This window comes from Archocentrus centrarchus, chromosome 4 (assembly GCF_007364275.1).
Source record: "Archocentrus centrarchus isolate MPI-CPG fArcCen1 chromosome 4, fArcCen1, whole genome shotgun sequence".
NCBI lineage: Eukaryota > Metazoa > Chordata > Actinopteri > Cichliformes > Cichlidae > Archocentrus > Archocentrus centrarchus.
Genome location: NC_044349.1, coordinates 21015232 through 21159410, shown reverse-complemented (window position 1 = coordinate 21159410; position 144179 = coordinate 21015232). Strand labels below are relative to the sequence as shown.

The 144179-nt window shown below is 40.0% G+C and overlaps 2 protein-coding genes across 9 annotated transcripts in view; one reads left to right on the top strand and one right to left on the bottom strand.

Annotated features, from left to right (window-relative positions):
- The window catches only part of agbl4 (AGBL carboxypeptidase 4), a 367133-nt gene extending 334078 nt beyond the window's left edge, over positions 1-33055 (bottom strand). Inside the window, exons 1-2 of the mRNA XM_030727883.1 lie at positions 32938-33055; positions 30911-31033 (exon numbers count right to left, since the gene is read on the bottom strand). Of these exons, the coding sequence (XP_030583743.1) occupies positions 30911-31033; positions 32938-32971 (157 nt within the window). The 5' untranslated portion in view covers positions 32972-33055. The remainder of the gene's footprint in view (positions 1-30910; positions 31034-32937) is intronic.
- Positions 33056-37961: 4906 nt separating this feature from the next.
- On the top strand, positions 37962-108995 carry elavl4 (ELAV like neuron-specific RNA binding protein 4). 8 transcript variants are annotated; one of them, XM_030727891.1, is made up of 8 exons: positions 37962-38024; positions 65897-65983; positions 70160-70406; positions 82947-83050; positions 86645-86798; positions 98375-98609; positions 104905-104943; positions 107861-108957. In XM_030727891.1, exons 1-8 carry the CDS (start codon positions 37977-37979, stop codon positions 108186-108188), a joined length of 1242 nt encoding a protein of 413 aa, XP_030583751.1. In that variant the 5' UTR covers positions 37962-37976; the 3' UTR covers positions 108189-108957. The 8 variants fall into 8 exon arrangements, with proteins under 8 accessions (XP_030583751.1, XP_030583746.1, XP_030583748.1 ...); XM_030727886.1 differs by lacking the exon at positions 37962-38024 and adding an exon at positions 38698-38829 and having other exon boundaries at positions 107861-108960; XM_030727888.1 differs by lacking the exon at positions 37962-38024 and adding an exon at positions 38698-38829 and having other exon boundaries at positions 98384-98609; positions 107861-108949.
- Positions 108996-144179: the final 35184 nt, after the last annotated feature.

Sequence of the window (144179 nt, the reverse complement as noted above, 5' to 3'; positions counted from 1 at the left end):
AAAGTATTCACATCATATTATACTTATGTGTACAGGAAAATTACAATATAATGCACCCATAAAACATAATCTGGCGATATTTACGTATATCATTTTAATCACAAGGCAACCATTTACAAAACATATTGCAACCATGTTGTTTACATTTGAACAATATTGCTGAGCAGTAGGTATGGCTTAAATTTGGCTTAATGAGTCACAGTCTGTACTATTTATGGCCATAAGTCATCCCTGACCAACATGTTAGAACCAACCATCAGAAGTTGGCATCACAGGCTAAGGCTGCAGCCTGATATTACCATAAATAGACTGGCTCTTTACATAGATATTTGGGATTTCCCAGTTTCTCATTATCTAACTACTGCCAGCTGTTCAATGACCTAGGTCAGCTGCATTAGCAGCCTGAAATTCTCCTTGTTGTTTACTCTCCATTTCAGATAAATACAGCCAAAGTATACAAAGGGTACTAAACATCCAGGAATATCAATTTCATGTTGCACATTTAAGAGTAAAGAATACATATGCCAAATTTCATGGCTCAACTCGTTGTGGTTTGGAGTCTGAAGACCATAAAGGTAAAACCTCACAGACAGACACCCAGACGGACAGATGGACATATGACTATCTTGTTGCACATCTTTGAAGAGTAAAGAACACATGCCAAATTTCATGGCTCAACTCCTTGTGGACGGATGGACTGACAGACAGGTGGACAGACGGACGGATGGACAGACAGCCTCCTGCTTTTTTGGAAGGACGGTCTGTTGTATACTCTTTTCATGGAGATAAAACAGCTGGCTCAATATGTTCTTAAGACAACACTCTCAGCATCAAAGACCCAACACTCCCAATAGCATTATCAACATCAGCTGTACTCTAACTTAACTGCTCAAAAGAATTAAAGGAACAGTTTTTAATCTGAGTATGGCATCAAGTCAATTAAACTTCTAGGATATTGATCTGGTCAATTAAGTAGCAGAGGGGGTTGTTAATCAGTTTCACCTGCTTTGGTGTTAATGAAATTAAGAGGTGCACTAGAGACGCACCAATGAGACAACCGCCAAAACAGAAATTGTTTTACAGGTGGAGGTCACTGACATTTTTCCCTCCTCATCCTTTTTCATTAGTTTTGCATTTGGCTAGGTCAGTGTCACAACTGGTAGAATGAGGCAATACCTAGAGAAGTTTCACAGGTAGTCCAACTCCTCCAGGATGGCACATCAGTAAGTGCCATTGCCAGAAGCTTGGCTGTGTCTCCCAGCACAGTCTCAAGCACACGGAAGACATTCCAGGAGACAGGCTGTCACTCTAGGGGAGCTAAACAGGGCCATAGAAGGTCCTTAACCCATCAGCAGGACCAATATCTGCTCCTTTGTGCAAGTAGGAATAGGATGAACACTGCCAGAGCCCTACAAAATGACATCCAGCAGGCCACTGGTATGAATGTCTCTGACCAAGCAATCAGAAACAGAATTCATGAGGGTGGCCTGCGGGCCCCACATCCTCTAGTGGCCTTTGTGCTCACTGCCCGGCACCGTGGAGCCTGATTGGCATTTGCCATAGAATACCATAATTGACAGACCCACCACTGGTGCCCTGTGCTGTTCACAGATGAGTGGTTCACCCTGAGTGCAAGTGACAGACGTGAAAGGGTCTGTAGAAGCCGTGAAGAACATTATGCTGCCTGTAATATTGTTTAGCATGACCGGTTTGGTGGTGGGTCAGTGGTGGTCTGGGGAGGGATGGATGCAAAAACTAAGGAGGCAGATCCATGGAGTAATGCACAGACCTCTACAGGCTAAAGAGCAGCACCCTGACAGCCATTAAGTATTGGGATGAAGTCCTTGGACCCAATGGCAGACCTACGCTGGTATAGTCAGTACTGGGTTCCTCCTGGTGCACAACAATGCCTGGCCTTATGTGGCCAGAGTATGCAGGCAGTTCCTAGAGGATGAAGGAATTGACACAATTGACAATTGACACCCCTGAACATTATATTTCGACATTTGCTTGTATACATGTCTGACACAAGCATGTGTCACAAGCATACAAACTACTGAGTACCATCCTGAGTTGCTGCAATGACATTTTGGCAGCCTGCCACATCATTTTTCACTTTGTCGGAGTGTTTTTGAATTTAGCCATCTGTAGGTTAATAATTTTCATTTCTATCAAACAATGTGTCACCCTTCCATTCCTAACACATTCCCCAGTCCATAGCAATATAGATATCCTGCATAATTTTTTTTCCCGATTGAGATTTAACGTGTTTTCAAAGTGTTCATTTAATTTTTTTGAGCAGTGTATAAGTTATTGTTAGAGTGCAGGTGCCTTGACACCTGTAAAGCTGTAAAGCTGCCATTTACAGCTTCTCATCATGTCCAAGTGGATAACATTGTTGAATGTTAACTATGAATTTTTGCTCTCTCTGTCCTTATGAATAATAGTAAACATGATTGAAAGAATTCTGCCTCAAGAAGCAGTAAGTGAGACTGAGACTGACATGTACACTCTGTATTGTTCTGCATTGGTAAGTGTTGTAAACCAAGCTAATGCTATGGCTGGGAAATTAATCGAATTTTGATTTCGATTTCAGCTCCAAATGATCACAAAAACACCTCCCAAGAAACTTAACTACATGTCGGAGCGATGCAGTCCGCAATGGTTCCTCCTGTGCATTTCCAGCTACTTTTACAGTGCAGTTTTTTAAATTTATCAGTGAGGGAAAAATCATTGTCTCAGTATAAGGAATAATAATCACAGCATCAATCTAAGGACTCACAAATGTCAGCAAATTTCTGAGAGATTGTTGAAACTATTGAAATGGACATGAGGGAATGAACAAAGAAGTGGAAAAACTAGCGGGACAAATATGTTTCCACGCGAAAAAAAAACTGACCCAGGAGGGAAAAGAGTCCCGGCCGCACCGCATGTAAAACACTGGGACACGACCGCAAGGTAATTAACACAGATTTTCTGCATGGCAACACAAACACTGCAGCATTGCCTGTATAACCAGTATTTGCTGTGTCGGCCTGAATAATTCTGATTTAGTATGAAGCTGAACATGTTTTCTGTTTGTTCTGGGCTATAATGGGCCAGCCTGACTGGAATCAGGGGTGTAGAATTAGGTAGGGACGGTAGAGACACGTCCCTACCAATCATGAGGCATGATTAGCAAGGGACAGTAGGGAGATGTCCCTACCAATATGTGCTCTGCTGGTGTAATTAGCACCACACCAGACCCCAATTCGTCACGGAAAACCCCGGAAACCAATTTGACTCACATCCCTACCAATATTAATACCAAACCTTTTAAATACACGTACAGTATCCGTCAGTATGTTGTGGCAGTCACTAAAATGTGAGCATGATAGTCATGATAACTGGCATTACCTTTCTATTCATCTATTTATAATTTGTTTAATTTATAATGTATTTATGCATATTGTATACATATGCATTGTAAACATTATATGTTCTGTATTTTATTTTCAATTTAGTACTTATTTTCAAGAGATTCTAGAAGTGCACTAGTTTTCAAGGTATTCACTGTTCTTTAAGTGAAATAAATGCAGTGTTTTACAAAGTCAATGAGTAATTGTGTTAAATAATTGTGATTTTAATATTGTCCAGAATAATCGTGATTATGATTTTTTTCCATAATCAAGCAGCCCTAGATAATGCTCAAGTAGAATCACTCTCAGGCAATGACTGCCTTAAGTATGAGAAGCAGAAAAACCAGCAGAGAAAAGTCGACAGGCGTGTTCAAGCAATCCATATCTCACCCATATATTATTCACAGCAAAAATAATAATAATAAAATAAATCCAGATGATCAGTGGAAGTATAATTAATCCACTGGGAAATACTTTCCAGATTCCACTTCTCATAGCTGTCTTTAAGTTGACTGGGTAGTAGCTGATTATAAGACAAGCATTCTAAATATATGCCTTATGTTTATATTCTAATGTGCGCACATTAACAGGAAACCCTTATGCACAAATTAATGCCCCCCTCCCTCCCAAAAAAACAAACAAACAAACAAAAAACATGGCATATGAGATAAAAGTGTGTTAGTCTTCTCACTGATGCTGCTAGACAACAATGACTATATAACAGTTTATGTTAATAGAATACATGTGACCAGTCAACTCTGTCATTCTAAGTGTTATAATGCAGTGCGGTATATGAGCAGCAGCTGATTAAGTTTGCTGGCAAAGTGTGCCGACCACAAGGCTCCACCTCCCTCACAGCTCTATATCAGGGCGTTGGGGTACTGCTGACCACCTGGTGGCAGGTAGTACCAAAGCAGCGGCACGCACACACTGACACAGCAGATTATAGACAGATGGGCTAACTACCACACTGTCAAAGCAGATCCCTCTCCTTCTGTCATCGGACAGCTAATCCACCAGTCAGCTTGCAACACACACACACACACACATAGAGACCACACACCCACTTTGCTCTGCACCACTGAAACTATGCACAGACGTGCCATCATTAAGTTATATAGGACCGCAGAAAATCACCAGGTGCTCTGAAAAATAAACATTAGTACTTCGATTGAAACTTTGCTTTGTGATGGGAAAAGTAACTTTCTGGGACACAATTCGTTTGATTTTGTTCTTCTATTCTGGTGTGTCTCATTACACTAGGCCTTTGTTGTAGGCCTTTATTTTCAGCCTCATTGGCTCTCATGACCTATAGTTAACGAGGCAAGTATCTTTTAAGTCATGTCTGACAATAGAAGGTGTGAGACAAAAAGAATCAGTGAAGGACGGGAAGTGACAGTGAATGTAGCATTCCTGTAATAGCAAAATTCAACACCAGCAAATGTCACAGCTGTAAAGTTTTATTTCGATTTATACAACACATAACAGCAATGCACAAGCAGTAAGAATCAAAACTGCCTGGTGTTATTGTGAAACAATAAGCTGATGACTGATTCGTAGTTACATTTAAAACCCGGCATCCAATAACAGCTTCCACTAATGGTGAGTGGCATCTCATTCCAACACACGGGTGCCAGGAACGAAAATCTGTCTTTGTAGACCACTACTCTGATTAGGGAGCGTCTGGGCAAAGCTATGACACAGTATATAACTCTTGTACTTCATCTGCTTATTCATCTGAAAAGTGCTGAGTCTAAATTCAAGCTGCATACAAACTAAAGCCCAAGAAAGTAAGTCGAGAGAGACAATAATAAATGCTGAGGTGCAATCTGTAGGAAGGAGAGAGGCAATAAGTGTTGATACAGGACCTTTATCATGTCCAACTTACAGGTACTAAAAAAAAGATTGCAAAGAAAGACTGAAAGTGTGTATTTAGATGTGCATGTACTGTATATGTCAAAACTCTCTTCAGGCAGTTTGGGAGGCAAGACTACAAAAATAGTAAAATATAGTGTGTGTTTATGTATTAATACAGTGGTTATCTTAAGTACTTACTTAGAACATAAGAGTTTTGTTACGCTAACCTTTTCTTATGGGCCCAGAATTAAAGTAATTTTGGTATTTTTCATTAGTCTTTTGTAAAAAAAAACACCACCTGTGTCTCCCTGATCAGTTCGGTCCTCAAAGCTTCAGGATGCATTTAACCAAAGGAAAAAGACAAAGTTATATTTTGACATATTTATCACCCTTTTGTAATAAATATCACAAAAAAACTTAATACATCTCTTGAATTGCACAGCTCTAGCTTGTTAAGTATATTGCCCAACAGGCTAGCAAATAGGCAGGCATGTTAGGGCTAGCTTTCTGGCAGGTTGGTAATGCAACCCCAAGCTATTTCAAGCTGAAAAAGCCAAGAGCAGGAAGAGAGTTAAACCAGACCCAACTGACACAGACACACTAGATAGACAGAAAACCAGCACCAGTTCCAGACACATGTGACATTAAATCAGTCACCTCTCATACCAACATCACTACTATTCATAGAGGCAACACTACCAAATACAGCCTATTAGAACAAGTTAATGATGAACTCCAGAGGTCATCCCTCCTATCAAACTCTTAATAATGTTATTCAATATTGAAAACCGAACCAATTTCTGAGGTCATTTTAATTATTTATTTTGGGTCTTTATTTTGAGTTTTTTATAATTCAGTAAGTGCTTTTACACCATTATATGAGGGATCAATAGGTTGATTTGTCTCTAATGTGAATAATTCTTTATTTAATGCTAACGTTACTTAACTGAATAGTTAATTGGAAATAAACCATTACCATAGACCATTATTACAATTTTATTTGCTTTCACTCAATTCAGGGGGTTCAGCAATAATTCCTTACGATGGACACATTTTACAAAACATCACACTGAAAACAAATAGAAAACAAACACTGATGCCTTCTAGCTATTTGAAAAGGAAAAGTATTATTCACACAATTAAGGACAGGTTTGTCATGAATTAAGTCAATATATTCAGTTTGTCTTACAGGTGCTCATCCTCAGAAGAACAGAAAACCTCCTTGCTGTGCAACTGGGGCTTAAGGTTACCTGTGGTTACGCTCACTAAAAGGCTAAACGCTGACAGAAAAATCCACAGTTTGTGTTTGTGTGTGTGCATGTACAGCAGATGGATTACATTTGGGCTTGCAATAAACTATGTCTTAGATATAAACTATTCTTATTTTGAATACTTTTAGTATTTCCAAACTAATAGAGCAGGCTCCACTACAATGAGATCTGCAGGGAAGTCAATAAAGTGATCTTCAACCATTGGCACAGGATTCACAGGATTCTTAACTGTGTTTTAGTGTACGAACAACAGTTACTAATATTTAATTAATTTCTTTATTTAGTTTGAAACCCTATAATATTCACTTCTAGCAGATGAAAATCATGAAAACCTAAATACACCACAACATATAAACAGAGCAATGGCTAAACTTTTGCAGATACCAAACTAATACTGGTCTACTGCTGCTTATGAATATGGTATCATAGCTAGCAATAGACAGTAGCCATGGGTGGCTGGGTTATTGAGCCTAATGCTTGAAGGCCTGATGTGAGCGATGGCTGCAGCTTGAAGGTTAGAATTACATGTTCAGCTCGCAGAGCAGCAGGGATATGACACACCATTGATCCCCGTTTTAATTTTATGGTGACTACCTCCAGATTCAAACGCTTTGGTAGGCTGGTAGCCTGACCCTTTTAATCAATCCCATATCATTTTGTATTTAACCAGCATTAACGGCTAGCTGATTTTTCTGAAATGCACACGGAAAGCATTAAAGATAAACTAGATAAATCTAAAATAAGTTATGCTGATCGCATATGATGTTGTAAAGAGACTCTGAGTACACCAGATTTGTCAAGAATTATTTTACCTTCTTTATGAAGCAGACAGATTGTTTAAGTGCAAAGGAAGCTAATGAACTACAGACTGAGAGAAGATGAGAAGGGGGGAAAAGGCACAATTTCTAGTCCTTGAGATCTCTTGCATAATTCCTCTTGAGTATCATCTCTCTCCATATTCTTTTTCATTGGTGTCTTGGCAAGTTATGTTGAATATCAATCTTCATCCTTGAGGGAAAACTAGCGCAGCGTTTAGACATTAACAAATTGGTTTTCAATGAACAGCTTAGCCCTGCTGGTGCAGCCCAACAAAACACAATTGCTGGTTCTGAACAAGATTTTACACATGACAGTTTCTCCTTAAGGAAAACCCAGAACAAAACCCTCCCTCTTTCTCTATAGTTGTATGTCTTCCCCTGATTCTCTTCGCTTTCTATCTCAGTGTCTCACACAAACAGGAAAATAAATAAGAAAAACAGCAAAACATGACATATTTTTCAGCAGGGGTGTAAATCACCAGACACTATATGTTGCAAACAAAAGTATCAGTGAAATGGGTATGAAACCTGCATCGTTACACAGGGCCATAGGCAAGTAAACAGGGTGCAAACATGACTTGGCCAAGTGGACAGTCAGTCATTCACACATGGGCTCACAGAATGTGTGTGTGTGTGTGTGTGTGTGTGTGTGTGTGTGTGTGTGTGTGTGTGTGTGTGTGTGTGTGTGTGTGTGTGTGTGTGTGTGTGTGTGTGTGTGTGAGAGAGAGAGAGACAGAAAGAGAGAGAGCTGGAGAGGGAGCAGAAGAACCTGGCTAATGTAATCCCATTACGGAGGTACAAGAGGGAGCAGTCACAGTGCTCAGCCCACACAATGGGCCGGCCTGCAGCCTGTAGCTATCCACTGGATGGATGGTTTCTGCCATGCAGATGGATCATCATACAGCAGCAGCAGGCCTGCCTGCCTCAGGCCTGAGGTGGAACTCGCTCACACAGCCAGCCATTAGAATAGTAATAAGCAGTTGTTTCAAAATGAAATAGACTGTGTGGTTACAGCACTTGCTCTTAGCAGACAAAGGGCTGCCATGTCCTAAATGTTGGGGTTTTTTTTCACACAAGTTTAACTACAGGAATTTTATATATATATATACATATATATATATTAAATCTACTATATATCACCCAAAAATATATATGAGAACCAAAGACTCTCTTATGATAGGATAATTTAAAATAATCCATTCCGTTTCCTTTGCGTAGCACAGACAAGGCCACAACTGTGCTTAAAAATCAGACTATAGATTAAAACAGGTCTGTACTGCTGAGGGAGACCAGTCAGGCACCTATTTAAACTTATTTTTTACTGAGTTCCATTTCATTATTGGAAAACACATCACCCCCACCACCACTACCACCACCACCCCCAAGCTGCTCTGTGGTGTGAGAAGGATTCCTGGACACAGAAGAGGGGGACTGATAAAGATAGAATTGATTCCAGCCAGCAGCGGCGACAGCCATAGCGTAAGGGGCTCAGTTAAGACCTGCAGCAAAACGTCTGGTTTTACTCTCTTTCATTCCTTCCAGTCTAAAGGCAAGTCGTCACTGAGGCAACATCAGTCTCCTGCCTCATGACTTCTCAAAGCATGCCTTCTCCCCTGCTGCCTTATCACTTCATCTTCAGGCAAGATTAAAGAGGTCACCTCCAAGTTTCCACAATCTAACTAACTAACAGGTATAATAAACTGCACTCGATCGTATAAACTTAAAAGGATGGGTCCCGTTTTGTTTTGGCTTTAACTTAAAGGACAAATTCAAGTTTTTTGCAGAATACACATTTATATAACCTTGCTGAGAAACACATCTTTACACGTTTTTGTCCATATAGGAAATATGAAGCTACAGCCAGCAGAGAGTTATCTTATTATGGCATAAACACAGGGAGAGAGTGTCAGTCTGGCTTTGTCAAAAGGTAACAACATTACAGCTTAAAAGAATTAAACCTCACAATAACGCTTTATAAAATCTATACACTATGAAGCATTAGTAAGCTATTAGTATGTACCTAATTCCTTATTTATCAAGTATTACTGTTATATTAATACACATATACATACAAATGTTTTATTCTTGATTAATAAGCTCACATATGACTTGTTTAATAACAGCATTTTCACACTTTATAAATGAAGGAGTCACCATTTGTAATTTAAGTATTACAACACCTACAAGCCAGTTATTTAAGAGCTACTAAAATTTTGAGTATCATTAGAGTATCATTTAGAAGTATAAGGACATGATTAACAAATGTAAATATTTCCATGAATTTAAACATTTCATGATTAAGATTGTAAGTGGGTTAATAGAGGTTTTCTAAACATATATTAATATTGCAACTTGTGATTAATTCAGGTAGTTACAATTCAGGTAGTATTTTGTGTTACCTTATTGGCAAGATATCTTGACTTTCCCTAGAAAGAGAAGTAACACAAGTGACAATTCAGAAGCCCATTCAGTTAAAACAAATGTCGTTTGCTGGGAACTAACTACAGCTTGAGACAACACTTGCAGTTTGAAAGATGAGATCCAGGAGCAACTGCTACAGGACCATGACTTGTTTAGGTTAGTGTAGCTAACTAGCCTTATAGCCATGCTATCTTTTGGTTCCCATAGCATTGCAGCCTTTAGTTAATGTAGCATTAAATTAATTACAATTATAACCCTAACTGTAGTAATTAAGGTATATATGATGATGTGCTGGTATTCAGTTCATGATTTAAAGCTAAACACACATTAAATTCATGTCATAATAATAATACTGCGATTCATTTAGTCACTAATTTGTCACAGTAGTATTTTGAGAGGGATGATTTTATATTCAAAATGGCAATACAGGATTGTTTTTTCTTGATTCAATGCAAGAGCAACTCAGTTTTATACAGGCTGGAGTTTTTTTTAAGTTCCATGGAAATGTCCATTGATTTCAGATTCTCCTTGACTAAGGGAGATGGAGCCAGATCACGTCCTCCTTACCCCAAGGAGTTGCTTTGAGTTTTCATTGTGCCCAAGGAGGAGACCATCTATTTCTTCACTTGCATCATCTGAGTTCACCTGTGTGGTAAGCCTCCAAATAATTTGACTTACCTGACTAAAGTTAGCTAAGTTTAGATGGTGTTTGTGAACCTCTGTGAAATATCCACTATTGTTTGTGATAACCTTATCTACATTTTTTATTTTAACTGAAAAAGATTCAATATTCAGTTATATCCATAAATATTTCCACAGCAATACTTTTATTTTACCTGTGTATACCACCCAAGTGACTGTGACTGAACTGGAGACTTTCAGCTTTAATTTCAAGGCTTTAACAAAAGCATTGCATTAACTGTTCAGGAATTACAGTCATTTTTATACACAGTCCCCCATTTTCAGAGACTCAAAAGTAAATGAACAACTGACTGCCAGGCAGTTTCATGGCCAGGTGGCCTGTTCTCTCATTATTCCATGACAAATTGAGCAGATATAAGATCCGGAGTTGATTCAAAATGTTGAACTTGTCTTTGGTAGCTTTTCACTAGAAGTCTCAATATGAGGTCCAAAGAGATATCAGTATAAATGAAGGAGGCCAGCATTAGACTGAAAAAAACAAAAGAGATTGCAAAGACTTCAAGAGTCAATCTGGAATACACTGTCCGGTTCAACAACACCAAAAGGGCTACACTCTCTACTATACATACTCTCTACAATAATCTGCTGTCCTCGGTTACATAAACAAGCGTGTTGGGGATGTTACCACCATCAGAACTGTGACGTGCTACCCAAACTAGAAACCCTGGCATGATGCATAGGTTCACACTCTGCTGAAAGCAAGGGATGTTGCCTTCAGGTTTGAGGACTCACAGACACTCCAGAGGGCCAAATGAGAGCTGACTGCTGAGAGGGCCAAATCCACATATACTCAGAAGATCCAGGGACTCTTCTCCTCCCAGGATCCATGGAGCATGTGGAAAGGCATCAAGTCCATCACAGACTATAACTCCAGAGATGCACAGCACCCAAGGGACCCCTATCTGCCTGACATTCTAAACAGATTCTACGCCCCCTGCACACTGGAGGATCTGCGGTGGAAGTGGTCCCCAGGTACAGGTAATTGGGAGTACACCTAAGTAACAACCTCACCTGGAGCAACAACACTTCCAGTTCTGGTCAGGAAGGCATGCCAGCGCCTCTAATTCCTCAGGAAGCTGAGGCGCGCTGGACTAGGAAGCTCAGTCCTCTCCTCATTGTACAGATGTGTGGTGGAGAGCATCCTGGGCTCCTGCATCACTGTGTGGCAGGGAAGTTGCTCTGCAGCAGAGAAGAAAGCTCTGCAGAGGGTGGTGAAGACTGCACAGAGGACTGTTGGAGTCAGCTTCTCCACAGTCGTAACAACCACCACAGACATTTACACCTCCAGATGCAGGAAAAGGGCCAGCTGCATCCTGAAGGACCTCACACACCCAGCACACAGACACACAGACACAGACACACACACAGACACACACACACACACACACACACACACACACACACACACACACACACACACACATGCTGGAGGCTGAGGAGCATCAAGAGCAGGACCACCAGACTGAGGAACAGCTTTTTCCCTGAAGCTGTAACACTGTTGAACTCTGGTGGGGCTGTGTAACTGGACTGCTCTTGCACAACTCCGTATACATTCACGCAGCTGTTGCACACACTTACTGCTGCTGTCATTTTTATACTGTAGTGCATATTTATTTGTTATTTACCTTGGAAGGCATACACAGGTGTATATATTTGTATGTGAGTGTGTGATTAGATATAAAGGTACACATATACATGTGTGTGTGTGTGTGTGTGTGTGTGTGTGTGTGTGTGTGTGTGTATATATATATATATATATATATATATATATATATATTCTTCATATTATTGTTAGTTATATTTATATTTACTCTTCTTTCATCACTGAAACTGTCATAAATATTACATGGGCAGCACTGGGACCTGAGGACAGAATTTCGTTCCACTGCATGCAAATGACAATAAAGAATCCTTGAATAATCTTCAGTGTCCAAGTCAATAACCTGATCTCAACCAAGTTGAGTGGCTTTTCAGTTACTGAGGACCAAACTGAATGTACAGAGAACCACAAACAGGAGGAACTGAATGTGGCTGCAGCACGAGCTTGGCAACAGCATCTGAAGAGAGGATGTCACCCATGGTGATATCCATGAGTTCACGTCCCAATATTTATGGATCTAATTCTATTAAAACTGAAAGTCTCCTGTGGTCCAGCTCCTCAGTGAGCATCTTTCGCTCTTTAACCCCTCCTACTAACTTAACCCTTAAAGAGCGGGCGATTGCCGCCGATGCACTTGTTACCTGCCCTTACTTGCTGTGAACAACTGGTTAACACCAAGCGTATCACCGCTGAAACAGCTGATCAAACACATTTTGAATTACCATAATTACACGACCGTTTCCTATTGGAAAAATTCAAACGGTTTCTGAAAGCTTAGAAATAGCACTTCACAACATAGGTTTATTACAGTAATTACTGCCGGAAGTCCCCGGTGGGCCAGTGGTAAATAAAGGATTAAACACTGGTCTTACATACATTTTACTATTCTGTACTATTCAGGTACTGCTTGCCTTTCAACTACAGCCCTAAGTATGTTATATTTTGCCTGATATCATCTACAGCAACACACACACACACACACACACACACACAGAAAATAATCTGAATATACCACAAAACCAGGATAAGAACAGACAATAAGAAGGGACAATAAGGGGGAAAAAATCATATTGTTATGAGTCCATCTATGCTCCAGTGAGCTCCTCGTTTCAATATAGATGAAGAAAGCTGGGCCCGAGGACAGCAGTGAGATATGCAGGCAGCCCACACATATCTGATGATGTACAGGCCTGCCTGCACATTCTAAAGAGAACACATTTTCGAGCTAGCCTTTTATAATTGTATTTTTTCCCTTCCAAAAGGGCCTAGAGCTAGACTTGTATGCTCCATCTGAAGCGGTTGGTGTAGTAATGGGTCATAGTGATGCATTCAAACTGAGACTGGCTTAATTGTATTATCAATCTCATCCAGATAGTGCTTCAGCCCCACAGTTCTGGACATGCTACTGTCAGACTCTCTGCATTAGTATTGGGAAGTGAACCTTGAGGAACTGCAATCTTAACTTTCATCTGTTTCTCAAGCCTGAAACGGTAAGTTAGTTAGTTGAATGGTGTTTTTAATCAGAAAGTTCTCATCCTCACTGTCACATTTCTCTCTGTCTACCCATCAGTATGTCACTCTTTTCCCTCTCTCTTTATCATTTCCATGTAGTGTGTACTCAGTGTTAGTGGTCACTGAGTGAATGCAAGTCTGTTCCAATTTCATGCTATCTTTTAACAAGTTAATTATGTTGAGCCCTACAAAGGCTGGAGACAGACAGAGCGGGCAGCAGCAATGGCAAAGGGATAACTGCCCAGGTCATCTCTTTGTTGTTCTATCTTGTTTTGTGTCTCAAAGCACCCTCCCTCTCCTCTTTTCTTCTCTTATTGTAGCTCCCTCCTTCTGTTCCTCTTTTCCTTAGTAATAGCTCCACTGGTTGAGGAGGGTTTTGAGATAAAAAGCACTGGGAGCTGAGGAGTCCTTTGCAAGCCTAAGGCAAGGAGAAGGTCAATAGGCCTGCTAAGAAGGGCTGTTATCATCTTGGTAACATGTTATCAGAGAGCCTGCAGTAGTGTTTATTTACAGTTATTGCTCCCTCTGGGTGCACACTTCAACGCCTGGGGCTGATTGCTCTGTAATGAGTTAAGGAACACGGGGAGCCGATGCAAGAAAAGAAGGGAAACAAGAGAGGCAAGAAATCACTTGCCAATAACCAATAGGTCAGCAAAAAAATCAAATATGAACCATGGTCATTGAAAATGCAGGCAAAAAAAGTGTGCTGGCCTCCAAAAAGATAGTTTTCTTCCAGTAAGGCAGTAAATGTCAGTAAATGGACCTTGACCTGAAGTTGGCTGTATTGTTCTAAGAAAGGACGGTTTCTATCTGTAATGTCCAGATTCCCTTTTATAATTTATTTGGCCAGGGGTCTGGGGGGTTTTTGTTGTTGTTAGTTTTATTCGCCAGATCAGTTCACTGTTATGTGTTAACAGTCCACATTTAGCAGGCTGAAAGGTGAAATGGTCAGAGTCAACCAAGCGGTGGGTCATTACAAGAAAGAGGATGTCTCTGGTGGTGTGTGCAGGGTTTGTTTGTTTTTTTTACAATTTGGAGAAATTCAGAGGAAATCTCTCATTGTGGGACAGCATTTCAGTCTAGGAATTAGACTGAGTGCAGCTACTGTCAGAACGGACAGAAAATGAAAAAATGAAAACACAGGAACGGCAGTGTTGAATAACATTCAAAAGGCTTGGATGAAGACCAAGGATTTTTTTTTCAGGCACTGCATTTAACCATCAAGCAATTACAAGAAATTAATAAATATATCTAAATTAGTCAGATATTGAAAAAAAATAAATATATATGTAAATCACATAAATATTTTTTTTCTAGAATATACCATAAAACCAAATCCATCCAATGACAAACTAATCCCTTTTCATAGAATCGGATATGGGAGATTACCAGACATAATTAGGTAATTTCATTTAGACATAATTCATCAGAAAAGAAGAGCGCAGGGAGCTTTTCAGGATGAAGTTTCTCCATCACAGCAGGAGGTTCTGGATGATGCCAACTTCATGATTCAGATATGATAACTGGAGGGAGCCGAAGTAGAAAGAGAGGACTCAAATATATTTGCATCTTAGCACTCTGGGGTGGTTACAGTCAAAATGAGCAGTATGGGACAGAAGCCTCAAGAACTGAAGCACTTGGAAATCCTCTGGTAATATGCTGACTGGGTTGCAGTTATTAAAATCAGATTCAATAGTCAAATCTATTTCAGTTTTTTGTATACTTAATATCATACTGTATCAAAAAAGACAAATTCTCACAATTACAACAGAGCCCAATAACTTAAGAAGTGTCTCTAAATACTGCTTCTTCTTCTGTTCTTCTCTTATAATCCTCTCCTATAATCCTAAATTGATTTTAATACAGGTAATGATAGCCAACAAATTTTAAAAAGATTTAAAAATACACAGATGTCTCTTAAAAGTGCACTCAATTATTTTTACGTGAACAATGGGTCAAATTTCTATACGTAAACTGATAGAAGCCACCCGGGGAGAACATGAATTATCACCAGCCTGTAGTTCCCCTTACCTTTATGATTCGTTTTAGTGTCTTACAAGTCAGTGTTTTGGTTTTACAGGCTGCAGCTTTATTACAGAACTATACAACAGACAGGCAAAGTCAGTGATTAGCTGGTGACCTGGAACGATTAAGCATGTAAAAAATAATTTGCTTCAAAGTATGTAAGGATGAGAGTGATGCTAAAATGATATTAAATATCTGATTTTCATTCACGATATGACAAGAAACAAACTTAAAATAATAATAATATTTCACAATAAAGTTTCAGCAGAGTCATAGACTCTAAACCTGGACAGAGTCACTTTGATGTCCCATTGGTTTTGGAATATGCACACTTAAAATTCAAAATTAGCATTTTGGTCGGCGCCATGTTGGTGTTTAGAGCTAAATTTGGACACAAGAGCAAAGTGCTAAGTTATCAGGTAATGCTGGTTAGCTTAGTTAGAATGCTACATCATACAAACACTGCTAATTAGTGCTAAGTAATATATATATATATATATATATATATATATATATATATATATATATATATATATTTGTTGGAAGGTCTGAACCACACCATAATATTAGTCTAATAATTCTATTAAAATGGTACCAACAGTACAAACACGGCGGAGATTCCCAGTTCAGTGAGTCCAATTAGCAGAGGTAAGGCCTAGCAAACAGCAATAAGCTATATGTGCCTATGCTGGGATACCTATAAATCAAAGTGGCAACACACCTAACTCCCTCATCCATTTGGATGAATTACTAAAAAAAAAAAAAACAGAGAAACACCTTCTTTCAGCAGCTCCCTTTAGGAGCTGTCACAGCAGATCATCTGCTTTCATCTCACCCTATCCCTAGTTATCACTTGGGCAGACAAATTCAAAGTTCTGAACCACACAAATGTATGAATGCTTGCCAATAATACTGTCATCCTAATTTTTATTCAGAACCACTACAAGTGAGGGTTCAACTTTGTTTTTTAACTTTATTTCTAATACATTTGTTTTCAAATAGAAAAACAGGTCATCCAGGACTAAATAAAACAGCACTAAGATGAATCAACCGAAAAACGGTAAACCGAGTCAATATTGTGACTCAGTACAAGGTCAGTCACTTGTGACTCAGTACAAGTGACTGACCTAGCTTTACCTTCTCTGTCCACATTTTTCTTCCTCAGTCCCTTTTTTCCCTGCTATTAGCTTGTCCTTCCTTTAATACATATGTAAAATATACCTTTGAGTCCAATGCAAATAGCAGGCAATGTATGTAAGAATTTTGGAGAAAGAAGAACACTATATCTTTTATGATGAGCATCTGAGTGACTATAAAAACATGATAAATATTTAAGTCTCTCTGAAAACTATGGCAGACTCCAACACATTCACTAATAAGAGGTATCTGAATTGTCCATGTTAAAACAATCCTCAAAAAAGCATTTGGCCAAAGAGCACTGGCCACAAGGAGTGAATTTTCAATACTGTTTACTTTGAGCAGCAGACCTACAGGATAGCTGCATGGACTCAAACCAGAATATACTCTTTCAGAATTCTGCTCCTGTGAGTATTTCATCCTTCACTGTATAACTATATTCTGAACATGAATATGTGTTATCAAACAAACCCTGGCACATCAATGAAGCTCATCTCAGAGAGAGGTTTTCTAAATAAATCAGCAGAATAAATACAGGCAGCTTGAAAAACATGAAGTGGTAAAGCATTACAAATCCTTGCCATTTTCCCAAACTGTACCGTCTTGCCTTGGATGAAAAATGAGACGCCTGCTCTGAAACTGTGTTTATGGCGTTAGGAATTGCTTGGAAATGAATTACTGGATGAATCACCGGGGCCTTGTGCGCGAGAACCACTTGTGCAATGCAGAAATCTGGTTGCAGTAATGTTTACTTACGACACACTTGTATCATGATGCTAGAGGCAGGCCCTGAGCCAATGAATAGTGATGTTACAAAGTACATTTAGAACACAAAATAGCCTAGAGCTAGATTTTAAAAACAACAACAAAGTGAAACCTGTTTGGGTCCCACCACTTTCTTCAATACAGAAGTAACAACAATGCAATTTTTAATGTTACAAAGAGACCATTTCATATAACAACAATATCTGAATATTCTTCCCCTCAGACTTTTCAAATCTCACAGCCACACCGTGTATACAGTTGATAATCAAATCCTGTCATGACTGAAACTTTTACAAATATCTTACTGCTGCTAGCATTTGGTGACATTTTGAATAAATGTGCAAGTGGCTGGGCCTGCCATGTGTAGCTCAAATCAGAGCCATCAACAATTAACTCACAAAACACTGAGGTTGTTTGTAGTACTTCCTGAGCAGCAAAACCGAGCCAATGTGTTCACTTAGTGATTAGACGTGGCCATATGCAACAGGCCCAAATGTCAGACAGGATTATCACTCTGCATTTCATTCAGTGCTACTGATACCACTTTGCATTGCAAAAACTCTGTCAAGCCTCAATGAAGCCATGTGTTAAAGGCAGATTTGTAAATTATTAGCATTTGTTCTGCTTAGACGTTCAAAATAAAATACAGCAGAACACTGACATGTTATCACCTTTAAATTAATATGCAAGCAAGTTCTTTTTTTACATATATAAAAGATAGCCAGTCACAGCTGCTTTGTTGTGGAGTTGTGAGTGTCCATCCGTTTAAGCCTACTGTTCACTCTACTCCGACTAGTAACTTACTTTGTCTAGTGTTAGTTGCTGAGCAGATAGCTTACAGTGGAATTTTGGCACTTTTCTGCTTAAAATAGCTGTGGCTAACTCTTGAAACAATACTGATTAAAGCCATGAGAATAAACTGAAGGAGCCAAACTGCATGTGAGAAAACCAAAACAATGAGCTAAAATTCTCTATATGGGCTGAGAAGCAATATAGAGCTCATCTCAGAGATCTGCAGTGCAAGGATCAGAGAAGGATCACACAGGTTATGTATGGGTTTATCTTTACAATTGACTCATTCAGACTTAAATACTGTCATGATCCTGGCCCAGTGGCCCTGCATTTTGAGTTCTCTTAGTGGTTCTTAGTGTTCTTAATTTTCCTTACAGTCTAGTTCCTCAGTTGTTTTGTATTGTTTTGGTTTTTAGTTAATTATAGGTTATTCTGATTTTACTGGGTTCCCATCTTCCTGTGTCTTTATGCTCCTGTGTCTGCGCTCCTCTGTGTATCTGTCTCCCCGTGTTCTTGTGTGCTGGTGGTTTTCTTCATTGTGTCTCAGGTGTCTGTGTCTTCCCTGTTCAGTTGTTCCCTGTCTGCTGTCAGCTTAGGAGTTGTTGGATTCTGTTGAGTCATGTTTAGATTCCCTCTGTGTGCCAGTCTCCTTATGTGTCAAGTCTGTGTGTACCATAGTGGGTTACTTCCTGTCTTATTTTGACAGTTCCTTATCCTGTGTGCTTGTGTTTTGCTTTACCTCCCTGAGTCTCGTTAGTGTTATTCTGTTCACCTGTTACCCCAGCTGTTTCCACTCACCCCTCATTTCCTCTGTGTATTTATTGTCTGAGTTTTGCCCTGGTCAGATGTCAGAGTCTTGTTGTCCTGTGGCTGTGGTTCCCTGTGTTCTCCAGACCTCCGTAGTTATTTTCCAGTGTAGGTTTTTTGTTTGTTTTGCTGCTCCAGTTTATTTTGCTATTCCCTTTTTCTGTTGCCATAATAAAGGCTCATTTTGGTTCACCTTTTTACATCATCTCCTGCGTCCTGCTTTTGGGTCCTCACCTCTTTCCACGCCACACGGCCTGCACCCCCAAATCGTGACAAATACAACCACTGTCCACTTTATTAGGTACATTATTATTGGGTATTGCCTTCAGAACTGCCTTAATTCTTTATAGCATAGCTTCAACAAGGTGCTAGAAACATTCCTCTGAGTTTTTGGTCCATGACATCATGCAGTTGCTGCAGATTTTTCAGCTGCACATCCATAATGTGAATCTCTTGTTTCACCACATACCAGATGTTCTGCTGGGTTGAGATGTAGTCACCATTGAGGCCATTTGAGAACAGTGAACTCACTGTAATGTTCAAGAAACCAGTTTGAAATGATTTGCACTTTGTGACATGACACATTATTCTGCTGAAAGTAGAAGATGGGTACACTATGGTCATAAAAGGGATGGACATAGTCAACAGCAATACTCAGGTAGGCTGTCCCATTTTAACAATGCTGAGTTGGTACTAAGGGCCCAATGTTTGCCAAGAAAATATCCCCCACACCATTACACCATCACCGCCAGCCAGCATAGTTGATATAAGGCAAAATGGATTCATGCTTTCATGCTGTTTACACAAAATTCTGACCATAAATTTTGCAGCTGAAATTGAGACTCATCAGATCAAGCAACATTTTCCCAATCTTCTAAACTTTGTCCAGTTTTGGTGAGCCTATGTGAACTGTAGCCTCGGTTTCCTGTTCTTAGCTGACAAAAATGGCATCCCATGTGGTCTTCTGCTGCTGCTGTAACCCATCTGCTTCAAGGTTTGACATGTTGTGTGTTCAGAGATGGTGTTCTGCATACCTTGATTGTAATAAGCAGTTAATTAACTTACTGCTGCCTTCCTATCAGCCTGAAGCAGTCTGGCCATTCTTGTCTGACCTCTGGCCTCAATAAGACAATTTCTCCCAGAGAACTGCTGCTCCCTGTATATTTTCTCTTTTTCGGACCATTTTCTGTAAACCCTAGAGATGTCTGTGTGGGAAAAACCCAGTAGATCAACACTTTTTTAAATACTCAGATCAGTCCATCTGGCACCAACAATCATGCCACATTCAAAGTCACTTAAATCACCTTTCTTCCCTATTCTGATGCTCGGTTTGAACTTAAGCAGGTCATTTTGACCATGTCTACATTTGTAAATGCATCAAGTTGCTGCCATGTGATTGCCTGATTAGATATTTGCATTTACTAGCAACTGAACTGGTGTACCAAATGAAAAGAGTGTATTTATTTGATACATGTGTGAGTTTAGATGTAAATTATAAATGTTTTACTAACACTGCATGCAAGTTTTCATTGTGGCAACAGGCTGGATGGACACTTAACCCAGGGTCAAGCCAATATAAAACAACCCTAACTCACATCACATGAAAAAAGAAATAAAGCTTAGAAGCCTGAAGAAAGTCACCGAATATGACAATATAAAAAACACTAACAATAACGAGTAATTTCTTATGGATACAAATGGCGAATAAATAGCATAAATCAAAAGCAATAGTCTTGCCAACAGTCCCAAGACAACTCAAATTTATCTCCATACTCTGCGCCTGACTTAAAAGAAAGAGAGAGGAGAGAGAACTGCTAAAAGGGAAAACTGGAGAGGCCATTTAGTGATTTGAGCAGTGAAGCTTCTCCGCTGCCAAGGACATGTAAGAGAGACAGAGAGACTAGGAGTGCCTCTCAATACATCAGATGTCAGGAGTGCTCCCTCCTACTCAGACAAATAGATCTTCTTTTGGAAAGCCCATAAGAGAGAGCATTCTAAGGTCGGTGAGCTATACAAAAGTCAAAGATCTAACCATTAAAAGGCCATATGACAGCACAATACACACTACAATGTTCATGTGTGGGGAGATGAGCGTTAAACTCACAATTATGCTCATGTTGATAACAAGTTTAAAAAGGTATTAACAAAAATTATGTATTTTTTTCCCCTGGGCTGCCTCTCCCTCTGGATTGTTTCATCAGTGAGAGAGAAGAGGTGAAGCACAGAGCTGCATACTGCAGCAAACTCAGGCCTCTCCAAGGCACTCATTCTGAGCATCTAGCTTGATTGTAAAAACGTTTTCCTCTTCTTTAATCAATGGAAACTCAACTATCCTGATTCATGGGGCACTCTGGAGTATATAAATATCTTCTGACAAGCTTGACTGCATTCCCCTCTACACCAGCTAGAGACCACCGGCCACCCCACCCCCAAGTGCTCATATTTTTCTTTACTTCATTTCTTGTCCTTTTCCCAACCATCTCTTTTTGGCGCTGTATTTTTACCTCTTTCTTCTGAATTTTACTTTAGTTGTTACTCTAATCAATCACTTTTCAGAGGGTCACTACAACATGACAGTTTCTGGAAGAAGATATGGCCAAACAAATTAAACACACTGCTAGTGCTAAAAGAAAAGAGAAACACACTTAAAGCAAAATGAGAAAAGGAAACCTGTATCAGCAGTGAACAAAGGGAATGTTTTTGTTCCACACTATCCTTACTATTGATCTTACAGCAATTTTTTATTTACTATTGTTTACTATTAAAAAAGAGAGAAAATCTTCCTTTATCAATTATTAAGAATGGGTTATTTAAAATCTAGAGCAATTCCATGAAGAGATTTTTGAGATTTCATCAAAGCAATATTGTCAAAGTTGGAACGCTTAATTTTTCTACTTGTGATTTATACTGCAATTATCATCTGGCCAGTGGCAAACATTTACTGCTAATGAATAATAACTAATAAATGTTTAAAACATAAAAAAAATTAATGTCAGGGCTTATCTCAAAATAGACAACTCTTTTGTGCCTGTATATTAAATCTAACCCATTCTGAATCAGAAAATAAGAGAAAATGAGACAAGATTTACTATCTGTCATTAAACCGGAGTCAAGTTGATTCACCTAATGTATGCTTGGTAGAAGAGCAACGACCTAAATTTAAATTTAGTGGGAGCTCTCCAGGCAAACATTATCAAATTTTGTATTCCTCATAGTCTTCAAACACCCTCATACCTGGTTACCATGAAATTGAGATGATGATGGTGGTGTCAAAAGCAACTCTAATGGCTGTTAAGACTTTATTTTATACCAAAGTAGGAAGAGTAGCATTAATGTAATTATAAGTATCTATATTAGTATTGGTATTGCTAAAATCCTAACAAAACTCCCTACTTTACAACATAGATTCATTGCCTTGACTGATAAATCGTGCATGTATTTGTAGTTATGCTGATAAGAGTACATTTGAAAATACACTATATTGCCAAAAGTATTCACTCACCCATCCAAATCATTGAATTCAGGTGTTCCAATCACTTCCATGGCCAGGTGTATAAAATCAAGCACCGAGGCATGCAGACTGCTTCTACAAACATTTGTGAAAAAATGGGTCGCACTCAAGAGCTCAGTGAATTCCAGTGTGGTACTCAGGGGTTAGGCTCAGCCCCTTAGATTCAGTGAAAAAAAAACTCTTTAATGCCTCAGCATACCAAGACATTTTGGACAATTTCATGCTCCCAACTTTGTGGGAACAGTTTGGGGATGGCCCCTTCCTGTTCCAACATGACTACACACCAGTGAAAAACTCAAGATCCATAAAGATATGGATGAGCAAGTTTGGTGTGGAAGAACTTGACTGGCCTGCACAGAGTCCTGACCTCAACCCGATAGAATACCTTTGGGATGAATTAAAATGGAGACTGCGAGCCAGGCCTTCTCGTCGAACATCAGTGTCTGACTCACAAATGCGCTTCTGGAAGAACGGTCAAGTTTTTGCAGTTTGTTTCTTTGGAGCATTGTATCTTAACAAAACAACACAGTCTTCCTAGGAGTATAAATCCCATCAATGGAATAATGTTTGTTGGACAGATGAAACCACAAAGGAGATGTTTGGCCATAATGCACAGCAACACATCTGGCAAAAATCAAACATAGCATATCAGTACAAACACCTCATACCAACTATCAAGCATGGTGGTGGGTGGGTGTTGTTTTGGCCTTGCTTTGCAACAACAAGACCTGAGCACCTTGCAGTCATTGAGTCAACCATGGACTCCTCTGTATACCAAGAGAGTCAAATGTGAGGCCATCTGTCTGACAGCTAAAGCTTGGCCGAAAAAGGGTCATGCAACAGAACAATGATTACAAGCACAGCAGCAAATCTACAACAATGGTTGAAATGGCTAAAAAAAAAAAAAATGGATGTGATGCAGTCAAAGTCCAGACTTCAATCCCATTGAAATGCTGTGGTGGGAACTCAAGAGATCTATGTTTTAATGAGTTCCTGCAAACTTCAATGAACTGAAGCAACATTGTAAAGAAGGGTGGGCCAAAATTCCTTCACGTTAGAAATAAAGTCATACAGAAAATGACTACTTCAAGTTATTGCTGCTAAAGGTTATTCTACAAGCTATCACATGGTGTACTTAATTTGTCACAAGACTGCATAGAGTCCTATGAAAACTGTTTTTTGCAACAAATCGACATGCCATTAAATAACTTTTTTTTTTTTTTTTGAGGGGAGGGGGGAGAGGGGGGGTCTTAGGTTAGCAAGTTGTTAGAAGATTCACATATCAGACAGGAAAAATGATGAAGTCAAAAAGTATCAGATGGCCTTGACTATTTTGGTTGTGACTCTCAAAAGTAGCAGTGCATCCATATCTGTTCTGCAGTCTGCAATATAAGTTGGATTGTATTGAGTGAATTGACTGTAAAGCCAGATAAGTCTATGAGTTGTGCTTATCAATAGACCCCATTAAATACTTGTCACCACTGGGGAATTTCTTTGACCATGCAAGTCATTGTCAGCAGAGAGCGGTCTGACTAATCAATGAGTACTTAATTACATCTGGTGCATGGTCCAGAGGTGCAGTAAAACAATAGGCTTGCACTGTCAGTGTCATTCTTTGTACAGACAGATGGCTCTTTAGTCAGCGACATTGCGAGGATGCATTTAGAAAAGAATTCGGGACTTAGTTAAAAAATGTCAACAGTTGGAGTGTATGACAAAACAAATGTGACAAGACAAGATAAGAATGTCATTTGGATTTCACTCTAAAAACAATTAGACTTCTTTTATCACTTTCATGAATCTCTGCCACTTGACACAATACACAACAACAGGCCAGAGCTTAAATGTCTACAGATTAGCAAAATTTTCTATTTCCTACTGTACTACATAAAAAAAGATGATCTCAGTAAGTAAAACTCTATGTTCATATGGGTGTTAATAACACTGGGCAAATTTTACATTCCATAGTAAAAACAAAAAAAAAACAGAGAGAAAGAAAATAGTCATAATGCTGAAGTTCTACTGCATAGTGGAGGGAATGATCATGCTGTTCATATTTTAAGCATGGTACAGTAAAAGGCATTTAATGGTTTAGAATGACTCTATGTCAGAGGGCCTGTTGTCTGAGACACACTGTATGTAAATCTGTAGACCATCAGTGACTTGATCAGCACAGCACAGACAACAAAGTGAATTAAGCCTCATCTAAATGTAAATTAGTTTTTATACCTTTGGCAAACAGCTTACATAACCAGTGTCTATTTTAATAAACCAATTAGATTTTATTCTATGCTACACGAAGACAACAAAATAAAAACTGTGCTTTATGGAAATGTACACAGGATGCAGATAACATCAGGAGTCAGGCAAAGATCCTTCCAATAGGTATGCATAAATTTCACATGAAAACATCTGCTGGAAATACCAGCTATTCAATCTGGTCTGAGAGAAGTAAAACAGACACAGACTGTCATAAAAGGCCCATTCAGTTGCTTTGAGAAATGAACATGTGTGGCAGGAGCTTATATACTTGTCTCCAATATCCTTCCCCTCACTCCCTCACTAGCATCAAAAATATCAGACTGACTATATGAAACCAGCAGCTCATTTTACAAGCCTTGCTTATTCTTTAGTTACAAAACCTGTCTTATAATGTGTTAACACAGGCACCAAATCCACTGTAAACAAAATATGGTAGGTATGCTCAGGCTAGGTGAACCTACACATTTGCTATTGTTCAACATCCTTAACCTATAATACAATTAAACAATGAGGGACTGGATCTTGTTCTTTTACAATTTAAGTGCATATGTTTTCTCTGCCACAACATTCAAGCTTTTTTTTATCTAAGACCTTTTTTTTTTTTTTTTTTTTTTTAGTTAATCTGTGCTCTCTTATATTCAGAAATGTTACGAATAAGATCTCCTAATGCAAATTTCCACATAATAAACATACATTCAAAAACAAAAAAAGAAGGAATACAAGGTTAATATTTCAACAGTTTCACGGCTGTTGAGCTATCCAGAGCAGATGATGAATTTTACAATAATGAAAAAGAGTCATTTGTTTGTATAATACAAAGTAACTTAGCAACAGTGTACAGGGTCCATGGTGTTACGTTTCTTTGTTTATGTTTATTATTATTTATTTATGCGATAAGAAAGAGGCAAAGGGAACTTTTCATCTGTTAGATTTCTATAAATTTATATTTGTATTTCTTATCTGATATTCAATACACCTCAAGCATACATAAATTAAGGAGTTTGTAAAATACCAATGTATTTTTTTGTTATGCTTTTTATTTTATTAAATTTCAATGAAATAGCCTCCATAAAAAATACATTAAGGTATTATTACCTTTAAGAAAGACAACAGTATTGTCCTAAGGTCAATGATGACTCTGAACTTATGAATAGTGTCATTCCATTAACTTGAACACATTTTGGTAAATCTGAACATATACTTTCAATACTACTGATAAGATAAGTGCATGAGATTGTAGACAAATACATAGATTTTTAACTCATGGAAAAGTAATTTAAATGTACTTGTAAAGTATTCTGTGAAAACAGAATTATAAAATATAAAGTCTAACTTTAAAGTCTAACTTTAAAGTAATGTTGTTAAAACCAGTGGTGATTAAATGAAACAGTAACAGGGCATTAATTTGAGATTATCTGGCAAATATCAATTTATCCCATATTCTAACTTTAGTAATGCATTTACTGGAAAAAGATTAATATCAACTCCATAAATCATTCAGAAGCCAGAGCCACAGATACGTATATGTTAGCTGATCCCAGTGAGGAAGCTCAGCACCCATTAATCAATGTCTGAGCTCCTCTGGCCATGTCATCAGAGGAAAAAAAGGCAAATTTATAAAAACGGCAATTACCACACTGATATCTCAGCAAAATCCTTCTAATATAACATGTTTACACACTGGTACAAAATTTCTGTACTCTCCTTCACATGAGTGTGATAAGGTTTCCTTATCTATCCCACTATATGTCTATAAAAGATTGTGTTTCCTCTTGTGAATAAGCCGAAGAAAACCCACCTTAATTATTAGTAATCAACTGACCTCCAGTTTGCTGAAAATTAAGTGCATCGGAGAATGAACTTTGGAGAACAACATTGACACTGACACCAAAGTCAGACAACAGAACGTAAACAGGGTGAAGTTAAAGCTCATCTGAGTCTGCAGAAACCAAAATGGGCTTATCTGTGGAAATATGCAATCTGAGCACCATCTGAACCTAATCTCCACACAGAGATTCAGTCCCAGAGAGAGCCTGCTGGTTCCCTGATTTATTCTGCCTACTTGGTGCTTGAATGTTTGCCTGCTTCTGGGTCTAACAAGCGGACCTTGTCAGTGCTGAAAACATACAGTTCTTCATTTTCATTTTAATGCCACTCTACTAGCAGAAACCAAGGCCATTAACAAAGGGCTCGGGAGTATATTTAACTTCATCTTACTTTATGCCTAGACTCAATTCAATTATATAATTGATTATTTAAAAAAAAAATCCAACTATGAAAATTAATTGTGGAAAACAAATCTGCACTGAAAGTGGCTTTATTTCTCCTGATCTGCACAAAATGCATAGCTGAATCTCCACCACAAAAGCTGTGACACCCAGAACTGCTGAGGAGGCAAATGGAGCGCTATCCACATGCAATACTGCAAAGTTGTACTGTGTGTGAATCAAAGACAGAACAAGTACTTGGCGTAGGCCTAAGCGCAACTCTACTGGCTTCAGACTTCAGACACACTGCTGTCGATGCAAGAAGAGAAAATAAATGATTTAACCTACCGTAATTCGAGAACAAATGAACTGATATGAGCTGAGAAATTAAAGGCAAACTGTGTTACGTCTTATATTTGCCTGGTTCTGTTTTTTGTTCTACTAATTCTTTCAGCCTCTTTTTATATTGCAATTAATAGTACATTGTAGCAATAGGCTAATAACGTACATTAGCTAACTATATAGTTGTAGCTTCCATCTAAAAAAAAAATCTTAAAAAAAATACAAGATTCCCTGATGCTGCGCCCAACAGGGGTCTATTAAGACCCAAAATAATCAACAATAACCCTGTGGTAATGATGGCAGAGAGTTCACAACCTACCTCAGCTACAAAGAAAATAGTCTACTGATAAAAGCTTCCTGCTGGTCCCTGGTGGTTTGTTACTTCCCATTTCATGCTGAGGAAAAGATAATTACTGTTCCACGCTTTCCACAGCAGAGCTTACTCAGGGTGTCAAATGCCTATTAAATATGACCTAACCTAAGTATTTTGTTTACTTTTGTAATGCGTTGAAATGTAAATCTTTCAAGATAAATTTTTAACTTGAAATACCTTTAAAGGTATGTCTCTCCAAGTATCGGTTTGCCCTCTTGTGGATGTAATGCAATATTCGAATGGCTTGGTTCTATGTGGGTGGAGGTTTGAACGAATAACTATATGTGATTTTTTTTTTTTTGCCAAATTTTACAACAGTAACCGATTGATCAATTGTTTAAGTCTACTTAACATTTTCTGGGGATGGTGATGTTAGTCAGTCAGGGGTGGTCACTTTTATATAAAGCCCGGTTCTGCCCAAATTACTTATGGAGTGAAGTAAAAAATGCAAGACAACAAAACAGTACTATCATAGCTGCAAAAAGCTGATGAACATATAAAATGTGTTGCAATATGGAGGTATTCTGCATAATCCACAGAGAATATGTTTATAATATATATAGACAATGAGAAAAGAGCACTTTAGCCTGTACAAGACTAAGTACTACATGCATATACATCCACATCTAAGCATGAACTATACAAGTTATCTAGCTTGTAAAGCACAAACACCCCAGTTTTAAAGTTCATGTATTAACTTCTATTTTTGCATTGTAAAAACTTTAAGATCCCAAAAACGTAGGCAATTACATAAGTGTAAGGACATGGACAAGCACCAAATAATGGTACTGGAGGTGCCAAGCCATCAGTATTTACATTCTGTGCTCTCTGGTCATGAATGACAAAGCAGACTGTTCAAATGAGTGGGTTTGCTTTAAATATTTAATATAAATGCTGCTAAATGCAATATAATGTACATGCAAACTTAATATAATGTAAACAAGTAGTTGTGTGTAAAAAGGGAAACACCAATAACTCGTGAAAAAAAAAATTAAACTAGAACATCTTTAATATCTAAAGCTCTGCAGTGTGTTTGAGTGCTTAAGAAAAGAGACTGCTGGCATCTTTAATGCAGCCTCAGTATAAACAAAAAATGTAATTGTCCCCCCTAAAATTAACACTCACTATTGTTATCAAAATAAGTCTGCAGTTATTATGGCATCTTGGAACTTCTTTAGGTCTTCCTGATTAGCACTAGGACAAGCAGAAATCGCAGCTTTGTCAGAGGATTGCAGTCAAACACGCAAATCAAATCGATTCTCAACTTCTAGATAAGGAAAAGCAAGGCAGAAAAAAAACAAGAGTGTAACAGGGTTGTTGCCCAGTTTACTGTGAAAAGATTTCAGGGATCGATAGTGCCAGCATTTCACCCACTTTTACAACAACAACAACAACAAAAAGATATTTGAACTGTGAGGACCCTGTGTGTGGATAAAAAGTTTTAGAAAAAAAATCAGACAAAGAAGCTCTTTTTTTTTTTCTCGACAAAATGGAAGATAACAGACAGAATGATGAAGTGATCACAGGTGTAGTTTATGCTCTTGCTGACACACAGAGGAGACACTAAAGAAGCGCAGCTGAAGTGGAGACAATCCAGGAGGTGTGAAGGAAAACATTTTTTCTAGAGTTAACAAAAACTAACTTTTTTTGTTCAAAACTGCAAAGTCAATCAAATTGGTAGCAAATACAACGAGCCTAGAATCTGTGTACTGACCACATTCCTGGCTAGGGCCTGTATTCTATCGATTATTCCATTGATTAATCGAGTAATCAGATAAGAAATACCTTTGTATTATTCATCTGCATATTATAACTTCCATAGCTTAACTGCAAATTTTACACTGTGTGAAACAAACAGCGGTGATGGAGTAGCTACAAAGTTCTCTTTTCTTCATGTTGCTGATCAGGTGGTTGATGAAGGAATTCCAGCTGTTTCCCAGCAAAGGTTTAATAGTGGTTACAAGAATGACCGCTGCTGCTTTGGATGCTAGAAAAACATTTCCTTTCGCTCCACCTGAGCTCACCGTCTGGATAACAGCTTCGCCTCCTTGAACTTGCTGCACATGTGCAGACAGACTGCACATAAAACAACTGCTGCTGTTGTGCTATCAGTGTTTTTGTTGAAAAACTGGGGGCTGCATGAGCTTAATGTTGTAATGCTTTGTATTCACAAGCATCCTCCTAAATACGTTTCTAGTGCAGGTCTATTTTTAGTTTATTTTTAGAGTGTACAGAGCAGTGGAGGCATGGAAAAAAGTGTCGGCGATGATCCACTCAGTTTTAAAGGGTAGTTTTTTCCAAATGAAGGCAATCCATTGCAGCAACAGAGAACTTTAATGCTGCTACTGCGGTGAAACGCTCCACTTTCACAGTGACACCTGAGCACTGCAGAGTTTAAACGACGCATCGAAACAACAAACTTGTGTTGAGGATTTTTTATAATTGAATTATTCAAGTTACTCAAGGAATCGTTGCAGCCCTGGTCCCAGCCATACAAGAATATAAGAACATAAATAATGGATGTCATATGTTACCACTTTGTCCATCAAAGTTTTTATTATCATTCAGAGATTTCAGCTATGTGACTGGTACAAAGCAAGGGCAAATACATTGCTACAAAATCCTGGCTAACACTGGACACAGGCCTGTCAGTTTTGAAGTTGTTTTAGGCTACAAATATTAAGATCACCTCACAAAAGTAACACAAATGTTCAGACAGCATCTAGCTAGTTAAAGCTGAGCCACTGATTGTTAGTTTTAGGGTTACTGCAGTCAGCATTCTAGAGCAGTAGTGACAACCAGTAACATTTTGGTTAGCTGAACACAAAATCTTATGACAATCTAATTGTAACTTTTTTTTTTCAAATGTCAGCGCATATACCCACCACTGGCAACCTGGATTGCTGTGGAGAAGGAGGAAATGTTGTGATTTATAGAATGTGGCGAGCTTCCATTAGAGATTTTGATTTAACAACTATCTGACATTTTGGTTAAACGAACCTGCCAAAAATAATAGCTCTCAAACAGCAGAAGAAAGTCTTGCTTTTCCTTAGAAGTGGGCGCTCCTCTAATGATAAAAATGTTAAATATTGTGTTTTCCAGTTACTCACCACTTTCAAAGCATGCATCAAAAACCAGATGTCCTTTTCGTGGAGTTCCAGAGTATCCTGTTGGACTCACTGTCAGCTTGTTCACATTGCCCACCAAGGCATCTTCTCCTGCAGCCTCACGGCCTGAAAATCAAGTGCAAAACTGTAGAGTTTAACTTTTCTCAAAGGTGATCTGAAAAAAAAAAAAAAAAACGCCTTTAACAATGTTTTCCAGACTACTGTATGTAAACCCTTAGTTTGTAGCGTATATGAAAATTTCATATTATACAACACAGTTGTAGTTATTAACAGTATTTAAAAAAAAAATACCCCTTATTACAAATGGCAAAAAAATGTTGACCTATAGTGTAAAATGGAGAGACACAAAAGAAGTTTATAAGGAATAAAAGGACACCTAATGTTCTAACATAATGCTGTTGCTATATTTGATGTTTGGTTGCTCTCCATGCAACATCAACAATATAAGAAGTGTTGCTTTTATTCTGTTATTTCTTTCTTGGTATTAGTAAAGAGGCTTATGCATTTCAAAAGAAAATTTCAACACATGGTTACTTTGCCATGAACTAGTGGTGTACAAATGGCATTTTAATGAGTGAATACTTTCACTCTTTTCCATTGCTTGTGTTCTTGTGCCACTGTTTGGTTTGTTTATAAAACAAGACTATATTTAGTTTTAATTTGTAAAATGTAAAAACAATATCTGCCTTTCTGCACCCAATACCACAGTCACTATAGCAAATTTACGCCACATTTCTATATATACAGTGCTGTGAAAAAGTAATTGCCCCTTCCTGATTTCTTTTTGTTTTTTTTTTTATTTTTTTTTTTTTAACATCTTTGTTACACTTAAATGTTTCAGATGATCAATAAAAAATTAACCCTTTCCAGACTGATAGATGACTTTGTTTCTCATCTGTTCCTTTGCTTCTTTACATCATGGCATGATGTGTGCTTGTGGGTGTGGCAAAAAATGTGGTTAATCATAGTTAATTGATGATTCAACGCGGGACAGGGCTGGCGGGACTTTTTCACATATTGCCAGACAGGTTTGGACAGCTTCCCCTCCCTTAATAAATGAAATCGTCATTTTTAAACGACATTTTGTATTTACTGGGGTTACCTTTATCTATTATTAAAATATTTTTGATGCCCTGAAAAATGTAAGCGTGACAAATATGCAATAAATAAAGAAAGACGGGAGGAAGGAAGGGGGGAAATACTTTTTTCACAGCACTGGAGTGCAGTGGCAGTAAATAAAAACAATGCATTTCTATATAACAGTATCTGACTCCGTCGCTTTTCCCCGCATGTATACAGGCAGACTGAATACCCCTATTACTAATTTCTACATTACTGAGGTACAACCACCGTCAATAATGGTTTGGATAATCCAAAGCTTTTCGCACGTAGGATCGTTTAAGTTTACAAACATACGATAAACATGACAAAAAAAACATATTTTTGGTTCTAGTAAGTGTTTTGTTATGTTTTTGGTTTGTTTGTTTGTTTTTCCCTATTACAGTGGCGTTTGCCATTTGTTAAGAGTTGCTCACGTACTGTGGCTTTCATTTACGAGGCTAACTGCTTTTCATCTCCAAGAGAAACTTCAGGTACAACAGCAAGCTAATAAATTAGCTCCACAGCAGCTCAGTGCAGGTTCAACACAATCTCGGTAACACAGCTAGCTAATACAATTTCACAGCCATTACACCTGCACGACTGCTCGGCTATGCAGTGGTTAACGTTATCATGCCAATAATTATCTAAACTCACATGCAGCTCATAATTTGGTTGACTAAAGTCGACAGCAGCACAGCTAGCTCATGCCTGCTGCTGACAGGACTGTGTTTACATTTTTGCACCTGCTAGCTAGGAGGAGGTTAGCACACTTAACATTAGCTCAATATAGAGACCCGTGGCGAGCCAGTCACGCGCGCATATAATTGTCAGATAACAGGGTACCACGCGCTTCCTTCTTCTTGTATAGCAATGAAGGGGTGGCGGGGTTAAGGCTCATATTTACACACCAGCGTCGACGTCGCTAACAGTGTTCTCCTCCATCTTCCTCTCCAATCTGCTACAAAGCAGCCGACGCTCTCTGGGAGTTACCACGGCAACGGAGCAAGAGGAAGCGGGACGGGGCGCTGCCACCTTCATCCGCGAGCTGCTGCTGCACAGGAGATATGCAAGAAATCGGTTTACCTGGGCAGTGCAAAGAGTACGTAAGTTGAGTGTTGAATTATATTTGGTTTGTGGGGGCTCAAATCATTAAATAATGAAAGTAAACTGCGATTTATGAAAATATGATTGATTCAGGACAAACACAAAAGTGCATCTCAGAAATGCTGATCAAGCTCATTTACGGAATTGCCAATTAGTTAGTAAATAAGTAAATTTATCTATACAGCACTTTTTTCAAGAACAAAAGTGCTTTACAATATCTGTCTTTAACCTGAACATAGGTACTGCCAACAAGCATTGATCAGCTGACCTCAGAGACCTATTAATTACATATGGATGAAGTAGTTCACTAATATCAGGAGGTATCTTCACATTTCTCAAATATACTGAATCAATGCAAAGGCTAGTGGTAATGCATACACATAATGCACAATTTTGTCATTAAAACAGCTTGAAAAAACAAAAACTGCTCCTAAGTCAATGCCATGTCAGTGGATGCTTTTGTCCTGCTTTTCAGCATGATGTACAGGCTATAACTATGCTGGGTATTCTCTTGAGTGTCCTTTAGGCTCTGTACACACACCTCACTGTTATCACTCACTGATGCTTGGTAGATGGATTCCCATAGACAGTTAGGCCAGGGTAGTTTTGATCACGTGCTGCAGGACCCTTTGGTGTTCTGCCGTGCACAATCCATACAAGTATACTGACATTGTATACAGGCAACATTTACATTCTACAAGAATCAGTAAACTAGACAAGCCTCCATTCCAAATTAAATAGTAATCTGTATACTGCACACTCCTCAGTTTTATTGCAGTCATACCTGAAATAAACCTCATTTTGAAGGTATTTTCAGAGAAAAAGCCAATCATTGCGAGCAGCAGCCAGAGATTCTGAATTATCCTGCAGATTGATTAAAGCTGGAGATTTTCTAGACAATTGGAGCAGAGATGTCATCAAGGCCAATCAAGCCTGGCCCTATTCCTTTCCCATTACAAAGGCTGCACCTGATTAAGTACATCAAATGAGCAGCGGCACAACTCCTGGAGCAAGAGGCATACAGGCTGCTGCAAATTTTCAGGTTATAAGCTGTGTGTAACAGGACTAAATGAATAAGACCAGAGAGAGGGCAATGATTTTTTTTTTCTCCTGTGTGCATGTGTGATCTGTATTTGATGTCAAGCATCAACAGGCCACTGAATAGATAGGTCAGACTGATTATTTCTCAGATGACAGGAAGAGAATACCGAGCTCCTGTGTAATATTTTGTTAAAATTGAAAATTGAATAGCTGTCCGCCATGCTATGTCATTCCTTTAACACTATGCCAATTAAAGAGCTCTATGGTGGTACAATCATTCATTTTCAGGAGAGAGATTGAAATTGAATTATGGAGCATGAGAAGAATGAATTAGATATGCTACATGTTCCCTTGTTTCTCAGCTCTTATCAAATAGAGAGGCTGCATCGGAGTATTTGAATGTTCCATAAGATCCTGGCTTGTCTCTTCTATAGTTGAAGCACTTGGGATATTGAGTGTAACTACATCTCCTGGCTGATCCTCACATCAGTTAGTGAAAGACAAAATTGTATTCCAAAAACCTATCTGACATTATAACAGTTACTGTATACTGTTATATTAATATATATGGTTGTGAAATAATGGTATCCTGCAGTGGAAGTCAGGACAGGATATAAAGCTTGTTTTATAATTTAAATGCCTATCCACATTAGTGATATTACAGGAGAGTGTAAAGGTGCATGAAATCTTTTTATGCCTTTCCTTTTCTTTTAAAGCTTTGTATTCTATAATAATGTGTCCTCTTAAAAATGCCTGAAGAAGTTGAAAAAAGAGCAACAAAAAAAAAAGAAATCCTTCATCTTTCTGCCCAAGTTGTAAGTGTGCACTTTGTTTCTAATAAGCCAGAATCACACAAAAGAGAAGTACATTCCAAACATGTGGTCTCTCACATTTTAATTATCTCTCAAGAGTGTATATTCACACGCGTATAAAAACATATTTCACATGTAGACAACGCTGCCATGGTTAAAGAGAATCTAGAAGAACTTTAACTAAAAATTGTGGCTATTTTAAGTGTGAGTTGGTAGTGACTGGATTACACACTTCATCATTACAAATGAATGCAGAACATATAAAAAGAAAACCTGAGGGAAAGGTAGCTTTGGCATAGCAAAGGTATTTTCAAGCACTGCTTTTCATTCTTTCAGAAAGATAGTCTTTCTTCTGAACTGTAAATTGATCAAGTAGGTCAGCGTTTGTAGCTTTGTGAAAAAAAAAAAAACTGACACAAAGAATTTCTGGGTTTTTTGTTTTGTTTTGTTTTGTTTTGTTTTTCCTTTTTTTTTTTTTTTTTCTGGCACATGTGTATTCAAGGGGAGGAAATCTGTGTTTTTCTACATTTGTATTCCAGCATGTACAGGGAAATCCTTTTTACTCCGGCCAGCTGAGGACTTCCACACATCAAGTCCATCATCGATGAAGAAACAAGTCATGCAAAAATGAAAACACGGGAAACAGGCTCAGAGTTGGAGATGGGCACTTGTCTGAGGCCGAGTGCAGGGGGCTTAGTCTGGAAGTAGAGACCAGCCGGCAGTACACAGCGAATCACTATGGTGACAGCAATCAGGGGGCTCAGGGGAGTGAGGCTGGGTCAGAGAGGAAGGCTTGAGAGGCAGCTGACTGAGGAATCAGCCCTCACTCTGAATGATTCAACTGACAGCTCCCCCCAGGGCTGTGCCGGACCAGCCATCCCCAGAGACCATGGGCTTTACAGAACAGGGATGCGGCTAGCAGTCCTTTTCAAAGGGAAAAAAAATCAAAAATAAATACTTAAGAAATAAATGGAATTGGAGCCAAGACAGCACAACAGTGCCATAACACAGTAATGCTGTTAATGACACCATCTTTCTACCGATGAAAATATAAAAAAGGGAAAATGTGCTAATTTAAAACATGTAAACAATATTATATGCCACATCCTTGATGTGAGTGTGAGTCTCTCTACATATATTTTCCTTCCCTGTTGACATAAACATTGGTTAAAACTAGCAATTTGCTAACACTCTGCTTTACACCTTACCATTACCCCTTCTATCATCCATTCATCATCACCCACTCCTCTCCCTTTATCTGACACTTTCTCTGTCTGTTCCTCCCTCTCTCCACTGTGCTGGACAGCATCCACCTAAACAGATGGTTCAGTGTCAATAGGCTGCTATTAACTGGCCACTCTCCCCGCTCTGATCCAAGACAGCAAAAAGCACATTTAAAGCACTGGGAATAAATCCTTTGCCACGCTGATGAAGCCATGAGCAACACACCACTAAGATTTGATTAGCGCAGACGATGACGATCCCATTTACTTTAACACCATCACCCTCATAAACTATTTTTTTTTCTTTTAGTTTCTTACAAACAAGCACTTCTTACTACAAATTTCATATTTTATCACATTAAATGCAGGTATGCTATTCTGAGTCCTTTTTCAGATGTTACTGACTTACTGAATATTCTCATATGACTCATCCTTGGCTCACACAACCCTAATGTTTTTTTTTTTTTTTTTTTTTTTTTGCTTTTCTGTTCCATAGATGGGATCTCCTGCCATGTCTGTGACTAGCTGCTTCGTCATCTCTGTGCCACACCCTGCTGAGGAAAAGGACAACCGCCTGACCTTGATGCTTGCATCTGCCCAACCCTCACTTTTCCCCATCTCTGGTAGATATTAATAAGAGGTACCTTTAATTTCCACTCTCCCATAGTACAGGTTTTACTACATTCCATTACTTTATTTTACTCCCACAAAAGCACATGAAAGAAAGTGCTAAATGCTTCCTTCTTCCCAAAAAGCATTTGATAGCCCCTTTTCATGTTAAATCTACAACATAATTATACCCAAACAATATGTGTCTTCACACTTTTTAATTAATGCTGGTCATACTGTATGTTCAATCTGGTCAGAGAGTGAGAGCTAGCCTATGTATAAATGTTCCTTCACAATCTATATCTGTATGTTATAGACACACCCAAAAAGAGGAGAAGAGAGGAAAATATGAAAGGAAAGATAGGAGTGGCACGGAGAGGAAGGGATGTGGCGGCGATGGTGTCGCTGCTGCTAGAACAGTCTTCCCACCTTGTGGTAGCATAGAGAATTGTAGCTGCTTCAATACGTGAGCAATGGGGGAAGAGAGAGTGATGCAGAGAGAGATGGAGTGAGAGAGAAAGAGCGAGAGAGGGAGCGCAAAGGAGAGAGCCAGAGGGAACGATACAGAGAGAGCAAGGAAGAGAGAGAGAGAAAGAGAGAGAGCAAAAGGGAGGGGAGTTTAAACTAAGTGCAATGTTTTGGGACAGGCTAATCTGCTAGCGAGCAGTGTGAGGATCGGAGCGTATTGTGTGAGCCAGTGTGCGGGGGACAGATAAGGGAGCCAGCCAGCCCGCCAGCCCGACCCACCGACCCACCGACTGCCTGACTGCTTGTTTTAATGTGCTGACTCTGGGGAGATTTTAAAAGACATCATATTGACTCCTTAGACGTGTGCGGAGACCCTGGGCACAAACGCCACCACTACAGCCACAGCCAGCAGAAGTGCATCAGCAGACAGGGGAGACAGAGAGAAAATAGAGGACTGAAAAATCACAACTCCAGAATCAGAAAATTAAAGAGGATTTTTTTTTTATCCCCCTCTTTTTAAATTGATTTGATTTTTTTCTTTGTTTCTTTTTTTTTTTTTGTGTTCCTGGGACTGACTCCCAACTGTAGAAAAAAAGAGGAGGGGGGAGCAAAAAAAACAACAAAAAAAAACAAAACTGAAGAAAATCTGAAAATAAAAGGACAGAACGAAAAAAAGCACCGAATCTGAACATGTTCGAAATAAGCCGAACACTCAACGCTGCTTTGTTGAGCAATGAGGTAAAGAGATTTGGATTTGCTTATTCCCTCCACACCTCACCTGTGTATGTCTGCTGCCAACCATTCTGTCATGTGTGTTATTGTATGTCAGTACGTGTGCCTGTCTTTACACTTCTATATGCGCTCATAGCCAGAAGACAGAGGGGATGATTGATAAGAGCAGCTGTTTATTATATTTCCCAGCACGATGGTTGGTACAGAAAAGGGGACTGCAATGCTTCTCACACTCATCCTGCCTTGTAATAATAAATGGCGAGCCAGTGCCTAGACTTTATGTCCTCCTGTTGTAACAAGACCAAGGTAGCCATCAAACCCATCAAACATAGGCTTGCTTGTGAAATTGTCCACCTGGGGCTAAAATTGTTTGTGTGCCTTCATGTGCACGTATAGTATGTCTGTTAGTGCAAGTGTGTATGGATGTGCGTATGTTCACACATGCATTTGTGTGAAAGCAAAGGGTTCTGTAATGCCCCTCTGCCTCCCTCTTTCTTCATGCCCCCCCCCTCCCTCTTCTGTCCTTTACCATCGTCCTTCCTACCTGCTGTTATGTGCTTTCCTTCCCTTTCTCTCACACCCATTCTCTCTCTCTCTTTTTCCCCCTCTCTGCCTCTGTCCTCCCTTCTCCTCCCGTGTCTGTGTATGAGTGTGTGTGTTCTGTGAGCAGCATCTCAAGATGATGGCGAGGTACGGGCAGCTCTCGGGACTAGCAGCCAGTGGCGTGGGCTCCGTCCCTGAGACGCACTCGCCGCTATTTCCCAGGGATCTCCTGTCATCGTCAGCCCAGATGGGCTACAGGTCACCCCTGGTAAGAGGATAGACAGACCGATATATATTCTCCATCCTTTTAATGAACACTGGCAAGCATAAGAACAAGAAATAAAACAGGGAGAAATGATGGTAGTGGTAGTAAGTGTGTATGAAAACTGTGTGTATGTGTGTGTGCGTGTGTGTTGAGGTAAAGAACAAAAGGACAGAAAGAGAGCAAATCAATTGTGGAATTCTGCCTGTATCCCCAATGGATAGTATTAGTAAATATTTACATTGTTATGTTTGTTCAATTATGGACGCCTACTCTGTCTTTAGCCTCTGCCAGTCAGACTGTTATCAAGGGAATTTGAGGTGTTTGTGTGTGTTTGTATCTGTGTGTGTGTGTGTGTCTGTGTATGCATGTGTGAATGTGTGTTTGTGTGGGTAATATATTCTGTTTGTTGGATTTTGTCAATTTTGTTAGCAATATAAAATATCCATTCATCTCCTTGCTGCTTGGTGATGAATTAATTGATGTGTTGTAAATTAAAAGACGGCCATTAGCACCATTGTTAAAATCCCAGACTTTTTACAGCAACCTTGGAAGTCAAAGAATACATTTTAGCACCCTGAGATGTCAATTCGTTTGCGATTTTAAAAGACCAATCAAGTCAGTTACACTTCAGTTAACATCTGAGAAGTCATGTTAGCAAGGGGAGGCAGAGAAACTGTAAATAGATGGGATATTTTGCGCTGGAGTCAACATTACTCTGCAATTTACATAGAAACGATTACTTCAGGGGAAAGGGAATGACAGAGAAAAAGGGGCATGAGAAAACCCTGAGCGTTTAGGCAAAAGAGCTGTAAGAAAATCCCTGACTCGCCGCATTAAAGCGACATGAAGCTGTGGGTGTCTAATCTGCTGTGGGCTCTTCATTGGTTCGGCTCCCCTTCAAACTGGCTCAGATCCACACCCCAGAGCCTCCCGGAAGCCTTCATAACCCACTGTCATGCTGCTGACTGTATCCAGGGGTTTCCGTCAAGTGTATGCAAATGCATGGCGGGGATAAGCATTGAAATGCGTCCGTGAGGAGCTGAGCTTCAAAACTGTTTTTCAGTTGTTTATTTATTTATTTATTTTTTTGCTTTGAATTCTTACGCCAGTTCAAAGACATCTGTCCAGTGTTTTGTTATTACACACAACACGAAGCATGTGTTTCCCACTGCCCATTTAGACTCACAACAGTGTTATCAGCTCTTTGCATAAAGCTGCCGGACCATAAATGATTTACTAAAACCAACGGAACTACTTACTCCAGTTTATTATATGAATGTGATTGGCACGTAAACATTTTTTTGATGAATGTTATCAGCATCTTATTAGATGGCTTTTAAAAGAAATTAGCAGTCAGTCGCAGGGTGAAGCATGATGAACAGATGACTAGTTGCACATTACATTACATTTAACAGACACCAGTAAAGAATTAAGTACAGAGCACAATTAGCACAGACAAAATTAATTCAAGACATTTTTATTATTAACTAAGTGACAGTCAGGTCCTCATCATAAATAGTTTCATTTCTAGCAAAATGGCTTGCTAATGGTTCATTTTGGGGACTTTGCGCATTTGCTATCAGTGTGTTTCTAGTGATGAGCCACGTTCCTGTGTGTGTGAGCAATCGAGCATGTGGGTAATCGCATACGCTTGTGTATTTGTTTGAAAATGTGCGCGTGCATGCCTGCGCATGATTACCCTGGTTAAAAAAGACCATCGTTAAAGTGATTAATGGTGCCTTCATTAAGCACAGCAAGATCATTTGCATACATTAGATGAATGTGCTGGAAGATTCTGGTGGCTTTGGTGTGTAGAGCCTCAAAAGCAACATTGCAATCTCTACCTTGGTGCTTTAAGAAAAGGAAATACAAATGTGTAGCGGCAGCCAAACATTGCTGCATTTTTTTTTTTTTTTTAAAGGAGCAAATTCATTGTTTAGCAAATTGGTTATTTTGTCAATTAATCAATCTAATAGTTTGATATGATTACAATTTAATATTAAGACACTAGATTGCATTTTATATAATGCGGTAATGGTGCAAATTACTGCTTTGATAAATGAATAAATAGCTTGTTTAGGTTCAGCTTGTTTAGAGCATGCATGTGTGTGTTTGTGCTAAATGTCTCCGTGTCTGTGTGCGCATGTTTACAGTCTTGCATCTCGTGTTTTAAGCTCTAGGATGACATGTTTAAAAGAGCATCCAAAAAAATGTAATTCTGACTGTTAGAGCACACACAGCAGACAGAGGCGCATGCAGTAAATGAAACTCAAATGTACATTCTCATGTCAGACGAAGCGTGCCCCACCTCAGTTCACAGTGTTAGAATGACCAGGATGACCACCTCAGGCGAAGTAGGTAAAATGGGGATAACGTGAAGAAAAGCTTAATTGCAAATTATTCAATTTTTCAGTCACTGAGATCTAATTTTCAAAAGCCCACATCTAAAAAGCTGCAGTGCACCGTGCTTCAGAGCTGAATGCTGTTAATTTGTGGAAAGCTCCACTGATTACCCACTGCAGGCAGCTGCCGTTCTCTATGTGACACAAGGCTTTGTTTGACAACTCCAATCTTTAATGTTTCAACATTTGAAAAAAAAAAAAAAAGCTGCCTAAAGCCGTTCATCATCAACACAGCAACGAAAAGCAAAGAGGGACAAAGAGAAAGGGGGCTGCCATAGTTGTTGGCAAACGTGTGTAACCATGGTATATTAACAGCCAGGAGATAGTTAGAGGTCATCTCTATTTCATAACAATGATTAGCTTCTTCCATCTGCCGCTCACTGCATTTCCCCTCTACTTGATTGCAGTGTTCTCTATATCCAGGAAATTAGTTCATTTGTGCTCCACAACCCTGCTGTCACTGAGGCACAAACAGGTGCAGCAGACTGAACGACGCCACACAGGGAAAAAAGCCGTTCATAGGAAGGGAAACAGAGATGGAGATATGTGCAAAATGCAGAATCAACAGTAATATTTGTGAAACAAGTACAGTAGTGGTTAATTAACATAAGACTGGCAAAAGCAAATGTTGCTGGTTAATAATATTTTTCTAATGTGAGCAATTAATTGATCTGGCAAACTAAAAATGACTCTAAATGGTTTAAATGTGTAAGGAAAATGGCGCTAACGTGAGAAGGACAGTAATATTCTTTATAACATTCTTTCTCTTTATAACTGAAGCACATAATGTGGTTTAATATGGTTGGAAGCTCTGCTCTCTTCAGCAAAGCTTTTTCAGCTATAGGGTTCTATAGGGACAAAAAAGGCATGCTACTCGACCATAACGGCACATCTCAAACTAGAGCACATTATGACGGCAATATGCCAGAAAATTTACATGCAACATCACAGGAACATTCAGCTAACACGTGTGTGTGTGTGTGTGTGTGTGTGTGTGTGTGTGTGTGTGTGTGTGTGTGTGTGTGTGTGTGTGTGTGTGTGTGTGTGTGTGCGCGCATGCACATCATGTCATGTTTGCACTTGATATGAGCACATGTGGTGTGTCAGTTACGGGGAGCACAGAGAGGGGCACTGCAAGGGGGGCCTGAAGGGTTCAGATTTGTTGGAAGAGGTGTGTGTGTGTGTGTGTGTGTGTATGCTGGCCACCAGTGCTGCAGGGAGGGCCTAGTGATCAGCAGCTGAGCCTGTGTCCCGCTGGGAGCCATCACTGCAGAATGGAGCAGGTGTCTGCAGGCTCATGGACACACACACACATACACACAAGTGTATTCTTGCTCTTATTTGCTTTTTTCCTTACTGTATTTCTGTCTCCCTTGGAGTCTTTTTTTTTTTTTTTTGCATAGTATGGCTCTTTAGGAGGCCTGTTAGCATGTGCTGCATCACCCATTACCATTGTCAGCTGTGACCTGTTTTTTCTATACTCATCAACTCTGTAGGTGAGACATAAACAATAGAGTAATCCTCTAATAGCTTGCTGCAGCGTCATGTGTCCACACCCAGCCAAAGGTCACCTGTGACTCTGCTTATGTAACATAGTGGAGCTCATATTTTCTGATTAGAAACAGACTGAATGTCTCTTCACAGTCGTGACAAAAGAGATTGTTGAAGACTGCAGTCCCTTATTCAGATGTAAACAAAAAGGTCACGCCCACCACCAGAAAGTAAAGCAGAAGATTTTAATGCACTATTATTCCCACACTGACTGACAAGCCTTTTAATACACGGATTAACTTAGTCATAGTCATCACAATTATCGCAGTTTATGTTGTAGTGGATTATAATTCCATTGTGGGCTTCTAAATGGTAGTACGGATTTAAGTCTGTGGCTACATTTATGCAGTTCAACATATTGAATGAAATAATCTCACTTCTTGCTGTTCATTTTTCTTCCTTAATTTCAAAAAAAAAAAAAAAAATCCCAGGGCTGCCCTTTTGCCTGGCAATATAAAACAGTTAATTCCAGAAACAAATTTGTTGCCTCTCTTGGACAATGTTTTCACATCCAGCTGCAGTTATTTCATTTGGCTTAAGAAGATAAATACAGAAAGAATAATGCGACAGGCAAGACTGGAGAGAAAGAACTATTGTGTTCTCAAAAGTGGTGAGTTCTTCGTATTTTGCTCTTTGCAAATAATGAATGTGTAAAAATAGAAACTTTCTCAGATGTTATTCGGAAGTGAAAGTCCAAGTCAGAGGCCAAAATGTAATTTTAGGTCAACATATTTGTCCATTTAAAAAGCAGTTTATGCTGTAGTTATTGAATCATTCAGGTTTACTGAATTAATTATAAAACTGACAGTGATATCTGAATGTACTGTGGATATGTCAGCCTTATAAACCTTGACAAAAGACGCATTAGCCAGTGGAAGACCTTTACTGCCCTGTCTCCATCTCTCATGATAATCTCATCAGATGGTTTAAGCTCAGTCTTCTCCCTGACAATAGACGCAAATTTATAATGCAAACAAAATCCCCCGACAAAAAGATTATTTAATAGTCTTTTTTTTTTTTTTTTTTTCAAAACAGATGCCCATTTTGTAGGTGAGAACTCCTGACCAGACTGCATGTGGCAGTCATTTTAAGAGCGCCAATGCGAGACAATGGGCCTTATTGTTGACAGCTCGACGCCTGTTGATGCTGAGCTGACAAATGCTGCTGATACTTGAGCGATTGTCTGTGTTTGAGATGCTGGCATGTTGATGAACAACGCTTTTTTTACTCTCTCAGAATTGATGGTTTCAAAGCCAATGCGTTTTTATTGATTCGCTAATTGCCGGGGATGAGGCAAAGTATCCGTTGTCACAAATGATGTATGGCTGACTCGTGTAATAACGCAGAGGAAAAGTGACCAGTGAAGTTACAGCAGCTCACCATAGGCTCACCTGAAGGTTTCTATTAGTTGGACCATGTGTTGGCTTGGCTGTAGGTACACGTGATCGCAGACCCAAACATGCAGCAGGAGCATCATCTTTATCTGCTAAACTCTCTATTAATTATAAATGTATTCTAATATCAGCATTCTGCATTTACTAAGGAGTCTGTCTTGAACCAGTATATTAGCAATAAGGCTTTAAATATGTATTCCTGATTTACAGGATTAAACATACAGTAAACACGCACACAAACATAAATATACAGATTAAATATGCAGTGTTTCATGTATAATTTTAATATGTATATTTACATGGGAAGTAACTGAGTAGATGTTATGGACTTATATGATTAAATTACAAAATAAATGGGATTGTAGTCTGAGGAAAAATATGGAATTAAATTACGGTTACCAGTCAAAATGCTGGTGATTATAAAGGCATATATGGGTAATATAATATTTAATCTGTTTCTTTGCATGTTATTGCAGTGCAAAAATGGCTTCTTTTGCTGATAACATGGGTCAGCAGGGCCATCGTGATAAATTTACATGCCGCAATTTCAGCAGTAGGATGGCTTACACCAAGTTGCCTCTCCTACCAGGGAGGCTCCCTTCATTTGGCAGTATTCACTGAACTCACTGAGCCTTGCTTTTGATTGGTTCTCTTGTCTGAATTTGCACCACCTCTTGGCTGCCAGTCAGTGCGCACTGCTCCAAGCGACCCGAGTTTGCCGTGCCTGCGACCAGCATGGCGGGTTGCCAAGTCGTCAGACAAGAACAGCTTCCGGTGCTGTAAATTTAGCAATATTTCCCTTCTAAAATCAGAAAGGGGTTTGTTTACGTGTTACATTACTTTGATGAATTAGTTAAAAAAAAGTTACTTTACATATTGGATTTTTAAAAGGGCAACTAATAATCTGTAACTTATTGCATTTTAAAAGCAGTCTTCTCAAAACTTTCTATTAACATATTTTCTCGCAGAATTACATTTATTTGTCCTGACTTAATGTTACAAAGTGAAGATTTACTCAGAGCACGACTGTTCCTTTTTATACCAAAAGTCTTGTTATTTTCACAGCAGGAAAATCATTTCTAGAGTGTTTGTTGCTAATGACTTTTTTCTCTTTAATCGGCTAAATGTTTCAAGAACACAAAATAACCAAAACATGTCTCTAAGCATGTAGGCATTTAAACTGAAACCCAGTGGGGTTTTTCTTGTGCATTACCCACTTGCTTTTCTTCAAGCATGAGAAAGGGCGGTTAAGCATGAAGTGACATTTGGAGAGTCGGATTTGTGCGGTGTGGGCATGTTTTGGTCCACAGTGCCGATGGCCAGCTCAATGAAGGACCATGGATGTGTCTAATTTCTGAAAGGTTATTTCTTATCAAAAGCCACAGTGGTATAATTTATGCAGATCTGATAGTGTAAGGTTTTTGATGAGGTTTTAAACACTGCAGAGTTTGTAACGGATAAAAAAAAAAAAAAAAGAGGGGAGGGCTCATTTCTGCAGAGAGATGACTGCAGAAACAAGAAAAAAGTAAATATTGCACATAAAATGCTCAGAGACTGAGCAGCAGCAATTAAAGAACCTCAAGTGGGAAACACTGTGCGTTTTTGTCTTGCTGTAGGGTGTGTGTGTGTGTAAGTGGGGGGAGCTGTGATTAAAGCCTCCACCAGATGGACCACAGCGGTGGCCCTGTGAGCATGGCTGTACCCCGACCGGGATCAAACACAAAACAGGCTCCCATCCTCACAGCCCCAAAGCCCACCACTAAACCCCCGCGAGCCACCGACCCACCACACTACGGCTTCATTTCACACACCAAGTTTAAACTAAAGGACACAACATCAACAGAAAAGGGCGTCATTTGGTGTCCCAGTGATTGTGCCTGATCTTTGACTACATCTATAACAAATATGGATCTTTACATTATCAATACATCTACAGCTAGCAGAAACTTTATGATCACTGAGAGAGCTGCTGGCCTGCTGAAGTTGAATGTCACCCCAAGCTGTAGACCACTCTGTTGTCCAAATGGACACTAATCCACCAGAGTCCTGTTGAGAATACACTCTCAGTGCCAGAACACATGCCAGACTCAACAGAGAATGCATAGCTAAGCCTTTCTGGGCACCTACACAAGCCATCTCTCATTTGTGTTCTGCTACCACCTCAAAGACCATTATGACCATTATCTCTTCCATAAAAAAGAAAAAAAAGAAAGGACAAATCACTGTGCTGGGTTAATATTTATGTGTATTTAGGTGTCGATTTAGTGTTTTTATGTATTTTTCCTGATGTTTTCACACAGAAAAAAGAAAACCAGCTATACCTACTGTAGGGATTTTGAATTAAAACAACAAACGAGGACTGTGAGACTGCGTAGTTTACATAGTGGCTGAACAAGCGCTCGCTCTCAGATAGAGACAGAGCGTCAGTCTGAGCTTTCAAACAGCTCCCTGTCACATCTCTGCAGCTTGCAAAGCTCCAGCCATACCAAACAGCTTTGAGTTAAAGTTGAAGAAAGTGGCTGTGACAAATGCAGCACAGCCTTGTTCTGGGATCAGCATGAAGAATTCATTTCTGATCTAAGGAGTTTCTACGAGGGAGAGTGACACAGTCAGGGGTTAAGCTGACTGCGTATCATGCCCACTGACATGGAGAGAAGAGGATGTAGGAGGAAAGCACCAACTAGATTAGTTCAATTTCACAAAAAAAAAAATATATAAAATAAAATTCTCCTCTATAATTTGGTGTACATTTAGATAGCATATGCCATTCACTGGATCCCCTTTCTGTCTCTGGTTACCATGACTTCACAAATTTGTAAATGGCAAGCCAGTGCAGGATTTAGTTGTTAGTTTTTCCAAAAGATAATCCAAAATAAAATGTCATTTTTTTTCACATTCAACACCAGAAACAAAATTCAAAGCTCTGAGCTGTAACTCAGTGTTATTATTTTTGATTTGGTTACATTGCATATATTTTCAATGTAGGATTGAAGTTCAAAGAAATATGCTGGAGCAAGTTGGAGATTTGTGACATTTGTTCGGTTTTTACTCTTGTGGCAAGTTTGAACTGAAGTGACCTGGGATTTTTTTTTTTTTTTTTGTGCGCACATTTAGCCCTTCACTCTGACTGGCTGTGAGTTTGACTTTCCTCCCAAAAACAATTTAACATCATGTGCCCTTTGTCACTTAAATAAGATGTGATTCTACTTTACCCCGCTTATAGACATTGGTTTTCCTCTAAGAGCAGCTTTTGTGGTAGAACTATGTCCAGCTGCTGTAATCCATTACTAAACTGTCAGAGCACTGTAGCACAGTGGGGCCTGCTTTTGAGGAGAAAGAAAAGAGGTGATTTGACTGAATGCGCGTCAGTAATGCAGGTACACTTACTCACTAGCATCACCCACACAGTGTGTACGATTTCTTCCTGCAAATAAACCTTCTTGTCTTAACCCTGAAAGCCACCAACAAAAGCCATTTGAGTTCAAACTGGCCATTGTTGTCCAGAAACAGACATGTTGCCGTGTTAATAGCTGTCTGCTGGCTGGACCCAGTGATGCTGATTTTGTCATTGGAGATAGGCAAGTTGAAGGCTGTGATTCTCATTTGTTGATTGTTACCGTCAGAGGGTGGACACCTGCCAAGAAAGAGGCAGTCATCAGTCTGAGTAGCACAGCAAGATGCTTCTACTGCCAGAACTTCAATAGAGCAACTAAATCTATCCTTCAAGGGCAAATCAAAAAGATCCTAAGTGAACCACAGCATACTGAGAAGGGTGTGCTGAGCTATTAAATGTATTAGGCTGTTTTACTGCATCGACTGCTGTGAATTATGGGATGTTTTTGAACTGAAATTAACAAGACCCGATAAGTATTTTATTATTCTCCGTGACTCTGTTAAAATACAGTTTTGTCCTCAATTACTGTGTTTTGCCACACTGTGATAATTCAGTTTCAAACAGTTTTCTGTCGGACGATGAGTTTTTTCTTCTAAACTCAAGTTTTCCTTCTCTTTTTAATTATCAAGGTATTTTCTTCCAGCACTTTGAGGTAACACCTCAACTGGCATCTTCACTTCCCCCCCTTTAAATAGAAGCCTTATTATGCAGAGTGAAACACAGGACAGGTGTTGAAACACTGCGTGTGACAGTTAACAAGACTCAAACCGAGAGCACCCACAATTATCACTGACTGCACACTGCATATTCAAACCAAACCTGCTATACGGGGTATACTATTCTTCACCTGCTCCTTCACACTTGTTACCAGAACTCTATGTGTTGGCTGCTACCGGAGTATGATGTGTAAGCGTAGACTTTGCATGTGTAATTGTTCCAACCTTTTAAATTCAGTATACACAAACAGATTTTTCTGGGTGTGGCAGAGATGTAGCATCTTGAGTTTGCGCAAGACAATCAGAATGAATAAAAGAGTAAGTGGAGCAACACAGTCTGCAGTTAATCCATTAAGGTCTGTGACTAGGAGGGGTTTAGGGAGGAGAAGCTGGGCTGAAGAGAGGGCAGGAGGAGTTCACGACAATTAGCCAGCTCTCTGCTTTCAGAATTAGCAGGTTGGAAGCACAGGATGAAAAACCTTCTGGGGTCCAGGCCTTAAAGCTCCAGCTCTACAACAGAGACTGTGTCAGAGTGTGACACACTCCACAAATTAATTTTTTTTTTTTTTTTGACTGTGTGCTGGCGAGTTTGCCTGGAATCAGCTGTCCCTTTGTGTGTGTGTGTGTGTGTGTGTGTGTGTGTGTGTGTGTGTGTGTGTGTGTGTGTGTGTGTGTGTGTGTGTGTGTGTGTGTGTGTGTTTATGGATAAGAGCCAGAGCCAATAAGTGAGATGGGGCTTCACATTGCTGACAGTGTGGCTGGCCCTGCTGGGTTATAGCCACAAAAGCTTTTTAACTTTCAAAATATTGCAAAAGGAAAGAAATATCATTTGCCTGCTTAAAAACGATTTAGCGTCAGTCATCGTCTAAAAAGCCAAATAATGCATCCAATCAAAATCACACACTTTTTTTTTTTTTTGTGCAAAGTATGACAAAATGGAAATGCAATTAAAAAGAGTAGCCCTTTTAGTTATTAACATTAATTACTTTGACGTTTTTTTACATTTTTCCCATGCTGCATTGCGGTTTCTGTTTGCGAGGCATAAACTGTACATAAAGACGGGCCAAATCCATGAGATAATGAGCGATACTGTAATCCAGTCTGTAGAGTATCTCAACATGGATGCCCTTGATGGAGTATCTTAACCACTCCCCCCATCTGTCCATGCACGATATTATAATGCTCAGTGTATGTCCTTAAGTATGGCAGCAACACGGCTCCATCTTTGATATGCGCCTGTGTACCGAGACTGCATACACTCCATAACACTGCACACTGGAAAGAACAGATTGTGTTTATAGCTGGTAGTCACTTTCATTGCCTTTTAAAATCATTGTCCTGTAGCGCAATCTAGCGAAATGACACACAAAGCAAGACAACTGCGAGAGACTATTTTCACTTTCAAATCATATTCTCATTTAGAGAAAAGGTTATTTGGTTCATATTACGGGGAGAGAAAAACAACCTCAAAACACTGTCCATTATGAAATAAGAAAATTATCACCCACTTTATTTTACTGCTTCTACACACTGGCAGTTAAAAGTTGACAAAACACACACACATGCGCGCGCGTGAAAAAAAAAATAGACATGATTTGTATGCAAGTCACTGCCATAGATTTGACTTTCTACACTTTACCGTAGGGAATTAAAATGCAACAATAAAAACACAGTTTGGTCAAGAATATTAAAGGCTGTGGGGTGGAGAATATCTTTTCCTGGGTCCAACCCAAAGCCTTTATTAAACTCAAAGGTCAGAGCAGGAGGATAAAAGATGGCTAGAAGACTGAGGGTTTGTTGCCTGTACTATTCAGCTGCAAATTTCGCTTCACTCTGCTCTGTGGCAGAAAAAGATAAAAAGCACATAACAAAGGAAGAGAGGCAGAGACGCACTTCTATTTTAATCCATTTTCATTGTGATTCATTCTACATTACTCTGCCTCTCTTATGTTATATACCGTGTGATCGGTACAAATCTCCAGACTGCAAGTGCCAGCATATTTTATTCTATCTGAAACAATAGCGGGCTTGTTCAGCCCATCTTCCCCCTTGTGTGTATACATGTGTGTGTGTGTGTGTGTGTGTGTGTGTGTGTGCGTGCATGTCTACTGCTCCGGCCTAATGGAGGGCGTAGTGAGGATTCTCATTAGTATGTCAGGCACATAGCTAGGCTAGCTAGCTAGTTGTAGCTAAACAGACAGGTGGAGGTTAAGGAAGAAGCAGAGAAACTGCGACGCTTTAATCTTAATAGTGTTTTTTTCTACTGTGTTCATTTGGGAGCTAATTTGCCTACCTATTTATGTGTTGAAATTCACAACTTAAAATTGTATAGATAGACACGGTGTCATTTTAGGTGTCAAGTGAACTATGTGGTGTACAGTGTGTCCCCTTGTGTGATTATATGTGCAGTGTGCACAAAGCACGTATTACAGAGGTGATCATTTAGCTTCAGACACTAAAAACTCACACTCACATGATTTTCACTGGATGGTTTGCTTTGAGACTTGAATTTAATTACTTGTGCTGCTGTTCTCAACTGCTTTGACATGTCAGAAAGTAGTGGGAGGTGTCCCAGTGGGACTGTAGGCAACAGTTATTTTCCTTATTGATTAAACTACTGTTTACAACTATTTCTGAAATAAACATTGTGTTTAATCAGTAACTAGAGACCTATAACTAACCATGACCATTATTTTTGACAAAAACTGCAATCAGGACATTTCAGTAATTTGTTTTCAGACTTTTCAGATCATATACATTATACTGTAGTCTTGTATCAGGATATATTTTGAGCTGGAAGATAAGGAGATATCTTTATTAGCTTAATGGATGTCCACTAGTTCCATTAGGTTTGCTGGGCCTCACATAGCTGAAGGCTAGTTGAAACAAAACAGCAGGAGATTAAGAGTTGACAGCCTCTTATTGCTGCACAGAACACGAAGAAAAACAGTATGATAATGTGCTGCGAAACTGATGATGTTTTGATCTCCTGGCAACCCGGGGGTATAGCCACTGCAATATCAAATGAGGCTTTATGTTCATCTACAGGATAAGGTGCTTGAATGTGTCAGAGTGTGAGACAGAATACGTGTGCATGCGAATATATTATGTGTGCTAATCCAGTAGGGTATCAAGCAACATGTGTTTCAGTATTTGCATTCTGAGTGGACTGTACATATGAGTGTGAATGTATGCACCCGTGTTTGAAGGTTCAGCCAAGAATTTCTGCCTGCCAGGTAACTGTGTTAAAAGGAAGCAAGAGCTCCCTCTTCTTGTCTGCCTGAGCTAGGGGCCAGGTAGACAAAATCAACCTGGGACAGGTTTGGGGGTTTGGCAAAGAAAGCTTAAGCTTGCTTCTTTTTTTCTCTCTTCATTAATATTCATTATTACTAAACTGTAATGAATATTATAATTTGTCGGAGTAATTGGCAATATCAGTAATTATGAATTTGATCGCAGCATTTTATTAAATATGCTTGCTCTTCAACAGTAAACCAGGGATGTGTGCCCTGCTTCTTAATAGTTGATTCCACTGAGCAGCGACTTTTAAGGAGAGTAATCTGGAGTTACTGTGTTTGGAATTTTTCTGAGGCGCCGTTTTTGATGAGGCGAAAGTAAAATAACTGTAAAAAATATCAGAATTTAAAAAAAAAAAAAAATGACCGCTTCTGAGGAAGAGAGGTCTACACGTGGCTTACAGCGCGCACACACACACACACGCTGCAGCAATCGTGCAAATAACCTTGCAGGCACGCGCCTACTCCGTGGCACTTGTCCGTGCGCGTGCTGAAGAGCGTGCTACTCACGCATAACTATTAACAGTCGGGTGACACGGTTAAGTACCTATTTGCAAGCACGAAACCGCCTTTAAACGCTTCCCTGATACCTGTCTCCCCGTATGATGCTTCCCTGCATCCCACATCGTGGACCACACGAGCCTGCCTCCCAGACTCTCATCCGCGAGCGCACCGCCCCGTCCGCACCTCCACAGCCAATGGGAGACCGCGCGCGAGGTGACTGGACGTTCCGTAAATGGCTTTGGGGGGAAAGGTAGAAGGTGTTTGCTTGCTGTGAATCTTTTCTTTTTGATTGCTTTCCTTGCTCTTGACGTTTGTTGTAGTTGAAAGGGAGTGCCTTTTGTCTTCTGCGCTGGCCAGGGCTGCGGGGGGCTTCCACACCCACGGTTACGCTTCTGTTTTTGTTTTTGGTAGTCTCACTACGCCGCGATCTCGGTTCGTTCATCCCCTCAAACACCGCCGCTGCTTCTCTGTCCGACTTTCCTCACCGACTTCGCCGGCTTTTATAGTTTATCCACCAAGAGCACCGTTGCCGACAGCGACAGCCCGACACAAGAATGGTCATGGTGAGTAGATATTGTAGAGCGCGGGTTTTCTGTCGTAGTACTCGCTTGTCCCTTTATTGTGCCCACAATCTGCAGTCAGATGAGCTTTATTTCACTGTGACCGTATAGAAAATCATAGCAGGCAATAAATGTTTACACAGAATTCCTTTCAGCTTTTTTACTTTAAAAAAATTACAATACGTTAAAAAAAATTTTAATTCTGTCAGTATTTATGGGGAGCACCTGCGTGGACAGGTGTGTACCGACTTCCCGCGAGTTCATGTTCGTGATTTCGTTCTGCTATATTTGAAGCTGTTATATTTAAAAAAGAAAAAAAAAAGCTAAATCTGCTTTTCCTTAAAGTAATCAATCATTATTTAAGACATAAACTTTTCTTTTGGGTGTCTGTGTGTGTGCATGTGCATGTGCGTGTGTGTAAAGCAAAGAGACAGTGAGTGAGGGAGACAGAGATGGTCTGTATACACAGTCATGTAAATGTACAGGGGATTTTAACATGCACCCAGTAATAGCTAATTTATATACACAGTGCTGCGCAGGCATCCTATTACCATAGCGCCTGAGGCTGTAAGAGCTCTGCTCTGCGCTGCTCACTCAAGCACAGACAGACCTCAGCAGCGATTGATTGCTTTGCTGGGATTCAGAGAGCCTTTTCTCTGCCAAACCGGGCTGCGGTTGGCGTGTGCCGACGAGGGCTCAGAGCCAGCCAGAGAGCGAAGGTGTTAACACTGAGGGAGGGGAGGTGAGGCCAAGGGCTGACAGGCAAGCCAAGAAGCCAATCACAGACTCTAAAAGAGAGTTGGGGGGGGGTTGGTGTGTGGGCGGGCTCTGACCTTCCAGCTGAGCAGGCGACTGGGCAGGTGGTTGTGGGAAGGGGGGGGCAAGGAGGGAGGGTGGTAGGAGGGAGAGCCTTACTGCAGCCCAGCACTCACATCCATTCTCCTCTCAGCATCTGTGGAAGAAGGCGATGTTTGCGCCGTACACCTCTAGTACGCTGTTCTCTGCTCGCTGCTAAGACTCCGAATCAGGCAGAGAGGAAGAGTGCAAAGGAGAGGAAAAATAAGGAGACTGTGTCAGGGAAGACTAAGACAATAAGAGTTTTAAAGAGAGTAGGGGATTTTCTTTTCTGAGGCGTTGCTGTAGCTGTTGTGTGAGGAGAGAGAGAACGTGAGACAACGGCCAGCATCTCCCAAATGGAGTGGAATGGGTTTAAGATGGTAAGGAAGGCTACAGGCAGCCTGCCACTATACTCGAATGTGCAGTGATTGGTTAATTTTGAGCATCCTATAGTGAACGGAGCAGGTTGTAGTTGTAGATATACTGTCACCCACAGTCAGTTTGTATCATTCTTCTTGCTCAGCCAGCGCTGCGATAATGCTGAACTATTGTGCAGAATGTTAAGTTCCTCCTTACAGGGAAGAGGGCTACAGTGGGGGGTTAGACTGTAGGTCCGTGGGCAGAATGAAAAATTGAGGAAGGCAGCTGGAGGGACGGAGACAGATATCAGGCTAATGGGAAATGTGGGGAGGCAGGAAAAGAAGTAAGGAAAAAGGGGAGAAGAGGGAGGGAAGGGTTAAAAGGGGGGGAACAGCTCCCATTTTATGTTGAAGTCAGGGCTGTGTAGGTGTCCCCTGTTTTTCCTGCCTTTGCACCACTCTGAAATATTTACCTGTCTATAACACTGCAGAGGTAGATGGCACATGGTTGATGCTAAATATCTTTTTACATGGTAGGGAAACTGGACTTTTTGTGGATTTGATATTCATTTATGCAAAGTACTGCATGTAAGTTAAATGAGTATCCATGTTATCTGTCACGCCGCTTGTATAGACAGTCCGAGGGTGTGTTGTCCATGTATTGTGCCAGAGCTGAAGAAAAGATGGGAGTAGGTGTGTGAGTTACGCGCATGACTGGATTACAATAGATTATAATGTCGTGCATTCTTTCTCTCATTCTCAAGTTTTATGCCCCTTACTGCTGTGTGTAAGTGTGTGCATGTGTGTGTGTGAGAGAGATTACTTGCCAGCACGAGAGTGATGATTACAAGCTATTTAAGTATTCTGCTTTGCACGTCTCCCTGAATTTCACTTTAACATTGCATCCATTTACCCGTTCATCCATCATGTTCAAGCGACAGTGAGAGGTAGACTAATAAAACTAGCAGCCATTTTATCTCCAGTTGTTTTGTTTTTTTTATACCTGTCACAGACAGTAAGACAAAGTTATATTTCATTTCCGATCCATCAACATTGTGACTACAAAGTCAGTATTATTATTAAGCATTTTCAATGCGTCTGTCTTTTTTCCAAAATGGTTCTCTTGCAATCATCAAAGTGGACTGACTCACTTGGGTATTTCCACTAGGAACAATGAAAGCATTTGTCAGCAAGTACATTTTTTGTGTACTGGCTAGTTTCTATCGGATGTAATCAAAATGCTAATTGAGGGGAAGGCGACTCTTCCGTAGGTGTCACGGCTAGTGGCGCTAGCTGGCATGCTGGCAACCACAGTGTGGCATAGGTGTAGAGGCCTGTATCGCAGTAAGACTGACGACGTAAGAAGACGAACGTAGGTGTGTGAGAGAACGCGTGCGTAGCATTTAATTTGTAAATACAGACATTACTTCCTTCTAGATTGGAAGAGGTGGCCACACAAGAAGGAAAGAACAGTGAGAGAGGGAGTGAAAAAGTAGAATATTCATTAGTATTGGAGGTATTAGATGAGTGTGCAACCATGAAGCCTCCTGATGGGAGCTAGTGGGAGACCTGATCTAGAGACAGGCCATCATTTTACAAAAATACACACCGACACACACAAGCGCACAGTGCCTCTATTACCCTCGGGCAGAACACCATGAGCTCGAAGGTTACACATCAATGCTAATAGGGTGGGGTGTATGAGGAATTTATTAGCTACAGTGCACTGACCATGTGCTCAGGGATTTAAATGTAACTGAAGATCAAAGGCACTTGAGACAAGGACAGATAGACACGTGAGTATGTAGTTCCAAGGTTTTTGAGGAACAATAGAAGTGATCTGCAGACACAGGGAAAAATATGGATGATGAGCTCACAAATACAAAACAAAAGTAAAGGTAATCGGACAATAAGAAGACACTGCTTCATCAGTTCAGTGACATGTTCAGTGCCAGTGCTGGATTTGTGTGCTTGTATTTGATCGTGTATATTAGAGGGCCAACTGACATGTGTACAGACGCGGAGTGACATTGTTAAGTAGATCCTCATTAGAGACCAAGAAAATATATAAAGTGAGAGGGCTAAAGTGGTTCAGACAGTGGAACAGCTGCCTCTTAATCCTCATTCCAGTGGTCCTGTTCAGAAACATCAGTTCTGTGTGATTTACCGTGAATGTTTATGTTGCATTATTCATGATGACAGTCATGGTGTTATCATGATGATAGTGGAATTTAAACTTAATCTTACATTATCACCTAGTGCACAGATATTTTTTTACCTTTGTAACTATCCACTACTTTTACTACTTATAATAATATTAATAATAATAATGACAAAAACAAAGAACGGGAGTATTTACTGTAATTAAAATATAACCTGCTGAACTTACTTTCCATCTTCTTTTTTTTTTTAACCAACGTCTATCTTATAATATTTCACTGCAGTGAAATAAATTGCTTCAAACTGAAAACTGCCTCTTGACCATTCGGGGCCTCTTATTATAAAACTATTATTACAAAACTAACTAGCTGACAAATTGAGGCACAACACTCAGACCACTGCTCTACTCAGATATTCATCACCGAATAACAAAATCCTAACAACCCCCTTTGACTTCCTTTAAACTCTCCTGAGCTGGTGCTGATTGGAGGAGGACTTTTCAAAAAGGTTTTTGGCAAAACTGACAACTTGTAATTATACTGAACGTTAACAATATATACATTTAGGCTGAAGTGGACAATGTTGTACTCTCTGTGACTGGTTGTGCATTGTTCCTCAGCAGTAATATCTTACCAACTTTCATAAAGTTTACTTTAGACATGGACAAATGCTAAATACTGTATAAGTAGAAGGCCTGTGGTAATCTTCTGTTTATTGTATTAAGAGTGCACATTTATGGTTGTGCTGCTGTTACCGTTGTTGCTTCAGTTTTTACAAGCAGAGGTTACACCGCAGTTCTTTGCATCCACAGTAATTACATGAAATGTCAAATGGTCACATTGTGTGCATTTGTAGTGTTGTTTATATACAGTATGTAGGTGTTATTGTGTAAGAGTTGTATCTCATACTGTATATGTCTCCTCTCTAGTGTTAGGTACATGGCCAGACCCAGTCAAGTGCATAAAAAAGGATTTATCAAAGCTGAGAAACACAGAGAGTAGTCGGTCAAGTATAATACCATGTCTACTGCAATAACTGCAATAAATTCATCCACAGCCCATGAAGCGTTTCCATTTCAATTTTTAGATAGATGTGACAGTGATATGTGAACCAGAGATGGACGTCTAAAGTAGTTTAATTACATATGTAATGTGTCTGGGGACATTCTGCAAGAATGAATAGATCATATGCCTTGAAAATTCAAAATTCCTCCAGAGATTGTTGGTAAATAGTTTACAGTTCATGTGATAACTAAACAAGCCGTAACACCTGAAAAGATATGACAATGAACCCAAAGAAATCAGATTTATCCCCCTGGCAAAATATTTATATACTCCATGAGACTTTACTTGTTTGTGTAAAAATATTTGGTTGGCTGAAATTTAAAAATATAGTTGCTATTACAAAGTAAAGATTTGATTTGCACGTGGCATGACAACACTAAGAGGCCAGGATATTTGGTTTTGCACTTAATTTGAACCAAGAGCTTTTGCCATTGCTGCAGCATATTTTGTGTGAGGACATTATGCAATCTATCAGCATTTTGGTGGTACGTTGCAAAAAATATTTTGTTGTCTTTAAATGTCTTTTCCACTTTTCTTTAAACAAAAGCTGGATGGAAGCAGTTAATGAGCCAAAAGCCTGTTTGAATAAGAAGCTGCTGTAACAATCTCTGTCCCAATTAGCACGCTTTGGTTTTTAAATATTCCTTTTGTGTGAAGCCTAAACACACATGAAGACTCACAAAACGGTCACGTTGAAAATTTAATAGGCTTCCACAGTGATTTTCTTCATTTATTTAAAATGTTTTTTTTTTTCCCTTCTCTTTTTAAAAAGCTAGAAATCTGAGAGGCATGGCAAGGCATTCTGCTGTGAGGGGAACAGCATTCACAAATACTAGACCTAATTCCTTTGGCAGCAGCTCAAACTGCTACAGACAGACACATAATCAGCTGGGGAGTGTTAGCGCTTCAGCCCACTAGCAAACACAGGACCGAGCCCTTGTTGTGCATCGCTGCTTTTCAGAATAAATATCCCGATGGAAAATACAGTGGGAGGAAAGAGGTATTCATGTGTATATGGCTCTTTGTTCAGTCAAAAATACAGAAAGAGAGAGGAACACTGGCTTTCCTAGCTACTTTACTCCTCATTCTACTCGATCCACTCTCTCCCTCATCTTCTCTATGTCTCTCTCCCGTCCTTCCTCCTTCTCTTTCTCTCATCCTCCACTGTACCCTGTGTGTTTTGGTATTCATACAGATGTTTGGATTTGACTGGCAGTTTCTCCTGGGACTGTGCACAAGCGGCTGACTCGTCTCATCTGCATTTTGCATCCCAGGAAAAAAGGGAACAGAAAGCAGTGGAAAGCATCAGCAGGCAGACAGGCTGTGTGTATGTGTAAGAGGGAGAGCGTGTGTGTACACGTTGCCTGTTTTTTCTTTCTTTTTTTTTTTTTGGCTTTGGCAGCTTAACTGGCCCCAGTGCTGTAGCCGTGTGATGTTTAAAGGACGTTTCAAGGTCATGCTTTCGACAGGCCTCACCGCCTCTGACATATTAAACATTTATATATTTCTGTAGCTAGATGAATTATAGATTGAACATGCAACTGAACATGCTACAAAATGGCACCATTGTTGCTGGTAATAGACACATTAAGGCCTACAAAACAGCATCCCACATGGCATCATTTATACTGTCTTATCTTCAGTAGCAATGCGAACACAAGGAAAAAAAGTCCAGTGTTGTCATATGGAATAAACCAAGACACTGGGAAACCCCACAGTGTCAGTAGAAGTGATCTGCTAGTCAGTTGACAGTGAAGCTAGGGGCTGCTGTTCATGCTAAAGCTAACACACTTCATTTAAAATGAAAAACAGTGTTTCCTCATACATACAATAAACATGGGAAGAAGAGGCTGATAAAAGGCTATTTTCTCTATACACAAGATCAATGATAGTTAGTTCCAGTGCTAGCCACACAGATCTGAAATGGCATCTCTGAGAATGGATGTATTTGTCCCAAAAGGAATATGGATGATTACAGTAAATGCATTTTCCCTTACAGTCGAGAGGAATGTCATCCTTCCTAAACAGTATACCTTGATGGAAATGGAGGCAACGGTACATCAGATCCTTATCATAACCGACAAACGTCAGTAGCAGTCATGATCAGCACCTGTCAAGTTGATATTGGCGGTACAGAGAGAAAAGAAAAGGGGAGAGAAAATTGCAACAGTAGAAAGATAGATTTGTGCTATCTTGTAGATGCACAGCTCCCCGGCACATTCTGTCAGACTAAAAGCACTGTTGCAGAATTTTCTGTGGCAATCAGCCACTACCCTCTATACATTGTCTCTCTTGCATACGCCACAGTATATGAACAGAGAGTCTCCTGTAGATATTTTCAATTACTCTGCGCTATATAGCAGTAGGGGGGGATTAATCTGTTCGTTTGAATGCACGCCACACTTAATGGTTTAGCTGGTGTGCCGCGGGCCTCGTCTGTTAGCTGTGCTGTATACATGTAGGCTTGTGTGTCTCAGTCTCCTATCTTCTTGCTGCAGTAGAAGCCATTTCTGATTGCACCACTCTCATATCAAGTTAAACTGAGATTAGACTTTCACAGATGACAAGTCAAACTCCAAACCGATTGTGTAATGACTAGTGCAGCGAAACTTTATAATTTTATAAAAGAGACTGAAACATTAAGGTATTAGACTTATAGCATATTCAAAAGAGGAATATTTGCACCCTCCCAAAATTAGGTTTACTTGCTGTGAGGTAGTTATTGTAACTTAAGTTTTAAATGATGCCAAGCTTATATCTATACCAAAGACCTGAAATAGCAGGATACCTATGTATGAAAATAGGGCTGAAGTAGTTTACTATTTCATTATGACTCCTAGCATAGGAGGAAGATCACCAAGAAATCGCCAGTGGATTGCTGTAAAGTTTCAGCTTGTCGCTCTGTCAGTGAAGTAGTAACCTCCTCTGCCTCTACATAGTAGTTTCAAGTTATTCATTGCCTTCATCAAACTTTACTCATTAAGACAGATGACAGACAGCTGTCCTTTTCCCTTGCAGCTATTTGATTATAAGAGCTCCGGTTCAGAGTCGAATCAATAACCAGATTAGTTCGGCACACGCATATACACACTAACATACACTCACATAGTACCCAGGGCTGTGGAATGAATTCTTGAGTACAACGGTCATTTGGTGTCTATGTGATTTAGCTCTATGCCTTTGCTGCAAGGCAGACACACACGCACGTACATGCACGCATACGCACACAAGCAGGCTGTGTCTGAGATGCGGTTGATGGGGGAAACAGTGATTAGATTAGGAAGAGCACTGCCTCTGCTTAGCAGCCAGGCAAGTGTTCCTGTCTCTCTCTTGTTCTCTCTGTAAGTGCTGTGCTGTAGGTTTTGTTCTTATCGTGTACCCCCAGGCTGTTTATAGCTTTTTAAATACCTGTTCAACAAAGCCAATATTACCACTTCCAGCCTCAAACCAGTTTTAATTAGACCCACTACTGTGAATTATGCTGAAAATTGAGTTCAGTCAGAGGAGTTTACAAGTTTCTTATTCTGTTGGTCTCCCCTTATGGGAAGGTTACTTTAAGCAGTAAGCATGACTGTAGGGTTGTGCAAGGAAGTAATGTGCATTTGGTTGCAATAGCATAACATTGCTGAATTGCTTATTTCTGACCCAACATGTGCAGGTGGGCGCAGTAACGGGTATGAGGTCTGGGTAGTTGAGTGAATCTTGTGTATTTGTGCATGATGGCATATGTTTGTTTATGTATGCACTAGTTTTCCTTAGTGTATTTTGCTAAAGATAGGAGGCAATCTCACTAAAATGGCTGGTTGCCTGCACAGGTGCGTGGCCGCATTCACCTGCCAGCTACTTGTGGAGGTGGTGTCCTCGCTCATGACACATGGTGCTGACTCAGTCAGATCAGCCTGCCTGCTCTCCCTGCCTCATTGTCGGTTTCTGCGCCCTCTATCCTCTGTCCCCACCCAGCTAAAAGCAACTTCAGCTCAACACGGAAATGAGCATTGCACAGAAACATAAGCTTTTCCCCGAAATGAAACTGAATAGTGCAAGTCTTTGTCATCACTCTGCTGTAGGCTCAGTTGCAGTGTCACTTAGATTCTTATGAAGAAGAGCCACAGTGAGTAAAAGTAATCAGATTTTAACCTAGTCATGGTAAAACATGATTTTTGTATTCTAAAAACGGATGGACATATTTTGTGTCATGTTAAATTACAGATATATCAGGGATCACAAACACAAACCTATTCCCTACCATCCATGGAAACAAGGTAATTACTTTCTGAATAAGCCCCACATGTTGGATAGATACCATCGCCACTAAAACCTTTAACCACATTTACATTTAATTAAGGATGGAAATGGAAATGTAGCGGATGAGACCATGATTTAGCCTCTTTAATCCACCAAAATGTTCTAGCTTAGGGCCTCGACAATGATCACTCCCATCCGTCACAGGGATTACAGCAGGACAGACAGTGATGCACAGCAGAGACATCTTGCTGATTTGACTGAGTTGGAAGCTGAGGTGCTGGCTGCAGTAGCTAGAAGTGGAACAAAGGCTGGGAAGCAGTTCATGGGATTTGATGGTGTTCAGGGGAAGACCGCTGTTGGGATAATGGCACTGCAATGGCTTGCAGCTGAGGGCTGAGAAATAGGGGTCAAAGGGATCAAGCAAGGGACTGTTCCTGGCACAGGAGTGAAACTAGAGGAACTGTGATGAGGACCTGAGAGGCGAGGCCAGGGTTGGGGCTAAGGGACAGGGACTTGGACTGACAGGCAAGGCCAGGCCTTCAATTCCAAGGCCCGGTCCCCCGTGCTCCAGGCTTCAGCCAAACAGCTAGGCAGGTGTCCAGCTGATCTCATGCGCCCACAAGGGAGGAACTGCAGAGCACCAGTCACTGGAGCTCAACAAATTGAAGTGTCATCTCCAGAGTCAAGATGCTCACCAATTTTCTGCATGCGTTGGTGCAGAGTTGGGATTCAGCCAGTGGACAAATGGCTTCAGTTCCGCCTACAGTTTGGCTGAGCAAAGGAGACTGTGGTGTGTGTGTCTGTGTGTGTGAATGAGAATGACTGTACGGTATATATAGAGCACTGCAGGTCCTTAAAGTCACTGTGCTTAAAGGATGCTCTCTCTATTGAAAATATAAAATTAAAAGTAAAATATAAGTGATACGAAGAGGTAAATCTGGATAGAGTTGAACGAGTTACATCAGCTGCATTCTAAATATTTAAATGTAAATTGTGGCAACATTTATGTTGGACAAAACTCTTAGACCTCAGAAACAAGGGATACTGAAAATAAGAATACTGGGTCATCCTTTAATTGTCTGTGAAATATAAATCTTGAGATTATATAGCTCTTGTTTGACATTCCCCTCAGCAATTGGCCCTATCCTATCATCTCCTGACCTCTAACCTTACACAAATATGTGCTGATTACCCAGGGGCTGTGAGGAAGTGTGTGGGAAAGCTGCATCGATCTCACTGGAAGACTGAAACATCACAAAAAAGAAGAGAGAGGGAAAAAAAAGTCAAGCCAAAGTTAAATGAAAAATTGCTTACGTACACGTCTCGCGCAGTCTGGAACATTTATTATTCTGAGTCACACAGAGAGAAAAGAGGTGGAGGAGGATAGAAGAAGAGAAGAATCCATTTGGTAAAGTAGATGCAGATCGATGAGACTGGAGGCAGGCAGGCCAGAGTGCAACAGAGGAGGGGTGTGTGTGGGTCGGTGAGTATCTGTGATGTGTCTGTGTGTGTACTTGCGTGGATGAGGCGTCCCAGATTACTTTCCCTGATTGATCCGGCCCAGCATCCGTCTGACCTGCAGGACATTTCAGAGCTCGGAAGAGGCTGGTGGAGGTGGAGAGATGGTGAGAGAGAGATGGCCAGGAAGAAAGGGAGAGGAAAGAAAAATAAAAATCAATAGCGCAGAGAGCATTACACGGAACTTGACTGGCCGAGAAACTGAGATAGTAAAGTCGTATTAATCTCTTTGTGTCTCAGTCAGGTTGATAGGAACTCCAATTCAGTTTCACTTTGGGGGACTGAGAGAGTTTGAGTTTGCGTTGTGGTGGCAAGAAAGTGGACATGTAATTATCAGTGTCTCTGCAGCTGACAATAAATCCAGAATTTTATGTGAGATAATTTTAAACCTCATCTGTTCATTTCTCATTACAAAAGTCAGTCAGTATTTTAAAGAATAAAGCAAGTTGCAAAAGACATAAGGAAATGGCAAATTATATGAAGCAAGATGGTGAGGCAAAGTCAGATAGTTGCTGGCTCCATTTTGTAGCTGCCAGGCAGTGTGTCTATCAGTGAAGAGATCCTGCAGCATACTGTCTACTCCGCAGTCTCTACAGCCTCCATCTATCCTGGCCAAGTCAGGGTAAATTGATTGTCTAAGCTCTGTACGAGAAGGGGGGGGGGGGGGGGCTGCACCAGACCAGCAAAATAAAGTGGTAGCTTTATTGGGTAAAAGCAGAATAGAAGGGACAAATGTGAAAACAGACAGGAAAGGAAGTTAAAACACCTTGGTCATCTAAATTTTGTGTAAAATTGTGCCAAAGGTGACTTAGGGCAGTGGATTAAAGAAATCTGAGCTAATCTTTGTGCATGATATGGAAAAAAGAGACAGACTAAAATGGATGCATGTGCTGTTAATCTTAAGAAAGCTGTGTGTGGGCCTAATGTATTTTCCAGTATTAGAGGAAAGCAAATGTATACACTTCTTCCTCGCTGTAGGTGGAAAAGGCTCGTCTTATTCGACTGCAGTGCCCAAATACCACTGGCTGGGAGCCCAAGGAGACAGGAAGCACTTTTGTGGCATAAAATATTAATGGCGTTATAGAGTGTATTGATTATATAATAACTTTTCCCAGCATCTGAGCACAGACTGAAATGTATTCCCTGAATAATTGAAAATGTATCCATGAGCAGTTTTTCATCTCAATGGTTGGTGAATGTAATTGCATTGCACCCTTATTCCAGTGTTATTTGAGATTTTATCAGAAGACGCACATGTGTGTTCATGTGATAAACACAAGGACAGCGAGAGTATGAAGAAAGATGAAAGTATGGGTGTGTGTGTATGTGTGTGAGAGAGAGAGAGACAGAGAGAAACTTCCTTTGTTTTATCGAATGGTTGAGCACTGAGTAGTGTCTCCAAAATGGAATGCACACTTCAACGCACTTATAAAAAATTTAATATTTCTTTTGCCAACAATATGCACCCTTCCACTATACGTTAGCTGTTGAAATTGACTCATGTACATCTGCTTGCTGCTTCTTACATTTTTATCACCACATTTGTACATGCTATAATAATACTGCATTGTCTGCTTGCTGTGGCACGCCGCTCGCTTTCGCCCTGGCATAGTATGTAAAATAAAGGCTTTGCGGAATGGGTGAAAAAAGATTTTGATGTTTCACCTCTGCCTAACATTTCCTTTTTTCAGGGTAGCTACTTAACTTTACATTTAAGGGCACGTTTGCTTTAAATTGACTATAGAGTATGTTACCCTCTGCCCTCTTGATGAGATGAATGCTGGTCCACTATACTGTATGTAGTGACTAATGTGGGCACATTAGCCCCTGGGGGTGTTGCTATCCCTGGCACTGCCCACTCTTGACTTTTTTTAAATGATTATAAATACAGCTTACTGGCTTTGGTACACCTGCACGGCACTGACATTAACATAACTAAAAGCCTAAAAATATTATTACACAGTAGATGAAATCTTTTAAAAAAAAATTGTTTGTGATCAGTTTGTCCCACTCAGATTTGCAGAATTTGATATTTTATGCAAAAGCTATTCAATAATAACCCTTTGGTCTTCACCATATTAAAACAAAAGGTGGCTCAACTGATTTATCTGCATTTTTACCACTACCATGAAGCAAGAAGAAGCTGTATTTCTTGTCCTCTTTTCTACCCTGACCTCTCTGCCCCTCTGTATCTTCTTTTTCTCTTTTGAAGCTGACAGTTCACTCTCATTTAGACCTCCATTATGCATTCCTGCCTAAGTTTACACGACACATTGACAACAGAACATGTACAGTCTCTCTTTCTCCTCCCCCACCTCCATCTCTCCCTTTCTTTGAAGTATTGGAAATGTCTTCCCCATTACTCAGCCCTTGCCTTTTCTACCTCCTCCCATCTGATCCCTCACTCCCGCTCTTCATCCCTCTGAAGGAGTAAATGAAGGCAGAGGTCATACCTCCTCTCTTCCTCTTCTCCTGCTAAATTGGCTGTTGTAGTATCCGTAGATAGCTGCAGGCATTTAAGCCCCCTGCTCTGGAGAGCCAGTGAACAGACTTCCTGCTCATTTGCGGCATTTGCTGTCTCTTCAACCACAGGCTTGTTTACCCACAGAGAGCAAGAGGGAAACCCTCATTATAAACTCTGCCAAGGTCATTGCAGTCACCACACCAATCTGCCAGCATCAACACACATTCACTTTTATTCTGTCGGCTATGAAGGTGCTCGTATAAATGTTAAAAAAATGAAAGAAATAATATCTTCACCCACATTTCTGTCTTAGCACTTCCAGTTTTAGCTTTTAATTTTGCATTATTTTTATAACAAATGACAAACTAAACAGGGTAATCAGTCATACCAGCCAAATCCAAAACTCCTGAACCACCTCTCTTTGTTTTATTATGGCTGATGGTGACGGCAAAGGTGCAACTGTGTTTTTCTAGTGAGCTGCCATTTCCCCCAACATCCTCAACCCCTCCACTCCCCAAATCCCACTACAACCCTAACCTTGTAAAGTGAGTGTATGATGTTGACGGTGGGCTGTGCATCCCTCCCTCCCTGTGCTCCGCTCCATAGGGGTCGACAGAGACACAGTGGCGTCAGGCAGAGCTCCCACAGCTCCAGGGCTGGGCAGAGAAGGGATTGCTGACACAGCCAAAGATGGTAAGGAGACTACTGCTGCCAAATGGATGGCCCGGCCATTTTACACACCCATGAAGTAATATAATCTGATGTTGTACTGTGTTCACATAAATGCACACTGGTTGGTGATGCTGCTGACTGAGACAGTTGGAACTGGAGCAGAGATTGATGGACGGGGCAGCAAGAAAGACTGGGGTTTCAAGGGTAGAGGGAGCTGTGCAAAGACGAGCAAAAAAGCATTTTCAGCTGCTGACATGTTTGTCCTATTTATATATTTTAAGAAGCCATTAACAAGTGTTGCACTTTAATGTTTCATATTTTCTCAGTTTATATGGAACCATTTATGTTTTAGTACTTAAAAACAGTATTTAACATTTCATTAACATGCAAAGCTGCAAATGTGGGCAATTCTAAAAGACATCTGCTTTCCCAAAGACTTACTCAATTTGCTCAATCTCACATCCAGCTTTTAATTTTATTTTCTCTCTTGTATCAAGGATTCAGGCAGCCGTTAAAAGTTAAAGCGATACATCCCTCACCACGTACTTTGCTTTAACTAAATGATGACTGTAGCGTCACTCGTTTAGCCAAGCCAATCTATTTTTCTTAAGATGCCAGTTTTAACAACCACTGGGTATTGATATTTTTCGCCTTAACAGCAACAGTTTTTGTCAGATTTTATCTAATGCTGTTTCACATCAGTCTCATATGTTTTTCAACAGCTGTACACAGTTTAGATGTATTACTTTTAGCCAGAAGCACTGTGTTGGCTCTGCCTCCTACACAAGTCGCACGATAACTTGCGAGTAAAAGAAGCTGCATCTTGAGGCTAAGAGCCCAAGAATGCTGGCTATGTGTTGTACCCAGTCAGCGGGACACGCAGCGAGTTCTGTTCTCAGCACTAGGCTCCACAGTGGGAGAGCAGGGACAGCCAGAGTGTTCACAACCAACATGAAGTGGACTGCTGAGCAGCACAAATGCTGGTGGGCAGGGACAAGGAGAGGAATATAATTGGCTACTGGTACTCGGCAGGTCCCTGTTAATTAGAGGCAGCCATTTTGGTGTAAAAACCTCCTCAGAAAACGTCCCATGGAGTTGAAAGTCTCTCTGACAGAATGGAGCCCAGCAGGGAATGTAAACAGATTTAATAAGGCTCTCTCCAATCAACTCTGTTATGGCTAGATACTATTCTCTCCTTCCTCTTCAGTCTCTCCATCTCTCTCCCCCCGTCTTTCTCAGTCTGTCTCTGTATCTGTGTTGTGGTAGAGTGGTGAGTGAGTAGGGAAGGATACTGTCAAAAGAACAATTTGCATGCAGCTCTCATCTTGAGAGCTTTTAGACATCTCCCTGTCTGTTTGTTTTCTGCTATGGGCTTGAGCCATTGTTCTCTCTTTGTATGTGTGATTGTGTGTGCCTTTGAGTGCATGCCTCTTCCACTCACTGCAGATGCCACAGACTGTGAATACATGAAAGTATGTGCTGGCGTGTGTGTGTGTGTGTGTGTGTGTGTGTGTGTGTGTGTGTGTGTGTGTGTGTGTGTGTGTGTGTGTGTGTGTGTGTGCGTGTGCGTGTGCTTAAAATAAGAAGATGGAAGCAGATTTAAGGCTGACATATTTTTGGTGCTGCTACTAAACACTAGATAGAAGAAAAGAAGGACACTGAATAATAAAAAATATAGCGTAATTTTAAAGGTCAGAGATGAGATGGATGTTTTAACCCATATAAGCAGCCATATCCTATCCTGTAAGATTGTTGGTACAGGAGGAGCCAGAAATAATCACAGTTTTAGACATTTGGATAAAAACCACAGGCTCATTGTACTATAGTCTTCTCAATACCTCATTAAAATGTACTGTTGACTTTTCTAGGTCATCTGTTTTGAATTCACTTTACTTACCAGTTCAGTCTCCAGGCTCACATTTATATATGCTTAATTATAACACTATATTACATTGTTATAACAAAAAATAAATATTGCTTATTTGATATCCTTGTTAACATATTAATGGTGGTTGTATGGTAACTAAAGAGTGAATGGTCTCATCTGCCATTTCATTTATTAGCACATGTAGACGGATAAAAGTAAAGTGATTAAAGAAGAAGTACACGCATCGTAAACTATTTCTGGACAAACTGAGAAATTTTTAAATTCTGCTTTGAGATATATTATTAGAACACAGGTCCGGTCTTTTGATAATCCAGAAATAGAGTGAAATACGACTTGAGTGTCGCTTCTCCTTTGCTAATACTAGCCCTGCTTCCAAGTGCAGCCTGTCTGCGTGTACTTAAGAATAGTTAAAAATAGACTGGAAGCTGAATAGCTTAGCAGGGGAAAGAAGAGATCTGAGTGATGACTTTAAAAATTTGATTGAATGAGATTAAAGAATATTTGCATCTTAATTTGGGTTTCAGCATGTTAGGTCATTGCAGTGCTTTTGGCCAAATATGATCGGCCCAATATGATTTCAAGGCTCTTGCAATAGATTTCGTGACTCTTTTTGCACGATCAACATGATTATTGTTTCTAAAAGTAAAACACACTGAAGTGCAAACGTGAGGAACAGGATCAAGAGGAACTCATCAGCATTGTCTCCATCTTTTCTTTTTCTATCTTCCCACCACGTAGTGATGTAGATTAGTTTTTATATTCTATTAATTTGATAAACGAATGTGCTTATGCAAGTGTTTATATAAGCTCCCTTTGCAATTTTTTTTTTTTTTGAAAATTAACTCACAATAAGTATTTGATAAATAGAAGTGTGTTTTGTTAGAAAAGCAAAGTGTAAGACCTCCTCCTCTGGTTCTTGCTCCTTCTCGCCGTTTTTCCCTGCTTTCACACACTTACACCAAGCTCACAGCTCCACTTTGATCCTGAGATGCTCTGCAAAACCAGATTTGAGAATGCAAACTTCTCTCTGTCACAGCAGCAGCATCAGCAGTCAGATCGCTAGCTGAAGGGCTGCCCCTGTTGCTGCCCCCTCCCACAAACCTCAGCAGCTATCAGAGAACATTTTAGAGAGGCTTTACTGCTGCCATGAATATTAAGTTGTTTATCCTCTCTGTGTCTACCTTTTGTTTTATTTCTCAGTGTTTAGATATGTAGAATGTAGTGTGTGCACTGTTTTCGCAGCATGTTTAGTTTGTGACTTCGTGCAAGTGTTCACTTATGTTGGTCATGCAATTTAATTACCTAGTAGGCAAGAATCTGAGGCAGAACATGTAATGGTCATGTGGAAAAAGTAAGTACACCCCATGAAAAATTTTGACAAACTCTTCTTTAAAATTACCTGTGAGTAAAGGTCATATACTGGGACATATAACATAAAAACTGACATTCTGTCATGTTCATATTTTAATAAGATAAACACATCAGTCACAAGGGGAAATCACATATCTGGTGCCTCACTCATTTATCATTCCTCGAGGTCATTGATCCAACTATGAATCAGATCAGATCAAAGAGGACTTGAAGATAATCTGAGTCCATCTGTTTGAAGCTGGAAGCTGAACTGGACGTAGACCTTCCAGCAGGATAATAATACTAACAGACTCGTGAATACAGCAAATCAAAAAGAAGAAAATTGAGTTATAAAAGAATGAAGCAGGAAAAAACAAACAAACAAACAACAACTCATATTTGAATCTTTCTTAAATCGTGTAGAGGGATTTCAAACATGTGGAACCTGCAGGGGAAAAAACTCACATGAGTGATGTCACACATTTAAGGAAGTTGATGTCTCGTAGAGTTTTTTTTAATAGTTTTTTCTGTTACTAACTTCTGAAGCCAAGGAGGTAATTACTTTTTCCACAGTAGAATATTAAATCTGGTGATAGTTTTACTCAAAATAATTACTGTAAAAGATTATTTTTTATCGTGGTTGTGTAATGTTCGAGTGTGGCATTATTTCAAAGATGATCAAGTCTTTGGTACATGACTGTAATATATACACAAAGCCTGTTTAAAACATTTAAACCACCTTTAAAGGACTTTTCATTGAGACTTTTGATATAACTTGAAAAATAACATTTTTGTCAGTTTTGTAATCCTTACTGTACATGCTGTGTTGCAACTGCTTAATATGCTGAAGAATAATTTGCTAATGATGGCCATGTCTCTTTGTCTCTTCCTACTCTTTCTCTGTGTGGTTTCACTCCTGGCCTATCCCTTTTTTCCTCCTCCTCTTTGCCCTTCTCCAGATCATCAGTAACATGGAGGCTCCAGTTACAAATGGCCCCAGTGGAGGAGGAACCACAGCCAATGGGCCAACCACCAACAGCCGTGGCTGCCCCTCACCCATGCAGACTGGCCCAACAAACGACGACAGCAAGACAAACCTCATTGTCAACTACCTGCCCCAGAACATGACCCAGGAAGAGTTCCGCAGCCTGTTCGGTAGCATCGGCGAGATCGAATCCTGCAAGCTGGTTCGCGATAAGATCACAGGTACAAAACCGAGACTGGTTTGTGTTGCACTTGGATACTGCTGGTTGTGCTTCAACAAATATTAACTTTTTTGAAACTGAGAAAATATCCTGCTAAGCCACCATATAATTTGAGGAGTATCCAGTGAGTCTTAAGAGTGGGTTTCACCAAAATAAAAACAGAAAAATCAACTTTAAAATTCTATATGATATATTCATGTAAAAATCAGGGGAAAATCATGATATGATGTAGTTTAATGAGTGTGTTTATATGGATGTAATTATCCAGGTTATTGAAGTATTCTTTTTTTATTAGTACAGTGTATAATACTGACTACCAGTGCTGGTTACACTTCAGCCAAGTGTTCCCAAGTGAATAGAAACACAAACAATGGCAAAAGCATCTGAAATTCTGAACTTTTAAAGTCTGAAGTGGTTGGGTGCCAGGGTGGCTCAGGGTGCGAGCAGGCGACCATGCGGTCGGCGCAGGTTCGAGTCCCATCCTATCGCTATTTACTGCGTGTCTTCCCCATCTCGCCTCCAGTCTGAAGTAGTCAAGTTACAGGATGCAAGTTTCTGAACTTGTATAGTGGAACAAGCCAGTTTAATAACCACAGTCAAATCAATATAAAGTTTCAGGAAAAATGTGATTTCAGGTTTTGAAGTTGCAGGTTGTTGCATGTAAACGTCACTATTGGCATGCTGTAATCCGTAACTGGGATACTATGTTTATCATGCACATACACAGGTATATGAATAACCAAGTAAATGTCAGTTTCTGAATATGCACATTTAAAACTAGAATAAGCCTCATAATGAGCGTATTCATGTCCATGTAAACGCACTCAGTGTTTGGCCAAAGCAAAGTGGAAACACGAGGTGAGTCACTACGCTCCAACTGAGATGAAATAGCTTTACTTTCTCCTCTGATGACTTAAACTGAACTGATCCTGATGGGATGTTAAAAAGAGAATGCTTCAGTAAAAAAGAAGTCCAGCCTCAAAGTATAGCACTGTGTACACAACTGTAAATTCTCAACACACCCCACGCTTTCACGTTGGCTTCGTTTTCCTTTATGGCCTTTAATCTTTCTTCGTATTTGTTATTGTCAAGAAACTGTGACAACAATAGTAGCTGTTAAGAAAGACAAACCTTACAAAGCTTACATCACTGTTCACACACTGCAAGATCAAAGGTAGGTGAAGACGCAACAGTCAGCTGTGTGTCGAAGTCGCACACCTGTTAGAAATCAAATATGGCACGAACGCTTCAGACTTGTACACAAGCCTATGGTCCAGCGTCACTTGAAATAACTCAAGTGCTTGAGAGAATGCATTGTCTATAAGGAGAAATCCATCTTTGCCCTCTGTGTGTGTGTGTGTGTGTGTGTGTGTGTGTTCACGCGCAGCGAATCAGCAATGCAGCAAAGTGCCACATGTTCTCCAGAGGTGTTTAAATTAAGCAGCACTTTGCGGTGCTAATCACGGCTGTAATCTGGGTGTAGTGGCTGTGTGGGTGGCCGTACAGCAGATGGATCGGGGGGGGGCCGGGGTGGTGGAGCTCTGTGATAATGCTCCATAATGGCTTTCATTTTAGATCCTACTTACTGACACTCTTCTCCTGATAATCTCATTAAAGAGCACTAGGCAGGCAGTCGAGATCACCAAGCCATTCTCGGATAGCAAGCAGGCAGGCAAGGGGAAGAGCGTAAACACACACATACACAGATACATATGCAAGTATAATCATAGAATTAGACTCCCTCTAACAGATTAAGTACAACTAAAAGGCCAATTGAAATGACAGTTTTGAAAGTGAACAAGAAATGGCCACTGACCCAACCGCTGCGGTTTCCTTGCCTGTTCTTTGAAGTATGATTCCTCTTTAGGACCATCTTCCTCTTCTGCTGTAATGGGCCACAAAATGGAGCCTGAGAGTCAGATACTCCAGGATAATGGAGGATGGTGTGTACAGAAATAACGCTGGGATACCACAAGCTGTCATCATTACTATCACCATATTCTCTCTCCACCTGATTTTCCCCTTAAGTGTGATTTCCCAAGCAGCAGTGAGGAACCAAGCTAACAACAGATATTTGCAGAGAGTTTAAAAACGAACCAAATTGCTGTAAAGCTACTCGGGCCCTAAATGGGGACTGTGAGGGAGGTAGAAATGTTTGTTTGCTCATTTCAGAACCATTTACTGTGATTCTCCTACAACGTCTGTCTGATGACTTAGCATCAACGCAAAAAAAGTTATAAATAAATCCTGCCCTCCCTCCATATCCCCCCCCATGGTCGATGCCTGTTTTGCTCTCCCATGGGTGCAATTTTCTCATGCAAACTTTTAGGCTAACAAAGTACAGATCCCTTCCAGCAGGGAATGCCAAGAGGCTTCATGCTCTCTAACAGTCATCCAAATCATTAACAGACCAAGCCAGGTTTGTTAAAGGGAGGGTGGAAGAGTTAAGAGACCACTTTTTTAGGTTTTTATATACACCTGTACCCTTTTTAGACTGTTACAAATATGTGAATATGGATGTAGGAAAGAAAGATCAACTTCCAACATTGAAACTTTTTGTCAGGATTTGTGAATAAAGTCAAGACTGAGTGAGCAAAAGACCTTTTTTACAGTGATTAAATTTCAGATTGAAACTTGAGAATAGTTTATCTTGATGAGAGTTTGGTTGTTATAAGGTTCTTGCTGCCTTCAAATTCTAATATTCAGTAAGTAGAACATGAGTCTGGAACAAAGGATAAGAATTTAAATAAATTCACAGTTATTCAAAACTGCACTTGGATAACACTTTCAAAATTTTATCCTTACAAAATTGAAACATTCCTCCAGTGTATTTGCTGTTCATAACACAAGTAAGAGTGGTTAGAGACCTTGGTACACTGGTATCAGCTGTTTCCAGTTCACTTTAAGCAACATTCCTCAGCTAAATAAACAAACAAAAAAACAAACAAAACAAAACTGGAATGCTGTGTTGGGTGAAAAACATTAGTGTTGGAATAAAAATAAGAAAATGTTAAAAAAACAGAACCTCCTAAAGGATGGTTCAAGTGGTCCAGTAGAGATTAAACAAAATATTGATTCCCTGATTATTATTAATAGAAACCTCTAATATTGGTTGGCAGTCCAAAGGGAATCCTAGGCACTCTGATTTTAAATATAAAAATCCTTGAATGAATTATTGGATAAACCAGTTCTTTTTCTTCATCTGGATATAAGGTATTAAAGACCTTGTACTATAATTCATGGATAAGTCAGTCTTGATCAGGCTATAAGGCTTGTAGTCTGATGAGGACCGACAAATCCATGAATTAAATAAAGAATTTTTAAAATCAGAGTGCCTCATATTTTTTTCTGGACTCTCACTCAATACTAAGGATTGCCATAAATAATAATTGGGACAGTCTTTTTTTTGGTTCCATTTTTACTCGATTCATCAGCATTTGTGTCATTGCATCTCTACTTCCCACCAGTGTTTGCAATTTGACTAACCTGTGAGTGCTTGCTGACAAGGTGTGAGCACTTGAACCTCTCAGAGGTATGAGACAGACAGGTCCTCAGCATCACCTCAGCTTCCTGTGGACTTGCTCCTGTCAGCTCCAATGACGGCAGGATGGGGTGAGGCTCGGGCGAGCGCGGGCAGGCGTAGACACTTCAGCTCTGTCTGTCACCCCGGCTGACTTCAGCTGGTAGAAAAGCCACCTCTGGGTGTCTTTGTTGCTCCCCACACGCCTGCCTGCTTGCCTACCTTCCTGCTTGCTTGCCTGCTTGCACAACTATTTCTGCCTGGTGCTCTCATAACACACCAGGGATATGCAGGTTAATCTTTTATTTAAGTCTAGTTTACATGCACCTAGCTGCCCACACACACACGCACACACACACACACACACACACACACGGCTTCCACCTGTAAATGTCTTGCCTGCCTGTGTGCTGTTAAAGATAAAACATGTGTTGCATTCCTGGCACAGTTAATTGTATATAGTAGAAACGTATAGAAATGCTTACATCACATCCACAATGGCTTTCATGCTCTGCACTATAAATGTTTCCACTTACAGCAGTTTGTTTCTTCTGTTTATTTAAGCTGTAAATTCACCATCTGAAAGCTCTGCCTCTCTTAGACATAAGAAAAATAATACACAAACCATTATGGATAGCTTGAAAAGATCCATGCGGACCTCGCAGTACACTGAATAAGCTCTCCTGAACGTCTGCAAATGGTCATACGCACAGAAAGAAATGGAATTGACTGATCCTTGTCAGTAAGTCATTGTTCTGGATCATTTTTCTGCATCAGCTGCATTTCTGGCGGAGAAATGAGTGCATTTGTTTTCATAATGACATAGAAGAGAAGAAAATAGCTTTTCATGCTGGAACAAGAATTGATTGCATTAGGGAGGGGAGTGGGGGGGGGGGGGGGGGTATTTTTATGGGCAGCCATTTTTTGCATTCTCATATTCTGCCAATTATTACACTAGCCAAGAGCTCAGTAGTCTTATTTTGTGGGGACAGATTAAATAATTTACTTTTTTACATTTACTTTAAATAGTTGTTGGCACCATTCTGGTGGTCTGCGGTACCGTTTGTTTCCCATGCAGCCACAGAATTTGTCAGGTTTTAGCAGTAAACCTCTCACCTTTAATACTTTGCTTTGTGTTTATGCAGATGAAATAAATTTTTCTCTCTACTTCACACCCTGTGAAGATATCCCAAAAGCACACTGACTGAAGCCTTTTGTGCACACTACTCTAGTCACCTTCCATGTGTTGGTTTTATACATGGAATTGGGGGAGCTGATGCAAATCATAGTGACAATGTAGCAAGCCAAGCAGATGTTGGCTATGAAAAATAGATGGACTGTGATGTCAGATGTGGAGTAGTTCAAGCTGGAGCACCTCTGACAGACAGCAGCTTGAGAACTATGTAAAAACCTGTACTGAACTCATTTCTTACATAAGGATGGGTACATTTTATAAACTGTAGTTGCAGAAAACCCACTTAAGGTTTGCTGGATTTTGCTTGCTTTGTTTGCAGGAGCCAGGCAGCACACTTCCATTAGTTGGATTGTCATTCAGTTACTGTTATGGAACTTTAAGTGCACATAAGAGTATTGCAAACATAAAACATACATTTAGCCCTGTTCTGCAAGGACAGATTGGTTGAACTTGCACTAGGGGGCAAATCAGATTCACTATATAAACCTCAGGTTATATATTCAAATATATAGTTATGATGCACTCTGGAGCAAAGCTAATTTTTTTCATACTTCAGTTTTCAAACCAAGATATTTTTCATCTCTATACAAGAGTGATAGGAACAAAACACCCTTTTATTCTTTTGTTTGCCATATGATGAAACCCATTTATACCTTCCAGAAAACTTAAATCACACCACTGCAGTTTTTCTGTGTGATGACAAAGCATCACACAGAAATCCTTACTGAAATCATGTTGTGGGAGATCTGGTGTAGTGTTTATATCCCGCATCCAGGTTTCATTTATCTGAACCTGAAACGGGCTGAAGGCTGAAGATAGCATGAACAAAGCTGACAAGGAAAGAGATGAAAAAAGAATTTGACATCTCCAAAGCCAGGTATTAGGAGAGCTGCCAGGCTCAGAGGTGCATACACAGGCAGACACACATTAAAGTTTCAAAGTCCCAGGTCCCAGAATGTCCTGTCTCTCCCGTCTTAGCACCCTCCCTCTTTCAATCTCCTCCCGCCCCCTGCTTGGGACCCAGAATTGGACATCCTGAGCTTGCCTGGCTGCACCACTCCTCTTGTGACCCTCACGTCAGACAGCCTCTGTCCCTCCTCGTTTCACTTTGAGTGCCCTTTACATGGAACAAAGAGGTTGTGACTGTCCCTTGTGCCGGCTTCAGATCCAGAGGCGGAATGCGCCTCAGGCCTGGTTAACCTGCCCTCCAATCCTCCATTCTTGAGTGCACTGTACCCAGGCAGGCACTATTTCCAGACAATATTTTTGTCCCTAGAACTTTCTGCTACAGAACTGTTGGTGGGGTGTTACTCTGTTCAGTATCAGAAGGCATCCAAGCAGGTGCAACAGGGTAGGCTCTGCAATCCTGACGTAACGGGGTTATCCAAGTCTTAAAGGGGGCTTCTCATCTTCTATTTCTCAGCCGTGCAGCTAACCAACCAGCCCACACACATCAGGCTTCAGTCCATTGGCCCCAAGGCTCAGGGAGCCACCGTGAGGGGGTGGTTTATGTGTGTGTGTATGCACATATGTGTGTGTGTTTGTGTGTGTGTTGGTGTAAGCAGGGCCTTGGGAGCTAAGAGTGGGAGCTTCCTGACTGCAACAGTGGCTGCTACCTTGGCAACCCAGGAGGGAAAGATGTGTTGAATGAGTGAGTGGGAGAGGGATCTACAGTAGATATGTGCGTGCGGGGGACGTGGCTCTGTTTATGAATTTAGTTATTTAAATGGGCCGGTGCCACATGATATACACTTACTGTACTGCTTTAAGGCGCTGTAGTCGTTTGTTCCCTTTGTCATTATTTGTTTTGCAAACTCCTCCCCATGCCCTAAGCAGTTGAGACTCTTTAAGGTAACTGAAGAGTATTTTGACATGAAGCTGGTGACAGGGCACCTTTTCAAATGTTGGGGAATGCTGGCCTATCAAAAACAGCACTACCTCAAGTTGCTGCAGCAGCAGGGTCAAAACGTCAGCGAATGTGACACATTTAGTTTGACAAATTGAAATGTTTTTTGTTCTTCCTTTGTCCTCATCTTAAAATGTCGCTAAATTTAAGACTGACCAAACAGATTTGCCAGTTTCTAGGGAGAGGGAGCTAGTCCTCTCAAGGTGTGTTATCGTCATAGCTCTGATGATTCCAGCACACTGCAAATCCCCCTCACCCTTTTTTGATTCTTATGTTCTCCCATGACTCAGCTGTAGTCAGTGAGTGGAACTGTGGGGAGAAATGGAAATATTGTCTAGAGAGGCTGTAAAGGTGCCTTCACATAGATGCAGCAATATTATTGTTAGATTTTTGGTTTCTGTTACCTAGCCTCATATTCATACAGTGATTTTTCCCTTTTTGGATGTCATGCAATGCACAAGTTTCTATATTCATAAAGTATTTTTCATGGAAATTCATAAACTACAAAAGAACAGAAGACAAAAAAAAAAGAATTTGAACATGTTGGCACTACAAATTGCCTCGGCTCCTGCTTATATCTGTTTTGACAACACAGTGTCAGCAGTTCAGATGAACTTTTTTGATTAATAACTCCACTGTTCCAGAGAATATTATAAGGAACAATAAACCGCAGATACACTATAAAAGAGAAAGTTCTTACAGCTGTGTTTCATTTGGTAGCATTCACTTCACATCAAAGAGTCTATAGTGCATTTGGCGAGCCTTGCCTGATGATAGCAGGAGATGATGATGATGATGATGATGATGATGATGATGATGATGATGATGATGATGATGATGAAGATGCTTTCATGTCTGCAGTTCAGGGCTCTTAGTCACATAATACAACAAAAGGCAGAAAATAATAACAGGAGTTTGTTTCTATGTGTATCTTACATCAAATATTTGCGCACCATACTATACACCTTACAATGTCATATGTGAGTGTCTTCTTGTCTAATTTGATTATATATCTATATATAGACATATAATACCTGTAGGTTCAGTGCAACATCTACCTGTCCTTTGTTTATGCCTATTATATACTATATCTAGGCACTTGTATGTAATTTTGCATAGGTAGGGTGCTTTTACACTTGCATCTTCTAGTGTGTACATACATATGTGCACAAAAGAGGGAAAGGAAAGGTGAAATTACATAGTGTAGCAGGCAGGACACCCGCTCGAAGCACACTCATTTTCTCATCTCACACATTGGGCAACCTGCTGCTCCTCAGGAAACAAATAATGGCTTAGTCATAACTGCTCGCCAACACACCAAAGAGCTCCTCACTAGAAATAGCAGTGATTTTACCACTGAAAAACATGCCCACCTTCCTATACAATTTGTGTCAGATTGCACAAAAAGGTCTACCAAAAGAGTGGAGGTGGGTGCAAATTAGCCCCCACTTCTTCACTCTCCCATCCCATGTGGTTAGCCTGTTAGTGAAAGCGGTCACATGGCACAAAATGATAAAGCACTGCACGGATACCTAAGTTTATATAGTATGTAATGACAGCTTTTGGCAAATGCACAAGTAATACCGTTAACAACCTAGATTCCTAGATTTTATATATTACACATGCTCTATTGTAGGACTTGCCATTATTAAATGTAATGTTTTTTTTTTTTATTTTTATTAAGCCTCTTTTCATTGCTGCCAAGCATTTTCTTAAGTCATTATAACTGCTGTAGGATTTGCACGAATGGCAGTGTGAGCAGCTGACAAAGGCAAATATATATCTTACCTCATTAAAAGGCCATTATGAAGACCAATGCATCATTTGGGTTCTTGGTTTTAATTGACATTTAAAATATATGTCAGTGTATCTGTTAAGCAAAGTGATCAACAGAAGGCAGCTTTTCCTGTTAGCTACAACTGCGTTAGAGGCTATTTATCATGCCATTTTAATAGCTTTTTCATATTGCTTTGGATGCAATGAGTATGTAATTTTCCTGGAACTATAAAAATACCAGTAGAAAGTCTATGTCTTAGGTTTTCAGACTTTTCTCTGGCAGTTTTATGAAAATAATTCCAGTGGCCCCCCTACATTTATTGTAAACTGGTCAACAGCATTCTCATAACATTAGGCTGAATTTTATAGCTGTATTGCTGTTTAGCAGCAGTGAAGTAGCTTTGACGTAACAATGAAAATGACAGTAGACTTTGTGGGGATATTTCTTTGTGATTTTGACCATCTGAAACCATTCTGAGCTGATCTTGCATTCCGGTAAGACACCCCGCTAAGTTAATTGGTGCCGGGCCATTTTAAACGTCAGAACTGTGCTTAACCACAGTGCGTTGAGTCAGAACTGTGATGGTGTAATCCAAATGTAAGCAGCATGCAGTGCTGATCCTGCTGAGGAGTGTTGAGGTGTACACGGGAGGTGCTGCGACAGGCTGAAGCCAGCTGCACAGTGCAGTTTCTGCAGGTTACAGATAGAACTGCTCACACTATTCTTTTGCATATGTTGTATGATTCTGCATGCATATGCTTGACAGAGGATTGAAATGAGTTCTTCGTTTTTCCAGTGCTAACATTCCCTGAAAAACTAAGAAAATATAATGCCCCTCTTCATGCAACAATGACGCATTTGTTCGCTAGCCACCTGCCACTCCACTCATCACGGTCATGCTGTGAAGACGTACTTTACTACTCGGGTTTGTTTGTGGTGATTGAGTGATTATATGTTTAGGTGTGTGCACAGCCTTTGTATCTACTATGATACTGTATTTGCTGAGGCTGAGTTTCTCTGTCATAATTCAGAGAGAATTTGAGTAACATTTATAGTTGACATACAGAACCAGTCGAAAGTTTTGACTGTATATTTTGAGTAACTTCAAATAGATGCTTCAGTGCTGTAAATTCTCTCGAGCTGAAGAACACCAGTACAATAAAAAATAATAATGAGAAGTGCAACAATAAGAGTCTAACACATCAAGTAAGACTATGTACATCTGCCAGTGTGGTGCACTGGAATTGCAACTTCTGCCCATCCATGCAAATTCCAGGCTGCCAGGCAGTCCGCCGGTAGCTCCCTGCTGTTAGCTGCTTCTTAGCAAGCTGGAAATGGTGGGTGGAATCCCCTCCCGGAGCTTTTCTGATGCTGCAGGCAGATGTCTCCCTCTGTCTACCCTCATCTCCTTGTTCACCTGGGGAAAGATGCCAGCCAGTGAGCCTCGTTCCCACCCTCTTCCTTCCGGCCCCGAAGGCCCTCAGCCTTGCCAAAGAAGGAGTGAAGACGCGAGTGGGGGCGGGAGGATATGCCAACACCAGTCTGCGCTCCCCATGTATACAACATACACGCCCAATTAAAATGCAAACACACACAAATATCATTTTGATATAGTAGCAGCTGCTGAAAGCCACAGTCTTCAGAGGTATAATCAAAGTAAATACAGTGGTGTGTTTGTTGTAAGTGTGTAATCTATTACTGATTTACATGTGTGGATACCTACATTTCTATACGAACTTGCACACACGCCCATACATGCATGTACACACGCACGCGCGCACTTCCTACACTGTGACTGCTCCCCTTACAGCAGCAGTGTCCATGCCTGCCAGTTCGGCCCCGTTTGTCTGACTGGATGACTCAAACAGACAGCCCATCTCAATGGCCCTGCATGAGTGCTCTTTGCCAGCACCTTCTGGTGGCTGTGCTTGTCGATCCTCAACATTTCTTGTTGAAGATGAGGAAGAGGGGTGAGGAAGGTGCTGGGAAAGTGAGTGAGAGAGAGGGTAGCAAACACCACAGAAGAGTGTTCTTCGTAGCAGGCACTTAACTGTACCCATCTGGAATTTCATTGTAAATTGAATTGATGCGCATATGAGCAGTCATTATTAGATGCACTACTGCCTTATTTATAATACAGTTTATGGGCAATTTTGATATGTTTTATTTTAATTCATTCAGTTAATTACTGTTGCCAAATGTTCTCTTTCACTTAATTTACATGGTCTCTTGTGTACACTATTTACCAACATTAACATTAGACGCCACAAAAACTATTTTCAAGCTATGTTTAAATTTCTTAGCGTGCCACCTGATGTCAGTTGAGAGTCAGAGAGGAAGAAGAAAGCGAGAAGAGGATGGTTAACTATAAATAGCAGTCTCCCCAGGATGGCAGGTTTTTAATTAACAATAGAGTGTCTGATAATCCACAGTTAATCCAGAGGAGAAGAGGGAGGAGAGGAGAGAAGAAGAGAAAATCATCAGCTGTTTGATGTTAGGACTACAAGTCCCTCCTGGCCCTTACACTGCTTGCTTCTGAGCTGTTCTGCGCTGTGATATCCATAGCCCAAATGTATTTATTTTGTGAAACAGCCATGCTCCATATTTTGTGATTCACTTTGTTTCTGACTAACCGCTGTCTGTTCCCATTAGCATGAATATGTGCATGCCGCTCTTCTTAAACTGCCTGGGATTCTTTGTGCTTGTGTGTGGTGTTAGTGGATAGGGGCTGTTTGTTGAAAGCTAGCCGACTGAACGCCCTGATGGCTAGAGGCGTCCGCTTAAAGTCCTAAGCGTGTTGAAAGGCTTGATCTGTTGGGGAAACACTGGGAGATGTCAGGCCTGCTTCACTCTCAAAGGGAGTCTGCTGTCTGAGACACTTTGAGCTTAGAGGGAAGTGGGGGTGGTATTTTTCCTCTCCTTTTGCACAGCTGAAAAGACAGTAACAAATATGTTGTTTGTATCTACTATGATACTTTATTTGCTGAGGCTGAGTTTCACTGTCATAATTCAGAGAGAATTTGAGTAACATTTATCGCATTATATTTTAGGCATTCACTAGTTGACATATATTTTGAGTAACTTCAAATAGATGCTTCAGTGCTGTAAATTCCCTCGAGCTCAAGAACACCAGTACAATAAAAAATAATAATGAGAAGTGCAACAATAAGAGTCTAACACATCAAGTAAGACTATTCTGATATGAAATAACCGATAGGTGTTTATCCCTGTGCATTAATTTTTTTTTCTTGTTTATTATCATCATACCAAGATTAACCATTGAATTATCATTTGCCAATCCTTTTTAAGTATTTAATGTGAATTAAACAGATATGGTTCCCATATGCTCCTGTTTACAGAGACCTGGAAAGCAATGTCTTATTCATTATACGTTTTAGAGCACAAATCTGAACAGCTGTTGCAACAAAGCAGCCTTCACATGACAAAAAAGTCACATCAACACTCCTGGTGCTCCAAGCAGGAGTCACTTTGATCTTGTCAGCAGTAATGATGACACATGTATGTTGTAAAGGATTTTTCAGGCAGAGATGTATGTTGTCAAAGGTGGAGATTAGGTATAATTTTTTCTCTATTTTTTAGTTTTAAGGTGCAATCTAGATCAGGCCATTGATGTGTCTGACTACCCCTAATTTCTAAAACATGGCACAAAGTTGCATTTATGTAACCCTATTTCTGATAAATAATTTAAAATTTATATAAAAAAAAACAATGAGTTACAAGTCATTTAAACCCCTGTAATTAATTCATTAGTTTGGGCAACTGTGTTATCATCATTTCCTTCCATCTTCTGTAGAAGACCAGTTGCTGTTTTGAAAGTGTAATGTTTCTCATTCTCGTTTATTATAGGATTTTAGTTGTTCAGCAGCTGTGAGTCACCTGTGTCTTCTATTTTTGTCTCATAGTGTGTCAGATGTGGGTGTGGGTCTAGATGATGGGACTGGACTGCAGTTTAGCATCTGAATTTTTCTTCTACAGAGCCATGCCATTAATATGATCACTGTGTGGTTTAGCATTGACTTGCTGAAATAGGCAAGGCCTTGCCTGAAACACAGACATCTGGACTGCATGGAATGAATATAACATTTTTAAAAAATAGCTCTTTTCTTCTTTTTGACATTTCAGGACAGAGTCTGGGCTACGGTTTTGTCAACTACATTGATCCAAAGGATGCAGAGAAAGCCATCAACACATTAAATGGACTCAGACTTCAGACCAAAACAATCAAGGTAACAGTTTGTTACATAACAGCTAAAAAAGGGTTAGACGTGAGAAAATTGTTCATTGAAAAAAAAAAAAACTTCAGTCTTTTAAAGTTTTGGAGGTCGTGTTAAATTGTAAGACCGCTTTCTAATTTCTGAGAGCCTTTTAGATAGTGATGCTGTTAGTGAATACGCTGGAGGGTGCATAGGATTAACATCAATGAGCCTCAGAAATAAAAAGACCATCTAAATCAAAGAGACACATTAAAAAAAAGCTTATGACTATGGTTGATATGTTAATTGCTTTATAAATGTCAGAATGTAAAGGTGAAATGATATAGATGTCTCTGAATGAAACGGAAGAAACACATCAATCATCATATTGTCCAAAATAATTGAGGGCTCTGTTATTGCATTTTAAATGGCATGACTAATATGCAGGATTGCTGGTGGTTGTCACAGTGGTAATATCAGTGCCAACGCTGTGCTATCGTTCCTCCAAACACATTTCAAAGAACCCTTACAAGTACTAGTTTGTGCAGATGTTTTACAGCATATCAATCTTCCTGTTAATCTAATTTTCTCCCCACATATCCTCTGCTGTCATCCTCTCTGCACTGTGCCTGCTGATATGTTGTTTTAAGCTGGGCAGTAATCTGTTGCTCTGTGGTAATCCCTGGATTCTGTCTTTCTGTCATCTGATCTAATCTAGTCTAATCTAATCTAATAGGATGGGATTAGCCTGTTTGCAAATAGGGAATCCCACAGGGAATCCCTCCATTCCCTGGACAGCATATATTGTCTGGCTCGATATTGATTCAGCACAATATTCTATCTGTGGCCTAACTGAAAAAGAGGCTCGTATGTAGTTTGTGTGTACTGTCTAAAATGTGTGTTTAGGGTTGTGTTAGTGAATATGTATATAATTCGTTTTAGGTGAGATATTTAGAGTTTGATGTGCTCACTATGGATAGTGGGTCCATGCCTGCTTTTTTGTGTGTGTTCCATATAGCCTGCGTTTTCATCATAGCAGGGCTCTCTCAGAGGCACGATTACCTAAAAAAAACACAGACTGTACATGCTTGTGTATGTGACTGCACAAATCCGCATTAGGGGAGCGCCGCTCTTCATTCATTAAAATTAAAAGTGGCTTTCAGTATCAGCACAGTCGAAACAGCTGCTAAACTGTTTGTTTTTAAGTTATTACTCTATTGTAAATCCTTTATTTCCTTCATTTAATTCCACTTATTATTTTTTTTTCCTCCCCAGCTTTGTTGTGTAATAGGCCTTTTTAAGGTTGTTCCTGCAATGTTTTCTGTAGGGTATCTGTATTAAAAGTAGTTATAATTACTGAAAGCATTTACTAAGTAAGATAAGTAAAATTAAATTAAAATTAAAAATGCATGCAAATGCCATCTTGTGCCCACAATTTACAAGACAAACTGCATCAAAAGCTACAGTTTGCCAGTATTAAAACTACTGCAAACTGAATATTGGGAATGTTTCCACGACATTCGCAATATTCACACACTGAGTGTTGAAAAGCACTTAAACAACAGAACATCATGGAAAACTGAATAGTGTAGGAGATGTTGATCATTAATACGGCAACAAACAATGCACTATATAAACTCATAGTGCAGTAATGGTATCCTTAGCAGAGGCTGAATCACAATCCCTTCATGTGTGTTTTAACCTAGCATGCCTGTTTGTTTTATATCAGAATTGTTTGTGCTGCAGCATCCAGTGTATGTAGTGAAACGGGCTTTTTACAAATTTTCAAAAATGGAAGAAGCTGAAGTTTGTTTACACAGTGTGTAATTTGTGAAGTCTTTTATTATAGCGGTTTGAGTTCACAGATTTTCACTCTCACACTCATGACACAAGAGGTTGCCTCAAGTGGTTCGTGAGATAAAGGCGGCCTTCATAATGGCAGAAGACAACCCTGCATCTCTGTCTAGCGCTATCTCTTTTTCACACTTCATTTCCTCCCTCCCACTACTCTTTCCTTGCTTTCTCTCTCCACAACAGCCTGAAAACCCTAAAGGTAACAAGGTAAATTAAAAGGCAGCGCGGTAATTCTAAAATTAAGTTTGTCGCTCTTTCATGTCACACCCTTCCCACTCTCTGCCACTACACTACCAAGGAAACGCTTGGCCCAGAGATTCACATGCTCTCGGGCGATGTGTCTCTCTGAAGCGTCTGTGAGTTGGTTTCGCTGCTGCTGTTTCCTCCACCATGACACCTCAGATTTTGTCAGCAGTGGCTGCGATGCAGCTTTCCTACCGAGGTGTGAGGGGAAGCAGAAAGCCAAAGGTGAAAGGAGCTGACAGTGACATGCATGCACATAATCTGAGACACATTTATACTCACTTTAATCTTCACACTTACACTTTTTCTAACTTTCCTGCACACGCGTACCCACTTCTGCGTCAAACATGCAGCACACCACACTTGTACACAATACTGCTTACAGCTTGAGGAGGTGTTGATGGATTAGACATCTGGAGTTGGCTGACAAGGAGAGAAAATGAGGGAGAGCTGTAAAGAGGAGAAAAGAGGAGCGAAAAAAAGAGGCAGAATCTGGAAGAGAGAGAAAGGTTTAGGGAGGCAACATGCAGGAAGGAAGCAGATTGAAAATATTCAGGGAGCGGAAAGGAGAGAGATGCAGAGAGAAAGAGGAAGACAGAGGAGCTGAGCAGAGAGGCTAAAGAGGAAGATGTGTGAAAGAAAAGTGAGACATGGGGAAAGCCAGCTGTTCCCAATCTTATTCTCTCACTGTAAGAGTTCAGAAGGATTTCCATGCTGTTGCTCAAGGATATGACTGCGTATATCCACAGTATTTGTCTGACTTTAACCTTATTTGATGACTTATGTCTCCACATGTCAGAGGTAATGAAAGTACTGCGAGGGAAAGCTGCTCCAGTCAGCAGCAGTAGTAATGGGATTTACACAACTTTCACTGCAGCGGGTCTGCAAATGAAGTTGGTGTGGAAGTTCACTGGTGGAGAACTTCTGATGGGAGCAGAACAGCAGAATACAAGTTATTCGATTCCTGGAATTAGAGATGACATTCACAAATGGCATCTTTAGGTAGCTGCCTTGCTAATGTGTTCACTAAATAGTCTAATGAAAATGGCCATGTGCCACTAGAACATATTAGCTCTAAACTTTTTTTTTTTATTCATTCATATTTTCACTCAGCGTAAAATCAGTAGCATGAATGTAGTTATTCAGTATCCTCTTCTCCTGGTTGCTTGAGCTGTCTTTTCAAAATAAAACACCTGTGGTTTCTACTCAGGGGAGCAAAGTTTCCATCTCCTTCTGCAAAGACTGGGGGAGGCATGAAGTGTTATCTCTCCAGTGTTCTAAGCAGCTAAATCTTTTCCTAACAATGATAATCCCTAAGGCAAGATGTACTCAGAAAATGCAGTCACATTTTCCTCCCTGTGGATCCAGTGATCCACATCCTTGCCCATCCACAGCACACACACACACACACACACACAGAATCCTTTCACCTTTTATACTATAATCTTGTTTATGATTTTTATGCTTAATAAAGCAGTGGAGCTCTAATTTATTTCTAAAAGCGCTTACACTTTGTTTCTTTTCCCACAGGTGTCATATGCGCGACCCAGCTCAGCCTCTATCCGTGACGCTAACCTGTATGTGAGTGGCCTGCCCAAGACTATGACCCAAAAGGAGCTGGAGCAGCTCTTCTCCCAGTATGGACGCATCATCACCTCCCGTATCCTTGTCGACCAGGTCACAGGTATCCATGGGGCAGCACCTCCTCTCTCTTTCAGTTTAGCACTGAGACACATGAGCACTGGGCCATTATGAACTGCTACTCTCTTGTTTATGTGGGTGTTTACATAATTTCACCATTGCCTTGTCATTGCCTCCTTTATTTTTAGCAAAATAGCAACCATTCATGCTTTATTCTAAAAATATTTTTGTGTCACATTTTGTGTCACATTTCACTCGATGGTGTGACCATTTTTGAGATTAGATGCAGGAATACTGAAACAGCTTAGCCCAATATTTTTCATTTGTTTATTTCAGTCACCAATGGACAAATTAAATAAAAATCCTGTGACTGCAGATATGAGGTGCTGTGGAGTCAATGTTCACCATTCAGACAATAATGTAATTTTCAGGGGAAGCTTCACTCCATTTGTTAAGCTGGTGTTGTCATGTTTTCCTGATTGGCACAGCAGTGTAAGGAGAGCAGTGATATGACCAAAGAGCGCATTTATTAATTTGCATTTTGCACTGTATGTTCATAAAAATATGGTGCAGTTACCCAAAACCCCTTTGTCCAATGCAATAGAAATCATATGAGTAAAGAACAAGTGAGCATAAAATTCTGTGTGCAGTGAAAGAGTCACTGAATTCCATAGTTAATCAAAACAAAACCTAAAAATCTCTTTTTCTACAAGTGTTCCCAAACACGATTGGCCTTGATGTAAGATGATGTCTGTCATAATTTTCAGAGAATTAACAAATCAACAAAACTTTCAGTTACATTAGTGCATAAAATAACTCTTTAGTACAAGTGAAATATTTTCTCATGCAACACAAATTATTGAGAAACTGTTAATTAAAGGAAAGTGATTGTTTATTTTAGTCATATTATGGAGTGCAAATATTTTGATTTCAGTCATACCTTCCAAATTTAGTGTCTCTAAACATCATTTAGCGAGCAAATGACCAGGTAATTTTTCTGCATGTGACCCCAGCATAGGATGCCATTGCAAAAATAATGATTAGACAGGGGCACGAATTGCACAATCTCATGCTTAGTTACACATTCCACTACATCCAAAACGCAGGAATGAATCACATCACCCCATTGTATTGCAGAAGAACCCCTCCAGCATTTCTCTTAGATGCATTTCAGGGTGTGTGTGTGTGTGTCTGTGTGTCTGTGTGTGCCTACAGGCTCCAACCTGCTCCAGTGTTATTTGCAATATGTACTGATGAAGCTGAAAAGGAGCAGCATGCTGTAAGCCACACTCATTTGCCTAAGCAGAATAAATCACTGCTGGCAGTGAAGTCCACGCCTGTCTGTACGCGCTGAGCACAGGAATAGAGGGGGAAGCAGTGGAAGTGAACACAAAGGAGAGGAGAAAAGGAAAATGGGAAAGTGCAGATGAGGACGGTAGTGGCAGAAAAAAGATGGCAAGCAGAGACAGGGGAAGGAAAGGGAATGCGAAGAGGGAGGAAGCAAAGAAACGGCTATGAGGATGGAAGTGGAACTTAAAGATGGAAAAGATGCACTACTTTATCCACAAACATTTAGGTGATGGGGCAAATCTCCTGCCTGTCTCTTAACTAATAGACCTGTCGCACCACCATCCAACTTAGACCCAGGGGAGTCCCTGTAAAGCAACACACAGCTGCACACCAAGGACACATCTGCTTAGTAACAGCCAGATTTTCATTTCTCATTTTTAGATTTGATGCTGAGGCCACAGTGCATTTACTAGAGGTTAGGTTCACAAGAGGTTTGGTAATTCATTGTGCTCATTCTTGACTGGCACAGGATCAGTTTGGCTGCTTAGCATGTCCAAATGTAATACTGCAACACTCATGGTAAAAAGAAAATACACCCTCTTTAAATTCTAAGGTTTTACATATCAGGACCAAATAGAAATAATGCAGTCCTTAGCAGGTTAGGTAAATACAACCTCAGATGAACTACAAAACATGATATATTACAGGGTGTCATCACCAGTCAGAAGCACTGTGAAAAACTAAGTGCACACTTACTGCTTCAGTAGAAATTAAGCCAGGTGCTGCTAATCAAATGCACTTGATTAATTCATCATCAGGATGTGTGAGCACCTCTCTAAAAGCAGAGGTAAAAAAAAGCAGTTTGCTGCCAATAGCTTTCAGGTGTGTGTTAGTACAATGCCAAGGAGGAAAGACATCAACAATGATTTTAGAGAAGCAGTTGTTGCTGCCCATCAATCCACAAAAGGTTAAGGCCATTTCTGAACAATCAGAAGTCCATCATTCTACAGTAGAAAGATTATTCATAGGTGGAAAACATTCAAGACAGGTGCAAGTCTTTTCGGGAGTGGATGTTCCAGGAAATTCACTCCAACGTCAGACCAGGCAATGCTCAGAGACACTGCAATAAAACCCAAGAGCTACATCTCAACTCTACAGGCCTCAGTTAACATGTTAAATGTGAAAGTTCATGACAGCACAATTAGAAAAAGACTGAACAATTATGTTTGTTAGAAAGTGTTTCCAGGAGAAAGCCTCTTCTCTGTAAAAAGAACATGGCAGCACAGTTTAGGTTTGTTTTTCTACAACAATATCCTTTGGACAGACAAGACTGACCATGTTTGGTGAAAACCAAACAGCATATCTGCCCAAAGGGGGGATGATTTGGGCTTGTTTTGCAGACACAGAGTCAACCATGAACTCCTCTGTATACCAAAGTATTCTACAGTCAAATGTGAGGCCATCTGTCTGACAGCTAAAGCTCGGCCAAAACTGAGTCATGCAACAGGACATGGATCCCAAGCACAACAGCAAATCTGCAGCAGAATGACTAAAAAAAAAAAAAAAGGTGCTGCAATGGCCCTGTCAAACTCCACGTCTCAGGCTGATTTAAATGCTGTGGTGGGACCTTAAGAAAGTTCGCATAAAGAAATTGAAACACTGTAAAGAAGAGTGGAACAGAATTTCTCCACAAAGATGTGAGAGACTGATAAAGTCATACAAATATGATTACTTCAGGATATTTGCTGCTAAAGGTGGTTCTACCAAGTGAATCATGGGGTGTACTTAATTTTTTTACAGACTTCATCTGCATTTTGGTTTAGTTTTTGTTAAATAATTAATGACACAATGTAATATTGCATGTGTTACTGGTCATCTGAGGCTGTATTGACCCAATTTTAAATCCTGATAAGAACTAGATATTTTTTCATTGTCTCCTTATATGTAAAACCTTATTAGTGAAAGAGGGTGTAATTTATACAAAAGGCTACTTAGGTCAATGCCATAATTATTTACGCAGATGGCATTATGCAACTAACCACTTGAAATGAGCAGTGTTTGTACAATACAAACATCAAAACAGTGCAATATCAAATCAAACACCAGACTAAATCTTTTTTTTTAATGATGCCTGGAAAAGTGCTGATGTTTGACAGAAGGTGACACTGACATCACTCGTCTTAAAGAGAATATCAAATCTAATCGGACAGTTTAAAGCAAACGAGCTATGATTTGATTTTAGACTGTATCCACCATTGTGCACTCTTATCATGTACAAGCTTAATATACTACAGCAAATGAAGAGTGGGAAAACAATCCTCACATGCACTTGTGTAAAAAGTATATTGGTCAGCACGCTCAGCGCACACACAGAGCGGGAGGTGTCTTTTTTTTTTCAGTCTATGAACACCCTCACTTACAATAATTGCTATCCTAACTACTGCCCTGGCCACCTGCCTTAAAACTGAAATACACACATACTGTATATGCACACACAGACACAAAGATTATGTGTGAGAGAGATGTTCTTCAAGGTGGCCCCAGAGGGTTAAGGATCAGCAGGAGAAATGTTAATGATTAATTAGATGTTAGAGTTGCTGGTGATTAAAAACATGGAGGACTTTAGAAGGGCCCTGAGACTGGTATGCTGGCATCATTGACTCATCTTTTTCTTCTCTCTGTTACTGTACAGGCATACGCACGCAAGACATAACACACACACACCCACCCACACACTCACTGCCATTAAGAGAGAAATGGGCTGCAAATTAAAACTCTCCTGTGACTGCCAAAAATGTAAGTACAGAACAAGAAAGAGGAGAGACTCAGCAAGGCAGCAAAGGAGGAAGAGACATAGAGATTTGTGCTTGGTGTCAGACTGGGTTTTGGTTCAATTAGTGGATCGCTGTCCTATCAGCCAACCACAGGATGTTCTAATGTCACTTTTGTCACAGTGACTCCTCAGAAAAAGTCCCTTGAGAACAAAATATCATCAAAATTTTTGTCTTCCTGGCTTATATATAGTGACAGGACACCATTATTGTGAAGCGCCTTGAAGTCTTTTTGCAGGTCGTCAGTGGATCATTAGTGTTTCCATATTTATTGAATTAGTGATCTAATCGGCATCCAAAATTCAATTCACTCAGTGATTCAGTCTTTCTGCCAAACCAGGGACAGATCTGAAACACACGCTTACGCTGCTGTTGTAAACTGCACAGACTTTAGAGAGGAGCAATGCACAGACAGTATCACAGAGTAACAGCAATGCTGCAGAGAGTTGTGGAAGTAACGGATGTTCTCCAGTGACCATTGGCAGATGGGCTGATGATCTCCAGCTCCTGCTCAGCTAAATTGGGAACATGAAGTCTGTTCTCTAAATGACCTCCTCATCAACAGGATGCACCCTGCAGTCACTCTTCTGTTCATGAAGACAAGAAGGAACTTTAAAAACATCACTGTTAGCATCATTCACAGACAGAGGCAGCCGAACCAAAACCTACTAAAACTGGCAAATTGCCCCAAAGACTCAGGGCGCGAACACAACATGGACTTGACAAGGGTATCTCTCTATCTCTTCCTCCCCCTTCCACTTTCTCTGTCTATTGATTCCTTCTGAATGGATAAGCATATTGTCTCCTTATCAGTGCACATAGTGCCAGATTCCCTCTCCTGCCTTTCGTTCTAACCTTTAGGGAAGGCGGTCAGACCGTGATTTTATGTTCTGACAGCTGATTTAGGCTAGCCTCGAATTGAAACACATACAATATCAGAGACAGCTTTGGATCAATAGCTGTCTATTCCTAGTTCCTCATTTTGTATGCATACAGAGGTCAATGCTTACCTGATCAATGACTGCAAATACAATTGATCCACAGGCACAGCTTTTACAAATGACAGCTCTAATGTGAAACTAAATTTGCTGCTCACTGTGTGTAAGGATTGACTGTAAAAAGGCTCATGCCACATTTCCCTTCGTGTGGGATGGAAGGAGGTAATGGAGAAAAGATTCCCATGGTAACAAGTAGCAAGCATTAATCCCATCCTACAACTTGTGATGGGGATTGGCAGTTATACTAATAGGTGCATCTTACACACACAATGAAATTATATGAAATTTTTAGTAAAAGTTGCATGATAGGCAGAGAAAAGAAGCATTAAATTGAGGTTTAGCTACTTTGAAAATTGGCTGACACGTCTAAAGGCTTTTTCGACACAAATATGCTGACCTAGCATGATATGTGATTTTTAGAGTTGAAATTAGGTTTATGGTGGTATTTAAAGTCTGCCTCTGTTTATTGTGCATAATGCTGTAAAGGACCTGTTCAGCCAACATTTTAATTTAATCAGAGCTATTTCAGTTATACCTGAAACGCCCTTTTGCCAGTGACTTTGGAAAGGATGCCAGAAAGAGCACGGTCGTTGCCCCCTGTAATGTGGCATTTTTAGATCAGAAACAGAGAGACTGAGTAAGAGAGATAAAAACAGAACAAGAGAAACAACAACGATTTAATTTTATTGTCTCACGATTTGTGATCAGACAGCGTTAACTGTTTTGAAAGTGGCTCCCAGAAGGTCATAACCAAACATTTTGATGTTTTCAGATGCATAGACGTGATATGTAGAATTATTCTGCAGCAGCCTGGAGTTGGTTGCTCGTGATATAAACATGGCACTCACAGTGCATATGCTTAAAACACTTTAGTGCAGCCTATTTCTATTTAGAAGCTGCAGACCGAACACATAATATATTTCCCCTGCCGCCATTAGATAGCTTTAAGCATTTAGTCAACTGGAGAAAAGCTTTTAGAGCTGTTGTTGATGTAGAGGGTGATAAAAGCCATCATGTAACCTAGAGTACAAACTTGCTTTCCTGGCATTATCTCTGCAGTCAGGTTGTGGTGTTGATTTAATTGCAGATATTAATTTGTGGTGTTCAGCATTATTCTATAGCTTCACATTTTTTGAGAAGCTTTTAGTTTGCTCTAACTGGTGATGACGTCAGTGCAAAATTATAGCCAGAACTTCAACTTAGGGTCTTAAGTGCATAGAGCTCTCGTATCACGGTTGTGGAAACGCCGCTATATTGTGTTGCTTGTGCAAGTCTTTCCAGCACCATGAAAATTGAGCCCTAGAAGTCTCCTCACAAATGAGGATGATTTTATAGTTTGGTTCTTGGTTTCCCGTCTTTATTAAAACTAGTCATGACTGCATTATATACTTGTGCATTTCAACAATACATTTTTTTTTCTCAAAGGAATTGCCCTTTCTCTGCACAGTTAGTATGTTCTCTCCTCTACTGACTTGAATAATGAATGTTCCCCTCCAGACTGACACCACACTGAATCCCTGTTCTCTGTCTGTCCGGTATCAGAGAACAGAACGGTCAAGGTAATACGAGCAGAGAGTTTGCTTCCTCTAGATGAGATGACTGCAGCCTTGACTCATACTATCATCTCACATCTCTCTGCCTTGAGTTTGTTTTTCCTGTAATCTTTCGCGTGCGTTCCATCTCTGTGATAGTCGACACACATACACGCAAAACCACATACAGATATGCACATCAATACATGTATACGCACACACCAGACAGATGGTTGGAGCTCTGCTCTGACAGAGGCCAAAGCACAGGGCACCTCCACTCTTCAAAGTCTCTTCGCCTCTCTTCTCGCTGCTTTTTTAAATGCCATCTGTACCCAGGCAAACTAATGTTACTTAAAACAAGGACATTGCATTTTTTTTCTGCCTCTAATTAGAAGCCAGTAGGAAGTTTCTTTCTGTCTCTGCCATATTAAAAAGTCTTTTGGAAAGGCAAGCCTGATCATTTGAAACTATTGGCACGCAGTTGTACATCAAATAAAAATTTTAAAAAGGAGGGGAGATGGGAAAACAGAATACCTGAAAACAACAAGATTTTGTGTATGTATGTGAGCATTGGTGCATGCATCTGCTAGAATGGGCCCACTTACAACTAGAGCTAGAGAAGGAGAGAAAGTGTATGTGTGTGTGTTTCATTACCCAGCAGCCAGGTTTCTCACCTCACTTTTTTCTGGTCCCTCAGAGGAGCAGTCATTTCTCTCTGTCAGTCAGTCAGTGTTTGGGGAAATGATAGTGGGTTTTAGAGAAAGAGCGGCTTTGTTTGGGAAGGAGCAAGCAAGAATAGCACTGTTTCCTTTCATCATCATCCTTTTACTGTCACCTCCTAACATTCTCCTCTATTACCTTTTCTCCTTTTGTCCTTTCCTTCTTTACTCCTCATCCCCCCACCCCCCCACCCTCTCTTTCTCCTTTTCATTCCAGTCTTGCCCATCCCCACCCCCAGCACTCGCTTCTCATCACCCATCCTCTCTCCTTCTGTTTCCCCCTCCCCAGACTGAGGCAGCGTGTTATTAGTAAGGCAGCCAATGTGCCTGTCGGTGTGTGTTAGAGAGAGATAAGCACAGGTAGAGAGAGTTACATAAGCCTCTGTTGATTACTGTGGAGGAGAGGGAGAGCAGAAAAAGAGAGTAAGAGGTAGAGAGAGTGTGAGAAAGACCGATTGGTGTACCTTAGTACGTACATTGTGCTCTAATGTTGCCTGTATGGCTGGCTGGTGGTTGATAAGTAGGCCTAGGCTTCTGGGGCTGGTTGAAAGGACAGTCATTAGGTTAGACTTCCTAGACTGGCAGCTTGCTTCATAGATTGCAAGTTTGTTTTTGTTACACTGTTTAACTAGAGAAAATAAACCTTCTCAAGGTTTATTACACTAATATGGCATGACAGAGTGGTAAAAACAGAACTGGTGCATGGATTTAAGAAGCTGTTTTTATTTAAAACCCGTTCATTAATCACATCTTGAAGTAGTTTTTTTTCCCTTTTCTTAAAAACACCTGAATTAGTTTGTTCATTTTAAGTTATTAATTAGTAATTATAATAAGTAATTATATTCTATATGTTTTGCTAAGGAGCAAACCCAATAAAGAACCAGTGCTGCACCATATTACCTGTATAATGAGCATTTGTAGTTTGGTCCTCTGTGCGAGAGCCTTCCATTATTGTCTAAAACAGTTAACATTTTAATGATCCACACCGTTTGACTGGATCATTTTTCTTCCCTGTCGTGAACACATGCACTGTAGTTTATTTTGGGCAAATCCTAAATACACCATACTGCTGCAATAAGTACGGACTAGCTTTCCAGTGTGTATTAATCCACTGCTGAATATAATCCCCCACAATTACATCTTTTAGTTCTTGTTGAAAAACACCTCCTAAAAACTGCAGAGTGCCGTCGTTTTAGGAAAATACTTTATATTTGTGACACAAACCCTAGAAGAAATGGGTTTTGGGCTCTGTGTCGCAGTCAGGGTAGGAAGGTTGAAAACTACTGAGAGATGCGCATATTGTGGGTTTTGATATTTTAATTGAATTTTCCGAAATAAGGAAATCTGAGAAATTTAATCCTTATCATTTCACAAGGCTGTGGCGATCTAACAGATGTTAAAGTGAAGGCTGTCTTACTCTCACAGTAATTGGATTCAGAGCACATTTCACATATGGAGTATTTGACACACCAGTGGAATGTTTGGCGAACTTATGGCAGTACATTCAGTATTCAACACATTGAGGTATTATGAGGACTCTGAACATTAAAGCTTGTCTTCATCTTGCTGTGACTTCATTCTGTTTCATTATCTGATATGTGAACATGCTTGACTGACTTGTATTCCCAACATGTGAATTACTTAAAACAGCCCACAGACACAAACAGGAACAAGTCGAACATGAGCACACTTGTGCATATGCACACATTTTGCTTGGCAAAATTATGGATGATGAGGTTTCCTGCCAGCTGACCTTTCTAACCTTCTTACAATGCTACTCAGCAACCTCAAGGACAAGAGTAGCTGGTGCATACTTAAAACAAACAACAGAATACGCACAACAAATATTTTTTCTGTTTCGCTCCCATACAAACGCTGTGCATTTGGTCACACTCCATTGAAAGTGGTCATGGGCATCTCCAGTCCTCTTTCCACACTTCATTCTTAATAGCACCTCTTCAAGTCATCACATAAATATCTGTGTGCAAACGTGAATGTGTGTTTGTGTGTTTGTGTCGGGCCTTCATCTGTATGCCAAGCGTTTGTCTGGAGGCCCTCCAGCAAGAACCGGCTTAGAAGGAGCTCAAGGCCAAACAAGTGTGAGGATTAAAGGACGAATAGAGTCCTCTCTTCTGCTCTCGTCTCAGTGGAGGAAGTGAATGAGCAGTGCTCTCCTCTTTCGCAACAACCGCTGAGGTGCCCTGAGCAAGACTCTTGGAGTTGCCAGTGCCTTACAGCAGTAGATTGTTAGAAAATTAGGGTTATCCCAGTTATCAAAGCGAAGTAAGGCACTGGGGACATTTAAATGCAGAGTGTCCATTAACAAAAACAGTTACTTACTACACCTCAGAAACAGTTGCAGTGTTCCCCCTTTGTGTAAAAACTACTATAATATGCAAAGAAAGCTGTAGGAACAGCAGAGGCTGTTACTTGCGCTGTACATCCCATTAGAATTTTCCTGCTTCTGTCCGGGGAGAGGGGGGGTGGAAAGGTTAAAAAAAAATAAGAATATAAAAAACATCTTTCATAAATTAGGAGTTAATGAGTTCATCCACCAAACATAAGGAATATGTTGTGGTTCAAGTCTGAGCACAGCAGTGCTTGCTTGGTCAGTAAATAACTCTGAGATACGAGGTCTCTGTGTACATGTTGCAAAATCAGACAGTTGTTGCTTATATAGTTTTTTTTTTTTTTTAAACAAATTGCAAAAGTAAACAAATTATGTTACAATACAGAGAGCAAATTAATTTTGAAAATTATTTTTATATTGCCATTTTTTCACAAGTCATGTTTTTGCTGCTACAAGAGGACACTGATCATCACAGTTTACTGCAATTGAGCTCCTTTTGTTGTGGTGACAGCTAAGAAAATATTTCCAGTACGGTATTTGAAAGAGGTAAGAAAATTGCAGAGAATATGCAAATCAGTTGCCTAGTCCCTAAGTAAAAAAAAAAAAGAGGTAAAGCTACGGTGCAGTAAATCCAGAGTACAGTCACGTTTATATATTGGGTTAAATTTGAATGTTTATACCAAATTTCAGTAGTCACATTAAAAAAAAACTGACTTATAAGAAGATAAGTAATTTTTAATGAATGATTTGCTTTTGAAGAGTGTTTTTATCTTTCTGCTTGGCTGGAAAATAAATAACCTTCTGGTGCTTGTCTTTGGAGAAAAAAAAAGAGAATAAAGGAGTGAGATGGTCAAGGTGCTTAACACAATAAGAATTCAGGGGAGTGAATACCATGAGACAAGCCAACAGGAAGTAGAGGGCTGGCATGAACAAAATGTGGAATAACAATAAGGAGTGCCTTTTAAGTGTGTGAGAGAAAGACTGCACACAATGATGCTCAAACACAACATTCCCCTCTTTCTTACTTCCTCTCTTTTATTCAGCCTCAGTCACATAGACATGCCTGTGTGCACACAGTATTATGTAAATAGTATCTTCAGCAGAGTGCTGCTGTCATTGTGTGAGCATCCTCTGGGCCATCTAGGCAGCCTCATTAAAATAAGGCTCAGCATCCATTAATAGATACCAGTACACATGTGTACACATACACATGTACACATATAGGCATGCACACTTAGTAATGCACACAATGCTCCAATAAAGGACCCCCCGGGAAGCTTCTCTAAATGTTCCTCTCAGGTGGCAGTCAAAAATATCTCCAAGGAAACAGCTCAAATGTCACTAAGAACAATGCATGAGGAGCGTGTGCGGGGTGACTGAGGCTGGAATGAGCGCGGCAAAAGGCTTGACTTTGTGGCTTTAAACAGACTCTGGGTCAATGCCACAGTGCAGCCTTATATGATCAGTCTGTAGCTGGAGTGTATGTGTATCTGTGTGGGTATGTGTGTATTTCTTTTAGCATTATGTTATTAGTCAGAACCATTAATTTATACAAAGAATCAAAGCACAAAACCATTAGCACACAGCTTGGCAATTAAAATTTTCTGCAATTCATTACTAATTTTCTAGTCTTACTTCACAATTCATTACTTTAACTTACTGTTCTATGTTGCTTTAACTTTTTTCTTATTATCATTTTGTATTTTGTTTCTTTTTTACATTGTGAAGCATGATATCATTGTTTGTATAAACCAGAATAATGGGATCTCTAAATAGGAGTTCCTGTGCAGAATTATGTGTTTAATGTTGCTGCACATAGAAAACACAATATTAGCACAGTGAACCTTCTGTCCAATACCTGTAAAGTAAAATGGGGCCCCGTTTGTTTGTGATCTGCTGGCCCCGCAGGTGGCTCCAGAGGTGTTGGCTTCATCCGCTTTGATAAGAGGATAGAGGCTGAGGAGGCCATCAAGGGCCTGAATGGCCAGAAGCCATCGGGTGCTGCCGAACCCATTACGGTCAAATTCGCCAACAACCCCAGTCAGAAGACCAGCCAAGCTCTTCTGTCACAACTCTACCAGTCCCCCAATCGCCGGTACCCTGGCCCCCTTCACCACCAGGCTCAGAGGTTCAGGTGAGTACTGGGGGAGGGCATGAAGATGATCATGGAGGAGAAGGTGGGGAAAGAGACAGGATTGGGAGGGAAAGGTTTTAGGCAGTATAGCCACAATATTTATTTATATCACTTTATATGATGTGTATAATGCAGAGTTTCCAAACTTTCACCACTGACCCAGTATAAAGTCTTTTAATATTTAAATTGTGGTGAGCCCAACAAAATTCCCAGATGAAGTGGAGTGGCTGGTCCACTGTTCAGTATGAGCAGCCTAATTTTTATCAAAGATGTGAAGAGCCATTTCAGGTGCCCCTGGTTCTAAAGGCAAAGGTTTTTCTCTGTTCATCTCATTTAATTAATGTGATTATGTTACATGAGTCACTGTTGGAGTGCTATTAAAGATGGACAAAAGTTCAAAAGAGCAGCAGCTGCATTATAAAACACCTGCTTGTTTGTTTGTTTTTCTAATAAAAAGCCACAAGAGCCAAATTTGTATACATAAGAACAAAAGTTGAGAAGTTATCCACACCTACCAAGTTGTTTGTATTAACACACAGTGCTTATGTCATGTGTTCATCTAAAGATTGTGCTCTTGAGAAAATGTATAATGTATTTTAAAGCCCAAATTAATTCATTTTCAGGTAAAATTTGGAATAAGTGGAAGCCTGGGACGGTGGGCATCTGCTATAAAGTGATGGAAAATACAATTTCTTAATCATTTGGCTAATTTGACTGAAAAACCTGCATTAATAGAAAAAGTAATAAAATAACAGGATTTCAGAGACTGAAATATACTTCCTGGAACCAGCGGCACCTCCTCCTTCCGGGCTCTTTTCCAGAGATATTTTAAAGGAGCAAACTGAAAAACAAAGTGTAGATATAATACAGTACAATCAAGAACATGATTGGGCCATCTGCTCACAACGTTGGGGATCTCCAGTTTAAGTTGATCTGCTTGTGTAAAATCAAAGGAAAGTCAGTTGAGTATTTACTACAAAGCTTCACAAACAGCCGTACTTTGTGCATCATATAATCTGAAACTAAAATCTGAGTGATTTAATGCCTGCTGATCAGTTATCAGTCTTAAACATAATGGTGATATTTCTTGGTCAACGTGACAATCAGTGCGGTCAATCTAGGAAACATGTCTGCTCCAGACAACAGGCCTGATTTGGAAAACACGTGCACCAAATGCCCATCGGTACAGAAACTTCGATATCTCATTGGCCACTGCTGTATGTAGCTGCAAAGTGTCTGTGTGTGTGTCCGAGGACTGGAAATTTTTGGCAAAATGATTGTTCATAAAAAAAAAGGCTGAATTGTTGTTTTATCAGACATCGCAATTATTCATGCTCTCTAGATAAGGAGTTACCCTACACTTCAAAATTTATCTCACATTTGGGGTTTGATATGCGTCTGGAAGGTCATCAATTTTATGAAATTCAGTTTGCTATAAAAAAAAAAACTAAAATCTATTGACCCATAGCAAAACATTTACCTTCCAGGTATCCTTATTTACATCAGTCAGTTCAGCTTTTGTGTGTTTCTCCAACATACTTCTGTATTCTGCTGTAATTATAGGTAAGCCCAGCTGGTCTCTTTTTTGTTGTTGTTGTTGTTTTGTTTTGATTGTATAATTAATTCATTAATGAAACAGGAAAGACATTTTTTTGTTTGTTTGTTTTCTGCACTTGAGTCAAGGGAAGAACATCTAATCACTTCATCCATATACCCCAAATGATCATCCTCTTCTGCAGGGTGGACAGTTACCATTATACACTCTGCCTTTGGCCCTTTGACAGCTGGGATAGGCTCCAGCCCCCTGCAACCCTGAATTGGATAAGCAGAAGAAGATGGAAGGATGGGCTCTAGGGATAAGAAAGAATCAAAGTGGTTTCCTGTCTTTGACACAAATTTTTTCAACTTTACACACTTTGGGGCAATGTGTGTTATTCAATAACTAGTATTGTGTTTAATTTCTCACATTTATAACAAAGCAAATTTCATGAAAATGGGTTCAGAACTAAGCAGCTGAGGTCTTTTTATAGTGTGTACGATAACTATCCAGACACACATCAAGTCACACACATGATATGTGTTTCTATAACTATGGTAACAGTTACATTCAGAGAGCATGAGTCATCGCAGTGTCTGTGTTACAACAATGCTGCACTTTTTCTCCTGTGAACAGTCATTTGGCAAAAGCATCCTTTGAACAACAGGTGTGAGCCTTGCACCTGGCGCAGGTGTCCGTAAGTCAGTGAGAGCTCTGCGTGGGTCCACCCAGATCAGAGAGAAACTGTTCATAAGAGACTGTGGGGTTCTGTCGTTCACAGCTACATGTTTCCCCTCATTTCATCATGCTGCCATCATATCGATGCTTCCCAGCATATTCCCCATCGGGCCTGGGCAAAAACATGCATTAGGAATATAAGTCTTTTTTCTTAGTTTTCATAAAAGAAAAAGACACATTTTAACTTCTAGGTTTTGTCCTTTGCATGATATGGTCCTGTTGATGGCAAACCAGAATGATTTGTGCACTGTCTTGGTATCAGTGCACAAATCATATATATATATATATATATATATATATATATATATATATATATATATATATATATATAGATAGATAGATAGATAGATAGATAGATAGATAGATAGATAGATAGATAGATAGATAGATAGATATATATAGATAGATATAGATAGATATATATACAAGCTATTATAAATGCTGCATAAGTCTGTGCCTGCATTAGCAGCCAGAATTATTCAAGAGACTAATGCCTTAAATCCTGTCAGCGGAGGGCCAATCAAAACAAATCATTACAAAATTAATATCAGCATTTCAATTTTAGCCATATTTCAGCTGAGCAAAATTAATATTATCTTCATGTCTTTAAAAAAAAGTTTTTGCCCAGGTTAGTAATCTTAACACCAAACCATGACTAAACTTTTAATATATAGTAGTTCATACACTGTGTTGCATCCTACCCAGCCATATGCTGCCATTTAAGTCACAGACATCCTTTGGAAATTTAAATATTACTGCACCTAAAGCTAGTTTGAGCTTACTCCTTAAGATCATGTTACTGTACCTTTCACCTCAATAACCAAAAACAAGACAGAAACAAGTGATTGTACACCACACTATCATAAGATCCAACAAGAATGTTACAGAATATGTGCTTACACAATTTCCTCTCTTTCAATAACACTAAGCCGTTCGTGCTGTTTATTCTCCATCAAAGTCAGAGCTTGGAAGGTATTTTTCTTCTGGAGCGGCTTCCCTGGTGTGACACCTGAGCGATGTAGCGTGGCTGTGTGTCTGTGATACGCCAAGCCAATTTACAGGCTCTGCAGGAGAGCTGTCGCTTCTCATCACAACTCACAACCACAGGACACTTCCTCAGTGTGTCCCTGTGCTCCTGCTCTGTGCTCCCGAGCCCTTCACCGAAAACCTCAACACTTTAAATTTGTGCTTGATATGCGCGGTTTCCCCCTTTTTTTTTTAACTAAATTTAAGTAGGACTAAGGACAACAACTGCAGAACAACTGATCTATTCTGTAAAATAAAATCTATTATAGATTGTAAAGTTGAGACTCCTGCTTGTTTTACTTTCTGAGAATGTGCTGCTGCTCTTAAGATCTAAGTTAAAAAAATATCCTCTTGGCAGAATACAGTACAATCCTGCTGCAGCTATAATTACATCTGTGTTGTGTGAGTAAATCACGTGGGCAGGAGGTAACGCAAGTTAATGTATAATGTGCTTGTATGGTCCTTCTCCAAGACAGCAAACATAATCGACTCAAGCACAGTACACGAAGCCCTAGATCCCGGCTTGTTTCCGATCCTCTGTCGTTAACTAATGGTACTAATTAGCAAATTAGCCTTATTATATCCAGGGCAGGAGCCAATTTTAATTGAACAGATTTTTTGTTTCAGAAAAGAAAAGACAAAAACACCCATTCCACCATTAACATGCATTGACAGACAGCACAAAAGCCCTATTGTTTGCATCCAGCTTGGAGAGGCAGTGTGAAAAGCTGGCAGAGTGTTTGCGTGGTGAGCTTGCATCAGTGTGGATTCGTACATGTTTGAGAGAGAAAGGAGAGTGAGAGAGTGTGTTAGCAGCAGGTTGTTTTGTTGTGGCCCAACAGCCCATCGGCCAGCAGATGTCTTCATGCTCCCAAGCCTGGAGCGTCTCTCCTCTGAGCATCCTCTCCAATTGACTCATTTACCCACAAAGCAGGCTGCTCGTTCCCTCCCCACGTAATGAGCTAATTACTGTTTTAATGATTCCGTATATCTTTTTCTCCACTTTTGTTCTTTGTTTTAGAGCTGCTTTTGTACTTCGTGGTAATTTTAAGTGAGAACAGTGCTACAATGCAGACACACCGTGAACCCAAATAATAAGGAGGTCTATCATTTTACTCGGGAGGTTTATGTAAACTGTGAAATAGTTAGGTAAATTACCTCCAATGCAGGATTTCAATGTAGGCCACCACATTATCAATTTATTTACACCATTTCAAAGTCACTTAAACAATTATATTTTAAAATTACTGCATTTAATTAATTTGTGAAATAAGATTTTTAAGCACAGTCACGTTAGTGATCTTTAATCCTGTGCCTCAATACTGAGAGTTCTGCAGTATTTTTCATTTATGAGATAATGAACTACAATTACCTGGCATCCTGGTGTTATACTGTCACTGATTAGAAGATTACTAATCTGTTATCTCTAACAAGCAAAGTAAATTTAATTTAACATGCTTAATACAAATAGTATTGAGATTATTTTTATAAACGCTATTTATTACACACCTGCATGTTCTACTGACCTAACTGTAGTCAAATAATCATGTATGTTTAAATATGTATATATAGTATATATCTCAAGACAGTGATAATGTTGTCTTAAAGAGTTGGTAATATTATAGAAGATTTTTTTAAATAAGACTTCAATGTTCTCTAAAATGTACACTGCATAGAACATTGTGTGCATGTGTGTGTTTGTATTTGTGCAAGAAAGCAAAAGCTCTGTGACTGAACGAGAAAAGGAGAAACAACCCTGACAGTCGAGTCAAAGTCAGAGAGTTTGTAGTGTTTTCAAGAGGAACGAGGCGTCGCTGGCCAGCTGTTGCTCAATAAGCCGTTGCCCCTGTCCATTAGGCCAGAGGAGTTAATAAGACATGAGACAGGCCAGACCCAAGTGAGGAATGAAGGTCATTGAGTCACCAAGCAGACTGCATCCATCCAAGAGGGCCAACATTTCATACAGCCCACAGGTTTCTGAAGCCCAGCTCACAGAGAGACACACACAGAGCCTGCCTGGTCCTTAAACAACACACTGTCACGCGCACAAATTGTAGTTTACCCCAGATGACTGCAATGACTGTAGCTCACAGGCTGAAATTATTACAAAACCAGAACATCTCCCCAAAACTAACCCTTTTAGACAGAGGACACCCTCTGACTAACACGCTGCCATTCCACCTGACCTGTTAGCACTTAACAGGTTGACCCCAGCCACAAAGAGAGCATTCACAATTTCATGGCTAGTTTAACATTCAGTTGTGTTTTTTTGTTTTTCCACTGCATAGAAACACTACTAATCATCGTCACCTCTCTCACTCACCATCATTCAAATGCCAAACCATTACACTGACAGAACTCTGGATCATTTCCTGCCATCTCAAGTGTTCTCTTAATCGAGTTAACACAAATTAAGGAGCATAGAACCTGAAAATAAATTTTCATTTACCTCCATCATAATAAACCATGAATGTGGTGTCATAAATTGTATGGATACCCACATGCAATTTCAAAGGTGTAGAACAAGACAGTGATTTGTAATTGTGTAGCATTGTGGCTAGGCTATAACACTAGTATAGCCTAGAGCAATGCCATGCTCACATACTGCCTGCCCTTAGTGTTATGGGTGTAACTGTAATACTGAACTGTGATCAGTCCACTGCTGTAGTCTTGTATAAGAATTAAATGGTCGCACCTACAGTAATGTTAACGTGCCTCTAACAGTCATTAGCAGGGCTATGCTGAAGCCTATGAAGAAGCTCAGTGGCTGGCTGACCAAGTGCAGAGCATAATGATTGTACTGTAGATTCACTGATTAACTGATGATAGCATTTTCTGGTGGGGCTCCTCAGTGTAATGGACCAACTATAGATGGGTTTGTTTGTTCTTGAGTGAGGAGGGCCATGCAGTTCCTGCAGGGACTTAACATTAGTTCCATTGAGTGAGTCGACCATCTGCCCACCATTAACCCCAGAACCCTCCTTCTCTTTACAGGCTGGACAATTTGCTTAATATGGCCTATGGCGTAAAGAGGTAATTAAAAACTTCACCCAATGCCAGATGTCCATGTTGACTCAATGATTTTTCAGTATTCTTTTTTCAGTTCTTTTTTTTTTTTTTTTTAACCCCGTTTTTGTTTCCTTGCATTTTTGCAATCACTTTGCGTTTGAAAATTCGTTCAAGGTCAACTGCATTCTTGGTTCTTTGATTTGTTTGTTGTTTTTTTCCCGTCAGCTTCAGTTGGCTTTCAAACCTTCCCAACCACTTAAAGTGTTTAAAAAAAAAAAAAAACCCAATCAGCCTTGTTTTCAGTGGTGATGAATTTGCTTTGTTTTGATTATGACAAGTGCTGGTGTTGTTTGGATTGTTTTGAGTTGTTTCTATGTACTCAACAGATTTTGTTCTCTGGTGTAAACTTTCTAATTTCTAGGTGTGTGTTTTTTCTCCTGGATTCAGGTTCTCCTGCCTTGTCACCTTGTAACTATAGCTCGGTCTCTCTTTAGAATCAAATTTTTAATTTGTCACTGAGAATGTTTGAAGATTTCCTTACTTCAGTGCTATAATTAATCATTTTGTGCATCAGCTACAACCTATGTACACAATCCTGTGTGATTTACAAAAATGAAATATATATATCCATAAAGTAGCACTAACAGAATTAAGAAAATTTTAACTAGGACTTATGATAAGGCTAAATGAACCTGGATCCCTGCTGGAAACAGGAAACGCTGTTTCACTGCAGACGGCTCCAGCTTTGCTCAGCACTGCTCTGCTCAAACTCCTTCCTTTCGCCTCCATGTTTCATTTTGCTTTCTCGCCACCATAGGTGTTACATAAACCAGAGCAGCAGCCACTGTGGTGATAGATGTTCCATGTGCTGACAGTGGCACCTTGCATGTTGCAAGCACAGGGGGCATCATCAGTCAGTCAGCTTAGCAACTCAAACAGAACCAAAGGTTTAGCTCAGGATAAATTTTTTGCAAGTTCCTCTAAAAACCTGTAATTTTGTCAAATGAGAAAATCTTTTTACAGAATAACACTATGATAATGATGCAATATGACATTCAAAGGTTTAACCCTCTCCAGTAAGCACTTTAGCCTCACTCTGAGCCTTTACATAATTTTCTAAAGGTGAAAATACGTGTCTGATTTAGCTGTCCTGATTGCAAAGCATGTCATCAAGTTGGAAGTGTTTTTCAGTGATCTGGGGCTGTTATTTGAAAGGATAGAGAAGAAAAGTGTTAAGAGCTGGAAATGGTTTAGCTTTAGAAAGGACAGAATAGATATCTGGTCAGCTACACAGTTGCTATGCAACCCATGGTCTTGTCTGTAACATTGGTTAGTGCTTGGTCCCGCTCTGGTGGGTACGCTTGCATACACGCTTACACCCATATCCACACATACATACAGGCACACTCGTTTCCACATTCACAAATCCAGTTTAAGCTAGCCTTCATGTAGTCACAAACCTCACACTCTCCAGCTTTTACTTACAATTCACATCAAGTTTTTTTTAAATCCATCAGGAGAGGCCTGAATGTGATTGAGCATGTCAGACAATGTATCAATGTAATAAGGCCTTTTTTAAATTCCACCTGCTTCCTCCCGAAGAATCACCAAGATAGTGAGGCCCTATGATTTGGTCCTACAGTGGCAGTAAATTATAAATAATTAAAAAAAAAAAACTTGTATCAAAGTGTTGGAGATTCATAGCTATGAATCCATTTCATCTCATCTTAACCATACAGTGATATTTACTAATTTTATCTAATCGTAAATATGCAGGGAACAGATGTGGAGAGCTCCTACAGTCGATGATCTTGATACCCTGAGGCTAGTATTAGCATTCAAAACAAACACAAAGCCCAGAAGCAAACTCTGCATGACCAAAGTCATGCAGGAAGGTCATAGAGATTGACCATATATAGTTGCTAGAAAGAGAAGGCTCTGGGCCCCAAGCAGCAAGCAACGCTATCGATCAGTGCCACGAGCTCTGGAATAGAACAGATCAGAACACTCTGCAGGAGGGGAGAGGGGGGAGGAATACACTTTGTACCTTAATGCCACTGGGCTGTAAAGTGCTTCCATTTTCCATTTAGTTTGCTCCCTCTTCCCTCCCTCTTTTTCCTTAAGAAAGCAGCTGTCTCTGAGACAGCTGCAGCAAAGCGGAAATCTCAATTAAAGCACTCCCAATAATGCCTATAGTCGTTTCTTGAAGAGAGGTGGCATAAGAAATGAACCTTTTTATCTCATTTACCTTTTATTTAAAAGTGGGGGTGTTTTTTTTTCTCCTTTCCCTTTCCTTTGAGCGGAAAGGCAATTAAGTGAAGTCAACTGAGGATTCAAATCTCTTGCATCACAAGAAAGAGGAGAAGATTATGAGGCGAATGAGAACAGATTTAGCAGGCTGGTGCATGATCTTTCATGAATTTCTAGCAACAGTTTTAATTCAGCAACTTCCTGCAATTTAGCACCTAAAGGAGCCACTCAAGGGCACAAAGAGAAAACCTTCATCTGCATCTCCTTCAGCAAAAATATAGCACAGCACACACAGCACTATCATCATTCCTGACAGGAGACCTTTCAGAACAGAAGAGCTCTAGGAGGATTTAGTGGCAACTTAGCAAACACGTGTAGAAACTCTTGGCATATTTGCTCATACATCCATTTACAGTTCATCCAGGTTTATCTTATCTGGTGTGGTTTGGCTTGGAGATTAGTGGCTTGACCAGGAAAACTGGCTGTAGAGAGTAGTGTATCGTGCGGGTGAGCATTATGGCAGGCTTTTTGAGTTAGAAGAACTCTGTTTTTCAGTGGCCATGGCAATTTCATGTACAGTAGCTACAGACACCATTTCTCTGTATGCCTTAACTTGCCCAGTTAACACTTGCTGTTTTCTCTGTTTTTTTGTTTTTTTTCTTTTTCCTCCCAACTATGCCTCTTCTCTCAGGTTTTCGCCTATCACTATTGACAGCATGACCAGCCTGGTTGGCATGAACATCCCCGGGCACACGGGCACCGGTTGGTGCATCTTTGTGTACAACCTGAGCCCAGATTCAGATGAGAGCGTGCTCTGGCAGCTATTTGGGCCGTTCGGCGCAGTCAATAACGTTAAGGTGATCCGTGACTTCAACACCAACAAGTGCAAAGGCTTCGGCTTCGTCACCATGACAAATTACGATGAGGCGGCGATGGCCATTGCCAGTCTCAACGGCTACAGGTTGGGCGACCGGGTCTTGCAAGTCTCCTTCAAGACTAACAAGACACACAAGTCCTGAACTTTAACAGGTAGAAGCAGTTGCCTCGCGACTTTGTCTGCTCCAAAATTGCCCCCAACCCCCCCTACCCCCACCTCCACCCATCCCTTAGCCCCTTCAGTCACTACCACTACCACCCTACTACAGCCATCCAACACAGCAAACTTCAACCGGAACACAAAGCAACCAACAAACCATCAAACAAATTGAACTAGAAATGGCTTATATTATAACTTTGGACCTATAAGCCAATGTTGCCTAAGTATTACAAAAATGAAATGATGAAAATGTTCACGAGTTTTTGGAAGCTCCTGTGATAAAGCAGGCTTCTCTTTGTTGTATATTCTTTCTGTTTGTTGTGGTTGTTACAATGTTTTTCTCTTCTGTGTAAACAGTAGCAAATCCCTGTATCCCCTTATTTCAGAGAAGAGAACGTCCTTTTTTCGATTGGAACCTTTTCTCTGTCTTGATTCAGGATTTGTTTTTCTTTTGTAAATCCGGATCCACTGTCGTTAGTATTATGAACCTCCCGGTCTAGTAAATGGGAGGCGGCTCTTTTTTAAATTGGTAAACCATTCATTCATTTTTAGTGTGTATTTAAAAGCGTCCCCTTATCAATTATATATGGGATTCCACAATCCCGGTAACTCTGATGTAGAAAAAAAAAGAATTTCTAACATTGTTTTTGTTTTGTATCGCAAACAAAACATAATGTCTTTCCTCACTTGGGGTTCAGGGAGATGGGGCAAGGGAGGGGATGGGTTAGCTTTCCTGATGACACGTTAAGTAATTTAAGAAAAAAAAAATAACACTGTTGCCAAAGAGAAGATCTCTTTGCTTGAAAAAAAAATGCATTTAGAAAAAGATAAAAATAAATAGAAAGATCTATTTTTATAAATGATAATTAAAATAATAATTATTGAAGAATTTTTACAAGAATCTGGATTTGAAAAAAAGAGAAAAATATTTTGACTGGCTAATTAGGGGGGGCCGGGGCGGGTGGGAGGGGGCACCACCTTGTCTTGTCGTTCTGCCGTGGTACTTTATAGGATCAAAGGTTGTTTTTTGGGGAATCCAAGTCGGTAGTGATTTTGTAGATGGAAGGTTTTGTGAAAAAAGGATGCAATCTGAGGCAGGTGATTTTGGTAATTTTTCACATATGTACTAGTGCATAATTATTCAGCGATACCCAAAAGGGAAGGGAGAGGGGTCTTTCCAAGGCCTAACTATCCTTACAGTCCAGAGCCCAAAGCAAGAAGACCCTTTGTCCACTTGTTTTCCTGTTTTTGTCATTAGTCAATATGGGATCTCAGTAAATAGATATATACACATCTATCCATTTAGAAGCATACTATACATTATCTATATCATTTTCTTCGCTCTGCGTTTGTGAACTTACATTTGAAAAGAACTTCCTTTTAGCGATCAACAGTAGGTGCTATACTACATTATTCACATATCTTAAATATCCAAGTTTGTTGTTCTATGTGTTGTTTAAAGAAAAAAAAAATACTTCGATGTTGGCATTGAATTGAGCTGCTGTTATTTGTTTAATATTTGTTTAATGTTGGCCCAGAAATCTGGTCAGACTATTTCTTTACTGAATAATTAGATTTGACGAATTTGGGCCTTGTAAGAATCACTGAACAAATTTTTTTAGTTAGTAAATTTTTTTTTTCTTTTTTAAATTTCTTTACTTAATTTTTATTTTTTTGGCTTGCTGACTTTTAGGTTACTTGCTGAGCGTGAAACGTTTGTCAAAACTTAATGATGATTAGCTAGTTCCGTTAGTCTAGATATTTGTTTCCTTAAAAAGGATCTATGACAACTGTGTCTTTATTTGCTGTGTACAAATAGATGATATATATAAATATATATATAGTCTACATTTGTTTTACAATATCTACTGTACTATCTGAGTTGTCACTGTTCTTTTGTTTGAGCTTGTCTTTTTCATATGACAATTTATTATGAAGTGGTGGTTCAGTTACTTAGAAAAACTTGTGAGGAAACTGTTCAATTGTTGTCATGTTGCTTGTGGAGAAAAAAAAATTGGATTAACTTTTAGTTAACTACCGCGGCAAAAGAAACCGAACAAAAGCTTAGAAAATAACTGTGTTGGTTTAACAGTTTATTTACTTATCTATTTTTTAAACTATTTATTTTTCTATTTATTTGTATTTATTATATATTTATTAATTAATTTATCTGTGTATTTATGTATTTATTTGTTTCATTGTCTGTGTATTTGCGTGGTTCTGGTACAGGGAGGGGGGCGTTTCTGAGCAAAAGGGAACAAAGCGACTAGTGGAGAGGCTCTTCCAGTAGTCCACTGCACTGAGAGAACTTTTAGTACGTTTGTGCTTTGTACCAATATATCAAAATTACAATATAAAAAAATCTAAAAGTCAAGAAAACTGAAAAAAATGTCTGGAGGGTTGGGGGACGCTCTTCCCTTATTACTAGAAACAGTTACTCGCTATGCATAACCTAGTTAATAGTTAAATTTGCTATTGCTTTTTTCTTGTCTTGTTAAAATGAAATCTTTAGATCTTTTTCAATAAAGTTTAGTCTTAATAGAATGTTATAAACAGTCGTTCTGGTTCAATATAACCTGTGATAAGTTTGTGTAGTTCTAATAAGCCACTCCGTCCACACCCTCCCTCCACTTACTACCGCTTTGTGATGAAACCTTATGCAAAAATGTGGGTCTGAAAGCATAGTTTTCCGTTTCGGTTAGCATTTTATATAACATTCAGCTCTTGGAGGCTTGGGCAGATAAACTTTAAAATTGTTGTTTGAGGGTCATTCATTGCACTGGACTAAATCGGTCAAAGAGTCAGAACTTATTTTTAAGAATGTTCATCATGTTTTCAAATGACATACCAACAAATCTTTAAAAAATGAGGAATTGTTACCATTGCACACCAACTGTTATTTACAGCAGTTGTTGCTATACATAAGAAATACTCTGGAGGTATAAAAAGGGATTGTACCGATTCTATATTTTATATACTCTAATATGATATATATTATATATTTTGAAAGGTGAAAGGTAAGGGGAATGGTTCCAGAAGTATAAATATAAGGAATTGGATTTTTTTTTGGTTGTTGTTAAGACTTGAAAACATGAAGGAGGTGTGTGGAGAGCATTTGAAACACTCAGACGCATGCTCGCATAGTACATCCTTCTCTCTCACACCTCACTCATCTGACAAGCTGGGTCATCTAATGTCATTACCATTATCCAACCGTCATTTTTGCCATCCTGTTGCTTAGTGTTCGAAACGTCATGAGAGCAACAAACCAACCAACCAGACCCCTTCATGCTCCCCGCTGCAGTCGGGAGCTTGAATTATGCAACGACCCCAGTAGAATGTTCTGATGTGTGAACTTATTTCCTACACTGTATGACTTTTGAACTCTTACGATGCGTGCCTGTGTTCCGCCTAAACCCTGTGTGCACGTGTGTATGTGTGCGCGCGCGCATTTGTGCATGTTTGTATGCATGTTCCTTTAAGTAAATGTGTGCGTGTTGTGCGTTTGTCCACATGCGTTTGTTAGCGTGGAGTACATCCATGTGTGTATGTACAGTATATACATATGTTAAGTGTCCGTGCTTCTTTTTGGGGTTTTTTGTTTTGTTTTGCACATATATATATATATATATATACAATTGTATATGTGCGTGTCCCTGAGTGCACGTGCGCGCGTAAGTGACTGAGATGGCTCAGAATGTGCGCGTTTGTGTGCGTGCGTGCGTGTGTGTGAATGTGTGTGCATGTCAGGGTGTTTGAAACATGGGGCTGCGTCACCTCGCTCTATGCCCAACCCCTATGGCTCACACCATCCCCTGTAGCGCCTTATAGTGGCAGCCTGCCAGTAGGAACAACGCAGCCAGTAGTGGAGGAGGGAAGGTGAACAGAGGAACTAGGCTCTTCTTGTCAGTTTTCATTTTCCTCCTGAGACGTGTTTGTTTACTATCTGAAAAATCTATAAATGAAATCTTTAAAGACAAAAAAGACGAAAAAATGTTCACAGGGCCCCATGACCGCGGCTCTCTCTACTCTCTCCTGCTTATGTTATTACTTAACAATTATCAATGATGATTATTATGATTATTATTGCTATTATTCTTAGTATTCTTATTCTTATTATTAATCCAATTACTGCGATGAATGACTTCATGTTATCCTTGCTAGTTTAGGTCATTTCTGAAACTGGAAACAAAATAAAAATCTTGCTGTAAATGTTTGTTTTTTCTTTTTCATAAAACTGTTGTGTTTGAATTATTTGTACTTTTGAATGTTGGGACAATAAAATGAGGTGTTAAGAGCTCTGATGTTTCATTTTGTAATGCTTAACATGGGAGAAGTTTGCCTACAAGGCAGAAAAGCTTTCCAGCACGTGGTTAATTGTGAAAGGATCTATTTTAAACTTTAGGTTTTGTTACCTAAGCCTAACTCAGAATATCAAATTACCTCTTTTTGCTTTCACCCAGGACTCAAACCTCAGTCTTCTGGGTGAAAGTCCTGAGTTTTACATGTTCTTCTCCCACAACCTGCTTTCTATGTGGACTTCACCTGTCACTTTAAACAGCATATAAAGTAACGTGCATCATCTTATATCATCTGAAGTGTAAAAATTAATTTCACCATCTTGGTTGTTTGCACCATTGTTTTTTTAGTGGTTGGATCCAAATTTATTAGACATTCAAATTTTTAGTGTTCTTAATTGAACACTAAAATTATGCGTATTGTAGACGTTTTGAGTCAAGATTGGCAAATTCTAGTTTGCATTGCCTGACACAGTAGTCTTGAAGATCAACCTTGTGACAGTTTGAATAGCTTCAAGTTTTATTTTGGTTTCAGGAAAATTTTGAGGCTGTTTCTGGTTTTTTCTATATAATAACAGAATCATTAATTCATTATAAGACCATTGCTTGAAAACTTTAGTTTTTAGCTCAGAAACATTAGCTGAAGCCCTGGTGTTCTGTTCTACTAGCAACCTCCCAACATGACGCAAAGAGCTAAAATTAGTTTTACCACACAATAGACCTGCAACAGTAAATCACAGATCTAATCTGCATTCACTGTGACCTTTCAGCTACTGAGGGACAGTCACGACTATGAGGTAGTAACACTGCAGACATAAAACGCAGCGCTGATCTCAGTCAGCCCTGTAAGGTGCAGCTATAGGACAAGAAGGATGAATGAGATGTTGCCACATCAGTGAGATTATACTGCCCCCTGTATCTCCACTAGAGACCTTTGTGGCACTGTGCTCCTCACATAGTTGGCATACTGTATAATTTACATGAAACTGTGGCAATAAAACACCTAAAACAAAGAGACCTAGAACAATTTCTTATAGGATAGAGAAACTTCACAGTTTTAAGTGCTTTATATGGTTTGAACCAGGATTGAAAACATTTCAAAGCTGAAATGAAGAAAATACATTATAACTAATGCAAAATTCATGACCAGTATTAAAGGTACAAAGTACAAGATAAGACTTGTACCGTAAGTGGTTTAAACGATTTTACTTAGATTGTACTGTATAAGGGAGCCTCTGTGCTGTGCGGTGAGCAAGATCTGACTGGAATTTGGCAAAAATAATGATGATTAATAATCAAAAGAAAGCAACAAATTTGACTTAAACATTGAGAGGGTCTAATCTATGTTTGTACTATATAACATACACCTTGCAGGTTCTGAAAAATGCCCCTCATCAACATCAGGGTTCACAACAAGAATTGACTGTTACCATCTAAAATAACTTAGACCCCAACTTGCACTGATGTTACAAGCTAATCAGCAGTATTTACCTAATCTGCCAGCAGTCATAATTTGGCTTATTAATGTAGACGATAATGTAGAAACAAGGGCGGGGGGGGGTCTTAAAAATAATAGCTTTAAAGCCAGAAAGACAGCATATCTTCAAGAGTCAAACCAAAGGAATGAACAATGCATCCCATTAATTAACTGGGAACCTCGACTGATGGAGAAAGATTTAAATACTTCACAAATTCCATAAAATCGTAGGAACCGGAGAGGCAAATAACCTTTAATCAAAACTTTGTGTCCGTGTAGTGTACGCTTTAATGTCCAGCAGATGAACCCAGCATTACAGGTTTATAATCAAGATCACACCAAAGAGCTTTACAGCAGTTGTGGAGGAGATGATGGCTGTTAGACGGGGATGTGTTCCGCCACCCTTGTCTTCCCTCTCCTGCTGTTAGCAACTTAATGATCCTCCACTGTCATCAAGGCCAAAGTAGATGGGGACAGCATGAGTCAGCATTTACTCTTAAGTTCCCTCTGACCTGACTTGCTCAGGGTTTAAAAGCACAGCTAGTTGAATAAACAACTGTTGATGATTTGAGCTTCAGCGCCGTATTAGCGGAGGAGTCAGCTGTGTTACTCAGATGTGGATAAAACAGAAATCAGCATGACTGAAAATATCTGATGCAAACAAGATGTTTAAATTGCAAAGGAAGTGAAAGTGCTCTCGTTACAGGGAGCTGCTGGGTTTAAAATGGCTCAGTTCTCACCGTCTTCTGTCACCAGGTGCAACCATATGATACTGCCTCTCAGCTTCTATATAAACCACTTTTCATCTTCCTGGGTGAGAGCTGATCACACTCACTCCATGGTGTGAATGTCAGCATCCTGCAGTGCTGTGATGTAGAAGGCAGTTCTGCCAAATGACAAGCATGAGCCTCACAGTCGGAAGCATATTATTTCATAAAGAGCTACTTGTCTTTGACAAATCTTCCGTAGTCAAATTTCTGCCCTGGGGGAGCTGTTGTTGCCCTCCAGTCCTCCTTGGAACTCACTCTGACATTAATGGGATACCTCTCATCACCTCTTCGTCCACTTTGGAGATTTCACACGGCTTAATCAAAAGCGACCGCTGGTTCGGTACGTGGTGTTTATTAACCGAGCTGCACTCAGATGATTGTGGCCCACTTCACTTTCTGTTTTGGCATTAACACGCTGATCAGACTGATTGGACTGTCTGTTTAATCACAAAGTTAGTGCGTTACTTTGAAGCACATAATCCTCATCGTGTGTTAAGTTAGTTCTGAAAACAAGTTTCACCGCAATGAAGAGCATTGTGTTACATCTTCTGACCACTGATTGCTGCCCTATAAGATGCATTTTTCCTGCCAGCAGTTTAGACATCTAGATTGCCCCATCTTTTGCCGCCTTCTTCACTTTTTCTATTCCTAACACCTTCCTTAGAGTGCCACTTCCTCCACACCTGAAAATGTAGCTGTGACAGTGTTATGACAATCCCTGTAATGATGCCTAGCTTTGAAAATGCATCCTTGCCATCAGTCACTATAGGGGACTGATTTTTTTTGTTTTTGTTTTTGTTTTAAAGAAAACTTCATCTGTAGTTTTCAGACTTCTTGTGTGATATGTCACACCTTTTTATATTCCTGATAATGATTTTTGCAAGCTCCCTCCTGGATATCAGCATCTCAAGAAATCTGTATGTCATTAAGTGAAATTAGAAATAGCTCTAGCCATGATTTCTCCGAATGGCTTTTTCTTGTGTGTTGGTGTAAATGAGCCATTTTCACAACCTGCCTCGGCACCTCTTCCTTGCTTTCTAATTGTCTCTGCTGTTGTTTGATTGGCACTTTTATTATCATCAACTAAACAAATTAGCCTGGAAAAATTCTGCCCCAGCGGGTAACAAGAAAATCAATTAAAGAGGTGACAACGAGCACGAGCCTGCTGTTCCGGTGAATGTGGGCGAACTTTCTGGACAGCACTTCCTCAAAACAAAATCCAGTCTCTTTTGCTAGTATCACCACTTACAAGCAGTCAGGATGTCCTTCTTCCAGCTTTGAATATTTTTTTCACCCGCTTAAGCGGTTTCTACTCGGTAGGTCACTTGAGGGTGCGTTTGGATGCTAAAAAGATTCACTGGGAGATTTGTATCTCTTCATACATAATACTTTTTAAAATGAAATGGGTGAAAAGTGGAACTGTCAGTGCTAGTACTTCCTTGGAAAGCAAGTGACAATCACGAGCTCTAATAAAGCACTTGATCTTATTCAGGAAGTTTCAGTCCCTTAGGGCTTTACTTGCAATATGCTCGCCTGTGAAGTCTCTTAATTTCAGTGTAATATTTCCAGAGCACCATGGGATCATACTGTACTTGCTCAGAGGCAGCATTTTCTTCTGCACACAATCTGTTACAAGGTTATGATGAACAGTGTGTCATGGCATCACAGCACTGTACAGCTCACCAGTGTGACGCTGTAGTGAAACAATTTGCAGACGAGGGAGGTGCTGGGACACAAAATTTCCAAACAGAGCCCAATTTCTGAGGGTAAATGTGTCGAGAGATGTTTATTTAATGTTTTCTTAATGCAGCTATCTTCTGTGCATGTTATAGCTGGATAGAGAAACTCTTTCCTCACCATCAGCTTGAATGCTGTGGAACAGCTTCAGCAGAGGGCTTGCCAAACTTGAAGCTAAGTTAGAGCATCTGTGTCATTGCATAAAAGGCTCCCATGCTGTTTTCTCTCCTGCTATAAGGAAGCATGAAAATTAAAGTAAATTTTAATATTTTGGCAATTTTCTTTCACTGTAAATCATTTAAAAAGGTTGTGAGGTCTTATAAGAGATCTGTGAAAAGTTTCCTGATGAGTTACTCATGCTAAGTAAATCAGGTAAAAAAAAGTTATTGTATGTAACCGATTTGCATATTTGCATGTTCATATTTTCCTGAAGGTGGCCTGTACCTGCGTGGGTTTTCTCTGGATCCTCTACTTTCCTCCCACAGTCCAAAGACATGCACGTTAGGTTAACTGATGATTAGAAATTGGCTGTAGGTGTGTTTGGGAGCATAGCTGGTCGTCTGTCTTTCTGTGTTGGCCCTGTAGTGGACAGGCAATCTGTCCAGGATGTGCCCAACCACTCATCCACTGTCAGCCGGATAGACTCCAGCCCCCACACAGTCCTAGTTGGATAAGCATTTAGGAAAACGAATGGATTTATATTTTCCTGAAACTGAATTACTATATAATATACATATACATGTGATGTGATGTGATGTGATGTGATGTGATGTGATGTGATGTGATGTGATGTGATGTGAAAAATGAAAGTTTTCACAGGACTTTGCAGTCATGTAAAATCTAAGTACACGCTTATGGCTTCCACAGGAATTAAGAGGGTGAGTAGCAGCCAAGTGCTGCTAATCAAATGCACTTGATTAATTAATCATCAGCAAGGAGGACCACCTCTGTAACAGCAGAAGTTTGGGTAGTTTTTGCAGTTAAGACAATGCCACAATGTCTCCAGGAGTCAATGTCCCAGCAATTTGCCCCCAAGATCAGCCGGTGCAAGTATGACTGAACAGGTGTGTCTTGTTTGGAAGCTGTGCTGCCATGTTTGCAAAGTTGCATCTGAACAAACCCAAGACTTTAATGTGCTTTGACAGACAAGACCAAAGTGAAGATGTATGGCCATACTGCACAGCACTGACACTTGTTTTACAGCCACAGGACCTGGGCACCTTACTGAGTGAACCATGAACTCCTCTGTATACCAAAGTATTCTAGAGTCAATGCCGTCTGTCTGACAACTAAAACCTGGCTGAGACTGGGTCATGGAACAGGACAGTAATCCCAAGCACAACAACAAAATTACTGAAAAAGAAAAGGATCAAGGTGTTACGATATCCAAGTCAAAGAGCCTGCGAGAGCCGTGCATAAATTAGTGCCTGAAGACCTCAGTGAACTGAAACATCGTAAAGAAGAAGAGTGGGCCAAAATTCCTCTACAATGATGTGAGAGACTCATAAACTCATACAAGTTTTTGCTGATTAATTCATTTTGTCTTTACTATGGAAAGCGTTTTTGTGTTTTCATAACAAAGAACTAAAAATACTGCAACTTTAAGCTCTCTAATGCTGTAGGGTAAATGCTGACTGTGCTAAGGTTAATGCAGCATTACAGTATACATTAAGCACATACCGACCTTTGCTCTGTTATCAGTGACAGCCCCCTCTGAAGATAAGTGCGTTACAAAGAGCTAAGCGGGCAGCTAGAATGGGCTTATTTTAAAAGCAACAACTAGCTGACAGCTGCCACAAGTACCGGCAATTAATTCAAACACACTTTTTATCTTATGATGGATCAGAATATTTGAGGTGTATATAACAGTATCAGTTTTTCATCCAGTTACACGGTTAAACAGATAGGTTACTCAAAGAATTAATCAAAGCAGATGAAGATTTTAATGTCAATGTAACAAATTTTCTTTACTTACTTTGCTCATTTGTATACAAAAAACAGTAATGTTAAATTAACTGAACAGTTTTGTATATTATGCAACAGAGACAAACAGGACAGGACTTCATCCGCTGATGACTGGACCAGCAGATGGTGTGTAAATAATGTACGCAGTCCCATGGGAACATCTGAGTCTGTCTCAGTTTGATTTGATGCACCGAGCCCTCTCCCTTACACAAAGTGACCCTAATGATAATGACTATTCCATAATGTTCATTTAATGCAAAGACAGAGAAATAACTATTTAAATTATAAACAAACAGGGTGCACAGAACTTGATCTGTACAATAGCAAGACTGCAAATTATTTAGCAGTCGGCACATAGAACATTTTCTGCTCTGTGTTGTTTTTAACCTGCATGAATACTACAGTAGAAAGGGATGCATTTAACACATAGTATTTATCTTGGTTGGGTTTGCATAAAGCTACGGGCTTTTTTTTTTTTTATAGCGTTTGATATTTAAGTTTTTCAAAATGCTTGTTTTTTTTTTTTTTATTTACATAAAAACACCTGGCAAGAAAAAAAAAATCTCTCTTTGACTTGCTCAGCTCTCAAAGGGAAGGCAGGGAACAGACTCACAGTTGCAGAACAGCACTCCTGCTGCCTGGAGCCGGTGGGGATTCAATGTCTTTCTCAAGGGCACTTCATCTGGGAAGATTCTTGTCATCATGAGGGCATTCTCCAGTCACAGTGTGGTTTCCCAATAAAGAAAACTGCCAGGACAGATAGTGGAAGCAGCAATGACATCCTGGACTCTTTCTTGCTTCTGTGCTCTCTCTCTTTATACCCGGGAACTAGACTCTAGCAGCTCACTACAGACCACTGCTGCAGTAGATGGGCACTCGTGTTTGTGAGTTTTGGCCTTTGCCAAAGCTCATGTGGATGTGAAAACTGTGGAGTTGATAGTCCCACCATCCCTTTTAAAAGCTTTAGCAATGACAATGAAAAGCAGCTTTCACGGTTCAGATTGTTGTGTGGAAAAAACACAAAACAAAAAAAACAAAAAGAGAAACTACAACAGTTCCAGATCAGTAATGATGATTGAAACTGCTGGCAGCATGCAAAAATGAAGGTACTATTTGCATGGAGTTTTTTTTTTTTTTTTTTTTATTGTTCTGGCAAATGAAGTGTTTTCGCTGTAACGATGATGGCTGTGATAATGTCGGCAATGGCAGTGGATGCAAAGATTAGATGACACACTGGCCACTTTTCTGTGGCAACAGGAGCCGTATTGTCTTCGCAGAGACGGTGATTAGCAAACAGGCTAAAATGACACTTGATAATAGGCTTACTGACTGTAAACTAGACAGAAGAGGCTTCAAGAGCTACAGTGTAATAAGAACAGCAACAAGGTGCAACTGATACTATGATTCATGTGTATTTTATAAGCCCAAGCCGCCGTCCCTCTGCAGTCTTTGGCTGAAGTTCTTCTTTGGACCAATTAAGCCCATAATTGATGCTAAATGTGTTATTTTTGCAGCTGCATCTGTTGCTGTTGTTCTCATCATGTAACGACCCATTAAATTAGCACTGATGTAATCATCTTCACTGTCAGCTTTCAGTTGTGTAACTGACTGATGTCACAAGAAACTGCGCAATATCTTTATGTACAAATAAATGTTTACAAGTTTTCCATGAGTATGTAGGTAAATGCTTCTACCTGGAACTAGGGTCAAACTGTGTGACTGCTTTGTTCTTAAAACGCTCAAAATATTCAGCTGGTGGATTGAAGCTGAGTAACCTTTGGGACACAAAGGCCTTTATGTTGGAAATATTTTCATTTGTATATGCTTGCTGAATTTCCTGTTTCACTTGCTGCCTTTGTCTGTTTCCCTCCCTTTTTTGTGATGGCCTGCCCCATCCTGAGATATTTATAGCCTCTCCCTTCCTTAGTTGCTAGTTTGTTTATTTTCCAGGCCTGTTCCCTGAATAATTGAAAAAAACCTTGGGAAAAACTACTTTCATTCTGTCTGTTTTAGTTTTCAAAGTTTTTACCATGTACTTTGTCGTACCTTTCCGTTTCACTAGATATCTCTAATTTTGCATCAGCCTGATTGTTAAAGGGTGCTTTGTTTGTTTCACCTGCCTAATTTGTGAGGAGGATTTGGGTCACAGCTGTGTTGTGCTCCTTTGCATTTCGAGTTTCATTTCAGTTCCTGTCTTCATGTTTAGTATTTGACTGTTAGTTCTTTTGGTTACTTCTTGTTTTACTTTAAAGATTAAGTTCCTTGTATGCGATTTTACTTCCTGCTTTTGTCCCCTCATTTCCCAGTTGTCGGCTCTACCTTAGTTAATCTCATCATCATCCCATCTTAATCTCACCTGTGTCGTGTTTTCCAATCATCCCTGTTTCTCATTTCCCAAACTCCACATCTTCACTCGTCTCCTTGATTCCTCTCCTCCCACCTGACATGCAAGCAAAGCAGCTGAGGAAGAGACACCAGGACAGAGGAGTTGAAGAAATGTCCTTACTTTGCAGGCCCATTTTAAATTGAGTTCAATTAAATATGATTGACATAAATGTACCATAATTCTTTTTGATATAGCCCAGCTACCGTAGTATTTTATGATCTCTGGTGTAACAGTGCTCAGTGGCATTTTTTTAAAAAATATTTATGGATCCTTTAAATTAAATTTACAACATGCCGCAATGTGACCTTCTTTAAATCACACACACACAGACAGGGAAAGAGAGAAAGCTTAAAAGTTTGATCATCTTGAAAAATTGAGAGAACATGATGAAAAGAACTAGTTGTTTAAAGACTCCCACTTTTTTCCAGCTGTGTGCCATGCCTCTGTTATACGCTGACGGTAAAAGGTGTATTTTTTGTGTATTCTTCCACACCTGTGCATCCTTGATTATAACTCATCTGGCAGTTCTCCTCTCTCCTCTGTCCTAGGATGGAAGACAGAGGAGACACTAATTAGAGAAATGAGAAAAAACCTCTTTCTCTCACTTTGTTTCCCCTCATGCATGTTTCAGTGAGTCTTGCCTTTGTTGCCCAGTTCCTTCCTGTTATCCAAGTTTGTGTTACTTTGTTTTTTGTACTTTTGTTGTCAGTGACCTATGGTTTATCAGTTTTTATCAGCTTCCTGACACAGCAGCCTCACTGACACAGAAATAAGGAAACAAGGGTTCATTGTTGGGTTCTCTTGGGTTGCATATAGGTCAAGGGTCAATATACTGATAGATCTGAGAGTTTTTGCTTGGAAGCAAAACTAATGCCATCAGTGAAATCTATTCTGTGTCGCAGATGCTTATTTTCCCAAGAAAAGTCTGTCCTTCCAGTGTACATGTGGTTTGTGCATGTCTCCTAAGGTATTTACAGTACCAGTCAAAGGTTTGGACACACTCACCCACTCATAAGAACTTTTCACTGGTACTGTATTTTCTACTAATCTGCAACAGCAAATGTCTTCTTGCACAGGTTATGTTTGAGATACGAGCCAGCTGACCAATCAGCTAGAAAATAGCATGACCTTTAGAAGATCAGCAGAGACATCCTTCCAAAAGCGCTCTGACCTCAGAACGCAGATAGTAAAAGGGTCTAAGACATCAACTTTTCTACAACTTTTTAGCCTTCTGTAATGAGCATCATTGAGAGACTTTATTCCTTGTTTAATTTTTAACTTGCTGGCCAAAGGCCATTTCAAATCCAGTTCACTTCAGTTTTATTTATAAAGCGCCAAATCACAACAAACAGTCGCCTCAAGGCACTTAAGGCGCTTTCAAAGCCATTTAATTTTTATCTAGTTATATAGACATTACCCTAAAACACTGAAAACCTTCTAGTATACTTACTGACCTTAAGTCAGTTTGTTTTAAACCCAGAGGCAGAAGGACTTAATGTTGTAGCTCCTAAACCATTTAACAGCCCTCTGCAGTGCATATCTTGATATGAAAACCCTGGAATAATTTAGAGAGTTTACATACACATTTTGCTTTTGCATTCACAATTGAGCAACTCTTCCTCAGTATCCCTGCCTCAGGTTTTCTGTACAGTATATTATACACTGCCCTTGAATAAACATACCTGTGGTTCCCCTGTCTGTCTTTGACTGTTTCACAAGCTCTGCTTGGATGTTTGATGCTGGCATTGGTAATGGTGTGCACTCCTGTGGCAATCAGAGTGGTGTTATTTGTTGCTACGACGCTGATGGCTGTGATGACGGTGGCGATGACAGTGAGAGCAGTATTGGCTAGCAGAAGCAGCAGGCACCAGATCCCCTCCTGTTTGTTCAGAGAGACACACAGCAAAGCTTTATTGTGTTCAACCCAAGGCTGCAAACCCCCAGCAAAACCAAAACACTGGCACTGGTTGGATCACATATTGTTTTCATGCCATTTTCCAAATTCATGCCCGTCTGCCCGAATGTTTGTCTGTGCATCTGTCTTACTGTCAGGCTGTGTGTCTATTTATTTGTCTCTCTGTTGAGTGTCATTACTCCATGAATATGTATTTTTAAGAGTGTTCATAAATATACAAAGTTCTTGGTTAGTTTTCTTGTTCTTATTGCAACAGATATATATAAATATATATATACATAAAGACCACATACCTTCTTTGTACAGCTTCAGATGCAAACATGTATGTGTGGGCATTTTTCAAAGCTGTCCTGAATGTATGAGTGTGTGTGTGTGCGCGCGCGCACGCACGCAGCCTTGCGCTAGTCCACATATGTGTGAGTGGGTGATTTCAGCTCTGCAAGCCCAGCACCCAACCATCTGTCACAAAGGGCCCACCACGTTCTGAAGCCAATCATCTCCTTCCAACAGCTTCTAGGATTCTCGCTCTGCTTTCCAATGATGGCCCAGCACGCCAAATACACATTCACACACAAACAATGACAACGTCTGCCACATGCTCCTATCAGCAGGGACACACACACACACACACACACACATATACACACATAGACAAACTTAACAATTACAGAGACGCTTGCCTTGAAAACTGTTAAGACCCTTTCCCTTAGTGGAGAGAGTATGGCTTTCATCTCAGATCTAAGTAGCTGCTTTTTCAGTAGTTCAGACTGACAATTTCACCATCAGCTGAAGCTTTTTCAGAGGAGCTAACAGATTACTTAACATGCCTAACTATATACTATAATTATCATTCAGAAGTCAGCACTTTTGATTCTAATACATACACATACAGACACACACACATACATACTCTATATAGTTTGGTTTCAGATGTCACCTTAAGGGAAAGGTGACTGCAAATAAATACTTGTGGTGCTCACCTTTCTATTCAGATAGGAGAGGTCTCTTCCAGTGTGACAATGTCCCCACCCTAGGACAAGTATTGTCACTAAATGACGAGTGTAAAATGATAATGAATCATATGCTGGTAATCATATGCTATGCCTTTCACAGTCACTAGGTGTAAACCCAAGTGAACACCTTTGGACTTGCAGCTGGGATAACACTCATCTTTTTCTTCTGCTTCTTCTTTTCCTTCTTTTGGCTGCTTGCTTTAGCGGTTGCCACAGTAGATCATCTGCCTCCATCTCACCCTCTCTCTAACATACTCTTCTGTCACACCAACTCTCTGGTCTTTTTCCTCCTGCCTGGCAGCGCCATCTTCAACATCCTTTATCCAGTATATTCACTATCCCTCCTCTGCACATGTCCAAACATCCCAACCTTACTTCTCTAACTTTGTGTCCAAACCACTCAACCTGTTGCAAATCATCCCTGACGCTCATCTCCACCCACTCCACCGTGCCTGCACTCTCTTCTTCACCTCTCTTGCACACTGTCCATTGCTTTGCATGGTTGACTCCAGGTATTTGATGTTATCCACCTTCACTAAACTCCACTGCTTGCATCTTCTCCTTTCCACCTGTCTCTCTCTCATTCACACATCTGTATTCTGTCTCACATCTACTGACTTTCATTCCTCTTCTCTCCAGGGCATACCTCCGCCTCTCCAGGTTCTCTTCCACCTGCTCCCTACTCCCACTACAGGTCACAATGTCAGCAAACATCATAGTCCATGGAGACTCTTGCCTGACCTCATCTGTCAGCCTGTCCATCACCACTGCAAACAAGAAGGGGCTCAGAGCCGATCTCTGATGAAATCCCTCCACCACCTTAAACCCATCTGTCACTCATACTGTAGGCCTCACCACTGTCTTGCTATTCCCATATGTGTCCTCTACCACCCTCACATACTTTTCTGCCACTCCTGACTTCCATATACAGTGCAACAGTCCCTCTTTTAGGATGCAGTGTGACTCCTTATGACCTTCTCTAAACTTCTCCATCAACACTCTCAAAGCAAACATCGCATCTGTAGCGCTCTTTCTTTGCATGAAGCCATGCTGCTGCTTGTTAGTCATCACCTCTCTTCCTGACCTAACTTCAATAACTCTTTCCCATAGCTACATGGTATGTTTGAACAGCTTTATCCCTTTGTCGTTACTATACCTGTGCACAGCCAGTAAACCTCTTCTCCATTCCTCAGGCATCCTCTCATCCTCCAAAATTGTGTTATAAACAGTCTGGTCACAAAGTCCATTGTCCTCTCCCCTAGACATCTCCATCCCTCCACAGGTATGTCATCTGGACCAACCTCCCTTCCACTCTTCATCCTCTTCATAGCTAACTTCACTTCCTGAGTCGCTCTCATTTGCTTCATACATCAACTCCTGAAAGTATTCTTTCCATCTTTGTTTTAGATAACACTACATCACCATCAGTAAAGTTAAAGAAACTTTTAGAATGAATGCCAAGATGCATTAAAGCTGTTCTGGCAGCATCTGGTAGCTCAAATATTTAAGAAGACATATGCCGGTTTTTCTTTTAATTTGTATTTCCAAAATCATTTTATATTATCACTGGAGGCTTAAATAAATAAATAAGATGCACAGACATCCCTCGTTTTGCAAAGTAGCTGTAAATTCAAAACAATCATTCAAGACAATTTTTGGAGGTTTTCAACATAATTTTTTAGTCAAAAATTATATAATGGCAACTGATGTGAACCTGCTGCTTATTCAACATGAGATTTGTGTGTCTTCATTGTTTGGCAAGTCTCGTTGGGGTTGTAAGTAATCATTATTATTATTATTATTATTATTATACTATGTAATGAAAAACAGTGCTGAACACAGCAAAACAGAAACAGGGTCAATGATGTGTAATTTCTCTTGGAAAGATAATTTAATAATGAGCAGAGTGATGCACTGTTGTCTTTCAATCTTTCAATTAGTTTTATGCAAAAAAAAAAACAAACAAAAGACAACTATTCTTTATTTTTCTTATTAAAATTTAATCTGAGCCCAAAGTTATCTGCCTGTTGTGAGAAAATACAGCTGCTTATTAGAAGTTAACTTTCTACTTCTATTTTTCAGACCGGAAATGTAAAGGAAAGTAAAAATTGTGTCATAACCAAAATAAATGATGAGCAAACAATATGAAATGACAAACTATAAAACTAACACTTTCCATTTATGAACTTCAACTTGGCTCAGTGTCCCAAACTTTGACCTTCTGTGGTCATCTTTTTACTCTGCACTAAATAAGCAGAAAATTGGGAATAGGGGATAGGCATTTTCCTTGCAATCGTTTGGGACCACAGCTCTGCTTAAAGGACAAAAACTGTGACTAAATACAAAACCAATTGCAGCTGTCACAGTGCTCCAGTGTGTAGCGCATGAGTGCTCACTCAGTAGTTTGAGCAGCATTATCTCCCCAAGAGATTTGAAAGTTCAGACTCTTTATTATCTCTAGAGGCATACTTAAGCATTTTTTTTTTTTTTTTTATAAAGAAGTTATACAGTATATCACTTATATTACCAAACATACGCAGTGATTCATATTTTCTGACCCGGATCCAATCTGTCATCTCTCAGGGCATCTTGGTCCATAAACTAACCCATAAGAGTCACTACAGTCACTACAGTTGTTGAAGCAGTATCTCTAAAAATGTTAACACTTGTAGCCAATGCATTTCCTGTGAGTCCCAAACTGAATGCAAGCGCTGTGCTTTACAGCCAGCCCTATGACAGACTTTTTGCAAAGCTGTGAATACAGCTCACTGCTTTGCACTCAGAAACAGCATTCCAGGAGATCCTTTCCAGGCTGCCTGGTTCAAGCTCAAGACAACACTGAATATGATGTGGATGAAGTGTGGATGAAGAGCCTGTGACACACTGAAGGCAAGATTAAGTCTAAATTTATTCTTCCTTTTCTTAGAAAATGTTTTGCACTCTTCTACTGCACTTTTGTTGTTGAAAAGCATAACAACAGTTTGAGGAAAAAATACATTTCCCCTTTCTTTGTATTGATGGTATGTTATGCTTATAATAAACATCTATACTTTACACGTGTGTTTGCATGTTTACACGTATTAATAAACTTTACTGCAATGGATTTGCAATGCACACAGAGTAAACAATATGCATGTAGTTGGTATTTTTTCCAAGAGTGTGGAAAGTTTTGCAATAATTGATTAGTTTTCTAGACATACATAATGTTTATTGGGGTTACCAACTACAATAAATATGCTATCAATTGTGAGCTTTTGGTAGAATCATATCATGATGATATCATCATACTGCACTATTTTGCTCAGGACAACATTCTTGTAACAATTTTTCCAAAATAGCTAAGACATGTTTTTTGAAATCTTTCACTATTTTTTTTATACAAAACGTAATTTTCAAACAGCATCCACAAAACAATTAACATCTCTCCTGAAAACAGTTTGATTTGTTTCAAAACCAAATATGTTTTCAGATCACACACGGCCTGTCAAAGCAAATCACTTCTCAGCATTCATTACACATTAAAATTACATAAATAAAAGTCAATTAAAAAAAAATAAAAATGTGGTCAGGGCATGTACCTCCAAATAAAAATGACACATTTAAAAAACAGTTCTGAATATCTGTGGATATAGCACTTTCATACGATAAAAACACAGTACTGCAACTGCCCGAAGGACACAGAAAAAACATAAATGAAAAGTGCATTCAAGCACGTTGTGACAGATTTTCTTGATTGCTAAAGAACATTTCTTGAAATTATGCCTCCATCTGCCAAATCTCTGAACAGCAATCCACAACCTTACACTCTACTCAAAAAACTTCCAACTTCTAGGTCAAAACCAACCTTTCCACTTAAAAACATGGAGTTTTGATGAAAAAGCTAATTTTGCCTTCAGACATGAAACAAAAGCCCTCAAAAACACACAATCACATCTCTGGTCTGGGTCAGGCCAATGAATCTCATCAACATCACAGGCTGTACTACGCCCCAGCAAGGAAGCAGGTGGAAAACTCCCTCGTATATCTTATCCACCCCTATGTCTTAAGAGGCCTCTTTTATGGCAGGTCATAAACCTGCTAAGTCATAAACCCTCCACCACCATGCCAAAAAAACTCCTCTATGGAGCTTAAAATGGGAGAATATGCAGGTAGAAATATGCTGGAGACTCTTGGGTTATTATTGAACAAATCAGGAACCAGAGCAGCCCAATGGAAGCTGAGATTGTTCCAAATGGCAATGTTGTGAGGCTGCTCTGGTTGTACTGGCTCCCTCTGGTCTAGCTGGTATAAATGGTGTCTTAGCCTGACATGGAAAACAAGAAGGAACAGGGTTTTTTTAAGGACAAAGGATGGCATCGGATCCCTTTCTCAAAGGGTGCCAAACAATTAATAGTAAAAAGGTTTTTCATTATTTTGCAGAACCATGCCAACAATTAGATCTTCCTACTGCTGTGAGAACAGGATCTGTTTTCCTCTGAATCTCTCATTGTTGCATCATGCTCTTGGTCTTTTACAGCTGCTCAAATGTGTTCTGAAATTACTGCACTTGGTCATATTTTTCCTCTTCTGCCTTCTTTCCATCCATTGTTATATGAGCCTTTAACCAGTGCCACCTGTGCACTTTAAACTAACATATATCATTTCATCACATCATTAGCAACAAGTGTGAGCAATTTTGTGTCGTGTTTAGCTTTTGCCACCTGTGGTTATCATTATACCTCACAAGTGCATCACAGTGCAACATGTGTTGTAGTGGGTGAGAAGGTATATTGAATTTTGCAAAAAGAGTGAATGAGATGCATATTTTGGTAAAACCAGGTGAAAATTGTTTTTATCAAAAGAATAATAGGACACAGTTCAATTATCTTCAGTTTTATTTAAATAGTGCTAAATCAAAACAACAGTGCCTCAAGAGACTTTATATTGTAAGGTAAAACCCCTACAATAATACAGAGAAACCCCCAACAATCAGATGACCCCGTATGAGCAAGCAGTGGACAGTGGAGAGGAAAAACTCCCTATTAACAGGACAAAACCTCCGACAGAACCGGGCTCAGGGAGGGGCAGTTATCTTCTGTGACTGGTTGGGGGTGAGGAAAGGGAGACAGGACAAAAGAAACATTGTAAAAGAGAGCCAGTTGATTGAGGGATTAAGGGATTGATGCAACTAATGGGGAGATTAAAGTTCAGTGGTGGTAACTCATTGTCAGTCCATTGGCAGCTTTGGAATGGCCATCTATCTGCAGAGAGCATCTGTTGTCAGATGGGTACGAGGTCAAAAAATGTGTGATACTACCAGCGGTTGGCTGCTCTTGCTTGTCCTGTTGTTGGTCCATCAACCAGCTGCAGAGAAGCTCAAAGTTATAACATATAAAGATCTGAAGTGAAACCAAACTTTAAAAACAATGAAAAGTGTCCACTGTCTGTACTTTTCATACTGTATTTTTTGATCTTTGATGTTTTTGGGGGTGGTTTGTATTTCTCCAATTTTTGGTGAACTTCCCTGTTTTGGCCCACTTGCCAACCGACACACAGTTTCATCCACACATAGCACCATGCAGTTGTGTTTAAGGAGGACTCCATGGGAGCATGTTTGTAGGGTCTCTGTAGGCAAAAGCCTTGACTCACCCATCCAAATCATTGAATTCAGGTGTTCCAATCACTTCCATAGCCATAGGTGTATAAAACCAAGCACCTAGGCACGCAGACTGCTTCTACAAACATTTGAGAAAGAATAGGTCGCCCTCAGGAGCTCAGTGAATTCCAGCTTGGTACTGTGATAGGATGCCACCTGTGCAGTCCAGTCGTAAAATTTCCTCACTACTAACTATTCCACAGTCAACTGTTAGTGGTGTTGTAACAAAGTGGAAGCAATTGAGAATGACAGTAACTCAACCAAAAAGTGGTAGGCCACATATTCTCTGAAGTGATCAATCACGCTTCTGCCAATCTGATGGACGAGTCTGGGTTTGGGGGTTGACAAGAGAATGGTACTTGTCTGACTGCAGTGTGCCAAGTGGTGGAGGGGGGATTATGGTGTGCGGTTGGTTTTCCAGGAGTTGGGCTCAGTCCCTTAGCGCCAGGGAAAGGAACTCTTAATGCTTCAGCATACCAAGATATTCTGGATCTAAATCAAAGGTCACTCAAGTTCATACTGTATGTCCGTGAAGGGAGATGAGCAAATACTTTTGGAAATATAGCGTAGCACCACAAACATACACAACCACGCATAAAGCATAAACTAAGCATAAAAATCAGAGCACCAAATACTGCTGTATGAGTTGGTAGTAAATACATTAGAGGGTTGGAATGTAGTGACCAACCATCAGCTTCAAAGTGATATGTGACTACACAAAAAATCATAGCAATTGAAAGAAAAGAGAATGTGTGTTCACTGTTTGACAGGTGAGGTTGAAACAGAGATGCATTTTCTCTTAAGATGTAAATCATTCAGTGAAGTAAGGAGCACTTACTTTAAGCAGTTTACTCCAAGTTTCAAAGAGCTAAACAGCACCACAAAATTAAAAATACTCCTAGGAGCAGGAGACAGCATGCCACAACCTGAGGGACAGTAAATAATGTGGACGCACACACACACACACAAACACACACACACACACACACACACACACACACACACACACACACACACACACACACACACACACACACACACACACACACACACGTAGTTGTTTATTGAGCTCACTGGATTAAGTTAAAATGAATTGAAATGACTGATATATATCAGCCTTGTGTCATTTTTATTCTGCTGTGAACTGTATTTTGATGTTTTGGCACCTTTGGATTGAACTGAATTGAAGAAGGACACAGCACTTGTTTCACAAATTGGGATTTTGTTTGCTAGCAATTCAGAAAACTGAATATATTCATTAGCCGTGCAATGGCCAAAACTAAACCTGATCTTTAAAGTGCAAACATTTGCATAGTTGTGATTTCCTGAGGAGTTTTGCTTTTCATGGCAGTCAATAATCTCAGTTACGTATCCTTGAATCTTGCCTCTTAAATGTCACACATATTAGATTTCACTGTGATTGCACAGTCTGTGCGTTGCCCTTTGTTATTATGAAACAGGAGGTTTCAAACACTGCAAATAATTGGACATACTGTGTGAGATAAGCAATACTTTAAATTTCATCCGAGTGTGTGCATTGCATAGGAACATTTTCTTCCTGTTTATTAGCTCTAAGTGTAATACTACTCCTTTTCTGTTGTCAACATGATAAGAGGCCTGGATCAGTCACTCATTTGAAGGTATTTTGACCTTGCTCTTCTTCTTCTTGAAGTCCCACTCCTCAAATTTGCAGATATTAAAATGCTAGCTGGCATATTTTGCAGCAATTCATTGCAAATTGCTGCTGGATGTGGGGGTTGGATACCCCCCCCCCCCCCCCCCCCCCACACACACACACACACACACACACACACACACACACACACACCAAACAATCTTCCTTTGTTTACTTACATATCACTGTTGGAGTTGTAATGTCCCCGTTTTATTTTTCAATTATTTAAGCTATGCAATTCTAATCAGATATTTTTATCTACTCTGTATCTGTGGATTTATCTGTGAATGATCTGGACATCTGTAATCATAGATGTAATATGGTTTTCCCTACTGGCAGATTTGACAATTAGTGATTATTACTTTTCACTGGGAGAGGTCTAGCTTGTCCACTCCTTTTACAGCAGGTCAATTAGAATCCAACTGAGTAGTGCACTTCACTGATGGAGCACACTAAAATCTTTGACCCTCCTGATTGCAGTGTGTGTCCACTAACAGTATAATGGGCTAAGAGTGCTGAACTACCCATCTACTGTAAGTGCTGGCCATTAAAAGTTAGAGGGACCATATCTAAGTCAATATGATCTATGAGAGACTTAATAGCCACTCAAAACCTAGATTCATTCACAGCACAGCTCATAGCTAGATGTAGCTATAATTGATTTTTACAAATTGTAGTGCAGCCAAAATTGTGCTGGATTTACTGTGGGTATCACTTCACTTTGATAAGGTAATCTATCAAATTTGAGTTGTTCGCTGGTTTCCTACAAAGACCACCAGCATCTTACAAGATCAGCAAAACACTGCAAACATCTATATATACTGCAGATGTGTGGAAACACAAACCTGACAGCATGCAGGCGTAATTTGTTTTATGTAAAACAACAAAAACACCAAAACAGCTCGTCCGTATTCTTAAGTCATACATCTATTGGGTAACAAAGTTCCTAGTTCACTGCAAACAGACGAGGACGTGCTGCCATTTTCAGAAGTCAGCTCTTCTGTCCGCTCTCAGCGTGGTCAAATTTCTTAAACACATTTGCAACGACAAGGCTTCCTCAGCAATCCGTTTGGATAGCAGACCAGCTCAGCTCCTGCCCTCAGAGCTGCGTGTTGCTATATTGAACCGATATCTGATTCACTGACCTTCTTGCTGCCTCATGCCTTGCTAATGTAATCTAGTGCTGCTGCTAGCTCATGTCTCTCTGCCTGCCCCCCCCCCCTTCTTCTTACAGTCAAACACACACTGTCATACACACCTGCAAATGCTATCTTGGGCTCAGATTTAACCAATTAATCAAGATCTTTATTTCACTAAGTAAATTTGAGAAATTAAGACATGAAAGGATTTTTCTGCCAAAACCTTTTACTGCCAGCTGTGATTATGTAGCTGACATCATTTGCACAATTTCACCCGTGTGTGTGTGTGTGTGTTTCATTGTGGGAAAATGTCATCCCGGAGACACCTATACTAGCAGGATGTACCCCAAAGGCACAAAGCCCAGATGAATGGAGAGGGTTGTGTCAGGAAGAAATCTGTGCCAAATCAAACATGCAGCGTATGAAGAATGAGCTTTCCATACCGGATCAGTCGGGGCTCGGGTTAACAACAACCACTTCCGGTTGTGCTGGTGGAAAACTGTGCTACTGTTGGCTGAAGAGAAAGCAAGAGGAAAGAGGAAAGGCCTGTTAGGGGGAAGATTCATGGACGTAGTGAAAGAGGATATGAAGATGGTTGGTGTGACAAGGGAGTATGCTAGGGACTGCTAGGGACACTAGAGATAACTGTAATACAAGGGTAAAATGGAGGCAGATGATCTGCTGTGGTGACCCCTAAAGGGAGCAGCCAAAAGAAGAAGAGGAGGCATGGAAGATGTCATCAACATGATACCATCAGAACCATGAGATACTGCATATTCACCAAAAATTACAGGTGTGCAGCTGAGATGGAATTGAAAGCTGAGTTCATGGATGCTTGTGGTCCAACCCAGTCCAATCCATCCAATCAGATGATGGTTACTATTTTAAAATGAACACCCCAAAATTCTCAAGTCTTGTCTAAACACAGTCCACTGCGTGAAACTTCACTTCGATGTTATGGTAAAAAAAAAATAAACCAGATTTTGTGCTATGTTCAAAGCACAAAAAAAAAAAAAAAAAATTTCAGCTGCCATCCAAGCTTGACTAAAGTGTATCATCCCACACACAACACTTACATGTGTGTCCTTGTTTCTGTTCTTTGTTTGTTTTGTCTAAACACTGCAGCGTTTTGTCCGTGTTTCAGAAAAACTGTACAAACACACTAAAACAGGCTGCTTTTATTATTTAACACATGTACATTTTTTTTTCTTTTTCTGTATTTCTTAATGATATAAGAGCTGCAGCAAGCTGCCCAGTGTTTGCACAAAGCCGGCCCCCCAAAAAGACATACCATCTGCTTTATATTTAAGTGGGGGACCAGCTGGTTTGTGGTTGTGGTGTTGAATCCCTCAGTCTCCTCCTCTCTCTCATTCCTGGTTGTGCTATCTGGACAATATGTATAACCATTTTTACCTGAAGCTACTCAGGCCAGGTCCCAGAAAACAGAGATCCTAACCAGGGAGGCCAGAGAGCATTTGCTGCTGCCCAACCACAAAGCACTGAGCCCAGGCTCTTAGCAGCTCTGGCTGGTTTCCTTGGACAGCCATGCTCCATGACAGGAAAAAAAGTTAAGGATGGAGAGATGAACTGTAGAGAGGTTTAGGTGAAAAAAAGAGAGAAAAAACATTAAAAGATGGCTGTTGAGGGGTGGGGTGGCTGTTTTTTGACAATATGTAACATGTTCTTCTTAGTCATCTGAAAATGATCTTAAATGTTCACATAATACAGGATGGAAGCATACAGGCGTACACTTATACAGAATATATAGGCGCGCACAGACACCTAAGCAGGTGGAATTTTGCATGCATGGCTGCGCTTCCCTTAGCTGTGGCCATGGTTGCTAGGCTACAAGTGATTCAAGTCTTTGGAGGGGACCTGACATTAGGGAGAGCAAATTGACCACAGGAGGCTTTAATCTGCCGTGAAACAGCAGCTGGAGCGCATACATACACACATGCCAGTAGTGTATTTTAACATTTACTCTCCCCAATGATAAACACTTTCAAATACAAACTGTCACCTTTGTCTTCTTCTAACACAACCACAGACACACCAAGTATGAAAACAGGTAGCTTCTGCTTAGCATTGTATAGAGTTTTCCCAGGTCCAACAGAAACCACAGAGGTTACCTTTTGTTTGCGTGTATGTGTGTGTGTCCCAGTTAGAAAGGCCTGACGCATTATTTATTTCAGTTTAAAGCCTATGTGTAATAGCCGGCGGTGTGGCAGGCAGAGTTTGGACTCAAATGCAATACTCGGCAGATCGACATTTACTTAAGAGGCTTTATTGCTTTAATCACAGACTTCAGACAAAACCTCTATGGGACAAAACCTGAACAGGTAGTCCAGAAACTTCAAGCAAAAAACAGGGACAGACAAACAGACAAACACACCACTATGACAGGAGCTACTGACAACAACATGACAAAGGACAAGAGTAAAAGACAGAGAATATATACACAAGGGGTAACAAGGATAAGTGGAAACAGCTGGGAGGGAAACACAGGAAGCAAAACAGAATACAACGCACAAGAGACTAGCAAAATAAAACAGAAAGTAACAGCACATGAGGCATGAAAACATCCTTGACTATTCAATTCAATTCAATTCAATTCAATTTTATTTATATAGCGCCAAATCACAACAAACTGTCGCCTCAAGGCGCTTTGTATTGTGGGTAAAGACCCTACAATAATACAGAGAAAACCCAACAGTCAAAACGACCCCCTATGAGCAAGCACTTGGCGACAGTGGAAAGGAAAAACTCCCTTTTAACAGGAAGAAACCTCCAGCAGAACCAGGCTCAGGGAGGGGCAGTCATCTGCTGCGACCGGTTGGGCTGAGGGGAGAGAAAAGACATGCTGTGGAAGAGAGCCAGAGATTAATATCAATTAATGATTAAATGCAGAGTGGAGTATAAACAAAGTAAATAAGGTGAATGAGAAGAAACAGTGCATTATGTGAACCCCCCCAGCAGACTAGGCCTATAGCAGCATAACTAAGGGATGGTTCAGGGTCACCTGATCCAGCCCTAACTATAAGCTTTATCATAAAGGAAAGTTTTAAGCCTAATCTTAAAAATAGAGAGGGTGTCTGTCTCCCGAATCCAAGCTGGAAGCTGGTTCCACAGAAGAGGGGCCTGAAAGCTGAAGGCTCTGCCTCCCATTCTACTCTTAAGTATCCGAGGAACCACAAGTAAGCCAGCAGTCTGAGAGCGAAGTGCTCTGTTGGGGTGATATGGTACTATGAGGTCTTTGAGATAAGATGGCGCCTGATTATTCAAGACCTTGTAAGTGAGGAGAAGAATTTTAAATTCTATTCTAGATTTAACAGGGAGCCAATGAAGAGAAGCCAATATGGGAGAAATATGCTCTCTCTTTCTAGTCCCTGTCAGTACTCTAGCTGCAGCATTTTGGATCAGCTGAAGGCTTTTCAGGGAGCTTTTAGGACAGCCTGATAATAATGAATTACAATAGTCCAGCCTAGAAGTAATAAATGCATGAATGCATCACTCTGAGAAAGGATGTTTCTAATTTTAGAAATATTGCACAAATGCAAAAAAGCGGTCCTACATATTTGTTTAATATGTGCATTGAAGGACATATCCTGGTCAAAAATGACTCCAAGATTTCTCACAGTGTTACTGGAGGCCAAAGTAATGCCATCCAGAGTAAGTATCTAGACTAGACATGGGGACCATAGGAAAGGCAGAGCAAACTTAATACCAACCCTCAAAACTGAACCCCTAAGGAAAAATACAAAACTCAAAACTAAAAAAGCTACCAAAACTCAAAAAAAATGAACAAAAGACCCAAGACCATGACAGTGCCACCACAACCCAAAATCTGAACCCAGGTGGGTGGAGGGGGACCAGGACAGAGGGACCAAAACAAAGCCAAACAGGGAGTCAGAATCAAAACAAAACACAGCAGCACAGAGCTGGGTAAACAGTTCAAAACAGAAGGCTTGGACAGAGGCAGAACAAAGGCCAAACAGTTTGGTGGCAAGTAGGAGGCCAGCGGCTGAGATGAAGCAGTTTAGGAGACCGGCCGGGCGGCCAACAGTGACCCTCTCGTGGCATGACCAGAAGCTGATGGTGGAAGAGCGGACGGAATCCACCAGGTGATGGGACACCTCTAGTGGCTTGACTTGGGCTCAGCAGAAATGGAGACCCTCAGGTGGCTTGGCAGGTGGTCGGCATCTATGACGGAGACAGAGACTCTTCAGGACCCAACAACGAAGAATGGTCTTTGGAAGCTTGGCAGGTGGCCAAATGAGGCGACTGAGACCCTCAGGTGGTTTGGCTGGACTCATAGGTTGGAGGCTCAGATGGAGCGGAACCCTCTGGAGGCTCAGATGAAGTGAAAGTGATGTGGGTGACTCAGACGGCAGATGGAGTGATGCAGATGCAGAACCAGAAACTGGGTCTATACACCTTCAAAGTAAAAGATGTGCCTTTTGAAACGTGTTGGCCTCAACGATGAGACAGAGCTTTTATTTTGAAAGTGTATGTTTTCCACTTCTGGTTTATATCACACTTTTTTTGAGTTTTACTACCATTCAGCAAGTATTTACCAAGTATTTGCAGACAAATCACAGTCTTCTGTGCAAACTACAGGTGACAGCGGCAATCTGCTATCAACCAAAGCAATCAAGGAGGGTTTTGATGCAGGAACCTCTTTGCATCCGTTTTCACCCAGTGACAGCTAGCTACCTTCAGGAGCCACTTCCAGCCAGTTTGGAAATATATATATTTTCCCTAGTGACCGGTAGATGTGTTACGTCCAATTGACATGACATCACATGACAAACCTCCACAGTCTTTTTGCAGCCACTGGTGGCCACTAAAAAAAATGAAAGCACTGATGTGATGGCTTCACTTTTCAGACCCAGAAGGTGCATTCACCTTTTATACTGTCTGTGCTTTCCAGTTATTCACAAGGATTTGAATGTAAGCATTGAGAGAATACAGAGAATACATACAGATTGTGTCAGATAATTGCATTTTAAAATGCTCCAGTTGTCACAAATATAATCAATATGCTCATCAAATTAGCTGAGATGTTGCCTATCAGGCAGCTACCTGCTATAGCATCTTTGTCATCACCCACCTGTCACTGTAGATCACCCTAACAATGGATAAACTGAAGCCTTAATACTATTTAAACAGACAAACAAAATTCACCCAAATACAAGTGTCATTTAATGAGGAAAGCAACTTTTAAAGGCTTGTTTTTGCTCTCAAGTTGATTATTTTAATCTATGGGATTGACTTGCTGCTGGATCCAGCCTCAAGGGGAAATTCAAGGAACTGCACTGTTTTTAGCACTTCCGCACTGTCTTGATTTTTCAGCTTCAGGGATTTCCACTTGCATGCCAACAAAGCACAGCCACTGTCAGATGTGTCTTAAATTGCCACAGAAAATAGTTCCCAGAAAATGTTCTATTTACTCATATTTGACTGTTGTTTACCAGAAACAAAAGTGCTAAGTGCTAGGAAATGAAGGAAATTAAAAAAAAAAGTATATTTTTTTTACTTTTTCCCTCATCTTTAATTAATAAATAATTAAAACAGTTAAACCAATAGTCTTATTAAGGCAATTTAGAGTAAAATATGAACTTGTTCTATCAGAGGAAAAAAGTGTACAAACACCTAATACCTCCACAGCATGCACTACACAGTGAGTTTGACATAGATGCTTTGGTTTGTGCAAATTCCTCACTCTCATCTGTTCTGTGAATAAAGTGAAAGTAATTAAAACAGGTGAAATAGCACAGAAGTAGCAGGGCTCAGTGCTCCTCCTGGTCCAGACACCTAACACTGCTATGATAATCTCTTTAACATATTCTTGCTCAAACTTTTAAATTTTTTCCAATTACCATGTATTGGACCATTTTCCCTATGTCTCCATTATCTGGAAGTCTCTTAAATGAATCTGTAATGCTATCTGATTTAATTGCCAGTGCTCATGATTTTGCTTTATGAGCAATAACCTATTCACCCCAGGGGTATATCAATCCTAATGCATCTATTAAAGTCTCCCGATGACATTATTATGATTAGTCACTTTGTTTTTCCTGGGCTGGGACAGTACAAAATCTGAATATGAATACAGAAATATTGACATGATTATCTACTGTCAACTCACATTAATCACTACTAATCTCCACGACTGATATTAAATATATTCATGTGGCCTTTTTGGACGTCCTCACCTTGTGTTTTAGAAACAGATGGTATCAAGTGCTGTTAAATAATTATTCCTGAGAGGATGTCACAGTTGCTTCTTTGATGCAGAAGCCTTAATATACACGAGCTGGTGTCATTTGGCTCTCATGTCTGGGGATTTGCAATAACAAAATAATTCAAAATGGAAAGTCAGCCGTTTTTTGGCTCAGCGTGTGAGACTCCACCCAGTGTTGGAGGTTGGGGATTGTACGGTTACATAAAGCTTCACATTTGCACTTTAATAACAGCCGAAATTCTTTAAATATGACACATTTACATATATTCACAAATGCTCTACAGCTGTCTGTAGGCACAGCCACAGTCTCCATATTGCCCTTTCACCTGCCACAAGATAGCTGGATTAACAACCCCACCAAGTGGTCAGGTGTGTCATGTCTATTTTCTAACATCTGCTCATGCCTCATTTATTCTCCCAATAAATCAACAAGTCATACGTGTTAGTGATTAATAATGTAGATAAACCTCAGGAAACTTGAAGTAGACAAAAGCACTCTGTTCTCATTTAGCAGTCTGTAGCAGGCACTGATGGATGGCTTTGTAAAAACCAGTAAGTTTTAGTATATTAAAACTACTGAGAATGGCATAAAATGAGCTGTATTGCCCTGATTCAAGTGAGCAGTATGCACCTACTAATGTTTTGTGTGTCAGACTAATGAATAACATAAGAAAAACTTACTTTACACCTGCAAATCCATCACAAAGTTTGCAAATGAGCTTACAAGTATTAAAACTACAATATGAATGACAGAGCCTCCACATTTCTGGTCCTTAGGGGAAGGAAAGCTTTTTTCACCATTATCACATTCCTATTTTAATCTCTCATATCCTCTCATACAAAGAGTAATAGTTCTTCCTTGTCCTGGTTTGTAGAATATTTAGGAAAAAAAAATTATACCACACATACAGAAGAATGTGTCTATATCTGCATGAAATCAGCTTAAATTGGTGCCATGCATCATCAGCAAGAGTGCTTTAAACATGCAAAAGTTAATTATTAAGCAGAAATTGTACCACATACCAGAGGTTAATTTCAAGTAATACACAATAAATTCAATTTTAACTGTGCAACAACAGGGCTGCATGGTGTTGCTGTGGTTAACACTGTCATCTCATAGTTTGTAGTTTGCCTGAGTGTGGTGGGTATTCCAGCTTTCTCTCACAGACCATAGATATGCATGTTAGAATCAAAATTGCGCCTAAGTGTGAACGATTGTATCTCTGTGTGAACCCAGTGATAGACTGGTGACCTGTCCAGTGTGTCCCTCACCTCTTGCCCTATGACAGCCTGGATAGTCTCCAGGCCCCCAGTGTCCATGAACTGGATGAGCGGTAAATGAAATGCATGGATGTACAGCAACATCTGCAACGTCTAAAAACAAAAAAAAAGAAGAAATCAAAAAAATGGCATTTACTGTTCGCTGAGCTCTTCACACTTATGAGCTGATACACAGGTGTTCCTAAAAAAGAATGGCACTTCCAAAAATTTAAGCTTCTGATAAATGACACATATAAGAATTAAACTGTAAATCAAAGTAGCAGAAGACAACTTCTACCACTTTTCCCCGGTTCAAATCCTAAAAATGCAATGCTCTGTCATGGGGTACACCTGTGACCTCTAAAAATACTATACAGTCATCTTAATTTAGCTGTGCGTTCTGTTTGTATTACTGCCACACTAGTTCTGAACTCCTGAAGTGAGTTTGATTGAAAGTACGGGTTGATTTGTTTGTTCCTCGCATCTCCTCCAGATTGCACTTGGCCTCCATCTAGTTTAGAACCAGGAACCAAACCAATGCAGGTCTTTTTGGACTCCTTTTATGGTCAAGTTCCCGGGGGGAATGTGTCAAGTGTGGTATGAAAGATGAGTAATTTTGTTTGATGTTGACGCATGTGGTAATTTTAAACAATTAAAGAGCAGGTGCTTTTTCTAAATGTATCTACATTTATGTGCCCACCATTATTGTCTTATTACTGACTTATTGTCTTAAAATGATAGATTGAGCACTGATATAAGTTTAATACTTAATTGGGCAGCTCATTGGCGTGGTGGTTAGCACTGCACTGAAGGTCCTACAGTAGGTTTGATTACACCTTGGCCGGGGCCTTTCTGTGTGGGTTTTCTTCAGATACTCTTTTTTTTCTCCCACAGTCCAAAGACATGCAGTTAGTGGGGTTAGGTTAACTGATGATTCTAAATTGCCCATAGGTGGAAGAGACTGGATGGATGGACTTAATTGGTATCTAACTGATGTTTGCTGGAGTGGGAGGAGCTACTGAGTCAGGAGTCATGATGCTAAGCCAGCCACAGTGGCTACTGCTGGGGGCCCTTGTTGAAGGGGCTTTAGCCCAATGCAGAGTTGTTTCCTTAGTAGTTTGATTTAGTTTTATATCATCATGTTTAACTTAGATTTTTCTTTTGTTTTCTAGTAAAGTCTTTTCTTAGTCTGATTTTTCTTCAGTTTGGCTGACCAACCTGAACTCTAAAGATAGCACATTAATCCACTGTTGTGATAAAAAGGTCAATCTCTCATTACCCTCTATTAGGAAACTAGGTTGTCACATCTTTTTCAGACAGCTTGGTCACATTTTATCAAGAAGACAAGTTATTGATGCCCTTGGGTGCACATTTTCCTTTGGCATTGTACAGACACTGGCTGTGAGATGATACAATCGTAACAGTGTGGTTAATGTAGAGGCCAGTGGAAATTTGCAGTAGAGGACACTTTGGTAAAAGAAAAAATCCAAAGGCCACCCCAACTTCAACAGCTTGAACAGAATAGATTCACTCAACATCTCAACACATAAAAGGCTGCCAGTCATGACAACCACCAAGTACCACAATTCAAGGTGATGCTAATGGTAGCGTTTATGAAAAGAGTATCACATAAAGTAAGTACATTTACAGCAGAAACAGGCATCACAAACTGTGCATAAGGCCAAACAACAAACATGCTATGAACAAACTGCCTTACACTGCACAGAGTTACAATAATGAAACATATTTTATCTTTAAAGCTTCTTCTCTGACCTTTTGTGAGCAGACAGATCAATCAAGCACTCAAAGTCTATCAGTCAGAACAGGTGGGATGTGGTGACCAGCAGTGACAAAGCAGAGAGATTCTAGGTCACAATGCTCCTTTTCCAATTCTATTACACTGTGCTGTGATGGCAGCAATATACTGGCAAAACTAATGATGGTAAGTAAATAGAATACTCTCTTGTTAAGGAGGTGAGACTGCTGCAGATCATTGGATGAGACACCTTGTTTATTAGTCAGATGTTGGTTCCACAAATTTCAGTGCCCTGTTGTGAGAGGCAACAGAGTCATGATGAAAAGTCACTTTCACTCTTTTCTTTCACTTTCCCTCCAAAGTTTTCCTGTACACCAAGTCCCTCCATGGTTGCTTGTGCTGCAGCTGTAATGAGCTAATATTTAGTTTACTTTTTGGATCTAACAAAATATGCAGTGTGCACACACACACACACATGTCAAACAGCATTTTTGGAAAGCTGTCACACTTGTAGCAAGTGTAAGCAGGGGTGATTGGATTGTGGGTCTATTGTGCACGCCAATGTTACCCTTAATGGGCATTTTTTGTACCATTTAAAGTCTACAATAAACACCAAGGGAAAATCACAGGAGCCATGATGCAAACACAGTTCTGTCACGCCATTAGCTAAGCTCAGCTTTAGGTTATAGCAAAATATATTAAAACACCAAAGTATACTTTCTTTAAGTACATACTGTATATCACTGGGAAAACATCTTAATTATCAAATGATCATGTACTAAGGAGCACTAGAGGTCGTACCATATGAAATTCTATGAATTTCTCCATATTGAGACTTATGTGGAAAAGAGATGCTGCAGGTTATTGACCTTCCTCCATGTGACTTCAGTCCACATCCTCTGGCATATTTTCTTCAGCTGGTTTCTCCATCAGATTGAGACCAGCATTTTCATGACCTTATCACAGGCAGAGAGGAGGAACAGTTTGTGTTTGTTTTGTGACCATATGGCCCCATTAGTAGGGTAACGACCCCACAGTCCCTCCAGGACACACACTCATTTCTAAATTTGTGTGTGTGTGTGTGTGTGTGTGTGTGTGTGTGTGTGTGTGTGTGTGTGTGTGTGTGTGTGTGTAACAACCTTGGAGACCATCCAGGACACTTAACACTGCCCCCAGTGGCCACTTACACAAATGAAGCTTCTCCATGCGCCATTTGGCCTGCGACCACTACTTGGATTGTGAGGCTCTCACAACATACACAAAAACACACACTCAGTGTGTATCACTCACACTGTGCAAAGATTCATGCTGGACATTTTGTTGATGCAAAATTAAATACTTTCTATGTCTTACAGCAGTAAAAAGGCTGAGTTTCAAAGTAAAATTGAAGTCCTGCATTCTAAGAAAGAAAAAAAAGCATGTGAGGTTAGGTCAACAGGAAACAGCAACAGACAGCTGTGGAGATCCTTGTCAGATGAGTCATTGGAGGTGTTAACACAGAAGCAGGCTGGTCTGTTGTTAACACTTCAAGCCATGATTACTGATGAGTCAAGCATGTTAGGAAACCTTATTTGCCCTGCTCAGATCAGCTTAATTAAAAGCAGCCTAATACTGTTTCCTGCATGACTGTGTGTACACCAAGAACTCCTGTCCAAAACAGAAGAAAATTTTTATACTCACTGCTGAAATAATGGAACATCAGTTGTAGAAAAGGTACTGATTTGTCCTATTGACAGCAACCAAAGTCCTTTGAGAAGCAAATACTCTGCAGCCATCTGGGCAACACCTCTGGACAGATCTTTTGGTTAACGCAAACTGTAATTTATGTCTCAGTCCAGAGTGTCAACATGATCACCCTCTCAGGTTCATGGCAACAGTGCACTTTATATCCAGATTCACAATGTGCAATTGCTTCATCTACATATTAATGGATTTTTAAGTCAGTTATATGATGTAAATTCAGATTGTAAGTTATCCACGTTGGTAGTCCTGCCTCCTAACCAAACATCTGTCCAGTAGCATCTATATCTGTTTTACTACCTTTCTAAAACCTGAAACTGGTTGTTAAAAATCTGAAGCCAAGGTCCACTCTTACCCCACTTTCCAGCTTTTCCTGCTTCTTTCGATCTTACTTATTTCTGATTGTGGGAAAAGCTTGTGCATGAACTCTGAATAAGGTTAAATGGTCAATTATTATCAAAAACATGAACTTAAGCTATTGCTATGCTGAGGACAACAGTCTACACTGTTACAGCACACTACTATATTCATAGCTCTTACATATGCAACACAGCCTCTGGCACGACATAATTTTACTGAGCAGTCAACTATCCAGCTGCTGAGTGAGGAAGTAATTATGAGTCATCTTTGAATGTAGGAGAGAAATAAAGAGTTAGCTCCAGCAGCAAAAGCCGCCGTAAAGAGGAGCAGGAAAGAAGCAATCCCTCCTGAAATATGAGGAAATATACAACCCCCATTGTTTGACTGACAAACATTCCCACAGGAACACACTACAAGAACAACACAGTGACATTAAATTATTATCAAGAATGTCACAAAAATGTAATTAACAATTAATTTGTGAGTTATCACTTTGAAGACGGCGTTTTAGAAAAGCTGTTTGATAGATCAACATGCAGATAGATATCTGTGATTCCATGACAGCTGTCATCGACAGCAAGGCTTCTGTTGTTGGCTTTGTCTT

Bases quoted from the DNA above. Each gene is read 5' to 3' on its own strand.
- elavl4 (XM_030727886.1), top strand. From the start codon at position 38,698: ATGATGGCGAGGTACGGGCAGCTCTCGGGACTAGCAGCCAGTGGCGTG. The intron at 70,407-82,946 runs GTACAAAACCGA...TTGACATTTCAG, and splicing joins GGTTCGCGATAAGATCACAG to GACAGAGTCTGGGCTACGGT. The intron at 86,799-98,374 runs GTATCCATGGGG...TGTGATCTGCTG, and splicing joins CCTTGTCGACCAGGTCACAG to GCCCCGCAGGTGGCTCCAGA.